The 144,179-nt window shown below is 35.2% G+C and overlaps 3 protein-coding genes across 4 annotated transcripts; 2 read left to right on the forward strand and 1 right to left on the reverse strand.

Moving 5' to 3' along the window:
* The first annotated feature begins 19,922 nt into the window (after window positions 1–19,922).
* LOC141291457 (protein LKAAEAR1-like) lies at window positions 19,923–24,881 on the forward strand. The gene is made up of 3 exons (XM_073823619.1): window positions 19,923–20,198; window positions 21,947–22,069; window positions 24,822–24,881. The coding sequence occupies exons 1-3, from the start codon at window positions 19,923–19,925 to the stop codon at window positions 24,879–24,881; spliced, it is 459 nt and encodes a 152-aa protein (XP_073679720.1).
* An 8,619-nt stretch (window positions 24,882–33,500) lies between these two features.
* Window positions 33,501–88,276, forward strand: rgs19 (regulator of G protein signaling 19). Of its 2 annotated transcripts, none has more exons than XM_073823715.1 (5): window positions 33,501–33,557; window positions 72,993–73,132; window positions 80,449–80,532; window positions 80,660–80,894; window positions 87,142–88,276. In XM_073823715.1, the coding sequence occupies exons 1-5, from the start codon at window positions 33,501–33,503 to the stop codon at window positions 87,328–87,330; spliced, it is 705 nt and encodes a 234-aa protein (XP_073679816.1). In that variant the 3' UTR covers window positions 87,331–88,276. The 2 variants fall into 2 exon arrangements, with proteins under 2 accessions (XP_073679816.1, XP_073679817.1); XM_073823716.1 differs by lacking the exon at window positions 33,501–33,557 and adding an exon at window positions 49,526–49,607 and having other exon boundaries at window positions 73,000–73,132.
* Window positions 88,277–102,599: 14,323 nt separating this feature from the next.
* tcea2 (transcription elongation factor A (SII), 2) lies at window positions 102,600–112,972 on the reverse strand. Its single transcript, XM_073823453.1, has 10 exons — window positions 112,716–112,972; window positions 112,190–112,252; window positions 109,588–109,693; window positions 109,347–109,440; window positions 108,821–108,957; window positions 106,522–106,578; window positions 105,509–105,663; window positions 105,277–105,423; window positions 104,904–104,975; window positions 102,600–103,262 (listed from the first exon to the last, which is right to left on the reverse strand). Exons 1-10 carry the CDS (start codon window positions 112,782–112,784, stop codon window positions 103,254–103,256), a joined length of 909 nt encoding a protein of 302 aa, XP_073679554.1. The 5' UTR covers window positions 112,785–112,972; the 3' UTR covers window positions 102,600–103,253.
* Window positions 112,973–144,179: the final 31,207 nt, after the last annotated feature.

Raw genomic sequence — 144,179 nt, forward strand, 5'->3', positions numbered from 1 at the left:
GACTTAATCCCTTAACTGTCACCGTCCCACCTGTGGGACGCTTGGCGCTCTTTTTTCCGTTGTCCTTTTTCTCTATCAAATGTTTTAGTAACATCATAAATTATATATCATTTGAAAGCTTAGCTTACCATGGAAATGGCACTTTAAAATCGTTTGACAGTCTCCTCCCTCTTAGCGGTGTCATATTACAAAATGCATTATGGTCTTTTAGAATCATAACTTTTTACAATCTTGACAAAAAACATATCATTGGAAAGGTCTTGTATGGCACCCGGTGGCTGTTTGTGGTATAACGCCCTAAACAAACTTTAACAGGAACCTTCATTTTTTTCATATCAACTTCAAATTTGGAACATAACTTATTTAGATGTGGGGCTTCAATTTTATATCAAATTTAGGATAAAACCTGTTATGTAAAATATGTATTTTATATAAAATAAATGATACACTGAAAAATAAATGATACAAAATAAATTGTACACTGCATTTTATTTACAGTAAATTTAAACTTCTATAATTTGTTGATACTTTATTTATTTGAAAAAAAATTGCACTTCTGCAATAATCTGCTGAGTGTCTTCTTTAAAAAGAGACCAATCTGTATTCCAAAGTGTTCATGACAACAATTTAAGTTTGGATAGTGCACTTTCATGCCTATTTTTAAAAATGGGGGTGACAGTTAGGGGGTTAAAAAAAATTACATAAGAAGGAGGAAATGGTGGTGTTTGAGACTCATGGTATGTCACATCCATGTACTGAACTGTTATTATTCAACTATGCCAAGGTAAATGCAGTTTTCCATTCTATGGCACCTTTAAACTGCTAGTTGTCAGCAATTCATATGCTTTTATTTTGACGAAAATGGCAGTAGAGCTTTTATTTTAATGGTAAACTCCAGCTTCGGTGAAAACAGGCTTACAAAAACACGTCACACAACAAATCTAGTGAAATGCTGTAATCATCTGCCGGAAAAATACAGCATAACTGGTGGCCGTTGCTTTCCCAAGCACAAAGCCAAAACATAATGGCCCAAAACACAACTTCAAAGACCTTTTATTTTAGAATAAGAAGCTTACATATATTTCAAAAACTACACTTTTTGCCCAGAAGACCTATCGTTTCATATCGCCATGTGACCACAATAATATCGAGTTTTGTTATCGCGATACCACGATACTGATAATAGTTACATCCCTAACTAACTGAGCTTATGTCGGGTCCAAAAAAATGTGATCCATAAATGTGAAAAAGTTTGAATACTACCATCCGACCTTGGTCCGCTTCCGCTTCTAGTGCACCTTAACTGATATATTAACATAACACAGGCTAAAGACATCTAAACAAACCAAGAACAAGATGGGATGTCACAAGACGAGACCCTAAAAAGGACAGAATGTCCAAGCATACTTGGTTGTTCTCATTGTAGAAGCAATTTTGCCAGTGAAAGTGCGAATGCTGAGCTTTTTTTGGTCCGACAAAAGAACCAAAACAACTTAACTACAAGTGTAAACATCCTTAAAATCCACAAAGAACATTTCATTATACTGACATTCTCAATCAACAATGTTCACTAAACATTTATATTTTTTGATTGCTTGTAGTATCCGAGCAACCTTGGAACAGGAAAAATAAAACTAAAATCTGAAATCCACTCCAAACACATACTGTGGATGTGATTATCTAACACACGGAGTAATATGTGAGTGCTTACACTCTTTCAGAAGCAACATACAAATGGTTTAAGGTGAGGTGAGGTGAGATTTTTTTTCATGACACGTCATGAATCGGCCATATTGGTGGCACTGAACGCAAACAATGCCACTGAACCGAACGAAACTCGCAAAGTTTGCTGATTATTGCTGCTGAAAATGATTAATTATTGTCATGCTTTGGCCTGTACTAATTGGTAAGACCGGGAAAGACATTTGGAGTACTATAGACTGCCAAAAGTTACAAATCAAGGAGACGAGTGCAAAAACTGTCTGAGGAACAAAAGGTGTTTGTGGTTGGTCAAACTGAACCAGATTTCCAGGGTAAGAATCTTGACAACATTCATGTTTGTTCTTATGATTTTTATCATATTAGGCTAATATCTTAATTTATACTGTTCATACGTATCTTTACCACCTATTAACTTTAGTTTGTCAAAATAATGCGCCCTTTCAGCCTAAATTAGCAGAACAACGTATGCAACATAAATGATGTGTTACTACAATAGGGGTGTTCAAATGGCTCTTAAAGATCTAACTGCCTGCTTGCTAGAGTTCAGACCTATATCTATTCGAACACACATGAACCAGCTAATCGAGGTCTTTGGGTTTGCTTTTAAAGGGTTGGTGTGTTTAATAGAGGGGGGTTAAATGTTAGCTCTGCAGGAAGAAGATCTCCAGGAGCTGGGCTGAGCACCCTTGATCTAGATCATAAATTGGGTTGGATCATTGAGCTAATGTGTTTATTGAGAACCGCAGACGACTGGGCCGTGCTCAACCCCTGGGAACTCTGAGTTTGTACAAACCAGACAAGCAAATCACCCCCAGATCAATAGCATGGCCCTGAAGCCTGACGAAAGGCCTGAAGGTAATATAAATCATTAAAAGCAAACAACTAGCCGCAAATGGTAAACACATGGACCCAGGGCCAGCTCAACAGTGATCCAGCGCTCAATGCTGGACCCTTGATCCTTAGAGTAAAATCATAAAACATAAACACAAGTGAAAAACCACAAAACAAAAAAGTCTCAAAGTCAGCATTGGCTTTTCTCAGGCTGTTTACCTAAGCCTGTATTCTATCTCTATCTATCCAAAGTGACAGACTGCAATGAAGGATTATAACCTTGAAATGTTCTCCAGTATTGAATCAAATAGGAATGGTGGTATGTGATACATTACACACATCCATCAACTATGTCCTTGGTTCATCAAAAATGACAGTTCTGTTATTATTTACTCACCATTCTGTCGATTCAAAGGCGTGCAGACGTCTTTTTTTTCTGCATATTTGAGGAATATCCCTGGTCACTTTTTGATAATTAAAGTAAATAAAAACAAAAAGGCTGTCAAGTTCTTGTCCTTCAAGGGCTTTTTTTTTTTTTTTATTTAAACAATGAATAACGTACAACTTTGTGTCTCTATAGACGTTTTTCCTGAACACGGAAGTAAGTCCGACTCTTAACTGAAAGAATGCTTTGCATTTCCGGTCTGCATTGTTTCTAGTCAAATTAGGGTATATTCCGAGCTAATAAACTAATGTTAAACCTATTAAAATGTTTTTAAAAAGCACATGGCTCATAGCGCCATCACTTGGCAATGTCGCAATGACCGTCATTTGTCAGTGCCTCACTTTAATGAGTGTGTAGATGACACGAAGCAGTGGACGTTAGCTACATTAAAAAAAGATGGACTATTTGAATGGGTTCCTATGGAAACCGGAACAGAAAAGCATTCAATGTGACGTTAGAATTCGTAATGGCGGCGCTCATCGTTTACTCAGGAAAAAGGTCTATAACGGTCATGACAGATCGCTGTAACCATAGATATATGTAGATACCCCATTGGACCGCTCCAAGCACGTAGATGCGTCCGCCATTTTGGAACGGTCCACTTGACGTCATTCACCATACTGTAGGTTCGCAGACCAACGGCTGTTCAGGACTGTGGCATTTCGAATATTCAGTGATTACTATGGTGATTTACATAGATCTATGGACCGCAGCAAAATGGCAGACGGCTTACGTATAAACAAAGACTATAGAATACCAAAGACATGTCACTCGTGTAGTTTTGAATGGGGAAAAATGCAACGGTCATCATGACCGCGAAGCTCCGCCTTCTTAGTGAAAGAGCCAATCGTTGATGAGTAAAGTCAGCGCGTCACTGCAGCTGCCGTTAGAAGTCCCGCCATCTTAAATGTAGTCACGATAAGTCGAGTGTCGAGCACGAAGGAAACTACAACCTTATACGTTGATAACCTGGTAAATTCCTTGGTGCTCGACACTCGACTTATCGTGACTACATTTAAGATGGCGGCCATCGCTCTGTTCCTGGTGGAAGATGTCTGTATAAATCTTCTTGTAAATAAACTACCGGTGCTTTTTCTGAGTTCTCAATGTCTCGTTTTAAATGTCAGGGCCCTTGGAAGTCTACCGATGAAGTGTGGAGCTACTTTGTGCCTCCTAAATGGCGTAAAACAGTGATTTATTTACATGGCTTTTCCGATGCCCTATTCACTCTCATAGACAGCCTGTTGTGAGCATCGGCTAACTGTCCCCAGATTTCGGACAGCTGGACACAAACCGAGATGAAATATGCAAGGTACGTTCACACTCGGTATCATGATTCAATACACTTTAGGTCAAAATCACACCGGAGTTCTCCTTTAAAAGGACTTTGCTATGGCTGTAACGCCTCAGTTCAAGCGGTACATGAACCGATCATCTCGTCCTCTTTACTAGTTAAGTTACAGCACGAATTTACATTAGTGAACATCAGAAAGTATCTTGTTTCAATCGCGGAAAGACAAAAATACATACCATTTTTCAAGTTCACGTCCACCAACGTTAATCTACTCTCCTGAGTCGTGTCTAGTTTGTTTATAGGACAAAAATGGCAGATTCAGCGTTGTGATTGGTCAGATTGTCTGTCAATCAAACTCCAGGCAAAGAGAGAATTCGTTGTTATTTTCTATACCCAGTGGTGGAAAGAGTACTGAAAATGTATACTCAATTACAAGTACTGTTACATTGCTGAAATTGTACTCAATTACAATTAAAAGTACTAGTGTTAAAAAAAGCAATTAAAAAAAATAAAGCATTAAAGCATAAAGCAAAAATAAGCATTTAGAAGACAAGTATATCTGTGATTCCCACATTCTGTTGAATTCAAGGAAAATCTGATTTTAATAATCAACCTGTACCTAATGAGTACCTCTATGTCTTTAAGTGCTCATTCTGAAATCTGAATAAATATTTATGACTTGTTTAAGTTATGTGCATACAATACGTTGACTTGTACTGTTATTCACTGTAATTATGAAATTATTAGTTTTTATTAGTGCAGGAACTAAATGTAAATGATTCATTCATTCAACAATATAAGCAAATGATACTTCATTTATGAAATGAATGAACTGAAAATGTTATTAAAAAGCCAGAGAATTTGCACTAAAGTGGAAGGTGGTCTGTAAGAAGACATAAAAACCCTCTTCACATATTCTGATGAACATCCCTGGCTGTGAATGAACTTAATGATGTGAAGTAGCCTATTATTTTCAAGCACCTGTCGCTTTGAGCAAGATGATGCATGGATATAACTTAGGCTACTACATAATGCAAAGGGCACCTATTATGCTCCTTTTTACAAGATGTAATGTCTCAGGTGTCCCCAAAATGTGTCTGTGAAGTTTAAGCTTAAAAGAGCCCACATACACTGCAAAAAAAAAAAAAGGCTTGTCTTACTTAGTATTTTTGTCTTGTTTATAGTCAAAATATCTAAAAATTCTTAAACTAAGAATTTTTAGATATTTTGACTAGAAACAAGACAAACATACTAAGTAAGACAAGCCTTTTTTTTTTTTTTTTTTTTGCACTGTATCATTTATTCTATAATTTTAAAATTGCCTATTTTGAGTGGAAGCGAAAACACATTGTTTTCATGCATGACTCTTTAAATGCAAATGAGCTGCTGATAATGTCTTATTGTGCTTAAACTGTAAAATGTACAACAGTTTATGGTAAAAACACACATAAGTTATAAAAAAACTGTCGTTATGTCTGTAAAGGTAAACAACTGAGCTGCTCGTTTTTTTACATGCTTGCAGAGAAAGGCTTTGGCTTGTTCTTTTTCACTGTTTCCTGGTTGGTATGCACCGGGAACACGATTGTAGAACTTAAACAGGGAAAAATTCAGTCAAAAGTCGAAAGTTTTCTATTTTTTTTTCCCCATAATATTTTTTTTAAGCTATGAACCAAACCAACTACAAGGACAATCACAAAAATATAAAGCAAAAAAAGTATTGAAAATCAAACAAAAAGACTTAAGAGCCTTAAGGACTACATTTATATTAAGCACTATACTATAAAAAATAGATTCAAATGATCTGTAACTGATTATAGTGCTTTTTTAGACAACTGCAATGCCTTGTGAAAATATTCATACCCCTTTATTTTTTCACGTTTTGTTATGTTGCTGCCTTATGGTAAACTGTTTTAAATTACTTTTTCCCACATCAATCTACTTTCAATGAACCATAATGACAAGGTAAAATCTAAATTGTCACAACGTCATACAATTATAACAAAACAAAAAAAACACATTGCATAAGTATTCATACCCTTAACTCCTACCAAGCTGAAGTATCTTTACAGTCTTTTTGGCACATTTGGCAATTATTTGCCATTTTTCACCTCACCTCTTCACCAGGTGCTCTGTCAACTTGGATGGGGTCTGGCTGACATTTGCAGGTTTCTCCAGAAATGTTTGATTGGGTTCAAGTCCAAACTCAAGCTGGACCACTCAAGGACATTCACAGAGTTGTCTATAAGCCACTCTTGCGGTCTGCCCAGTCTGAGGTACTGAATGCTCTGGACTGGGTTTTCATTAAGCCTATCTCAATATTTTGGTGCATTGAGCTTTTCTGAGTCCCTCAGTCCCTGCTGCTGAAAAACAGCCCCACAGTATGAGGCTACTACCACGCTTTACCTTTGGGATGGTACTCTGCAGGTGATGAGCAGTGCTTGGTTCAAACATGATGCTTGGAATTAAGGTTCATCAGACCAGAGAATCTTGTTTCTTACAGCCTGAGGGTCCTTTAGGTGTTTTTTTCTAAATTCCAAGTGTGTTTTAATGTGTCTTCACTGAGGAGAAGATTAAGTCTTGCCACACCATTCAGATCGTGGAGTGATGTTTGTCCTTCTGTAAGTTTCTCCCATCTGCATATATGATCATGGATCTCAACTAGAGTGACCATCAGGTTCTTGGTCACCAGTCTAACCAAAGCCCTTCTCCATCAGTTGCTCAGTTTGGCCAGAAGGCTATAGGAAGTAACAGAGGTAACAGAGATTGCATGCTTCTGTGAACCTTCAATGCAGCCAATTATTTTTTCTGAACTCTTCCCCAGATGTGTGACTTGATGCAATCCTGTCTTTTTTTTTTTTTGCTCTGATATGCATTTTCAGCTGTTACACCTTTTATTAAGATGTGTTTGCCTTTACAAATGATACCCATTCAATTGAATTTGCCACAGGTTAACTTCACTTGAAGTGTAGTAACATCTACAAGCAATATGAATGCTCCTGAGCTAAATTTCACCTGTCCCAGATACGTGTATGAATACTTATGCAATGGAATCATTTAGGTTTTTTTTAATCAATTTGCAAAGACGTTAAAAAAAGCATGTTTTTGCTTTGTCATAATGGTGTATGGAGGGTGGATTAATGTGGGGAAAAAGTCATTTAAAGCAGTTTCACATAAGGTAGTAATGTAACAAAATGTGAAAAAAAAATGAAGGGGTGTGAATACTTTGCAAAGCACTGTATTTACTGTTTTTATAAACCTGTGTGCTTTATACAGCAACCTCGTAGCTCACACCAGGTCTGTTTTTAAAGGTTTTAAGTTACGTTAAAAATCAATTCCCCATGGAGAAAATTAATGGGATTATCCGATAATTTCTGAACCCGACTGTTGCACTTTGCCCACTGGTGGTTAGGGAATCACAGCATGGTCGATAGATTTCTACAAGCAGTGATATAGATCAGTTCAATCACCACAATTCTAAGAGCAACTTGTGTTCCCTACATGAAGAATTGTTTATGAGATTCACTCTTGCATTTCAATGCGGTTGGCCCTCCTGAAGCTGTGCAGTGTGTATGTGATCTTAAAGAGAGTATAACTGTATTTTAAGCCATTATCCGGCTTACAACTTTCAGTCAATAAAACAGGGAGGCCAACAACATAGGGAGATGTTGATTAAATGCTTTGTACAATGACTCTCTAACAATAGTACCAACATCAGCACAATTTGCAAAAATTTGCACTTTGCACATCCATGCTGGATACAGCCAATTAATCACCGCACACCCAGCCATTATACAGCCTGTTTTAGACAAATAACTACTATAATTACACGGCCTCTGTTTTATATTTGTCCGTGAGGTTGTAAACTTATCATCTGGTCTTGGATCGCACCGATAACAGCACCAGAAACTCATTCTCAACGCTTCTAATCTTTGTGTAATAATCTCACTCTATTAATCACATCACTCTGACACACACACACAAGCAAACAAACAGACAAGCTAAAAGATACACAAGGAGCAGCTGGCAGATGGAGAGAGTTCTAAAGTCCAGACAGTCCAGGGTGAAAGAGGACACAGCGCATCATCTTTTCCATCTTAAAATACCTTTGCGTGCCACCGAGACATTGTGTTATTGCTGCCTTGATTCTGCTTTCAGATGCTTTCACTTTTCTTATCTATCCATCCAGACACAATGTAAAGAGATGCCCGGGGCTCGGATGAGTACCACTTGACCCTTTCTACATGTTTAATAGTAAGCAAGCTATCAAGATGTTTATAAACAGAGAGAGGAGAAAGAGAGACAGTGATAAATAACTCATCTTGCACCATTTGTGCTACAGACACCACAGATCCCAAATCTGATCTTGTGGGAAACACATTTCCTTTAATATGCTGCAGTATAGTGTATACCATTTGGGTTGGTAAGATTTTGTGATTTTTAAAGGGATAGTTCACCCAAAAATGAAAGTTGTGCCATTAATTACTCACCCTCATGTCGTTGCAGACCCGTAAGACCTTTGTTCATCTTCAAAACACAAATTAAGATATTTTTTGATAAAATCCAAGAGCCTTCTGACCCTGCATAGACAGCAACGCCACTGGCACATTCAAGGTCCAGAAAGGTACTATGGACATTGTTAAAACAGAAAAAAAAAATTGTGCACAAAGAAAACAAAAATAACTTTATTCACCTATTTCTTCTTTCAAGTACAGCATTTATTTGATCAGAAATACAGTAAAATCAGTAATATTGTGAAATGTTATAATTTAAAATATGTATTTTTAAAATGAAATTCATTTCTGTAATGCAAAGCTGAATTTTCAGCATCATTACTCCAGTCTTTAGTGTCACATGAGCCTTCAGAAATCATTCTAATATGCTGATTTGCGGCTAATGAAACAGTTTTTCTTAATAATATCATAAATGTTAAAAACAGTTTGCATTTTTACAGGATTCTTTGATGTATAGACAGTTAAAAAAATGTGTATTCTAACATTTAAATCTTTTGTAAATTTTCAAATGTCTTTCCAATAATTTTCTAATCATTTTAATGTATCCTTGCTAAACAAAAGTATTCTTTCAAAAAATAAAATAAAGTAATCTAAAATAATATAATATAATGTAATGTAATATAATATAATAAATATAATATAATATAATATAATATAATATAATATAATAAAATGTTACTGACCCCAAACATTTGAGCATCACAGAGACAAATGTATACAGTATGAAAAAATAGTATGTGATATTATAAAGTCAACATACTGTTTGAAAACTTGCTTTTTATATATTTTTTATATTTATATTTTTTTTTATATTTTTTATATTTAATTTATTTACATTTTTATGATTTCTAGTCTTTAAATGGATCATGACATGGATTTTTTTTTTATTGTATTACATTATTTATTTTAATTAGTGCTGGCAACAATTAAATCCAAAATAAATAAAAACTAAATAAATGTGTACTGTGTATATTTATTTTGTATATATAAATACACACACATGCATGTGTATATTCAAGAAAAATATGTTATGTTTATATATTAAATATATTTATATATATATAATATAAATTATATGAATATAAATTTATACATGTAAACATTTTGAAAATATATACTGTATGTGTCTGTATTATATATATATATATATATATATATATATATATATATATATATATATACACACACACACACACACAATAAACATAAACAGTACACACATTTGGATGCGATTAATCACAATGTTAATTAAGTTTTTTTTTTTTTTGCACTAATAAATAAATAAATATGTGGAAAAATGATTATTTTCAACCTTCATTCTGACCCTCAGTCTAAAATGACCTGTTTTAAGTGGTGTGTCGTATAAGGCTTGTCAGTAATCAGCCACTGTTATGATTGGCTAATGCCATTGCATAGGAAACAGTATCAATGCTCCCTCATTATTGCATGTGAGTGTTTTGACAACATGAAAAAAAGTAATTTCCAGACAAAGCATTATGAAACCATTTACTTACCATTTATGATGCAGCTGCAGTCAGATCCAGTACCACTTCATCTTTCAACAAATGTTTCTTTGTGAACTCTTCAAGAAACTGTGCCTTGTTTAACTATCCTAGCGACAAATGTCAGCCATTAAGCGACTAAACATCAGTGGGCGGGGCCTATGGTTTCTCATGTCATGACCCCTTTAAAACAAAGAACGAAACCGTAATTCATAACACCCTAGCATTACGCTAGCAAAACCAGCAGACATTTTGTTCACAAATCATATCCTATTTACTGAACACTAAGTAATACACAAGGAATTGACATTATTATGAGCGACTGATTAAGTCATTGTCTCCATTAGAGAAAGTGGAGAGGGTGAGAGAGTGAAAGAGAGAGGCCCAAGGCTGACAATTATTGTGTGTGGTGTGTCTGCACTTGTTTGAGTAACTGCAGACCTTGTCTGTCCTTATATTTATCATCAGTTGCATTCAGCAGCAAATGAAAAGAGAAAACTGGACACCTTCTAGCTTTTGACTGCCAAAGCAAAAAAGCAGTTGGCTATGGCTTTAATTGTATCTTGTCCTCTCCATTTTTACACCCTGCTTTTTTTTCCCCATCTTTGGCAGGCTTGTCGTTTGGAGTCTACAGCCTGCGGGAATAAGCCAGAGAACAGAGTTACAATGACAAAGCCACTCGTCGCTTCTATCAGCTGAGTTTCCTGTTACAAAATCAACACCATTTTCTCTCATCTACAAATGCCCAGAGGTAGGATCTCCTTTTCAGGGTCACATTTTACCCTGAGGGGGATCAATTTGCAAATTTTACATTTTACATCAGTTTACTGGCATGGTGCTGCTTGAAAGATGAGTAAGGAAACAGAATATTAAATGAGACCTGAAAATGCTTGTCTTCCTCCCCAGCCATTTCATATTTTCTGCATACTGTAGTCTGTAGATCATTACCTATCTCTGTTCTCTTTCTGAAGGTCAATGGTCTACTCTGGAAGCAGCCCATTAAAAGCCCTGTTTCTCTGCCGTCATCTGCCTCTCCTACAAACACATCAAATGATCTTTTCTATTTCAAGAGGTCATAAGGAAACAAAAGTGGCAGTGTGTAACTGTCAATTCACATTACCTGGACTCAGGGGCGTAGCAACTAAACACTTTTAGAAAAAGGTGATTCTGTCCCCTGCACTTTTTTGACCTAGCACCAATATTTCCGCCCATGTTCTCTGATTTGTTACTTAGATTTGAGTGAACTAACACTTAGCCAATCACAGCGCGAATCTCTTGGGCATCCTCAAATTGCCACTTGGGTGCTGTAAAATGCCCATTGTTCTTCTATTTAGAATTTATTATACTGTATGAACATCACCTTTGGGTCACATCACCATACTGCCCCGCAATACATAACCTGTATTAAAGTGGAAGAGATTTTAACTGAAGCTTCTACAAGAGATTCGGTGAGAAAAAAAAAAAAAGATCTTCTGCTGACTTTGTACGTTTGCCCACTGACAAAGAAATTATCAATCTATAATTTTAATGGTAGGTTTATTTTAACAGTAAGAGACAGAGTAACAAAAAAATCCAGAAAAACACATTTCAAAAAAGACTTATTAGATTAAGATTTACATTATAAATTGATTTGCATTTTAATTAATGAAATTAGTATTTGATCCCCTATCAGTCAGCAAGATTTCTGGCTCCCAGGTGTCTTTTACACAGCTAACAAGCTGAGATTAGGAGCACTCCCTTTAAGAGAGAGCTCCTAATCATAGCTTGTTACCTTCATAAAAGACACCTGTCCACAGAAGCAATCAATCAATCAGATTCTAAACTCTCCACCATGGCCAAGACCAAAGAGCTGTCCAAGGATGTCAGGGACAAGATTGTAGACCTACACAAGGCTGGAATGGGCTATAAGATCATCGCCAAGCAGCTTGGTGAGAAAGTGACAACAGTTGGTGCAATTATTCACAAATAGAACAAACACAAAATAACTGTCAATCTCCCTCAGTCTGAGGCTCCGTGCAAGATCTCATCCCATGGAGTTTCAATGATCATGAGAACGGTGAGGAATCAGCCCAGAACTACACAGGAGGATCTTGTCAATTATCTCAAGGCAGCTGGGACCATAGTCACCAAGAAAACAATTGGTAACACACTACACCGTGAAGGACTAAAATCCTGCAGTGCCTGCAAGGTCCCCCTGCTCAAGAAAGCACATGTACAGGCCCGTCTGAAGTTTGCCAGTGAACATCTGAATGATTCAGAGAAGAACTGGGTGAAAGTGTTGTGGTCAGATGAAACCAAAATCGAGCTCTTTGCCATTAACTCAACTCGCCGTGTTTGAAGGAGGAGGAATGCTGCCTATGACTCCAAGAACACCATCCCAACCGTCAAACATGGAGGTGGAAACTTGCTTTGGGGGTGTTTTTCTGCTAAGAGGACAGGACAACTGCACCACATCAAAGAGACGATGGTTGGGACCATGTACCCTCAAATCTTGGGTAAGAACCTCCTTCCCTCATTGAAAATGAGTCGTGAATGGGTATTCCAGCATGACGATGACCCAAAACACATGGCCAAGGCAACAAAGGAGTGGCTCAAGAAGAAGCACATTAATATCCTGGAGTGGCCTAGCCAGTTTTCAGACCTTAATCCCATAGAAAATCTGTGGAGAGAGCTGAAAGTTCGAGCTGCCAAACGTCAGCCTCGAAACCTTAATGACTTGGAGAGGATCTATACAATATCCCTTCTGAGATGTGTGCAAACCTGATGGGCAACTACACAAATATCTGATCTCTGTGATTGCCAACAAGGGTTTAGCTAAGTCATGTTTTGCGAAGGGGTCAAATACTTATTTGACTCATTAAAATGCAAATCAAATGTATAACTTTTTGAAACGTGTTTTCATGATTTTTTTTTTGTTGTCATTCTGTCTCTCACTGTTCAAATAAACCTACCATTAAAATTATAGACTCATCATTTCTTTGTCAGTGGGCAAACATACAAAATCAGTAGGGGATCAAATAATTATTTCCCCATACAGTATATTATATATACAAAATTTTGTCCAATAATCCAAATAATCCTACCATCTGGACACATGAACATCCTCCTATATTGCTGATGGCGAACCTCTTCATCCGAACGGTTACCCTCAGACTCAGGTTCAAATAATCCCAGGTTAATTTTCTTCTTCATCACTCTCTGACTTTGGCAGGCCTGCAAGATGAAGGCTGTGGTGAGAAATACTTCACAGTTGAATGTTAAATATCTCCATTGCTTTTCAGGGTGCAAACTTGCCCAGCTGTGATGTTTTATTATTATTTTTTTTAAAGACAAAAACTCCAATATTTCCTATCTTAAATGCCCACTTAGACACACTCAGCAGGGCATAAATACATGTCCTGCTGCTTAAGACAAATATACACTGTAAACAAAATCTGTAGAAATTACAGTATTACTGGCAGCTGGTTGCCAGTAACTTACTGTAGATTTTAATTTATGCTATTTACTGGCAACAGTTTGTTCAAAGTTAATTGAACATTAAACATTAACAAGTCTTTATCTTTACAGAATAAAACTAAAATAACAGCCTCATGCAAAGCATTCTGGGAACCAAAATCTGAAGGAAAAAAAACAGAAAAAGGTTGATGAAGGTTTCTGGTTCCCAGAATGCTTTGCAGTAGGTTGTTATTTTATAGTTTTATTCTGTAAAGACAAAGACTTGTTAATGTTTAATGTTCATTTAACTTTGAACAAACTGTTGCCAGTAAATAACATAAATTAAAAATCTACAGTAAGTTACTGGCAACCAGCTGCAGAACTACAGCAAATTTTTTACAGTGTATGGTATTTTTCTCTCTCGCTCTCTCTGTTTACACGTTCAATAGATACACTAAAGTGCTAATCAGTCTGAACTACAATCAAAGAGTGAGTGTGTCAGATATTATTCCTGGAAACCTACACACACCCACACATTTCTACAATTTATATTGAAAGTTAACTTTTTTCCTTTTCCAGTGTGGCATGGTGGGTTTTCAAAGATTAATAAAAGCACCCTCAGAGAGACTGTGAATCATTCCTTTCAAGAGCTTTCAGGGCCTTTATGGGCTCAGAGCCAAGCAGAAAGAGCTCTTAGAAATGCATTTTTCAAAAATGAAGTTCTGGAAGAGATGGACCGTGAGAGTTTCATTATGCTGGTAAATAAATACTCGGCATGGGTTCTAGTTAAGTTCAATTGACTCCTGTGGAAAAATTAATGTACATAAAAGTAAATAGTAAATAGATATTAGATAAATTGTCATTTTTTTGAATAGGCTATTTTAAAACTATACTATTACATTATCTAAGCTGTAAAGTTTTTATCATCATTTTACGGTCGTTTCAGGGTTTTGTTCATTGTATTGCCATGGAAACTAAGTTGTAAAATGGTATGTAATGTTCCGCCAAAAAGGTTAGTAAGTGTTTTTTTTTTTTTTCTTCTGTTTTTACCACATCATATAGTTCACAGGTCACAGCTGGAGTTCAATGTGCTACTGTGGGATCCATAGTGATGGAGAACATTGAACTTTGCACAGCACTCTGAGATCAATGTTAATTGCATGGTGACATGAGCAGCCAGTCCAATTTCCCTCCAGCAGCGCCTGTGGTGCACCAATTATAACCCAACAGAGGGAGGAGAGAAAAAAAGAGGTGCAGGTGTGTGTACAGAAGTTCGTTTTCAGGAAGTGTGTGTATGTTTGAATTCCTGTCCTCATTTGTTTACTCATTGCAGAACAGGATGCGAACAGACAGTGTGTATCTCATCTCTCATCTTCTCAGCACCTGTCATGAGGAGGAGCTGGGACTTGTGCCAGTCGCCTGCTCCTCCCTTTACAGGAACATATTAACCAGCCAACTATCTAACACACATGCAAAATCCTTTTTTGTAAACTATTGATACAGTTATTGCTCACTTCATCTGTTTCATAACTCTGTTTACCTCAGAACTTTGATAAATAAGGTTCTGAATGATCACCATATTCATACACTGTAAGGGGGCCTCAAAGAATACCATCATATTACCATACATGGTCAATAACTAATATAACACCAGCACTTGCAAGCTTTTGTTTGAATGAACTAAAACGTGTTTCAGACTGTAATTGGATAGGAATGCTGCAGTATCATTTTACTGAACTATACTTTCATGGTACAGAACTGGTTCATTGCTTTTGTCTACAAGATCATGTCACCATGACGACTTGTAAACAGTGCATGCTACTTCTTCAGTGACAGAAGAGGAACTTGTTTGGGTTTTGCCAGGTAAAAAGTTTTAAATTAGTCTTACATACGTTTCACGTATAGTTTTACGTTTAATACAGAGACCTGTGAGGTTTATAAAAATAGAGGAATGAGCATAGATGCATCTGAAAATGTTTGTTTTATTGTTACGATAAGGTTATTGAATAATCTGAACAAAAAGTTCACCAAAACAACTCAGATTCTTTCCTTGACCCGTTCTGCAAGTTATATTCGTTTCGCCACCAGGTGGCGACAAGATTATCTTTTGTGCGTTATGAATGATTGACTCATCGAATTGCTTGATGTTCATTCAACCACAGTATTTGTTTTTATAATTAAACGTTTAATTTTAATTAAACGTTTGTTATTATCTTTTTTTTTTTTGCGTTTAATATGTTTTGTCTATCTACAAACCTAGTCTTCAGGAACTGTGTTCAAAGTGTGTAAGTGAGAAGTAAATGGAAAAGTGGCCATCAAAGAAAGTCCTGTTTGGTGGATTTATTTTGAAACCGTTTTCACTCTAGTAAATTTTAATAAGAAATGTTAAATAACAAACCAAACTGCATGTGCTATTTTGAAGTAGAAAGAGTAAAATAGTAGTTTTTATTTATAACTTCATCGTATTGCTCAGAACTTTGACTGTTCTCTCAGTTATGAACAAACATTCTTCCAGTAACTTTAATACAATGTTCATTCAGAGTTGCCTGGTCTTTATCAATGTTCTCAAAACGTTAGCACAAAAATGAAATTTTACATTGTTTGTAGAAAGTTTTATTTCTTAAACGTTTTAGATGGACGCTCCTTTAACGTTTTTTGAATGTTACTACATGTTTCAGAATGTTCAGAGAACATTCAAAAGTTACATTCCCATATACAGTTGAGGTCAAAGGTTTACATCCCCCTTTTAGAATCTGCAAAATGTTAGGCCTAATCATTTTACCAAAGAGGGATCATACAAAATGCATGTTATTTTTTTTTTATTTAGTACTGACATAAAATATGTTCAAATATAGTCTAAAAGAGAAAATAATAGCTGAGTTTATAAAAAATACCCCATTCAAAAGTTTACATACATTTGATTCTTAATACTGTGTTGTTACCTAAATGATCCACAGCTGTGTGTTTTTTGTTTAGTGATCCCTGGTGAAAAAAACAGCTAAAACCAGCTGTTCATAGGAAAAAAAGGAAAAAAACATGCATTATTTTGTCTCCTGGGAAACATGTAACTATGTAACTTCTGAAGGGCAGTACTAAATGAAAAAAAAAATGATATTTTGGCAAAATAAGAAAAACGTACACATCTCCATTCTATTCAAAAGTTTTCACAACCAGGCTCTTAATGCATCAGGTTTTTTTTTTTTTTTTTTTTCCGCTTCAGTGACTATTTGAAATAATACAGTCATTGTTGTAAAGGGATCAATGCACAAACTGCTGGAAAACCAAAGAGTTCTGAAGAACAGCAGGCAGATTAACTGTTCAGCACAAACAAGAGACTCATGAAGAGCTATCACATAACCAAAATAAAAATAAAAAATAAAGCTGTGGATCATTCAGGTAACAACACAGTATTGAGTATAAGAGGATGCAAACTTTTGAACAGGGTCAATTTTATAAATTCAACTTTTATTTTCTCTTGTGGACTATATGTAAACATCTTTTATGTGAAATATTTACTCACTTATTTAGGTCAGTAATAAATAAATACACTCTTAAAAAGGATGTGTTAAAAACAACACAGCCTGTGTTGTTTCTTAACACACCTTTGTGTCTAGTTAAGGACAACACATTTTGTGTTAGTTTTAACTCAACCAGTGTGTTATTCCAGCTAACACAGAAAATGTGTTGTTTTTTTTCTACACACTATTGTGTTATAAATACACAATTTGTGTCAAGTATGTGTTATTTTTTAACAAATGTTGTATGCAATAAAGACACTGCAAACTAATGTATAGTTTAAACACAATTTATTAAACCTGCTATTAACAATTACATAAAAACTCAAAAAGGTAAAAAAAAAAAAAAAAGAGGTAAACAATCACAATACAGTCATTTTAACATTTTAACAGTTCCTTGAGTGAAAAGTTGTTAATGATTTATAAAGTTTGTACTTTAAATAATAAAAAAATGTGGTATTTGACAACCTCTTAAGTATTAATCGTTTTATTAACATATTTTCATCAGCATACAAGTGATGGTGAGGGTCTGTGAGATGAAGTCTCTCGTTTGTCTCATGTCAGTAACTGCCACAAGTGCTTCAGGAGTGTCTTCCATTCAAAACTGCAAGAGTAAAATAAAGATACTGTTGTTATAGGCTACACATAGCGAATATTGTAAAATAGCGATAGCTAAAAAGGCAAGAAAATCTTCAACATCAGAGATTATGTTAGCGTTAGGGCAATTTGCACAATACATGGCACCACGAATGTTCATTTTCAAAGAGAAAGACGCGACGAACGAATGCATTTCCTCATGTGAAGCACTACAACGTGACAATGATTAATTAAAAGCGATTCTGTTCACAATTAATCTAACAAAAGAAACTATACAGCTTGTTAAAATAAGCTCCCACCGTCGAGATGTGCAGCAGTCGCGGGCGCAACTCGCATGAGATAGGGCCGATTGCAGAACAGCAGAACCATACGTCACAGCAGTCACACGGTAGCAGGCTCAGACGGTAGTGGGCGGAGTCTCCATCTGAGATCGAAAGTGGGTGAAAATAATGATCAACTTATATTTTTCTATATATTTTTAAACAGTATAAACTGAGTACAAAGCTCAAACAAAAAACAAAACAAAACTTGAGCAATAGAATGTTTTTATTTAGTTAAACTATATTTTTTACCTAATCATTTCAGTATTAACCAATTTTTCATTGTACATAATACCATGTACTATACACTATACCCATCATAAACTGGATTTTCCAAAAAAAAAATTACAAAATCAAACAAAACATATAGCACAGAAGGCACACATTTAACAACAATAATAACCACACATTACTCGCCTAACTAAATTAGTTTAAACCTAAAATAAATCTAAACTCTTTAAACATGCAATTAATCCAGAGGCATGATTTGTTCACACACTCATTAAGGAAATGTCCATATCATCCTTAAATTCAAAGTGAAACATGAAGGGCTCTTTGGCCAGCAGACTCTCATCATTTGTTTCTGCCATTATAAAAGTTCATTATGTTGCTGCACATGAAATATAACGCGAATAACATTAAATAAATATTTTTTTATAAGGTTACACACTGATTATTTATAACTTAAACCCCATTTTTTCTACCCATCCGTTGGTCGCGCATATACGCCATGTTTGTAGTTTTTTACACTTTTTATGCGTATTTGTAGTTCTAATCAAATCCTCGTTCAACACGCAATGTGTTGTGGGCAATATAATAGCCGTTAGAGTGCGCATTAATCCGTACTTCGAATTCTAAAGTTAAATTGTAGTAGACCGTCCGGAAATACTTTTTAGGACATACCAATTCTATTTTCGAATGCTATTTATGACGGATATTTTGTGGGACCTGATTGGGCTGCAGCAGGAGACTCCGCCCACTACCGTCTGAGCCTGCTGCCGTGGCGCTGCTGCCGTGTGACTGCTGTGACGTATGGTTCTGCTGTTCTGCAATCAGTCATTATTGGCTCGCATGGCCATTCGTGAGGCAGTTTTCCGGCTAACACGTATATGTGCCAAATGCCCCTCGACCGTCTCCAAACGATCACAAAAGACATTTTAAAATCGTATAATGGCAAATACAAACATTTCTTACCTTCACACATCGAAGTTATGTCCTGACGATGAAAACTTGAAGCACAAAGAAATTAGCTTGTCTCAGTAGAACAACGGCTCATGAAGTGACGCAAGCAGCAATGTGATTGGCTGATATTTAACACATATTGTGTTGGACACACTGTGTTCGATATTTTTATTTTTATTTTTCGTTTTTAACACACATTTAACACAAAATGTGCTAAAATAGACATAACACAAACAATGTGTTAAAAATTAACACATCCTTTTTGAGAGTGTAATAACATGCATTTTGTATGATCCCTCTTATTTTGGTCAAATCAGATTCTGAAAGGGGGATGTAAACTTTTGACTTCAAATGTATGTTTCTGAAATGATCATCTGGAATGTTCCCCTAACGTAACCACAATAGAAAAAAATATACATTTTAAAACACTTAAAAAATGGACACCATCTGGGCATTTGAAAAGTTTGTTAGTTTGCAGGCTGTGCAGTTTGTTACTGTTGTATGCAACAAAAAAGAAAAAGCAATTTGTTGTGCAGGTCATGGTTGCACCCTGCTGTGGAAGTGAAAGATGCCAGGACGACCATCTCGGAGCAGTATTTGTGTGAAGATGTGCCCTCAGCAGAGAGCTCGTCATGAAGCCTACAGCGAGCTCTCAAAAGAAGCACAGAGCTGGATGGCAGCGGCGAGACTGCGCGTGCACGCGCATCAGAATAATCAAAAACCCCGCCAGGTCTGCAAACTCACCGCTGCTGCTGAGCGTCAAAATCAACTCACAGCGCAATTAAAAGCTGCTGAGGCGAGGAATCGTGTTAGACAACTGAGACAACACTATGAACACCTGAAGGCAGGCAATTTTCTTAAAATAAACAGTTATTGTATTATGTGCAAACACCTAAAGGTGCACTCAGTAATTCCGATTTTTCATTATCCGGGTCAATAGTTTGTTTTCACGACGCATCATTAATCGGCCATATTGGCCGCACTGAATGTAAAAAATGCCACTGAACCGAATGAAAAGAAGAGTGCAAAAAACTGTAGGTTGAACAAAAAGCGTTTGTGCTTGGCCAAACTGAACCAGGATTTCCAGGGCAAGAATCTTGACAACATTTGTGTTTGTTCTTATCATTTCCGTATAGGTAGGTGAAACATTAGGCTAATATCTTAATTAATACTGCTTGTACTTACCTTTACCACCTATTCATTTTAGTTTGTCAAAATATTGTGCCCTTTCCTGCTTACTAGTCCTTCTCTATATGATTTAGCAGCTTTCTCGTGTTTATTCCGTGGTTTAGACAGCATAAATTGGCATGTATTAACGTATTAAGTAGTACATTAACTGTGCAATCCCAACCCAGTCTCACGGCAGTTCGTGATTTAGTCACGTAATTTAATTTAATCTATTTATTCGTGGCAGGGACACGTTCCAATATATTCCTTGGGTCATGGCAAGAACATCTATACCAGTTATGCCAAAACTGGCTAAACCTCCTGTTGGCCAAGTTGATTAAATTGTCAAAACCTACTTTTTCAAACTCCTCTTAGAGTGTTGGTCCAATTTTCACCAAATTTGACTCAGATCATCTTCAGACCATGCTGGCAATGGATTATGGATTTCATGTCGATAATCAAAATGGTTTTTATTTAATGCATCAAATTTGCTGAAAAGTTGCCAAACTGCATCTGAGGCTGTATCTCTGCAAAGCTTTGATATTTTGACACCAAACTTTGTGTGTGCAACTGTAACCTAACACAAAAGATACCACATCAATTTGGTAACGGCGCCACCTATTGGTCAAAAACGATAAGCCATTAAATCATATTGCTGGCTGTTTTTATGATTTTTTTTAAGTAATTTTCACTAAAATCGTAAAAAATGGCTTCAGTTACTGCAGTTGGTCTGACGCTTGCTTCTGTAGTGCTATCTGATCTGTTCAACTTCAATTTCATACTGACTTTAAACACATTTTTCAAAGTTAATTCCTTTAGGATAAAACTTTAAAGGGATAGTTCATCCAAAAATGAAAATTCTGTCATTAATTACTCACCCTCATGTCACACCAATCCTGTAAGACCTTTGTTCATCCTCTAAACACAAATTAAGATATTTTTGATGAAATCCGAGAGCTCTCTGGCGCGAGGGTGACGCGGAGTGAAAAATCTTTAAATAGAGTTCACGAAAAGCTTCATAAAATCACAGTTGAACCACTGATGTCACATGGTCTATTTTGTTCATGTTCTTGGGACTTTTCTGGACCTTGAACATGGTAGCTGTGTCTATGCAGAGTCAGAACGCTCTCAGAATTCATCAAAAATATCTTAATTTGTGTTCCAAAGACAAATGAAGGTCTTACAGGTTTGGAATGACATGAGGGTAAGTAATTAATGACAGAATTTTCATTTTTTTTTTGGCTGAACTATCCTTGTAACCAAGTGCACCTTTAATCAAAGCACACATGACCCCCTATAGTTACCCAAGTGTGAACAAGTTAATGATATAAATCTCACCCAATTCTTTGCAAGGAAATTCAATACAGCATTTGCCTCTTTGACGCTTGCCTAAAAGTCTAATCTCTCTCTTTTGCAAATGTTCAGGAGCAGGAAATTAACTTAATGATTTCATGCCAGTCTAACGCACAGAGGGCTGTGCGCCTGGAGCAGCTACTCCCTGTGAGAGAGAGGAAGATAATCCACACAGAGTGCATGGACCAGTTACAGGTGGATATATTTTGCCTAAAATGTATAAAAATCTCTTAGATAGCCAGTACGTTTCTTTTCTTAGTAATATAAATGTACTGTAACTGAGGGGAATGTCCTAAAACGTTCTTCAAGGAGCAGAGGGAGCTTGATCTTTCGTAATAACGTTAAGCAGCTCCCTCTTGACAATTTCTCATCGACCGTCACAGTACTGATGGTATCTCCTAAATAAGCATGACTGGAGAGAGAGAGAGAGAGAGAGAGAGAGAGAGAGAGAGAGAGAGAGAGAGAGGGTCTCCTTCAGATCTCCACATATTCTAACAGGTGGAGGAGCGCGGTCCTATTATCTCCCCTCAGCAGGTGGCTGCTTTTGTTTTGTTTCTACCTTTATTTTTCCCTAAAGGGTTCTTCAGTATAAAAGCATTTATACGAATCATGACAACTGGGGCTCTAATCTGACTGTCCTTTCCAAGTCATGTTATCTTTAGATGGAAAATGTCAATGCAGTGCCAAACTATGTAACATCGCCATACTTGGTTCAACTGCTGCCTATAGTGACGGGGCTGACATTACTGATTCATGACATTCAGAGTGTTTAGGGATTCAGATTAAGCTGTTATTGTGTGAGGGGCTCAAAAAAGTGCACGCTCAAATGCGTGATTTATTGATTTGTAGAATAAGTCAATAATGTCCAGTAAAATAAGTCAATAATGTCACTTACACTCTTAAAAATAAATGTGCTTCACGATGCCATAGAAAAACCTTTTTTGTTTAAATGGTTCCATAAAGAACCTTTAACATCTGAAGAACCTTTCTTTTTCACAAACGTTTCTTTGTGGTCAACAAGGTTCTTTAGATTATAAAAAGGTAAGCAAGGAATGGTTCTTTAAAGAAACTTTGACTACATGTTTTTTTGTGGAACTAAAAATGGTTCTTCTATGGCATCGCTTAAAGAACCCTTTGAAGCACCTTTATTTTTGAGAGTGTAGATTTTAAGTATTTTTAATGTTAATTGCCTCTGGAAGCAAATACCTTTTTTCCACTTAAATGAAAATTGATTAATGCTCATTCTGTTCCAAACCTGTATGACTTACTTTTGCTGAACACAAAATAAGACATTTGTTGCCCATGCTATGAAAGCAGTGCTATTATTATTATTATTATTATTATTATTAATGTAGAGTAACAGTTTTTATTCATATTTTGTTTTATAATATTATATAAATATTATTTTTTTTAGTAATTTTGTTAAATACTTTAGTAATTTTTTATTTTGTTTTATTTTTCTTAATATTACTATTTATATTACTATTTTAGGTTTTTTTTCTGGCAGTTTTAGTTTTTATTTATTTGCAGTTAGTCATTTTAGTGCTTCAACTTTCAACATATTTATAAATGTTGCCAAGGCAAAATTTATGATATTTGTGTAGTTGACATTTTCAGTTGAAATTTATTTATTTATTTATTTATTTATTTTCATTTTATTGTATTGTGGATAGTTCACCCAAAAATAAAAATATATATTTTTTGTTTTGTTTTTGCTAATTGTTTTTTGTAGTTTACTTTTTTTATCTGTTTCTTTTCTTTTCTTTTCTTTTATGTTGTTTTGTTTTATTTTTTATTTTTATTTTTCGCAAGAGCAAAATGTTAAATTTTTTTTGCAGTTAAAATTAAATACATTTACATCTGTTTATTTTATTTTATTTTATTTTAGTGCACCCAAAAATGAAAATTCATAAAATTTTAGTTCTTTAATTTCAACACATTTATACATGTTGCAAAGGCAAAATAATGAATTTTGTGTAGCTTACATCTTTTATTTTATTTTATTTTAATTAAAATTTAATTTATGCTCATATATAGCAATTTTAGTTCTTCTAAATATTTAAAAATGCTGTCAAGGCAAAATTGATGAGTTTTGTGTAGTTAACATTTGTAATTTTACATATTTAATTTATTTATTTTGCCAAGCAAAATGTATGATTTTTGTGTAGTTTACAGTTTAGTCTGTACATATTTTTTTTTTTGATAATTCACCCACAAATGACATTCATTCATGCTCAGAAATTTGAGTTCTTTAACATATTTATAAATGTTGCCAAAGTAAAAAGTTATGAATTAGTTTTTATTTATTTTTTGCCAAAGCAAAATGTATGATTTTTGTGTAGTTTACTTTTTAATCTGTACATTTATTTATTTTTTTATTTTGGACAGTTCACCCAAAAATTAAAATTCATTCATGCTCATAGCAATTTTAGTTCTTCAACTTCAACATAAGTGCTGCCAAGGCAAAATTAGGATTTTTGTGTAGTTTACATTTTTCATCTTTTATTTATTTATTTTTGCCAGTTTACATTTATTTATATTTTATTTAATTTTATTTTATTCCAGCTTCATTGCATAAAATAAAAATATTTGTAATAGTGTTTTAATAATGCTAAATCATTGTTTTGGACCCTATTGACATTCTTCAAAATATCATCTATTCTGTTCAAAAGAAAGAAAGCTATACAGGTTTGAAATGACATGAAGGTAAGTAAATAATGACAGATTTTTTTTATTTCTGGGTGAACTATCTCTTTAATCCGGCTGCTTATGAAACGTACATGTTGTACATTTCATCACTTTTAAGTCGCTTTGGATAAAAGCGTCTACTACCTGAATAGACGTACATATAAATAAATTAAGAAGGGCATTTTTAAGAATGTGAACTTTTCAAATAAAAATTTCAGCACCATCTGTTGCATACATTTTCTTCTGTGCTCTATTTTAGAGACGAAGAGTTGAAGAGATCCTAGAGGATGAGAAGGGCCTGACAATCAATCATAGATGACAGAAGACAAAAAAGAATATATTTTCTGAATGTTGGAGACTGAAAAAGTATATTGTGGCCTTGCATGTCAAATCTTTATGTTTGTATTGGACTTTCTTAGTTTCAAGATTTTAAGATACATATTAACTTACTACCACAGACCAGTACAGCAGTTATGTTTAGAGATTCTGGCTGATTATGATTTAAAGCCAATTATTATTATATTTGTTATATGTGACCCTGAACCACAAAACCGAGATACAACTATTTAAAAATCTGACATCTGAGGGTGCAAACAAATCTAAATATTGAGAAAATCAGCTTTAAAGTTGTCCAAATGAAGTGCATGTTACTAATCAAAAATTAAGTTGAAATATATTTATGGTAGGAAAATTTACAAAACATCTTCATGAAACATGATCTTTACTTAATATCCTAATGATTTTTGGCATAAAAGAAAAATAATTTTGACCCATACAATGTATTTTCGGCTATTGCTACACTTAAGACTTAAGACTTGTAGTCCAGGGTCACATATATTTTTGTTAAAAAATTGTATTCGTTTTTTGTTTATTAATATTTCTGTTTAGCTTTTTTATTTTAGTTTTACTAATTTTTAAGTTCAAGTTTTTCAGTATACATCTAATGTAAAATATATTGAATGTATATTGACCGATAATACATTATACCGCTATACAGTATCATGTATCCTTAATTCTGTTTATTTTTTAGAAATATTCATTCATATTTAAGCAATATCAGATTAGAGGACTGTTGTATGTAATCCAATACACCCCAGGTTCAATAACCAGAGGTCTAAACCTCTGATCTTATTATATCATATTTCATAGTTTCTCCTATGTCTCCAAACTAGTTTTCCTTTCATGTGGAAACCAAAGGGGGATGCCAAAGTGGAGAGTGGATGTTCAGTAATCCCATCTCAGCAGATTATGACCGAGAGCAAAAACCCATCTAGACAAAATGAAAGTCTTCATCTGAGGCTCAGAGGTTTCCAGGGTGCAAAAAAGAGCCCAGACTGACATTACCAGCAAACAGAAGTGAGAGTAAAGAACAGGGCAGCTTGCCATGTCAGTAGCAGTGAAACACAGATTGCTGGCAGCAAGGCTTTTTTGTGTGTGAAGTGTCTGTGAAGCATCAGGGGGTGAATCTGGCAGCGGGAGGTCGGCCTGTGAGCAGATGATCAGTCTGTAAGTTGTGAGTGTCCGAGTCATAAAACTGCCCTATAATCACCTTGCAGACTGCTGACATTATGATAGAAAGTGAGCTCATAGTTAACCTTCTTAGTGTAAAGGGGCCTTTATCGTTATAGTTGTGTTGTGGACTCTGCTATTCTTTTAAATTTACATCTGCTTTTAAAACTATAGGCCTGTTTCTCCATATAGTGGACTTCAGTGGTGATCAATGGGTTGAAGGTCCAAATTGCAGTTTCAATGCAGCTTCAAAAGGTAAAGGCTACATGATCCTAGCTGAGGAATAATTTAATGAAGCTGCATTAAAACTACAAATGGACCTTCAACCCATTGATCCCCATTGAAGTCCATTATGTGGAGAAAAATCCTGTAATATTTTCCTCAAAACCCTTAATTCTTGAGACATAGGACAAAAGGTCCAAATTGCAGTTTCAATGCAGCTTCAAAGCTGATCCCAGCTGAGGAATAAGGGTGTTATCTAGCGAAACAATCTGTCATTTTCTAAAAAAAATAATTAAAATGTATATACTTTTTAACCACAAATGCTCATCTTGCACTAGCTTGACTTCACGCATTATGTAATCACATTGGAAAGGTCACAAATGGTTTGCTCTTTATCTGTGTACTTTGGTTCAGAAAGGTAAGGTAGGGCGAAACACTCCATCTCATTTTCTCCTCAAACTTCAAAATCGTCCGACATCGTTTTTTTTTTTCCTAGTTTTGTAAAGGGTGTCTGACTTTCTTTGCACGTTTGCTTTGTAAACACTGGGTCGGTACTTCCGCCTACGTCATGCGTGACCTTTTCAAAGTGACTATGTAATGTGTGAGGTTGAGCTAATGCAGTGGTTCTCAAACTTTTTTGGTCGCACCCCCCTTTCAACCTTTAAAAAATCTAAAAAAAAAAAAAAAAGCTACAGGAGAAAAACACAAGCAACACTTGAAACATTAAAAAATAGCACAGGGAGAATAACTGTTATTATTATAATTCTCTCTGTTATTTATTTATTTATTTGTTTATTTATTTATTTATTGTGGGTTTCATGCTGTCCTAAGGCATAGCAGGGCTTGAAATTAACTTTTTTTTACTTGGTAGCACTGGTGCTCCCAACTTCAAAAAGTTAGTATCACCAAAAAAATATAGGAGCACCCAATTTATTTTTAGTAATGTGCCGATCTTGATTCTTCATGGCTGATTCTGATTGCAGATGTTTTTCAAGCAAATGGGCTAATTCTGAAAGCCTTTTTAAATATATTTATTTTACGCCTTAAGCAAGGGACAGGAATGAATGAAAATATGAGTACACGAACAAGATGTTTATTTTCTCTATTGTAAGTGCCGTTTAAATTACAGGCAGCCACTGCATTTTTAAAGAATCTGCTATATAAATAACAAAAAATAAACGACACAGTTCTTTCTTAGTCGTGTAGGCAATAAATGCAGCCATAATCAAAGTAGGCTACTCTTTCAATATTCAAAGTGCAAATAGACCGAATTTTCCCATCATGATACAGAACTATAGAAAACTACACAACTGATTGTAGCCCAATACTAATAACAGCCTAGATATTTCATGTAGCCTAATTTGCCCGCATTGGGGAGTCGATCTCTAAACGTGGGGTATTAAAATTGCTTTTGAATGCGTGTACGCGTTTTACTTTTGGTTTCGTTTTAACGATCGCACGAATCAGCGGCGCTGTGCATGCGTTCTACAATACAAGACATTAATTTTACAAAACTATTTGAAAGTGGGAGGACACAAACAGGATTTTTAAAAAGCCCCAAGTGGAAATTACGCCCCTGCGTGAGTGGAACTCTGCCCCTGAGTTATCATTTGTGAATGTATGCTGCATTGTACAGTATACCGAGACTGAGGCGCCAGAATACCGCAGTTCAGCGGAGTGCAGTGTCAGTGACATCTCTGCTGGACGCCACAAAGCAACAGTTGCAAATCATTTTAACTTTGAAGCCGAGAGCAATTATACCTCGTCAAACTTTCTGCATTGAGCTTTTGAATGACCAGCACCTGCCTGGGTCTGTGCGAATTCATCTATGGTTTTATCTTCTCTTTCACACACCGATCCATCTCCCATTCTAAGTGACGTCCTTTGGCTGTTTACGTTTTTATACTTATTTTTCTGCTGATGGCCCGCGCCCCCCCTGCAATACTCGTGCGCCCCCCACTTTGAGAACCACTGAGCTAATGCAAGATGAGCATTTGTGGTTAAAAAGTATATAAATTGTCATATTTTCAGAAAATGACTGATCATTTCACTAGATAAGTCTCTTATTCCTCGGCTGGGGTCATGTAGAGCCCTTTAAAGCTACATTGAAACTATAAATGGACCTTCAACCCATTGATCCCCATTGAAGTCCATTATGTGGAGAAAAATCCTGGAATATTTTCCTCAAAACCCTTAACTCTTGAGACATGGGACAAAACATGTCCAGCAATTGTAACTGCTATTAGGTTTAGAAATGAAAATATTTTAAATTGTAAATGTTATGAGGCATGAATGTATTTAACTCAATTATCGCCTTCAATTTAATTTTATCATCATCAAAACTATGACAAAAACAGTGGCCCTGTCCCAAATGGAACACTTCATGTGCACTTGCGGTTTTACGGACTTACAATGGCGGCCGCATGCGCGTGTCCGTAAAAGAGCATTATATTGTGTATTTGTTGTAAGGCAATGTGTTTATGCAGTTTGAGGTTCAAAAAACATTATTTTCCACATACTGTACATTACACTCTGCCCCACCTTTCTGAAACGCTTCGATTTTTACAAAACTCATCATTGATGAAATGCGAGGTGTTCTCTGAATGGCCAGCTCTCCGGTGCATTGTGATTGGCCGAATACCTCAAGCTTGTGATGGAAATGTTACGCCCCTAACCATGTTGTGATGTGCCACGAGACATAAACAATAAAACCCAGTGGGGACATAACTACTGATTATAATTACGTGTAAACATAACACCATGTCTGCAGTTTCGATCACAGAACAAGAAACAACAAGCACTACTCTACACTGCTCAAAACTCACGTTTTAATAGTAGCAAATTCTTTAAATATGAAAACGTACTTACATGCCGTCAGTCAGAAGCGCAGACTGTCCTTGCAACGCTGGAATTGCCCCACTTTATAGCCTTAACCCTTTGTGTACAGCTGCCATTGTAAGCTGCTCTCCCAGAAAACAGTCCTCTGTGAAATGTGCATCACCCACTCAGATATCTTCATTGTACTGTTCTGGAACAGCATTGTAAATATAACTTAAACACTGATTTCTTGTTGTGTCCTCATTTAGAAAGCTAAACAAAGTACTTTCGCTTTCGCAATGAAACACACTGCAACTCCACAACACCTTCTTTCTTTCCACTTTAAGCTTTGCAACTTTACAGATCTTATCTATGCACAAATAGCTTGTAACACTCCAAAGACAAAGGAAAACAAGACACAGCATCATATGACCCCTTTAAGCCCACAAGACCGTAGGGTGTCCTATTCGTCATTTTAGCGTTCTGAAGGGTGCCGTTATGACCCGACAGTCAAAGTGGCATTACATCACGAAAGTGTGGACTCAGGGTAAGACTGCGAGGGTTTAGGGTGCGATTTGGGACAGGGCCAGTGTGTCCACAGAGAAGGGTTCAATCATTCATATGCTATAAAATGGATAAAAATGTTTTTTAATGATGAAAAAGAGCTTGTTTTATCAAGAGCAACACTTAATTATATCTCATATCAAAGCAAGGTTGTTTTTCAAAGACATGTGTTTCCTAAGGTTTCAAAGTTGTGTCCCCAATTTTGTCAACACCGTCAGACATTAAAATGAAGAAATTAAGAACCAAACAGGGAATATATTTCCTGTCACAACCATGATATGTCAACACCATCTTCCAATTTCTGAGGAAATAATTTGAAATGTTTCGATCATTTTATTCTCCTGAAGCAGGTTCTATTGGCATGTAGCATCAACAGAGAAAACAAAACAGCTACTACATGAACTCCACTTGTTTTGTGAAAGAAATTATGAATTTGTCAACACTGTCAAATGTCACCACCGTAAGATTGTCTGTTTGACGCTGGTGATGGGCCAATGACAGAGTGTACATTCAACATGAAGTCATCATATTTTTGTGGTTTTCAAGTCATTTTAATTAGGCTACATTAGATAAAAAAGTGTATTTGATATTTAAAATGACTCAATTTTAGTTTTTTTTCACCACCGTTAGATGTGTCAACTAGATTTATATTTGTTACAGTATATATTTGTGATATTTTATATTTGTCGAGGAATTGTTGGTCAAATGTCTGCTAACATGAGAATGTGTTTTGAAATGTTGCAAAATAAGTGATGGCAAGGTAAAAAGCACATTTTGATAAAAAAGAGAAAAGTTGGGAGGTTAAATCAAAGCATAGCTCAGTAGCTTAGTACCAAAGTAGCTAAGATACAAAAATGTAGTTTCATTTGTCTGAGGTTTTATTTTTTCAATATTTCACCGTTTTGTCCCGCTCCTCAAGATTCAGTGTGAGTTGTACACTCTCTCAGCAAACACTAAATGTTCCATTAATAATCCTATTTTGTTACCTTTTATGTTCTCTGTTGGTTTTGTTTTCGTATCCAAAAGCTAACAATGGGTTTTTCTATTAAGGAAATCTTAATAGAGAGTTCCCTAATTACCAAACCAAAACCAAAAGTGATTTACTAATGTTCTGGCTGTTTTAAGCTTTATAATGGCAATGAATGGGTGTTATGAAAGTGCATCCATCACACAAAAAAAAAAACATCCTACATCCTAGGTGTATATGACTTTCTTCTTTCAGATGAATACAATCAGAGGTATATTAATAAATACCCTGGCTCTTCATAATGCTCAAAGCTTCGTAATGGCAGTGAATAGCTGTTGAGATTCTGAAGTCCAGTAAAGTGCATCCATCCATCATTAAAAAAAGGGGTTGAGTCTCACCTAAATCCTACTTCATCCACTGAAATGCCACTCTCTCATGAATGCACACACATCAGATTTATAACATGTTAAATATGGATTTTTTTTCTTATACAAATGCATTAATTCAGAGAAGGCCTTTAATAACCCCCTGGAGCCATGTGGAGCACTTTTTATGGTGGATTTATGCATGTTATTAGGCTTCAACATCTCAACACCCATTCACTGCCATTATAAAGTTGGAAGAGAAACAACTCAGACTGCATTTGACTAAAAGAAGAAAGTCATGTACACCTAGAGTGGCTTGGAGGTGAGTAAATCATGGGATAATTTTCATTTTAGGTGAGCTATCCCTTTAAGAACCGCTTACACCAAGAACAATAAATAAAGTTAACTATATTAGCGTTTACAAAAACTCATGATAACATTCTGTTTGTTGCATGCACTGCATTAAATGCTCAAACACTTTAAATCAGGATGGATTCTGATTGGCTGTCAGTGAGAAAAAAAAACTTCTGAAAGTGATTCCAATTATATTGTTTCTCTGTGTTGTTATTGTTATTGCTTTGTTGCAAACACAGAACGTTCCCTTAATGTTCTCATTTGGTTACTGTTTGAACAGTCAGAACTTTGCAGGGAGTTCCTTGGTTGTTTTAGGTTTTATTTTTAGAATCAAAAATCAACCTTCCCAGAACTTTTTGGAAACCAACAGTTAGCTTGGCTGCTATTTTTTTACTTATAGAAATAACTTTTAAAACTCTCCACGTTATTCTTTAACATGGAAGTAAGCCTATTTGCAAGACTTCCGGTTCATTAGCTGCTATAGAGAAATAACGGTAAAACTGTTTTCACTACAAACCACTGTGTTAATAATTAAGATAATACATTAAAATAATATGGTAAGACACACCAATTTGCAACATCAAGCAGCAAAACAAGCTGTTTTGCTAAAAATAGGACGCGGATGAGACCGGAAGCCAGACCCATAAAATTTACAAATGGCCGCACCCGCTATTACATAAAAAAATTAAGGTGGATGTCTTTATCATTAATTTCTGTTCATACCAAGAACAATAACAATAAAGGTATAACTAAATATATACAACATCTTGGTATAAACATGCCTTTACATTCCTATTTTCTTCACTCTAAATGAACATTTTGGTTCTCCTCATCAGAGTCAGGTAAACAAAGTCTAAATTCAACCTAATTATGGCTTAAAGTCATTATGTCAGCATTGTAATTAGAGGGGAGGGAGGGTGAAAGATTGGTCAATTTCATGTCTCTTAGATTAAAGATGGGGGTGAAGCCGAAGATGACAGGAACCAGATAACACAATTAGCCGAGCTGCTACTTAAAGGTGGGGAGAGAAAATTGCCTGTGGCCTTAACAACATAGACTATCGTTAATTATACCTAAAAAGAAATATAGCTAGCAAATGCTTTTTAAAGACATTCTTATTGCTCCCACTAACTAAATGCTCAGCAAAGTAGGTGCTTTTAGGAGGGATAAGCATTTAATCATATGATAAATCAAACTGCGGGCTTCTTAATGGCATATAGAGGAGGGGTTTGAGCTTTACAATAAGGGAGAGAGCTTTACTGACACCAAGTGGCCATCACACAGACGTCCCCTTGTAACTCTCAACTGTTTCCTATAGTCACTCACCCTGTAATTGCTGAAATAACACTGGAGTTTCACGAGGAGAGATGGAGCACTTGCTGCTATTAGTAAAAGTGAGTGGTATCTTGCAATAAAACTAATCTAGATTATTTAAAAGTAATAAAATGTGTGCATTAACATATTCTGTGATACTGAACATTTCTATCTTCAGGAATCTTGCAGAAATGCTGCTGAGGGATTTTTGTGACCGTCCGTTCTTCTTAGTGTTTGGCGCCCCCTGCTGGATATTTACAAGATTTGTCATTTATAGACATGATTATAATCAATAATAAATAGATTAAAAGACATGATATGCTTTTTAAAACATGCTTATGTTATGTACCAGTTATGTACCTGTTATGTAAAAAATATAAACACTTTAGGTAGAAGTTAAGCCTAAATGAATGCTAGGGTTGAGAGAATAATTGAGAGAACACATAAAATGCACATTATTGTCAAAAGTCAAGCAATGCAAGACCTAGTCAGCGTTATTCTATGGCTGTCGACGTTCAAACGTTTGTAGTCTCTCAAAAGCTGCTGTTCATACAAACACTTTTGTTTTATTGTTTTGAAACAGCACATTGTGTATTAATCCAGCCGCCTGAATCTGATTATAAAAAGATCAACTTGAAAAGTTCCGCTGGAAATGACAATTACTGAGGAAGTCCTTCGTCAATCGACTGAGTAGAACTGTCTAAATCAGCGCATGCGCAATTCATCCTCAGCCTGCCTCCGTAAGGGTGTCGATTCTCAAGCTGGAACATTGGAGGAAAAAAAAAGATACTGTATTTTACCCACAAAACAGCCAAAAAACAAACGGATGTGCTTCAGAAAACGAAACGGCTACCGCCCTCCAGATCATTTTAATGCCAAAATTGTAAGTATTGTCATCCGTAGCGTTTTTCAACTGTATAAACGTTGAGTTTGCCAGTGGATGGTGGGTTCTTTCCCGTTTTTTTCCCCGAAGAATGGGTCGTCCTCCGTCCGCAAATCCCAATCTAATGTTTCTGCATTTGTTTTGTGCTTAATCTAATGGGCAGGAACTTACTTCTATGGCTTGGTGAGAATGAAGCTTTCCTAGAAATAGAGAGGTTGAATGTCTTTCTAGATTCGCAGTCGAGGAGGGAATACCGCTTATTTTCGCGTCTCTGTTACTGCTCGCTTCGCTTCGTCAGGATGGGATAGATATATGGTTGGAAAGCTAAACTGAGTTGTCATTTGCTGTTAGATGTGTTTTGTGAGCCCCGTGCAGCAGTCGTGCTCCGGGAGTGATGTGTTTTCAGTGTACAGTTATTACAGGAAGACCGAGTGCGCCCGGTGTGTGTGTGTCACGGGCATTACGGGCTTGATTTTTTCATTACAAAAAGCAATATTTGCATAGCACACGGTCGATGTTTTAAATCGCTATCCGTTCAGCAGCATGAGCTGATTTGGTAGGTTTGGGGCATTTCGGTGCAACAGAGAGTGAAAGCTAATGCACGGATTATAGCGTTGTATGAGGGGGATATTTTCAAATCAAACATCTAGGAAGTGGGGAGGATAAAGCTCAGGTTATCATCTGTCACTGCCTTTGACTTATGTATTTTCACATGTATTTTAGACAAGAAACCACAAACGTTTTTTTTTGTTCGTATTCGCGTGTCGTTTTCGTCTCGAACGGTGTTCTTTTTCCCCTTTAGCTGTCTGTGTAGTAAAGCGCGTTCGCGATGCACGCGCGGGACCTTCGGGTGAATGAATTCTGTGTGCGCGTACCCGTCGCCGCGTTTGAGGGGGGCGGGGCCCGCGGTGTCGCGTGGCGGCGTAGAGCTTTGAACGCGTTCGCGCGTGTCGCTGCGGAAATGGAGGGGAGACACAGCGCGCGTGCAGCTCTGACGTCAGCGAGAGAATTCCCGAGGTTAGGAGATATTTATGTCCAATCGATGACTATTCGTGACCTTTTGGTTTCCCTGAGGAAGTCATGCCTGTTTTTTATTTTTGTTGTTGGCCGCATCACAGGATTTTAAAATTAAATTATCACAGTGCAAGTATGTAGCCTTCTTAGTTTGTGGTGACAACGAGGCTTATATTTAGCCTGAAGAATGACATGTTTTGAAACACCAAGTAAGCTTCCACGTGGGCATGCCAGTCAAACTCAGCAGCTTTGATGTCTTCAGCATCTCTGCTGTACCAGGAATCAGATTTAGTGAGCTTACTTCATTCGTTCCACAAAGTCACACTCTTAAGTTCACAGAGAACACTGGGGTTGCATTGTCTTGCTTGTGCTGCATTGGTGTGATTTAAACCAGACCGTTGTCTCTGAAAATGTGAGCAGAGATAGAGTGTCCATGACCAGCACCTTCCTGAGGAAAACATGTCAGGGAATAAAGCCTTGAAAACTGGCTAAACCAAATTTACATACGCAGCTGAGATCTAGAAATGATTATTATTAGTCTTTAAGAATTTTATAAAGAGTTACATGATAGCCATGCACCTTTATTTGCTACTTAATAAGCATTGCAAGAGGTATTAGTTTTTATTCTGGAGAGCATTTGATTGGACGGAAATCTGCGTAAGACAGGATGAGTCATGGTCAATAGTTTTTTTGTCCAGAGATATACCACAAGTTTTAAAAGCAAAAGCATTCTTACATTTTTTTTATTCTGCCATTCAAAAGTCTTGCTGAAGTCTCTCATGCTCATCAAGGCTCATTTATTTGATCAAAAATACAGGAAAAAAACAGTAATATTGTAAAATGTAATTGCAATATAAAATAATGGTTTCTGTTTTAATATACTTTTAAATATAATTTATTCCTGTGATGCAAAGATGAATTTTCATCAGCTATTACTCCAGTCTTCAGTGTCACATGATCCTTTAGAAATCATTTCACTATGCTGATTTAATGCTTTTTAAATGTTGGAAACCTTTTTTTGGAGCCTGTGATTCTTTTTTTTAGGCTTTTTGATGAATATAAAGTAAAAAAAGAGCAGCATTTATTCAAAATAGAAATCTTTACTAACAGTATAAGTCTTTGCTATCACTTTCTATCAGTTTAACACATCCTTGCTGAATAAAAGTATTAATTTCATTCAAAAACAGAAATAATGAATGGTTTTGAATTGAATCTGTTTTAAATAAATGCTGTTCTTTTAACCTTTTTATTCATCAAAGAATGCTGAAAAAAGTGTCACAGGGTTTCAATAAAAATATTACGCTGCAAAACTGTTTTCAGTACTGATAATAGATCAGCATATTAGAATTTCTGAAGGATCGTGTGACACTGAAGACTGAGTAATGATGTTGAAAATTTAGCTGTGAACACAGGAATAAATTAGATTTTAACGTAAATGAAAATTATTATTTTACATTGTAATAATATCTCACAATTTTATCTTTTTCTGTATTTTTGATCAAATAAACGCAGCCTTGATATTGAAAAAACATTAAAAATCTTACTGATCCCAAACTTTTGAACGACAGTGTGTAGATAGATAGATAGAGATTAATATTTTATATAATGTGAAAATTATTTTTCAAAGTTGTAAATGGAACAATAATTTTTTTTGAATACGTTTTACCAAGAAAAAAATATATACTGTTTCAGTTTTTTATTTAATAAAGTTGAATTACATTTGGTGCTTGCCCTTTTTTACGTGAATTTACCAGCAAATCTGTGTGAAAAAAAAAAAGTTTCTTTCATTTCAACACTGTCTCTGCAAGCTCACTTTCATCTGCCTCCACTTTTGAGTGCAATGCCCACATCCAATCAACAACTGATGCACAGAGCCTCTCTACCAAAGAAAAAATAATCTGTTGCTAATTCCATTTCACTGTGACTTCCAAAGAATCTGCTAATAAGAGTCATTTGTTCATGAATCAGACTACTCTGGTCGTGTTGAATGTTTGGTTTTGTGTGCAGCCTGAAGAACAGTTAAAAAGAAAGATATGTTCCGACTCATTTTTTATACAAGGATGTGTAATATCGACAGAAAATCGTGCTATCATTTCTCTTTACTCACAAGTATGTTTTGAGTACTGTATTAGGATATTTATTTTATCTCTGGATTGATAATACTTGTCCAATTATAGTTAGACATCTGTCAGTTTAGTCAAATTTAAATGATTAAAAAATGTGAAGTGTTTTTGCATATTTGCATTTTTTTTTTTTTTTTTTTTTTTTTTGCAAAAACTTATGAGTTCCAGTAAGGTTTGCAGAGATAGATATCTTAAACCACATCCTATTGCAAGTAAACAAAAAAAAAACTCGTTTTGTCTGCTGTATAGGCATTATTCAACAGCAGTTCCTGAATGAACAAAACCAGAGAAAATAGAAAAGCAATGTGACCAGTCACTGGAGCAGAATCCTGAATAAATGATTCCCTTATTCAGGGCCTTCAGGGTTGTGCAGGGTTCATAAGGGGCGAGTCGTCCTCTCTGAAGCCCTAATTCAATCAGAACACCGCTTAGCAAACACAGCTCCTTTTAAAACAAAAGTGAGTCTCCATTGCAAGTTGTAAATGGGCCATTTTTTACATTAAATACACTACCAGTCAAAAGTTTTTGAACAGTAAGATTTTTAATGTTTTTTAAAGAATACTCTTCTGCTCACCAAGCCTGCGTTTATTTGGTCCAAAGTACTGCAAAACAGTAATATTTTTACAATTTAAAATAACTGTTTTCTATGTGATTATATTAAAATTGTAATTTATTCCTGTGATCAAACCTTACTTTTCAGCATCATAGCTCCGGTCTTCAGTGTCACATGATCCTTCAGAAATCATTCTAATATGCTGATTTGCTGTTCAAGAAACATTTATTATTATTATTATTTTTTTTTCAGTATTCTTTGATGAATAGAAATATCCATAAGCGTTTATCTGAAAAAAAAAAAAAGCTTTTGTGACATTAAACACTATACCATTAAAAAGCTTGGAGTCAGTATAATTTTTGGGCATGAAATTATAGAAATGAATACTTTTATTTAACAAGAATGCTTTAAATTGATCAAAAGTGATGACAAAGACATTACAAAAATTACATTAAATGCTGTTCTTCTGAACAATCTATTCATCAAAGAAACCTGAAAAAATTCTACTCAGCTGTTTTCAGAATAATAATAATAATAGTAAATGTTTATTGAACAGCAAATCAGAATATTAGAATGATTTCTGAAGGATGATGTGACCCTGAAGACTGGAGTAATGGTGCTAAAATTTCAGATTTGCAATCACAGGAATAAAATACGTTTTAAATAGTAAAATAGTAAAATAGTAAAAATATTTGCTGTACTTTGGATCAAATAAATGCAGGCTTGGTGAGCAGAAGAGATTTCTTTAAAAACATAAAAAATCTTACTGTGCCAAAACTTTTGACTGGTAGTGTACAAGAAGCTAAAGTTAAATAGCTGATGTTATATTGCACTAGCTTCTGTGAGTTTTTATTGCTATAGCTTATTGCTTAATCAGAGACTTGAAACTGTTAGTTATTGATGAATTTATTATTTTGCAGGTGGCATTAGGGGGGCAGATATTTTCATTCTAGAGAACATTTGATTGGATAAAAATCTGTGTAGTTAAGTCATGACCTGAACATGTTAGTTTTTCATTTCGTGTTGATTTTGAATTCAAATACAATATGATAAAATAACATAGTGAACACATCTTTCTTTTATCTTTGCTGGCTGAATGCGAGACAAACATACAGAGCGGTGCAGACCAGTGTAGTCGATTCCTTAATGAATGACTCTTCTGGCGTGTTGAACTTTACGAATGACGGGTGTGTCGATGCGTCTTAGTTTCAAATTGCACTCGAATCACCAGTTTTTTGCTTCTATATGGAGCCTGATGTATTTTTATTATTATTATTTATTTTAAATGTCAGTTAAATGATGAATTACTTAGGTATAGTAAACTTATTTTATTAGTATTTTTAACAAGTTTTACATGTAAAATCAATAAACATAAAAAAGTTTAAAAGGGAGGGACTGGGTTGTTAAATTGTCAGAACATTTTTAAAGGGATAGTTCACCCAAAAATAACAATTCTGTCATTAATTACTCTGATGTCGTTCCAAACCAGTAAGACCTTTGTTTATCTTCGGAACACAAATTCAAATATTTTTAACGAAATCTGAGTGCTTTCAGGGGGTCCTATTATGCTCTTTTACAAAGTCTTTATTTTGTTTTGGGGGTGCACTAGAACATGCTCTCATGCTTGGTGCTTCAAAAAAGGCATTATTTTTCACAGAATTTACATTATTACAAAAGCTTTCTCCCCAGCCTGGAACAAATGGCCCAATTAGTCCCAGGTTTGATGACGGTCCGCCTTCCGAAAAACGAAACGTGTTGTGATTGGTCAGCAGTCCCACTGCGTTGCGATTGGCGAACAGCTTAGGCGGCGTTGCAGTCCTGCCACACCCCTTCCCAAAGCAGCAATTCCGTGTACAACTGTAAGATTAACATGATTCTTATGTTTTAAATATGGATATTTTTCTTACAAAAACACATCGGTTCGCTACAGAAGGCTTTTATTGACCTCCCGAGCCATGTGAGACACTTTTATGGATCAATCCATCGATGCACATTTATTGGACTTGTTTTGGACTGATGGAGAGAAACACCAGTCTATGCCTTTCTAAAGCTTGGGAGTGCCAGGATAATTTTTAATATAACTCCGACTGCATTCATCTGAAAGAAGGAAGTCATATACACCTAGGATGCATAGAGGGTGAGTAAATAATCCGCTACAGTAGTGTTGGTCCTATCATCAGCCTGCGAGATCGCCGATACATGATATTATCATTATTGTGCTAATTAATGTAATTATTTACATGCCCGAAACCAGCTCCAGCATAAGGCTAGTGAAGCTATCTACACTGTATGATTCTAGGGCTGCTCGTTTTTGGCAAAAATCGTAATTACGATTATTTCGGTCAATATTGTAATCACGATTATTTAACACGATTATGGCAGGGTCCAAAACTTTATATTAGTGATAATTTAAAGGTTGTATCAGCGATTTCTAGCCTAAAACATAAAGTGTCAAATTCAGCTGACCTTTATTCACGATCCGCTCGCTGCCTGCCCCATAAATTGTCTGTGAAAAAACCGCGTCTCTCTGGTCAGCCTAGGGTCCGAGATATACCAAAAAAACAATCGGCGCTATCAACAATAACCACAGATAAACAAACCGTGTTCCAACCAATCAGCGTCAGGGGGTTCGTGTTGTGGACTTTCCTACTGGTGCAGGGATGTGAGGGAGGCGGAGCGAAAGTCCACAACACCAAACCCCTGATGGTGATTGGTTGGAACACTGTTTGTTTTTGCTGTGGAAAGGTTGGTAGTGCCGATTGTTTTTTTGGCATATCTCGGACCCTAGGCTGACCAGAGAGACGCGTTTTTTTCACAGACAATTTATGGGGCAGACAGCGAGCGGATCGTGATGAAAGATAAGCTGAATTTTACACTTTATGTTTCAGGCTAGAAATCGCTGATACAACCTTTAAAGATAGCAATACAGCAGAAAAAAGATACAAAAAAACTGTGCTTTAAAAATATAAAAATAAAATAAAAATACTGAATACTTCTATGCAAGTCTAAAGTACTACAGAAATTGAATGTAATTATTTGAATGTAAAATAAAACAGATTCTTCACTGTAATAATTAAACATGCTTTGTTTCTTATTAAAACTACAAAAGTCCTTCATTCAATAGCAGTGAGTGATTTTTTTTTGTTGTATTTTTACGTTTTATTAATAATAAGCACAGAGACGGCAGACGGAACGTTATTTGTTGCCGCTTTAAGAGCCACACAGATCCAATATACTGTTACACAAGTATTTTCATTCTCAACTGTTTATAATCATTTAAGACATAACTGACTAGGGTTACATGAATAATCACCAAGCGCCTCATTTTGACATACTTTTGCATGTATTTGACCGTTTAGGTGCGCACCTTGAGCTTTACATGTCTGTATTCTGCTCCGTCTCTGAGCGCATACACAGAACAGCACAAGCTTTCTTACGCACTATTAAAAACACAACATCAAAGAAACATTAATAAATCAAGAACGTCCCATTATATGAAAGTCACGTTACATGATTTTGCTGATTTGCATGTGAAATTAGGCTTTTATGGAGGAGCAAAAACGCACCACTGGAAAGGGTGCAATAATCATTTAATCTCGATTACTGCATTTTCATGATCGTTTGAAGCAGAAATCGAAATCGAAACTGAGTTTCGATTAATTGCACAGCCCTAATTTCTTCCCTTCTGTGTCAGGCTCTGCTGCATGTTCACAAGAGTACACAATAAAGAGAAGAAATTGTAGAATAAAGTCATTATTTTTGTTTTCTTTGCTCACAAAAAAGCTCATAGCTTCATAAAATATGGTTAAACCACTGATGTCACATGGACTATGTCCTTGCTACCTTTCTGGGCCTTGAGCGTGATAATTGTGTTGCTGCCTATGCAGGGTCAGAAAGCTCTCAGATTTCATCAAAACGTCTTAATTTCTGTTCCAAGGATGAACGAAGGTCTTACGGTCTTGGAACGACACAAGGGCGAGTAATTAATGACAGGATTTTCATTTTTGAGTGAACTATTCCTTTAAAGGTTTAAGGAAAAGATTGTTTTTCATGATGCTGCTTGTTTCATGATGAAACGCAATGCCGATGCCATTGCCCGGGAAAACCAAGCCTCGACATGAATGTCTTGCTTGTCAAAATAATTCCGAGAGGCATTGTATTCACATTATATGCAGGAGTAAAACTTGATGCCGGGAAAGTGACGTCAATTTGTAGCGAAGCCAAAAGAACGTCTGTGAAACAAACATTCGAATAGCTTAACAAAATTTCAGTCAGGAGTTGAATCAGGACCCATCCCTGATAGAGACACACATCATGCATAGTTTTGTTCATGGTTTTCATGGATGAGGTCATGTCAAGCACTCTAAAAAATGGGAAAACTGAAAATGGGCCAAAATGCTATCAAGTTGGATTGAATGCGGGGCTCTTGACAACAAACACATCCAATTATATTCCCGTAATCAAGCGTATGCTGTTACAAAACATTTATTTTATATTTAGCATTGTTTATACCCCTGTAACCCTGTCAGAACAGAGCTCATTTTTGGGTCGTGGCCCTTCAGTTTACAACCTACGAATTCAAGTGCGCACATAAACAACTTGTGTGAGCAAGAAATTATTGCGCCATTGTTGTTTTGTGTTTTGCTTTGATGGGAAAGGCTGGAGTGCAAGTCCACAACAGATTAGCCTGGTGTCGCTGTAAGAAAAACGGATTTTAAGGAGGAACCGTGAGTCGCTTGTGTCATTCTGGAGCCATTTCTCTCTCTCTTTCTTTCATCACACTACTCTTTCCTCCTCTTGTCTTCTCTCTCTTTCACAATTCTCATTTCTTTCACTCTTCTCTGTCTGTCACTTTCCTCTGTACTTCCTGTTTCTATTTCTCTCTTTACGCTAAATTTACATATGAATTTACTTTCACACTCTACGTTCCAATCCATCATGTCTCGCAACATTATTTACTCACCAGTAAATAAAAAGTGGCGCATACACATTGTTTGTAATATTCCAAGCCGCCTAAAGTCTTGATTTCTTTGCGTGAGAAATATATTGAAATGAGTCATTACTCACTGAAAATCGTACTCTGTTCTTCCTCACACGTTCATCGTTAATCAGTCAGATCATTTCAATGAATCTGAATCAGTTTTAGAATTCAAATCAACTCACTGACTTATTGATTCATTTGCAGTGATTCTCAAATTAACAGCTGACTGAGGGAAAAATTACACTTGACTGTAAAACATTTTAATCGATTCTCATTTTTACAAAACTGTATCATATCTTAAATCCCAAGAATCGATTAGTCTAGCCTGTTTTCAGTAAACGAAAGGAACATTTTAAGTGCACATCCCATCCTGTTAATCGTAATAAGCTTTGTGCTTTAGTACTTTTGATTTAACTGCGGAAAGACGTCAATGTAACAGCTAACAGCATTGTCACATAAAGTCACATTTACCTCAGAAAAATATTTGGTGACCATAAACTCATCAGCTAGAAAAATTAACCCTAGGGAGGAGTATTTAGCTAAATTTGTGCACCATATAACATATTCATTATAAAAATATGAATTAATTTATGTTTGAATAAATCCGTCAAGTTTTTATAATAGTCACCATTTAAATGTTTATATTTCAAAAAATGAATTGGAGTAGAAATATAATTATGCAGTTGCAACTTTATTATTATAAAAAACGTCATCAAGTGCAGTGTTTGCGGTGTTTATATACAAATCAGTTAATTTTCTGTAATATTGTAGTAATGTAGTACATTGCAAAAAATGCTTTTCTTACTTAGATTTTTCGTCTTGTTTCCAGCCAAAGTATCTAAAAATTCTTTAATCAAGAAGGATTTTCTTGACAAGTAAAAATTATTTTCTTGTTTTCAGTAAAAAACAAGTCAAAATTAAGTGCGTTTTTGCTTGAAACAAGCAAAATAATCTGCTAATGGGGTAAGATCATTTTGCTTTTTCTAGACCTTTCATGTATATTTTGCAGCATTATCGAGATATTTGGCATGTGGGTTGTTGACGTGACATGGCATTTTTACTGTCCCTCAAGAAAAAAAATTATATAATTAATATTGTCATTATTTAAAATGCAGTAAATAGTTTTCTTTGTCCTACGTGGACCTGTTGTTATAAAATCTTATTCAATTGTCAAAATTGTTTTATGGTGTGACTGTCTCAAGCATGATTCAATAAAATACAACTTTTATAAATAAAAAAAAGCATAGAAATGTTAATAAATACCTCTGGCATAATTACACAAGTGTCTGTTTTAGTAAACGGCATCAAAAAACCACAGATATGTTTTTATCTTAAAAAAAAAAAAAAAAAAAACAGTTGAGCATTGCAATAGGGGAGATATATAAAATGAAATATAAAATGGTATAATTTTCAGCAGTTTTGAATGGATGACAGCAAAGTTTGTCTTGAAATTGTCCAAAAAGTCATGGGGAAAAAATTGAAAAATTAAACATTTTTTATTAAATTTTAATTTATGGTACAGTATGTATAAAAAAAAATTAAAAATGTACAAAGCAAAAAAAGAAAAAGAAAAAAACAGTCTGTTCCTCTTATTCGATTATATGTCTTCGTACAATAAATTCATGAGTGGAGTTGTATGAACCACTTTTGATTTAAATGTTTATGGTGCATTTGTGCTGTTTTCGAAACTTGACGGCTCTGTTCTCCATTCTTTGTACAGTCGTGGCCAAAAGTTTTGAGAATTACATAAATATTGGAAATGGGAAAAGTTGCTGCTTAAGTTTTTATGATAGCAATTTGCATATACTCCAGAATGTTATGAAGAGTGATCAGATGAATTGCATAGTCCTTCTTTGCCATGAAAATTAACTTAATCCCGAAAAAAAACTTTCCACTGCATTGTTAAGAAGGCTTCAGGACGTCCAAGAAAGTCCAGCAAGCGCCAGGATGGTCTCCTAAAGAGGATTGAGCTGCGGGATCGGAGTGAAACCAGTGCAGAGCTTGCTCAGGAATGGCAGCAGGCAGGTGTGAGCGCATCTGACGCACAGTGAGGCCAAGACTTTTGGAAGATGGCCTGGTGTCAAGAAGGGCAGCAAAGAAGCCACTTCTCTCCAAAAAAAACATAAGGGACAGATTGATCTTCTGCAAAAAGTATGGCGAATGGACTGCTGAGGACTGGGGCAAAGTCATATTCTCTGACGAAGCCTCTTTCCGATTGTTTGGGGCATCTGGAAAAAAGCTTGTCCGGAGAAGAAAAGGTGAGCGCTACCATCAGTCCTGTGTCATGCCAACAGTAAAGCATCCTGAGACCATTCATGTGTGGGGTTGCTTCTCATCCAAGGAAGTGGGCTCACTCACAATTTTGCCCAAAAACACAGCCATGAATAAAGAATGGAACCAAAACACCCTCCAACAGCAACTTCTTCCAACAATCCAACAACAGTTTGGTGAAGAACAATGCATTTTCCAGCACGATGGAGCACCGTGCCATAAGGCAAAAGTGATAACTAAGTGGCTCGGGGACCAAAACGTTGACATTTTGGGTCGATGGCCTGGAAACTCCCCAGATCTTAATCCCATTGAGAACTTGTGGTCAATCCTCAAGAGGCGGGTGGACAAACAAAAACCCACTAATTCTGACAAACTCCAAGAAGTGATTATGAAAGAATGGGTTGCTATCAGTCAGGATTTGGCCCAGAAGTTGATTGAGAGCATGCCCAGTCCAATTGCAGAGGTCCTGAAAAAGAAGGGCCAACACTGCAAATACTGACTCTTTGCATAAATGTCATGTAATTGTAGATAAAAGCCTTTGAAACATATGAAGTGCTTGTAATTATATTTCAGTACATCACAGAACCAACTGAAACAAAGATCTAAAAGCAGTTGAGCAGCAAACTTTGTGAAAACGAATATTTGTGTCATTCTCAAAACTGTTGGCCACGACTGTAAATGCATGGAAAAGAGCAACCAGCGCAGTCTTCAAAATGTCTTTTTTATCCTCCAAAGAGGAAAGAAAGTCAGGTTTGGAAGGACATAAATGATGACAGAATATTCATTTTGGGCCAAACAGTTAACTCTTTGGTTACGCCATTTTCACATTTCCGAATGCCGTTTCATAATATACACATCACTGAAACATCACATTGTGTCCGTAGAGAGGCTGGCTAACAGAGACCTCTCCCTCCTACTTTGATCGCTCATGTTTTTGCCTTCCGTCTCTGCTTTTTCTTACGCATGTCCTCGCCAATGTCCGCTTTTCTTCCACAGTCTTCTGTTGACCGTTTCCTCTTTTCATGTGTAGCTCCCCTTCCTCCTCTCTCCTTCACGAGTCAAAAGGGAAGTAAGAGATTTTGGCCATAGCAGACTCAGCAGTGCCTTTAGTTCCCTACGTAGTCACAAACCCCTCTTCAGAAGACCTAGTAGAGGTTAGTTGACAGTCCAGAGATATTTATCTACCACACAAAACCTGCAGCCATGTAAGTATCAGTCTACCTGCTCTATAGTGGTGTTAAAAGCTCATTGTTTTAACGAGAGTATAGAGGGAAGTAACATTTATATTTGTCCTCCTTATAAAAGCAGTAGTGGTTGTAGAAGTGATACTACAGGCATTAACATGAATGTTAATTTAATATGATAAATATTAATATAACTACAGTGTTCGGACATATTTAGGATGCCAGTTGCTCATTGGGTCATGGACTGATTGACCTCTGTGAGCTAAAATCATCATGGCAGCTGGCTAAACATCTGGGGCTGATTTCTGGGCGATTCTTGGCAGATCTTTATTTTATGCTTTAGACAAGTTTAGACAAGTGATATATGGTGATTTATTAATGCATGATATTGGTTAAGTCCTCAAAATGTATTAGACAACAACCTAGACTTTGAGGTTTAGCGGAGTAGATTTCATGTCATTTAAATTATATTTTCTCTACAGTATGGAGCGGAAGATTAGGTGATATTTGATTCGATGTGAATGAAAACAAAGCTAATGTGTACATGGATGTAAATAGATCAGCCAAGAAAAGCTGAGAGCTTTTCAAATATAGAAACTCCAGAAAATGTTGGTAGTGAAAATCAGATGTGACCTATGACATTAAGACACAACCTACTGAATAGACTGTACTTCATTCCCACGGTCCTGGACAACCTGGAAATACCAATTTCAAAAAAGTGGCCTGGAAATGTCACGGAAATTAATAGAATCGTTAAAAAGTCATTGAAAAGTTCTTTAGTCATTATATATTTTTTACTCATGTTGTTCAGTTCTTTCATCTTTTTGAGGGCAGTCTCTATAATATGATTTTAACATTTCTGAAAGATCATGGAAGTTCACTGGCCAGAAATGTGGGAACATTCCAAGCCCTTATTTTGTGTATGGAAAGCTGTAAGAAATACTTTGTTTGTCCACAATGAACATGAGGACGTGACGTGACACAGTCAAAACAAATTTGAATATTTTTGATGTTTAATATACTTTTTTTTTTGAAGAAATTAATATTAATATTCATTAGAGTAGTAGTCACTTTCAGAACAAAAATGTACAGATAATGTACTCACCCCTTCTTTCTTTCTTCAGTCACAAAGAAATTATGTTTTTTTTTTTTTTTTTTTTTTTCAGGATTTCTCTCCATATAATGACATCTATGGTGCCCCTGAGTTTGAACTTCCTAAATTCAGTTTAAATGCAGCTTCAAAGGGCTCTAAATGATCCCAGCCCAGGAAGAAGGGTCTTATCTACGCTGTAAAAAGTTCTCACCAGTTCAAACCAAAAAAACTAAAGTTTAGCAGCTGCCTTAAAATTTTAAGTTAAATCAAATTAAGTCATTTCAACTCACAAGTAAAATTAACTCATTTTATTGTAATGAGTTAAAATAACTTGTAGTTTTAAGTTGATTTAACTTAAAATTTTAAGGCAGCTGCTAAACTTAAGTTTTTAAGTTGGATCTGGTGAAAACGTTTTACAGTGTAGCGGAACAATAGGTTATTTTCTTAAAACATTTACAATTTATATACTTTTTAATTTCTACTCAGAGTACACAGAGCTAGACAAGACGAGCATTTGAGGTTAAAATGTATAGAAATTGTAATTTTGTTTTTTAGAAAATAACATCGTTTTGCTAGATAAGACCATTCTTTTCTCGGCTGTGATCGTTTAGAGCCTTTTGAAGTTGCATTTTGGAAGTTCAAACTCAGGGGCACCATAGAAGTCCATTATATGGAGAGAAATCCTGAAATGTTTTACTCAAAAACATAATTTCCTTACGATTACTCCTTTAAGGACAAATTCATTGATCCAGAGTGACAAAAAGTCATTTAATGTTAAAAGATTGAATTAAAAATGTTAAAAATTTAAAAAAGAATCCTGAATATGACTGTTTTAAATATTGGTATTAATACAAAATGTTTCTTGAGCAGCAAATCAGTATATTAGAATGAATTCTGAAGGATCGTGACTGAAGACTGAACTAATGATGCTGACAAATCAGTTTCACGTCACAGGAATCAACTACATTTTAAAACACACTCAAATAGAAAACAGGTATTTCAAATTGTAATAGTATTTAGAAGTAGTACTGGTTTGATTTTATTTGATTAATGGAGAAGTTCACTTTCAGAACAAAAACCCTTGTTATCCAAGATGTTCATGTCTTTCTTTCTTCAGTCGTAAAGAAATTATGTTTTTTTTTTTAAGGGAAACATTTTAGGTTTTTTCTCCATATAGTGGACTTCTATGGTGCCCCGAGCTTGAACTTCCAAAATGCAGTTTAAATGCAGATTCAAACAATCCCAAATGTGGCTGTAAACAATCTGAGCTGAGGAAGAAGGGTCTTATCTAGCGAAACAATTGGTTATTAAAAAAAACAAAAAAAAAAAACTACTTTTTAACCTTAAACCTCGTCTTGTCTTGCTCTGCCTGAACTACATCGCTGTTTTACCTTTTTTGTAAAGGGTGTTTGATCTTTGCAAACACTGGGTTGGTACTTCTGCAGCCATGTAGGATGATTTTAAAGTGATTTTTTAAGTTGAGGGAGAAAATGAGACTCAATAACTGTTTTAAACCAGAGATGTACATACTACTTATGCACAATGCAGAGAGACAAGACGAGCATTTGAGGTTAAAAAGTATATAAATTGTAATCGTTTTGCTAGATAAGACCCTTCTTCCTTGGCTGGGATTGTTTACAACCACATTTTGGGATCGTTTGAAGCTGCATTTAAACGGCATTTTGGAAATTCAAACTCGGGGCACCATAGAAGTCCACTATATGGAGAAAAATCCTAAAATGTTTTCTGCATAAAACATAATTTCTTTACGACTGAAGAAAGAAAGACATGAACATCTTGGATGACAAGGGGGTGAGTACATTATCTGTACATTTTTGTTCCGGAAGTGAACTTCTTCTTTTAATAAATTCAGCCTTGGTGAGGATAAGAGCTTTCAAAAGCATGTAAAAACCTTACCAACTCCAAACTTTTGAACAGCACTGTAAATGTGGAGGAGGGTTTGGACCAATGAGAGACAAGTCTAACCTTGTTGCATCATTGCATCATGTTTGGTTAGGACACACTGTGAAATATGTTGTAAGTTTGAGTGTTTTGTAAGGTGAATTTACCATGATTTATGCATTTATAATTTAATATCCCTATGCTTGACTGGCCATCCTTCCAGGGTATTACTTGCCTTGAAAATACTTAGTTGAAAATGTTTTATTCGAATCCCTCCCTTAAAGGTTGTATCAGCGATTTCAAGCCTGAAACATAAAGTGTCAAATTCAGCTGAGCTTTCTTCACGATCCGCTCGCTGCCTGCCCCATAAATTGGCTGTAAAAAAAAACGCGTCTCTGTGGTCAGCCTAGGGTCCGAGATATGCCAAAAAACAATCGGTGCTACCAACCTTTCCACAGCAAAACAAACAGTGTTCCAACCAATCAAGAAAGGTCAGCTGAATGTGACACTTTATGTTTCAGCCTAGAATCGCTGATACAACCCTTAACAATCATTAACGTTTTACATTCTGCTACCATATGCTCTTTTTAGTAGATTATTAAACTTAACATGCCTGACTAAATTAGCCTAATTAATAAAACCCAAAGTCATACATTTAATTGTGAGCATTTGCTTGATGTGACTAATATAAAGTCTGTTTCTCTTTTTCTCCCTCACCGTTTTCTCTCTCTATTTGTGTGTCTGTGTGTGTCTTACTGTTGCCCTGTTTGTGTGTTCCTGTGCAATCCGGCCTGTGCTATATGTGTTTGTGTGTGAAGGAGAGGTCCGCGGCCTGCGGGGGGATGACATGCATGTGTCCAGGCATTTAACATCATTGAGGATTTTAAGACTAGTAGGCTGCCCTCCGCCAAGCCATGATGGACATTCTGGTAACTGGCCTTTTTCTTTCATTGCTGTTTGTGTTTGCGGTGTTTTTGTGGTGGTTCATGTGCGTGTTAGTGGATTGAAGAGCATTTTGATGTGCTTTGTTCATTTTGGTTACTGTGATGTAATGATAAAATATTGAACTGATGTATCCAGATCCACTCTTGAAAAAAGGTTGGAGTCAAAATGGAGTCGTGTTGATTTAATAGAAAAACCATATGTGACCCTGGACCACAAAACCAGTCATAAGGTAAAATTTTACAAAACTGAGATTTATACATCATATGAAAGCTCAATAAATAAGCTTTCTATTGATGCATAGTTTGGTAGGATAGAACAATATTTGGCTGAGATACATCTATTTGAAAATCAGGAATCTGAGGGTGCGAAAAAATCAAAATACTGAGAAAATCATCTAAACATCTAAAGTTGTCCAAATTAGGTTCTTAACAATGCATTTTACAAATCAAAAATTACATTTTGATATATTTACAGTAGGAATTTTACAAAAAAATCTTCATGGAACATGATCTTTACTTAATTTCCTAATGGTTTTTGGCATAAAAGAAAAATCAAAAATTTTGACCCATGCAATGTATTTTTGGCTATTGCTACAAATATACCCCAGCGACTGGTTTTGTGGTCCAAGGTCACATTTGGGTTCTCTTTAAGAACATTTAAAGGCATAGTTCACCCAAAAATGAAAATTACTCCATGATTTACTCACCCGCAAACCATTCTAGGTGTATGACTTTCTTGTTTCAAATGAATACAATCAGATTTATATATAAAAAAATGGCTCTTTCAAGCTTTATTATGGCAGAGAATAGCTGTTGAGATTTTGAAGTGTAATAAAGTGCATCCATCCATCATAAAAAGTGCTCCACACGGCTCTAGGGGGTTAATAAAGGCCTTCTGAAGTGAACCAATGCGTTTGTGTAAGAAAAATATCCGTATTTAAAACTTATTTAGAATGAACAAATGAACACGGAAGTGCAGAGTAGAGAGCAGAACAAAACACTGGTCACAAATTAGAAGTAAAAAGCAAAGATTTGTAAAGAAAAATGTTCTTCGAATGCTCTCTCGAACACGCGTACCACAGTATGAAGTTTTAAATGTGGATATTTTTCTTACACAAGCACATTGATTTGCATTCGAAGGCCTTTATTAGCCCTCAGAGTCGTGTGGAGTACTTTTTATAATGATGGATGCACTTCAATGGGCTTCAAAATCTCAACACCCATTCACCACCAGAGCTGTTTGGTTACTGGAATTCTTCAAAATGTGTTCTTTTGCGTTCTGCAGAACAAAGAAACCCATACACGATTGCAACAACATGAGGGAGAGTAAATGATTACAGAATTTTCACTTTTGGCTATTTTTTTATTTTTTTTTTAATGTTTTGGATAATTTCATAAAGCTACCAATAAGAGTGAAGCACTTCCAGCTCACTCTACTGCACTTTACTACATTTTAACTCCATTCCACAGATTTTCCCTTCAAAATCATGGCAGAAAATGTAAAACATGTCCATGGACGCCTTCTGGTCCTGGTTAAACCCATATATCAGCAAACCCTCTGATGTTTAGCATTATTTGTGTGTTATCTTCTTCACTGACAAAGCTTTTTGTGTTTAATACTTGGGAGAAGTATTCTGGTTATTGCTGGAGTTGTTTCGTCCTCACCTCTCGCCTCTTTTTTCTCCTCTCCTCGCATCCTGTCTGGTCTCCTTTGCTTTGTCATCCTGTCCTTATTGTCTTTCTTTTCCTCTTTCCTACTTTCCTTTCCTATTCCACACACACATACACAAACCTCCCTTAAACTTATTTTAAAGGAGTTCACTTCCAGAACAAAAATTTCCAGATAATTTACTCACCCCCTTGTCATCCAAGATGTTCATGTCTTTCTTTCTTTCTTTTCATTATGTTTTTTGAGGAAAACATTTTAGGATTTTTCTCCATATAATGGATATCTATGGTGCCCCCGAGTTTGAACTTCCAAAATGCAGTTTAAATGCAGCTTCAAAGAGCTCTAAACGACCCCAGCCGAGGAAGAAGGGTCTTATCTAGCGAAACGATTGGTCATTTTCTAAATAAATTGACAATTTATTTCCTTTTTAACCTCAAATATTCATCTTGTCTAGCTCTGCATGAACTCCAGTTCAGTACAGTTAGGGAAGGTCAAAAAATTCCAATCTCATTTTCTTCTTCAACTTCAAAATCATCCTCCATCGCTGCAGAAGTATACCGACCCAGTGTTTACAAAGTGAACATGCAAAGAAGATCAAACTCCCTTTACAAAAAAAGGCAAAACAGCGATATAGGACAATTTTGAAGTTGGAGAAGAACATTAGATGGGAGTTTTTCGACATACCCTAACTGTCTTGAACCAGAGAGCTAGACAAGACGAGCATTTGAGGTTAAAAAGTATATGAATTGTACATTTATGTTTAGAGCCCTGCATTGAAACTGCATTTTAAAAGTTCAAACTCATGTTTTCCTCAAGAAACATAATTTCTTCTCGACTGAAGAAAGAAAGACAAGGGGGGTGAGTAAATGATCTGTCAATTTTTGTTCTAGAAGTGAACTTCTTTAAGTGAGCCTAAATTAGGCTACAATTACTACATCCTTAAAGACATATTTTGACGTGTTTGTATTTTAATTCAAACTCTAGAAAGTTTCCATCACTTTTGAAGATGTACTATATTTTGTGTCACTTCTCAAATCACACAAACACACACTTCTTGGGCTAGCCTTGGTCTATCAATGCTCACCGAACAGCAGAGATGAAAGGAGAGCAAGAGATCTTGATCAAGCGACAAAGACTGCTTGAAAGCTAGAAAGACAGCAAGAGAGACAGAAACGAGAAGTCAGCAGAGGGAGGGAGTGATAAGTCACATGATTCATGGCCAGTCTGCCATGGCATCTGGATAAAGTTAGAGGAAAGCAAGATTTAGATCTAAAAACAGACAAGCAGACAGACATTCATTCTGTTTGTGTGTGTATGTGTGTGTGTGTGTGTGTGTGTGTGAGGGAGTTTTCCTCTTGTCTTTAATAACACAGAGCAGCTTACTCATATCTCCAGTAGTTTATTTAGTTGCACGTCTTCCTGCAGAGCTCCTCCCACCTCCATAGACTATAGTTTGACTCATATATTTATATATAAAGCCAAACATCAGTGCACATTCTCTCTCTCTCTCCCTCCCCCTCTGCCGGGTTAAGTTTCTTGCCCTCAGGAGATCCCTGAGTTTCTCACGCTTGATGCCAGGTTGGGGGTGCGCAGTGCTAGTGATCTCAAGCCTGTTGGTTTTGATACTTCTTTTAGAAAACAAGCGGCTATGTCTTTTTGAAAAGGGATGGAGGTGGTGTAGCCTAGTGGATCTGGGCCGCTTTCCAAAAAGCTCCAGGTTCCAGTCTTACAAGGATTGATTCTCGGTCACTGTGTTGGTGTGCTGTGATCATTGTAGGCTATGTTTGGAACAGAATGCTAGTATGTGCAGAATACACCGTATACTGAGACATTTTCTTAGTAGAATCCAAGGGTCAGGGTTTAGATAGTTAGCATGACCCTGTTAGCTGCTGACCACATGGGTTCTCCTAGTGATTCCAACCATACCTCCTCAAACATATTTGATTTATGACAAATGTCGGTGGTTACATATAATGTTAAATAAACAAAGCTATAGATTGGGAAGTGAATTATTTCCTGTTTTAAGGTGAGATCACATTTACCTTTGTACAGCCAAATTCTCCAGGAGAAATGCAGCCGTCTTAATATAAATCTGTGTGATCGGGAATTTCTCATGAGGGATGTGTGAGGTGTGGGAATTTCCCAGATGGATACCGCATTAGATTTAAGTTAGTTAAACTTTCAACATGACAATTCACCATGTTGACCAATATAAAGCTGTTAAGTTTGGAAATTACCTCTAAGTTAGTGGTGCTCAATGAATAGCCTTCTTTGTCCCAAAAAATTTGCTAATGTGATCACATCTTTATGTATCCTTTTAAACAGTAGTATTCTAATTAAATCACAGGTGAAAATGCCTTAATGTGCAGACAACCTTGCAAAATCTACATTATTGATATTGTGATATTGCGATATTGCGATATTATCGTGGTCACATGAAGATATCAAACTATAGGTCTCCTGGGCAAAAAGTGTAGTTTTTAAAAGATATTTAAATTTTTTATTCTAACATAAAAGGTCTTTAAAGTTGTCTTCGAAGCGTGTACTTCGTTCAGGCCATCAGCTCATGATCTGGTATTTTCTGTGCCTCAGAACAGCTCAGTTCACAGTGAATGCAGTGAACTCGTTTATTGCATCTGCTGTGAGTTTAGCACGTGTTTGGGAATGCAGCGGCCACCAGTTATGCTTTATTTTCGTTGCAGATGATTACAGCATTGCACTAGATTTGTAGTGAGGCGCGTTTTCAGTAAAGCTGGAGTTTTCTGTCAAAATAAAATCTCTACTGCCGTTTCTGTCAAAATAAAAGTATTGCAATTTCCCTACTGTAGTGTAAAGCAAAAATAATATACTTATGAAGTACTCATTTTCATTTACTTTGCAGTGCAATTCTTTTACAATATATGCCTATTACTGTCGTTGTTCGGCTTCCTAAAACACCAGTGTGAATGTAATTTAGACTGAGAAAGTATACCACAAATAAAAAGAGGGTTGAGTCCTCTTTAAAGTTGAAGTACAAGTCAATTCAATGACTTTTTTCTAACTTGTTTGCTTAGTTAAGAACATGGGTTGGTGCATTAGATAGAATAATTAAACTTTAAAATGTACAAAATTTTCATTGTTTGTCTTTCTTTTAAAATATTGCAATAAACACTGTATCGTGGACTTAATATCACAAGATTATCGTATCATGAGATTTTGATATCATTACATCCCTACCTACTGGATCTCGAGTGCCAAAATGTATATATTGCCCCTCAATATGGCGATGTTAGAATTTGAAACTAATGGTTCTTTCATTGCACTTGTTTTATTTCTGGTTCACTGGAAATGGAAAATCAAGTGCTAAAACTCGTTTGGCCCTTGTAAGATGTAGATATAGTGGAAGTATACTATTATGCATAAAGCCGTGTTTGGCTAATAAAAGTGTTCTTCTGAAGAGAAAATATTCATACTTAAAACTTTATAAAATCTAATTTCTATCTTAGAAACACAAAAGCACAGTGGAGAGATCAAAACAAAACACTGGTCATGATTTAGAAGTACATAATGAGATTTTGTACAGAAAAATGTCAGAGGATACAAGGCAAGAGGAGACTTTCCTTTGCTGTAAACAAAACTTGGTTCTCACAAGACTAGCATATTCTCACCCTCTAGGCCGGTTTATAAAGGGTTAAATATGTAAAGTGTCTTACAAAAACGCATAGATTTGCTTTAGAAGGCTTTTTTAACCCACGGAGCTGTGTGGAGTACTTTTTATGATGGATGGATGCACCTTTATTGGACTTCAAAATCTCAACAGCCATTCACTGCTATTATAAAGCTTGGAAGAGCCAGGACTTTTTTTTTATATATAACTCCAATTATATTCTTCTGAAAGAAGAAAGTCATGCACCAAGGATGGCTTAAGTGTGAGTAAATCAAGGGTAATCTAAAAATTACCCTTGAGTTTAATGTGGCTTGCACTGACTTGGATAACTCATGCCTGCTATAAAAAGCTGAATAAACTTTCAATTTTTATCAATAACAGCTTTGTCTATTGATTACTCCAGCTCAGAGTAGAACGTCTAGGTTGTCATCTAGTAATTACAGTAATTGCGACATGGCATGAACTCATGTTAAAGCCTCTGTTGTATTCTGTTCAAAGAAATCTTTGAATCCTAACTAATAAAGACACTCTTAAACTTTTTAAATTTGGTTTGAGACTGAAAAGCGAACTGATGTCACCCAGTTTGGGTGAGTTTGCAGCGTGAGCGTTTCTGCTCAGCCTCATGCTGTGACCTCTAAACAAATGTGATAGTTCAGTCATGTGACAGAGAGAAAGAGAAGCTACAAATACAGCTCTGTGTTGCTTTAAATGGCCGTAATGTGTGTTTGCAGTGATTTAAGACCAAAACGGAGCCAGTTCTTGGTGGGCCGCTGCTCTGCTGCGGTTGCTCTTCAATAAAACCACTTCCTCTTCTCATTGTTTCTCTGAGGCAGCTCCCTCTATTTTGAACTCTTACTTTCGTAGACCACTAATGCTTTTCTGATCCTTTCACTGGGTTTTCTACATCTTAAGTCCTTGTTTTTGCTTTTAACCAAGAAATGTGAAACGGTTTACTTCTAATGTCATCGGCTAAACTGAATTTCAACTCCCTTCACATGTTAATCACATATGTGACCCTGGAGCACAAAACCAGTCTTAAGTCGCTGGGGTATGTTTGTAGCAATAGCCAAAAATACATTGCATGGGTCAAAATTATTGATTTTTCTTTTATGTCAAAAATCATTAGGAAATTAAGTAAAGATCATGTTCCATGAAGATTTTTTGTAAAGTTCCTACTGTAAATGTATCAAAATGTAATTTTTGATTAGTAATATGCATAGTTAAGATCCTAATGTGGACAACTTTAAAGGTGATTTTCTCAGGATTTTGATTTTTTTGCACCCTCAGATTCCAGATTTTCTAATAGATGTATCTCAGCCAAATATTGTCCTATCCTAACAAACTATACATCAATAGAAAGCTTATTTACTGAGCTTTCATATTATATATACAGCTCAGTTTTGTAAAATTTAACCTTATGACTGGTTTTGTGGTCCAGGGTCACATATACCATAAAGCTTCAGAACTAGTACACTTAAAGGGATAGTTCTAATTGATACTTTCGTGAACATGTGTCGAAGACAGCAATACATTGTTGAATAATGTTTTCTTTGAGCACAAAAAGTATTCTCATAGCTTGATAAAATTGAGGTTGAACCACTGATGTCACATGGACTATTTTAATGATGTCCTTACTACCTTTCTGGGCCTTGAATATGGTAGTTACGTTGCTGTCTACGCAGGGTCAGAAAGCTCTCCGATTTCATCAAAAATGCCTTAATTTGTGTTCTGAAGATGAACGAAGGTCTTACGGGTTTGGAACAACATGGAGCTGAGTAATTAATGACAGAATTCTCATTTTTGGGTGAACTATCCCTTCAGTTATTGCTAGAATCACTACACTGTTTCTCAATTCCCATTGGAGTTTCCCAGCAGGAAGTTGAAAGACTGTTAGTGTTGTTCCAAATTGATGGATCTGGTAAAAGGCCACTTTAGTCTTGGAGAACACTTCCTAACTTAATAAAATCAGTCACCAGCTCAGACTTCTTCTAGCTGTAACAGTTACAGTTCACATTTGCCCTGTTTTCTCCAGGGGTCATGACCTTTAATCCCCCATGAGCTGCCAGGAGAGGGGCTGTTGTATTGAGTCACAGAGGAAGCTAGTACGTGTTACGGACTGCAACCACGGGCTCAGGTCGCTTCTGCTTTTTAATGCCAGCGAGCATTTGAGGTGGCACATGGTAGCTCAGAAGTCACTCAAGTGTCATGTGTCAATAATATTGGCAAACAATGGTATGACAGAAACCTCAGGTTGTCGTCATGTAAAGTTGTGTAAATTACGGAAAGTTGCTCATACTTTTTTGTTTTTCTGATGTTTTTCTGCTATTCTAATATATTTCCGAAGAATCATGTGACACTGGAGACTGTAATGATGCTGAGAGTAAGGGTGCTGAAAATTCAGCCTTTGCCATCACAGGAGTAAATTACATTTTGCAATATATTAACACAAAAATCAGTTATTTGAAATTGTAATAATGTTTCACAATATGATTGTTTTTTTTAGTTTTTTAATCAAATAAATGCAGCCTTGGTGAGATACTTCACACCAAATGCGAATTTAATATTTTGCGTGAGTAGATTGCATAGATGTTTAATGCAAAGATGTGATTGATGCAAATTGGAAAATGCGATTCCTGCAAATGTGTGATTCGCCTTAATCTTGTCTTCTGCGGAAAAAAAAAAAATCAGCTCTGGAATTTGCATGAAGCGCTGTTGCGCGAGCCAGTCAGCGAAGAGCTTCTGTTGTATCAGAAAAACGAGGAGTTTTGTTATTAGAGCTGTCATGATTTCACGGTTCAATTCGAGTACTTGATTTAAAAAAAATCCTCGATTGTATTTTGCACGTGGCGAGTAACTGGGAAAATACCGGAAGTGACACATACAATGGACGTGAATCCATGAAACACAATATTAGAGAATTTCCCAAGTCTGCATTAAATATTAAACCCATTTAAAATCATAATAAAGCATAATGCTATTGTAATTTCACAAACGCTATGATTCCGTTAAATTAATATATGCAATACTTGTTTAATATATACGCTTTAATTGTTTACATGCGTGTAGGTTACATATATGCATCTCCAGAGCGGCTCCGTTCACAGTAAATGCTGCTCCACACAAACTGTTATTACTTACATGTGTGGAGCGTCTCAGACTCCATCTCTGCATATTGTTGTAAGTTTAGGTTAATTATAATATTCATCTGGGAGCGCAATGTGTGCCATTTCATCAGATTTGTAAGGTAAATTATTTATAAACCTATGCAAACACAGGAGAATACATCAGTATCTTTCTCAGTATGCTAACTGTTAATCAAAATTTTAAAATAAAAGCTTAAACCCTCACTCCGAGTTTTAATGTCCACAGACAGTACAGTAAATCTATGGGCAGACAGAGGGGAGCAGGATTGGCAAAGGACCTCGAGGTGGGAATCGAACTCGGGTCGCCGTGAGCACAGTTGCGCTATATGTCGGCGCACTAACCACCAGGTTATCAGTGTTGACATGTCTGTATTTATTACCTAAAAAGTAGGGATGCACAATATGAAAAATTCTAACCGATACCGATAGCCGATAATTAAGTCCTTCTTTTGGCCGATGCCGATACCGATAACCAATACATTCATATTTTTATAATAAATTAGTTTATCTTAGATTTTGTATTCTCCATTCTTATGGAGAGCGCAGGTCATGGTTGCTTAGCAACGGCAGCCGTCACTGGAGCTCAAACTACAGAGCGGTTTGGCAAAGACTTTGAAAGAAAGAGAAGGCGGCGCTTCAGCGTTTTCCATGCATTTTTAGGCGCGACATGTGAACGGCCCCTAAAACAGATTCACCGCGATGACGACCTCTGAAGTGAGATATAAGATTGTTAAAACTTAACAGCTTTTCACCTCCTCTCGGAATCCTTACTAAACATGTGTTGCAAATAGCAGTAGCATTGTCCTCCTCTGTCACCGTGAAAAACTTCCAGACCTGCGAAGGCGATGATGACGACACAGATGATGACGTATTAAACGCGACAAAGGCTGAGAGTCACTGCAGTTTACAGCTGCAGTCACTTGCACTCGGAAAGCAGATGAATCTCAGATAAACCAGACTGATTGACTGATTTACCAGCAAGAGTACTTTATCGGATCGGGTTTCATTTATTTATCGGAGCAATAAAAATGACGTCATTTTTACCCATATCGGTCGATAATTTATCTGTCCGATAAATATCGTGCATCCCTACTAAAAAGGTAAAATAAGTTATTCGATTACTCGATTAATCATCAGTAACCGACCGAATACTCGATTAATCGCCAGAATAATCAACCGATTACTCGATTACCAAGTGACACGAAAAACACTCCGCGAGTAATCTAGAGCAAGTAACGTCATGCAATTATTCACGTCACTTTTGGTGTCTTTAAAAAATAAAAATAATAGAGTTTCTTACCAAATGTGTACGGTAGTGTATTATAATGTACAGTAAAAGTGAATTACACTGTCATTTAAAGTTGTAAACATTAAAAAGTTGTAAACATAAAGATTATTTCAGTGTGTTTTACAAGAAAATGCTATTTCAGTATTTTTATTTAAACATTTAATGTGTCACTTGCCATTTCTTCCAAATTATTTGTCAAACTAACTAGCAAATTCTGAGTGAAAATTGTTTTGAAGTAAATCCGACACCCATTTTAAACTGTCCAATTCTACATCTTGAGGCTACTGTACGTTAAGCAGGATGTGTTAGATAAACAAATAGCAAACTCATTGAGCTGTTGAACCGAGATGTTGTCGTGTGTGTTATCTGATGAAGAGGGCATGTGGGATTGTGCACGGATGTTAGCATGAGCATTAGTTGTGGTGCTGTGGACTCATTGTTTGTCAAGACATCTGGTTTGATCTGGCGAGAGGTGAGCGGCTAGAAAGAGGAAGAGGTGGCGGCTGACTCATTAGATTTCAAGCGCCGTGTGCCACTTACAACATCTGAAGAGTTACAACACTTCCTCTCCTCTTCTGTCCCTTTATCTCTCTGTCTTTTGGGCTGTTCAAACTTGAAACTTATCACTGTGAACTCTGAACGTAATGCTAGGATATCCAGTACACTGTTTTGTACTGTAAATGTGGAAACCCTGGATTAAAGTTGTATTTAACTTGAATATTTAAAATGAAAAACTAATTTAATCATTCAATTATTATTTATTGAATTTTTTATTAATATTTAAATATTTAATATTGTATTCTATGGCTGGTGTGCAAGTTCAGTGCAATGCATTATGGTGCTCTTGATGGTTTTTATAGTTGAGCTATTCGTTTCCCGTGTGACTGTACAAAATGAGCTGAAATTTACAGTGGGATCTCCTTACAAGGACATCAAACTACCGCATAACTCCGCCGAATACTTACTGCAGCTCCTGGTATTAAAAAAATCTGTTGACCAAATAAACTATTTGTGTGTGATAATACTATATGTGACCCTGGACCACAAAACCAGTCTTAAGTCGCTGGGGTATATTTGTAGCAATAGCCAAAAATACATTGTATGGGTCAAAATTATTGATTTTTATTTTATGCCAAAAATCATTAGGAAATTAAGTAAAGATCATGTTCCATGAAGATTTTTTGTAAAATTCATACTATAAATATATCAAAATGTAATTTTTGATTAGTAATATGCATTGTTAAGAACCTAATTTGGACAACTTTAAAGGTGATTTTCTCAGGATTTAGATTTTTTTGCACCCTCAGATTCCAGATTTTCAAATAGATGTATCTCGGCCAAATATTGTCCTATCCTAACAAACCATACATCAATAGAAAGCTCATTTATTGAGCTTTCATATGATGTATACATCTCAGTTTTGTCAAACTTAACCTTATGACTGGTTTTGTGGTCCAGGGTCACATATGGCTGCTATTTCACACAAGGTTTTTGGCTTTTCAGTGATAGTTGATGATTTAAGAGAGAATGTACATGTACTCTTAGCTCACAAATCTTTAAGATGATGTGTGTGTGTGTGTGTGTGTGTGTGTGTGTGTGTGTGTGTGTGTGTGTGTGTGTGTGTGTGTGTGTGTGTGTGTGTGTGTGTGTGTGTGTGTGTGTGTACCTGGTATTCATCACGTTGTGGGGACCAAATGTCCCCACAAGGATAGGAATACCAGTAGATTTTGACCTTGTGGGGACATTTCTCAGGTCCCCATGAGGAAACAGGCTTATAAATCATGCACAATGAGTTTTTTTGAGGAAGTAAAAGTGTGCACAATCTCCTGTGAGGGCTAGGTTTAGGTGTAGGGTAGGTGTAGGGCCATAGAAAGTACGGTTTGTACAGTATAAAAACCATTACGCCTATGGAATGTCCCCATAAAACATGTAAACCCAACATGTGTGTGTGTGTGTGTGTGTGTGTGTGTGTGTGTGTGTGTGTGTGTGTGTGTGTGTGTGTGTACATATAGTGAGTGAAGCAATGAAAACTCGTTCTCTTTGTTCAATTGGAAGCTTGAGTTTCAGAGCCTGTTCGAACAAGATCAGAGTTAGCAAACGCTCTTCTCTTTGGTGAAATTTTCTGCTGTTTTTCTGTGTAACAAGTAACTCTGTCCCACATTAAGACCCAGTCTGATTTTCAGGCCTCTTTTTGAGAGTCTGTGACCAATTCGACTTCGCCAAGGCTCCAAGTTTGGCCCCTAAGTCTCTGCAGGGTGGTGTAAGGACACTGAGGTGCTCTGTCCCGCTCTTGGTCCTATTTATCTGATGCTTTAAGTGCTCATTTTGTCTGATTTTATGTTAAACGTTGCACAAACGTTGGACAGAATCTACTATTAGGCTTATTCATACTAGTGATAGACTGATATTGCCTTGAACAGTTACTTAATTTGTTTTAGTTATCAATTTTTATCATTTATTTTAGTTCTTATAAAATAAATATATTTTATTTTTTTAAATAAATTTATTTTATTATTATAAAATACATTTATTTTATTTTATTTTATTATAGTGAATTTCCACTATTACATCTTTCTATTGACTGAGAACATCGGCTGAGTAATTCCCTCTCTGAAGCAGTGTTAGGTCTTTTTTGCACCAGCGAAATAGCTGTCCGACGTTTGCCCTCGTACCTTTAACCTTTGACCTTCCTTGCACCAGACACCAAATTCCCCCTTAAGGTGCGGCAGTTCTGACTCACACCGTTAAGAGTACTGCTTTCCTGGCAAAATGAGATTCCCGTCTCAAATATCAGAGAGTGTGTGTTTTCACTTGTTTTGTATGTAAACTACAAGCCTCTGCCTGTTTGAGGAATCATGCCAGCATTGCATTTTAAGTGCAAACTCCTGAATGTCATTCATTCGAAACCTCATCAAGCTTACTAAAATGGCTGCAAATTTGACAAGGAAAAAATGTGAAGTTACCATTTTTGTATACAGTTTTTTTTTTTTTTTAATTCATGTGCCCCTGTAGTCTTTAATCAAAAATATTCCCATGATAACAATGCAATGATCCAAACATCTCCTGATGGACCAAATACAGTTCAGCCATACATTTTTATTTTTCACAATAGTGGAAAAAGGATATTTTTTTGCAAGATTGCAGTTTTCCTTTCATGCTGCCTTTAAAATGTCGTAGCCATTACTGACACTTATGAAAATTTCTGGTCATCCATATGTAATTTAGCCAAATATCCTCTTGTTAGAGAGCATGGCACTGTTTTTGATGCACGCAACAACAAACAGCACCAGCAAAAATGTCTGATATGCATACAAATGTCTCTTATGAACTGGTTCTTCTTAATGAATCATTCCAAAAGATTTACAAAGCAGCTTCAAGCTCATTGATTCAGACTCAGTTGTTCATTCAGAGCTTACAACTAATTCCCTTCGAGTCATTTTGCAAGTCAAAAGTTGACATACACCTTGCAGAATCTGCAAAATGTTAAATATTTGACCACAATAAGAGGGATCGTACAAAATGCATGTTATTTTTGATTTAGATATTTCACATAAAAGATGTTTACATAGTCCACAAGAGAAAATAATAGTTGAATTTATAAAAATGACCCTGTTCAAAAGTTTACATACACTTGATTCTTAATACTGTGTTGTCACCTGAATGATCCACAGCTTTTTGTGTGTTTGAACCCTTTCCAACAATGTCTGTGTGATTTTGAGATCCATCTTTTCACACTGAGGACAACTGAGGGACTCATATGCAACTATTACAGAAGGTTCACGCGCTTACTGATGCTCCAGAAGGAAAAACGATGCATAAAGGGGTGAAAACTTTTGAATTTGAAGATCAGGGTAAATTTAACCCTTTTTTGTTTTCTAAGGGAACATGTATGTAGCTACTAAGGGACAGTACTAAATGAAAATATATATATATATATTTACAGTAAATGAGACAAAATTAGAAAAATGTACACATCCTCATTCTGTTCAAAAGTTTTCACCCCCTGGCTCTTAATGCATTGCTTTTCCTTTTGAAGCATCAGTGAGCGTTTGAACCTTCTGTAATAGTTGCATATGAGTCCTTAGTGTGAAAAGATGGATCTAAAAATCATACGGTCATTGTTGGAAAGAGTTCAAATACACAACAATGCTGAAAAATCAAAGAATTTGTGGGACCTGACGGATTTTCTGAAGAACAGCGAGCAGTTTAACTGTTCAGGACAAACAAGGGACTCATGAACAACTGTCACAAAAAAAAAAAAAAAAAAAAAAAACAGCTGTGGATCATTCAGGTAACAAACACAGTATTGGGAAGGAAGTGTATGTAAACTTTTGAACAGGGTAATTTTTATAAATTCAACTCTTATTTTCTCTTGTGGACTAGGTATATGTTAACGTCTTTCATGTGAAATATCTTATTCAGGTCAGTTATAAATGAAAAATACATGCATTTTGTACAATCCCTATTATTTTAATCAATTATTTTGCAGTTTCTGCAAAGTGTATGGTAAACTTTTAACTTCAACTATATGTTCAAATTAAACTTTAGGTTGTTGCATTTAAAGGAACACTCCACTTTTTTTGGAAATAGGCTCATTCTCCAACTCCCCCCGAGTTAATAAGTTGATTTTTACCGTTTTGAAATCCATTCAGCCGTTCTCCTGTTCTGGCGATATCACTTTTAGCATAGCTTAGCATAGATCATTGAATCCTATTAGACCAATAGCATCGCGTTCAAAAATGACCAACGAGTTTCCATATTTGTTGTATTTAAAACTTGACTCTTCTGTAGTTATGTCGTGTACTAAGACCGGTGGAAATGCAAAGCTGCGAGTTTCTAGGCTGATAAGATTAGGAACTACACTTCCATTCCGGCGTAATAGTCAAGGAAGTTTGCTGCCGTAATAAGGCTGAAGCAGGAGCAGTAATACCACGCAGCACATGTGCAAATGCTAAACTAGCTGGGAACTCATTTCTGATAATACTCCGCCTGATTCAGCCTTATTACGGCAGCAAACTTCCTTGACTATTACGCCGGAATGGGAGTGTAGTTCCTAATCTTATCAGCCTAGAAACTCGCAGCTTTGCATTTCCACCGGTCTTAGTACACAATATAACTACAGAAGAGTCAAGTTTTAAATACAACAAATATGGAAACTCGTTGGTCATTTTTGAACACGATGCTATTGGTCTAATAGGATTCAATGATCTATGCTAAGCTATGCTAAAAGTGATATCGCCAGAACAGGAGAACGGCTGAATGGATTTCAAAACGGTAAAACTCAACTTATTAACTCGGGGGGAGTTGGAGAATGAGCCTATTTCCAAAAAAAGTGGAGTGTTCCTTTAAGAAGTCAGTGGTTTCCTAGTCCTCATTTGTATATCTGAAGACCAGTTATGGGAGGGCAGTCACAGCTCTTTAACCGTATGTAATCATGTGTACATACTGTATGTGTGTGTTTTAGAGCCTGTTTTCATTTGTCTACATTTGGCTCGAATTGCCCACAGTGCCTGGCATTATTTAAACAAGCCTCTCTCTCTGACTCGGTCCTCTAGCGCCGATCTGTGTGTGATATTATGAAGGAATAATCACACAGATTAATTCTCAAATGAGCTCTTAATTGCTTTAAGCCCCCGGGCATGAACAGCAGAGCTTTATTCAGTCCTCCAGCACCAGAGCAACGCCACCCAGAGAGACACGTCCCAGCATGCCTCCATTCCGGTTCTCACTCTCAGAGTTTCTGCCTCTGCCATGTGCTTCGCAAGGGCCCCGGTGACACTGGAGCTCCCAGCGGCCTGTATCAATTTTACACCGTATCCTGTCTCTCGCTCACACTTTTAGCCTCTCCTCTATTTCTCATCTGCAGACATGTGACCCTGGACCACAAAACCAGTCTTAAGTCGCTGGGGTATGTTTGTAGCAATAGCCAAAAATACATTGCATGGGTCAAAATTATTGATTTTTCTTTTATGCCAAAAATCATTAGGAAATTAAGTAAAGATCATGTTCCATGAAGATTTTTTGTAAAATTCCTACTGTAAACCTATCAAAATGTAATTTTTGATTAGTAATATGCATTGCTAAGAACCTAATTTGGACAACTTTAAAGGTGATTTTCTCAGGATTTTGATTTTTTTGCACCCTTAGATTCCAGATTTTCAAATAGATGTATCTCGGCCAAATATTGTCCTATCCTAACAAACCATACATCAATAGAAAGCTTATTTACTGAGCTTTCATATTCTATATACATCTCAGTTTTGTAAAATTTAACCTTATGACTGGTTTTGTGGTCCAGGGTCACAAATAGATTTCCTTCGGGTTGTGTTTCTGTTTTGTGTTACTTCATTCAAGGCATTTATGACAATCAGTCATTATTCAACTTTTACATTTAACGAAGACCTTCGTTCAACTTCCGAACACATATTAAGATATTTCTGATGAAATCCGAGAGCTTTCTTTTGCGAACCAGCATCGAAGACACGGAAGATAAGGTTGAACCACTGATGCCACATGGACTATTTGCAATGCTCTACTACCTTTTTGGGCCTTGAATGTGGTGGTTGCATTGCTGTTAGGGTCAGGAAGCTCTCAGGTTTCATCAAAAATATCTTAATTTGTGTTCTAAAGATCAATGAAGGTCTTACGGGTTTGGAACAACAGACTTTTCAATGACTGACTTTTCATCTTTTGGTGCACTGTTCCTTTAATACTAGGTGTAAACAAGGCCACAGTCATAAAGGTCTGCATGGATACGTTTTTATACATGTTTTTCCATTTCAGTTTGAGCACATGGCAGAGAAAGCGGCATACGTTGTAGTCTCACATCGACTCACTTTCTCTCTTGCTTTGTGTATTGCACCCTCTCACTGTGGGTCAAATGGGATGGTATTTGTGGTTGCCAAGACTTGACCAAATCCCTCCTAACAGGATTGGAGGGAGGGTTAACAAGATTAGAATGTACTGAGCTGCCACTACGCCTTAACAAACACACGTATTTGGCCGAATCATATATTAGACCCATGAATACGTAAAGCCATGCCGTTCATTCCGCACTTGTGTAGTCTGTCGAGGAAACTTGTGAAACTTGCAGTAAGCAAAAAAAGAAGAAGGAGAAAAGAAATACGCAGACTAAACAAAAACACAAATGTTTCCTCGTTTGAGACTGTCATTGTGCAGCACGTAAAAAGCAAACAGGAGAGGCGTTTAATACAGACAGAATCTCCGGAGGGAAATCCAACACCGCGCACTGTGAGAACGAAGAGACGGGGGAGGATTTATCCCTTGTTTGCTTCGACAGTATTTGTGAAGTGTGGAGTGTGTTGTCAAAAATTCTGGCCACCGCTGACCCCGGCGCAGAAAATAGCTCTCCAGCAAAGAAAAAGAGAGCTGGAGAGGGGAGGATGAATGGGGGTCTGCCAAAAGCTAAAAATACCTCAGGCGGCTGCAGCCATCTTTACAGCACAGAGACTTTCACGCACGAGGGGGAACGAGGAGAGAAGTCGTGAAAACTTTCGGAAAATCAAATGAGAGTCAGGAAGGGAAAACAGCGAGGGAGTAGGTGTTGAGGGGACGTCTCCTCTTGCCTCCTTCATAGCCTGTCGAAGGCTGAGAGAACAGAAAGCAGAAGATATAGTTCGTTGTAGCTGCTTGGTAACTTGGTTTGTTTGGTGGATTGATGGAAACAATGCTGACACATTTGGCTAGTACCTTAACGGTGCATTACATAATTGTTTTGTTTGTTTCTCTTAGGGATACATGGTGTATCGATGCCAGATTTGTTGCTATTAGAATTTTGTATTAGATTTATATACTTTGTTTTTAAGATTAGATTATCTTTGTCGGTACTTAAAGGGTTAGTTCAACCAAAAATGAAGATTCTAGTCATTAGCTACTCACCTTTATGTTTTTTCAAACCTGTGAGACGTTCATTCATCTTCGAAACCAAATGAAGATATTTTTCAAGAAATCCGAGACCTTTCTGACCCTGCATAGACATCAATGCAACACATTCAAGGCTGAAAATGCAGAAAGGACATCAATAAAATAGTCCATGTGACTTCTGTGGTTCAACCGTAATTTCATAAAGCTACACAAATATTTTTTGCTTTATTTAACATTTTTTTCTCTTTCCTGTCAGGCTTTGATGCACATTCATGACAGTACCATGCATTGTAGAAATTGTCAAACTGAAGTCGTTATTTTTGTTGTCTTTGTGCACAAAAAGTATTCTCGTAGCCCCCTAATAGTTGACTAATTGTTAAGAGGCTTGATCGTCCAAAATGTTATTAGTCAGTTTTATTTTTTCTAGACTCATTTTTAATGGTTAAATACTATTTTATTAGTCAATTATAATCATGAAACTTATACAATTTAACATCCATTTATTAAAGGTTTAACAAAAATGACATGTTTAGGGCCCTATGAAATGTATTTTTTCTTACCTTATGTTTTATTGTTGCCAAATTCTGGGTTTAGCATGTCTAATTATTTAAATGCATAAAAACAACTTTTATTTATTCTTACAATGGCCTTGTGAATTTTTATCCCCCCAGAATTTCTGTGTTGTGTATTTACATTTTTCTGCTTATCAAATGAAAGCATAAAAAATCTATTAAATTGATCTTTTAATTAATCTAAATTAAACAAATTAAATTTTTTGGCAAGTACAGGGGATTTACTATTAAAATTAAAACATGAAAGAAATATTGAGTGATTGTTTTTTAAAAATACAGTTTTTTGTTTTTTTTTCAAGAGTAGTAGTAGTAGTAGTATTAAGTACATTCTAAATAATAGTAATATATTTCTAGCATATATGTCTTGTAGTTAAACCGAACTTTTATTTTGACGCGTTGCCGTGAATACCAGTGGCTAGAAGGGATACAGCTGCGGCCGGAAACTAACAACAACTTTTATTCAAACTCTCAGAGCCGTTCTGGAGATGATGTTCATGTATTTATGTCCTCATTTACTGAGACGGCAGATGCTGAAATCACCGCAAGCATCACGCGTGCTTCTGTAATGTTATGTGTAGTAAGCAAAACCACGCATCAGCACATTTCATTAACAAAGAGACACGTGGAACATGCAGGATTCATATTTAAAGTCTTTTTGCGGCTTAATATTTACAGATACTAGTCCATGTCGCGATTTGATTTAATTTAATTTGATGACTTTTGAGTAATTCTTCCAAACATTGACAAATGTCCATGACATTCCACCTCACCTATCATTTAGACCTCAAATATGGCTTTTATTATCTAAAAGATGTATGTTGTAGCAACGTATGTAGTACATGGCTGCTCAATCTAATGTCAAATTAGGAAAATGTGTGCTATGGAAGTGTTTGTGCATAGTGTGGAAGCTAAACAGTAGCGCACTCACTGCATGACAGATGGAGCAGACGGCGTTAGGGCTGGGCGATATGGCAAAAATGTAATCTCAATAAAATTTTTCCCATATTGAACGATAACGATATCTATTTCGATATAAGCTGTTGATGTTGCCAGCTTTAAAATAGTATCCCAACAATGACTAAAGCCACAAAAATGAAAGGGTTCATTAAATTACATTTTAAAGTATAGTTTATTAACAAAAACAGATTACAGATTTGGCCTTAAAAATTAAAACAACTTACTAAAATAAATTAAAAAATAAAAGTTGTGACAGAGTATGGTAAATGAGAGTAAATGTACAAAATGTAAACATAACATAATTTGTAACACAATTATTTGTTTATTTATTATTATTTACACAATTGTTTATTTTCTCTATTATAGGTTGAGCTATTTAAATTAGAGGTAACCACTGCATTTTGAAACAATCTACAGTATAAATAACAAAAAAAATACGACACAGTTCTTTCTTAATCGTATTAAGTGCAGACAATGCAGCCATAATCAAAGCAGGCTACTCTCTAAATATTCAAAGTGCAAATAGAGACCCGATATTTCAATCATGATACAGAGCTATAGACATACACAACCTATTATAGCCTACATACTAATAACAGCCTAGATGTGTCATGTAGCCTAATTTGCGTGCATTGGGGAGTCACTCTCTAAACAAGAGGGAATAAAATTGCTTTTGAATGCGCGTGCGTTTTTTGCTTTCGGTTTCAGTTTTAACAATCGCGCCAAACTCTCAGCTAAGCTGAGTCACTTTTCAGATAGTCAAACCACTTATATAAAGGAATTCGTGCTACCTTTTTTGTTGACAATTTCAACATCTTTGGATAATAACTCGAGGTTAGACTCACTTTCGTCGCTGCTTCGTCCTGGTGCTAAGTTTGCTTTGCAAAGTGCGGTAGGAAATGAACTTTGTACTTTGACGTGCACACGCATGCTGCACGCTGATTGGCTGTTGTCGCATAGTTTTTGCTGTGTGATTGGCTCTTAGATTAATTCATATCCAGCAAAAAATGTCTAGAGCTTATCATCGTTATTAACATAAATTTGATCGCGATTCGATATGATATCGTTTATCGGCCCAGCCCTAGACGGCGCGATCACTTGCTCTTAAAATACTCCATCATTTTTGGTCAAACAGATAAAAATAATACATCTTTCGAATCTGTAAAGACTTGAAATGCAACAAAATGTTGCGCTTTTGTAAAACTTAAGCATTTGTTTCTGTAAACTTAAGCACAAAACTTTTAAACTCTTCGTATACTTGCCTAATAAACATGACAAATGTAAGCTATCTATAGAGCGTGAGAGTGTCTACTTTTAAATGAACCAATTCAAATGGAAAACAAATATTGTCAAATTATGGAAACCGTTTGAAACGTGCATTCGGGCGCATCCACTTCTGCGGAAATGATGAGTCAGTGTCGCCGACTTTATCTCTTAAACTGAATTTTTTTAAATCAATAATTTAAACGTTAGTTGCATCCGCTTGAACGCTTATTAGGCTATGTAGGCAATTAAAGGCTCATTATTATGATTTATATGGCTTATTAATAAATGTGCGAATAATGGTCGACTAATGCTTAAAATGAATGACTACTAGTCGAGGACATTCCTAGTGCTTACTAATGTTTTGGGCCTTGAACGTGTCAGTTGCGTTGCTGTGTATGCTGGGTCAGAAAGCTCTCGGATTTCATCAAAAATAATTAATTTCTGTTGCATCAAACAGAATGGTTTAATTTACTGGATGCCGTTTTGGAAACACCTTATTTGCAGATGTATCGGTAATGATTTTACATAATGTCTCACATAATGGAACAGTAGCATCCTGACATGGTGACCATTATGTTGGGACGACCGGCCTCAGAACTCCTTAAAAGGCTCTGTGCTTCCAGTTACTTCCATAAAGGCAGACTTACAGGGACAGGGACACAGCCCGCCACATTGTACTGCCATTTTGGGTGTAAAGCACTACTTCCCCGTCACCCTCACGCATTTTAACTTGCGTTTCCTCATTACAGCAAGCAACTTTTCCTCACTGAGAGACAGGCGTACAAGGGTTTGTTGTTGTTGTTGTTGTTGTTGGTTTTGCCAAAGGCTGTGGAAGTTTCTGAGACTGTGGAGTGGTTGTCTGTTTGTGCGTATGGATGTTTGGATTTTAAAACGCTCTATATGCATCTGAAGTTGTCATTAAACAACACAAAAGGCTTCTGTTTTAATGCCGTGTGATTTTCTTTCCCTTTCTCAGCACGCACGTGCACGCATGTATGTTTGTGTGTCTATTGTGATGGCATTAGAGATGTTCGGTATGCAGTGGGACAGGACCTCTCTATTTAGGACAGCTGGCCCAAATGTAATTGGAAAAGAATTATGGCTTAGGCCTTTTAGCGAATTAAAAATAACCTCTAAATTGAGAAGGTCATATGGGGGAGGAGAACAGAGTTTAAACACAACACCCCTCTCTCTGTTCCACTTTAAAGGAATGTTCCAGGTTCAATACTGGATCATTGACTCGTCAGTCGTCACTCAGTTTGTAAAACACAAGAGTTCACATTTACGTTTCCAACAATGACTGTATGATTTTGAGATCTGTATTTTCACACTGAGGACAACTGAAGGACTCATATGCAACTATTACAGAAGGTTCAAACGCTCACTGATGCTCCAGAAGGAATCGCATTGTGAAACTGGGGGGGTGAAAACTTTTGGAATTTAAAGATCAGGGTAAATTGAACTTATTTTGTCTTCTGGGAAACATCTAAGTATCTTCTGTAGCTTCTGAAGGGCAGTACTAAATAAGAAAAATGTAATGTAAATATCTTCATTCCGTTCAAAAGTTTTCACCACCTGCTCTTAATGCATCGTGTTTCCTCCTGAAGCATCAGTGAGCGTTATTTTAGTACAATAAGTAGCATTTTGCAGATTCTGCTAGATGTATGTAAACTTTTGCCCTGGGTCAAAGACGATGTCCACGTCAAAAGAAATGACAAAAGTGATCAACAAAAACAAAAATGCAATTAAATTAAACAGAAACCTTTTTGATTTTTGGGGGGAAAATGACAACAATTTAAAGCAGTATTAGACTTATTGTTTTTATGCTTAAACGCTTTTTTCCGTCTCTGACCCATATAGAGTATTAATAAATAATAATTTAATTTATATGTATTTTTTAATGTCAATACCAAGTATGTTTAATGCTTAAATTGTTTTATTCTGTTTCACTTCATGAATATAATAATAAGCAATTCAATAATTAAATCCAATAAAAGGTCTACTTTTTCTCCATTCAACGAGAAACACCTAAATATCACATTAGCTTCTACAAAATTAAGGACATTCCTAGCTTCTTTTAGTAAATAATTGTAAATTCTCTTTCAAATAATTACCAAAGGAAATAAATGACTAATGGTCCAATAGACATTTTTACAAAAAACACAGACATCTTCCACTTTAAAGCTGGGTAAATTCTTACATGAAGCCTTTTTAACTTTATTTGTAATGCAATACTCGTGAGGAATCATTCAAATTGTACTCCAATCAAACTAAAATGACATTTGCACCACTGGATGGTGTTAAACCCAGTATATCAGTTGAGATATGGTGGGAATTTTCATGACTTTCAGAAAAAAGTTGATTCTTCTTTGATGTGCAGTACGTATAACCACCTTGTAGTGGACGTATTCATCTAATAGGGGTGAAAAGTGTTTCATAAAAGTTCACGAACCAAATACAGTGAATTAATACAGTGGAAGTTCATACATTTCTTTATTTGAGTTACTCTCAGGTTAATCCGGTTAGTTTCTGTTTGCACTTGTGGTGAGAAATCAAGCTACTCCCATATCCCATGATGTAGCACAATAGACTAACACTCTTCTGTTCCCTCTGTCTCTTTTCGCCACTCACCAGCCCTGTACCAATACATCTAAAATGTGATTGGTTCGATCAGGTCACATGCTGCTTACACTGATTGGCTGCTTTAGGTGACAGGTTGAGTCTTGGCCCCTTTTAAGGTTGAATTGATAGTGGAAAGGCTAATATTTGTCTGTTTGTCAGAGGATTATGACCGTGTGGGGTGGTTTAGATGGACTGATTATGACCTCATGACCATGTGCATGTTAATTTCCAAACTCAAGTCACCAGATGTAGAGGATTTCCTGTCTATGTGTGTGTGTGTTTGTGTCCGTGAGGGGTTGGGTATTTACTGTAATGTGTATCAGTACACAGGCCCTGTCCCGGCAGACCGCGAGTCTCCGATGACGCGGAGCGAGACGTCCCCCAGCCGCGCCCAGCATCCCTCCCCCACACAGAAACCCAACACCTGCTGCTTCTGCTGGTGCTGCTGCTGTAGCTGCTCATGGTACGGACCACTCACCTGTTTTTGTGTCCACATGGTACATTCCACTCATCACCATTGCTAGTGTTACATTCCACATCCATTCCTTCACCAAGATTACATTCACCTCCATATAGAGGTCTTTGAGGAAAACATTCCAGGATTTTTCAGTGGTGCCCAACGAGTTGAAGGTCCAAATTGCAGTTTCAATGCACAATCTACACAATCCCAGCTGAGGAATAAGGGTCTTATCTAACGAAACAATAAGTCATTTTCTAACTAAAAATAAAATGGTAAATACTTTTTAACCACAAATGCTCATCTTGCACTAGTTCAACTTCACGCATTACGTAATCATGTTGGAAAGGTCATCGTGTGGTTAGTTTTTCGGTGTACTTCCGTTCAAAATGGTAGGGGAGGATGAAAAACTCCATCTCATTTTCTCCTCCAACTTCAAAATCATCTAGCATCGTTGTTTTACCTTTTCTAGTTTCGGCACATGACTATGGAATGCGTGAGGTTGAGCTAGTTCAAGACAATATATATATATCAAGTCAAGTATATTATTCGAAATTATTCATACCCCTGGCAAATTCTGACTTAAATTTACTTTTATTCAACCAGCAAGTTTTTTTTTTTGTTGACCGGAAATGACACAGGCTTCTCCCAAAAGATAATAAGACGATGTACAAGAGGCATCATTGTGGAAAAAAAATAATTCTCACCTTTTATTTACATTTGAACAAAAAGTGACATGTACAAAATGATTCATACCCTTTGCAAACTGTCACAGTCTATGGGAAAATCCAAAGTTCTATACCATTCCAAATAGTCCAAGCTGTTCTAAAGCATCCTAATTACCCTGATTCATTGGGAACAGCTGTTTTAATCAACTCAACAGGTGAAAAACAGAAGCTCTCTGCTGTTGGTTTGTGGACAGTCATGGCTAAGACAAAGGAGCTCACTGAGGACCTGCGGCTGTGCATTGTGGCTGCTCACAAGTCAGGAAAGGGCTATAGGGGCTATAATGGCAAGACGTTCCACACTGAAGCCAAATGTGACACCTGTGCTGGCCAGGAGGATAGTGAGAGAGGTAAAACAGAATCCAAGGATCATCAAAAGGCCATCCTGATGAATCTGGGCTCTGCTGGTGGCAACATCTCAAGGCAGACAGTCCAACGGACACTGCACACCGCTGGGTTCCACGGACGCAGACCAAGAAGGACACCACTTCTCCAGATAAGCAGGCTTGTGCACAATTCAGAATTTAATTGAGAATGACTCCTAAATTCTAATTCAATTCTTGAATTTGAATTGATGTCAAAAACAGGATCTAGAATTACAATTCGAATTTGAATTAAAGTAAGCAGAATTGCAATTCAATACAAATTCAAAGAAATTCGTATACATAAGTGAAGTGTTTAACAATGAAGCTTTACAATATATGTCAGATATGATTTCATTACATAATCTATAAATGATATTAGTTTGAACTACCTGTACAGATTACATTGTGTTATTTGATTGCTTTGGAATGAAAATAACATTTTGAACAAAACTAATCAAACATTGAGGGCGTAATTTATTTCAAGAATTTGATCATTATCTATATGTTGGAACAGAATGTATGCAGGGTTGAGGAGTGACTAGTTATGTGTAATGAAATTATGCCTTTAAATTACAAAATTAATGTAACTGTATGTGAGATTCGACACATTCTTTCTGTTGTATGACTGTGTGGAATGTCTTTGAATTGCCATGAATTTAATTCCACTTCCTGTCATTCCAACTCCAATTCAAATTCAACTTCCTGTGGGGCGGAGTCAATTCAATTCAGATTCCAACTCATGAATTGAATGGCGGCCAATTCTGAAATTCTGAATTGTGCACAAGCCTCCAGATAAGGCACACAAAAGCCTGCTTGACCTTTGCAAATGCTCATCTGGTCTTCTGTTTTATGGTCAGATGAAACAAAAATTTAATTGTTTGGCCACAATGATGTAGCCTTCATTTGTTGTAAAAAAGGAGAAGCCTTCAACCCTAAGAACACCATCCTCACTGTCAAACATGGTGGTGGGAACCTAATGTTTTGGGGGTGTTTTTCAGCCGGTGGACCAGGGAAACTAATCACAGTAAATGGCACCATGAACAAGGAGCAATACATCAAAACTCTCAACAACAACATCAGGCAGTCTGCAGAGAAACTTGGCCTTGGGCAATGACCCAAAACACACAGCGAAAGTGGTGAAGAAACGGTTAGCAGACAAAAACATTGTTTTGCAGTGGCCCAGCCAAAGTCCTGACTTAAATCCAATTAAGAATCTGTTAAGAAACCTTCTCATTCAGGTGTGTCCAAACTTTTGGTCTGTACTGTAGATATGAATTCAACTGAAAAAACTTGTGAAAACATATCTTTCAGGTGGTCAAATAGCAAATAGTGGAGCTCTGCAGCCACCTACTGGTAAAAGTTATTTGTAGTTGTTTTTTTACTTTTAAAACTGTATTTTCCCAAAGATGGGCAAAAATCTTACACTAAACCATGTGAGATTATCCATGTTATCCCTATGAATAAAGGTTAGAAATGTGGGTCTTTTATAAAGTGAATTTTACATAAAAAAGCAGTTTTTGTATAAAAACCCATTTAAAAAATATTTATTTATTAATTTATATATATATTTAAAAAATATCACTAACCCACTGAAAACTGCACAAATGTAGAGTAAAAACTTTAATAAACAGAAAAATATACAGTACAAGTGTGTCCAAACTTTTGGTCTGTACTGTATATATATTAGTGGTGGGCATAGATTAATCTGGATTAAAATGTGACCCTGGACCACAAAACCAGTCTTAAGTCGCTGGGGTGTATTTGTAGCAATAGCCAAAAATACAATGCATGGGTCAACATTTTTGATTTTTCTTTTATGCCAAAAATCATTAAGAAATTAAGTAAAGTTCATGTTCCATGAAGATTTTTTGTAAAATTCCTACTGTAAACATATCAAAATGTATTTTTTGATTTGTAATATGCATTGTTAAGAACCTAATTTGGACAACTTTAAAGGTGATTTTCTCAGTCTTTTTTATTTTTTTGCATCCTCAGATTCCAGATTTTCAAATAGATGTATCTCAGCCAAATATTGTCCTATCCTAACAAACCATACATCAATGGAAAGCTCATTTATTGAACTTTCATATGATGTATAAATCTCAGTTTTGTCAAATTTAACCTTATGACTGGTTTTGTGGTCCAGGGTCACAAATGGCTAATTTTAATTCAGAATATGTGTGCTACCCAAATAATGACTAAAAGTAAGTCTTTGAGAACGGGTTTCTCAAAGACTTAAAATTATAAATTATAACTCACGCACGTGCCCCAGTAAAAAGGGTCTAGCAACGCCCCTGCCCTGAGGCAAACCCAGCGGCTTCATAGCTGCATCCATGTTAGCACGTCTCGTTTGATGTGGTAATTTCACAGTAGGCATACACACAGGTTCGAAGACTCGTTCTCGCCCCCTACAGTGCAATTCGGCTAGGTATACATCCTCGCTAAACTATCAAGGTGAAAGTCATCATAGCTTGCGTAGTATAGACCCAGCTCCCAACCCAACTTTGAGAATAGATTAACGGCGATATTTTTTTTTTTTTTTTTTTGCTAGATAAGACCCATATTCCCTTTGAAGCTGCATTGAAACTGCAATTTGGACCTTCAACCAGTTGATCCCCCATTGAAGTCCACTATGTGGAGAAAAATCCTGGAAAGTTTTCGTCAAAAGCTTTAATTTTGTTGTGTAGAGTTTATCAATGCATGTTATCCTGAAGAAATAAAATGTTTTTATAATTTTTCATCAAACTGTAATACCTTTTCTTTACTGCTCATTGGAGGAAAACAACATTAACCTATAATATCATTCCCTACTTTTTACGATACAATCAAATCCCTGTGAATAAAATCAATCCTGTGTTATTTCCGGCTTCACTCATAAACATGAATGTGTTATGAAGTTCTCCCTCCTACTGTCATATCAAGATCCCTCAACACAACGCTCAGTTATTTTTATATGTGTGTGAATGAGATGTGATATGTTTTGGGTGTGATATATGATATGTGTTTTGAGTACAGGTGAATACATGCTTCGGTGAACATACACACACATTAATTGATGTGTGTGTGCTTCTCTGGATGACTGAAATTCAAGTGAACTGTGAGTCAGGAGAGTAAATGTGGTTAAGATCGCTCTCGTTTCACCAGAAGCCCCGGAGGAAATGGGAGCCATATTCACACCCACACATCTTTCACACACTTATCCATTCACACTCATTCTTCAAGCACACCTGCTGCACGTAGCGGTTTACGGTGATCATTGAGGTGCAAAATCTGATGACCTCTTAATGACGGAGCTTCATTAATGTAGCTCATTGTTTTTTAGTGATTCAGAGTCTTTGAATCAATGTGGTCCAAATGATTCCAGAATAAATGACTTGTATGAAACAGTTCTTTACAGTGATTCAAAATCATACAGCATGACCAGTTTTTTCTTAGTCATTCAAAAGAATACAGTACGTATAGTGTAGTCCAACAGATTTCTAAATTAATGACTCTTATGAACTGAATCTTCTTAGTGATTCAAAGCCATATAGCAGGACCAATGTAGTCCAACTAATTGATGAACAAATGAGTCATATGAACAGGTTGTATTTAGTGATTCAAAGCCATACGGAGCTACCAGTGTAGTCCAGGCAGTTCTGGAATAAATAAAAAACTCTTATGAACCATTTATTTCAATGATTCAACCCCATGCACCATGACAAACTGATTACCAGATGAATGACTCATAGGATCTTCTTAGTGATTCAACGCCATACAGCATGATGTAACAAAGTAACAAATGAGTCTTTAACAATTAATGTACAAATGAGTCTTATGAACAGGTTCTGTTGATTGATTCAAAGCCATACAGAGCTACCCGTATAGTCCAAACGATTCTGGAAAAAATGGACTCTTATGAACCAGTTATTTTTAGTCATTCAAAATCATTCAGTGCAACTAGTATACAGTAGTCAACATTTGAAGTGGATCAAAAAAAGTTCATCAAAGTTGTTCTTAGACAAGAACAGGTAGTGTTTTGGTTTTAGGATAGTCTCAGCCTCAGACGTCACGCCCACGGAACGTTGGCTAAACGTCTGATGCATATGGTACGCTTAACTGGAAACACTTCAGGAATGTCGAAGTCGTGATCTGATTAGTTGAATTTGACCGGATTTCCGGTAGACGCGAGTGTCGCGTTTATTTTCGGTCCGCCGGGAAACAAAGCGCAGACTGATTTACTCTTGTGTTTTGCTAAGAGGTGCTTATGCAGACGCCACTGTTGTTATACACTTTTGCAACGTTCGCGAACAAATTACTGACTTATTGCTTGTTCTCCCTCTTCTTATTTAACTTTCAGTGCTGGTTATTTCAGTGACTGACTTGTTGCACGCCAGTCTGTTGTTGTGGGGGCATTTCCACACCCCGAAACGTGACACTGAACGAAACAAACTGTGATTAGTTGTTTGACATGTCAGTCAAACGGCCTTATGGGCGGGCATTGGCCAATGAAAGCTGCCATGAATTCCAGACCTTCAGCCGTCAGTCTGAAGGTCTGGCTACACGAGACTAGTTTTAGGATAGCTTTGATGAAAGATTTTGATCCACTTCAAATGTTTACTACTGTAGTGAAACTGAACTGGTTCATTTAGTGATTCAAAGCTATACAGCATGACCTGTGCAGTCCAGCTGAATGACTCTTATGATCCAATTGTTTTTATTGATTCAAAATGATGTATTCTTCAACGGATTCATGAACAAATGACTCTTATGAACTGGTTCTTTTTTAGCATTTCAGAGCCATGCAGTGCAATTAGTGTGGTCCCAACAACCAAATGAATGACTTTTCTGAACTGGTTATTTCTAGTAAATGAAATCCAAGCAGCATGACCAGCATTGTCCATATGATTGACTCTTTTGAACCAGTTGTTTTTAGTGATTCAAAACCATACATAGTGCGATTAATGTAGTCCAACAGATTCCTAAAGTGACTCTTGTGAACCGGTTATTTTTAGTGATTCAAACCCATACAGCATAACCAGTGTAGTCCAACTGAATGACTCTTTTGATCTAATTGTTTTAGTGATTCAAAACGATGTGTTCTCCAATGGATTCATGAACAAATGACTCTTATGAACTGGTTCTATTTTAGCATTTCAGAGCCATGCAGTGCAATTAGTGTGGTCCAAACAATTACCAAATGATTGACTTTTATGAACAGGATATTTCTAGTGAATGAAACCCATACAGCATGACCAGCATTGTCCAAATGACTGACTCTTATGAACCAGTTATTTTTAGTGATTCAGAGCCATACATAGTGCGATTAATGTAGTTCAACAGATTCCTAAAATGACTCTTGTGAACCGGTTCTTTTTAGTGATTCAAAACCATACAGCATAACCACCGTTGTCCAAATGATTGACTCTTTTGAACCAGTTGCTTTTAGTGATTCAAAGCCATACACAGTGTGATCAGTGTAGTCCAACCAATTCCTGATATGACTGTTATGAACCGATTCTTTTAGCGATTTAAAGTTAAAAAAAAAAAAAAAAATCATGAACAAATGACTCTTATGAACTGGTTCTTTTCACCGATTCAAGGCTATACAACATGACCAGTGTAGTCCTGCAGAATGACTCTTATGATCCAGTTGTTTTAGTGATTCAAAACCATGTGTGGTCCAACAGATTAATAAACAAATGACTTATGAACTGGTTATTTCTAGTGAATGAAAACCATGCAGCATGACCAGCATTGTCCAAATGATTCCCAAAAGATTGACTATAAACCAGTTGTTTTTAGTGATTCAAAGTCATACACAGTGCGATCACTGTAGTCGATTTCCGCAATGGAAACAATACAGTCCATCCAAGTCATGAACAAATTACTTTTATGAACCTGTTCTTATTAGTGATTCAAACCATTTGGTATGACTAGTGTACTCCAACCAACTCCCCAAAAAATTATGAACTAATGAATTTATGAACTGGGTCAAAGCCATATGGTGTGACTAGAGAAACATATGAGTTCATAATTCATAATTCAATTATTTCTTCAAAAAGTTTCTTGAGTCATGAAAGAGCAAAACAATAATGAAATGAATACAAATCCTTTGAGCTCACATGAATTCACCTGAACGCGAATTTGAAGGGTCTTGCGTGTTATGTGTGTGTGTGTTGTGTGTGTCTAGATTGTGTTGTTTGGTTCAGACACTGCTGTTATTTCTCAATGCCGTTTTACCACCTTCTAGTCTCACTGTTAGGAGTGAAGATGACAAACGCGGGCGGAGGAAAGCCCAGGACACAAAGCTGGAGCCCTTTCCATGTGAACCTTGGTGAGAACACACACATCATGAGGGTTGAGCTGTTTCTCTCAACCAAGTCACTGTGGATTACTATGTTTTTTAGGAAAGTGAATGTGCCTAATGTCTCTCTCTCTATCTCTCTTTCTCTCTCTCTCAGCCCCAAACCAACGATAGAGGAGATTAAACAGTGGGCGCAGTCTTTCGATAAGCTGATGAAGAACCCGGCGGGGCGGAACAAGTTCCGTGAGTTCCTGCGGACGGAGTACAGCGAGGAGAACATGCTCTTCTGGCTGGCCTGCGAGGACCTGAAGAAGGAGATCAACAAGAGTGCCATCGAGGAGAAGACGCGTTTGATCTACGAAGACTACATCTCCATCCTCTCGCCCAAAGAGGTACATACACACATAAACACACAACCTAATCAACAGAAACACTATGGCAGTGTGAAGTTGCACAATAGTTCATTGTAAACTTCTTTGCTGTAGTTATAGTCAAGGTTTTATCCTATAAGCATGTCTGTGAGAGAGTGCGGCATCTAAAAACGCTGTTCCGTTAAGCCTCTTATTTATGTGTTTTTTAAAAAGCAGATTCACATGTAATCTGAATCATAGATGTTGCAAAACAGCCACTGAATGTCAACTTGCATTGATGTTTAATGCCTTTTTGCAGATGAGCGAATGATAAAACTTACATCAAACAGATATGCTGGTGATGTACTTGTTATCAGGTCAGATTGTAAAGGAAAAAAGAAATGGGAAAAGTAAATGTCTTTGTGTGGACTAAAGAGGCATCCAGGAATGTAGTTATTTAGAGATGTGTTCATAAAGACAGCAAATTCCAAAAGAAGTTTCATTTTAAGTTAGATTTTCCTTGTTATATGTTTTCTGTTGGTTTGGTTTAGGGTTGGTCTAAAGTAACTGAGTTGAGAACTGAAGTTTGAGAGTCTGAAGTGCTGTTGTCTGTTGTCTCTGAGCAATATGTGTGAAGCAATCCTCAAGAGAGACCACAAAACGAAAAAAATGCAATCAAATAATGCAATTCATTTCATGTTTTCTTTATTAAAATAGTCGGAGTAGTTCACTTCCAGAACAAAAATTTACAGATCATTTACTCACCCCCTTGTCATCCAAGATGTTCATGTCTTTTTTCATCAGTCATAAAGAAATTATGTTTTTTGAGGAAAACATTTCAGGATTTCTCTCCATATAATGGACTTTTATGGAGCCCGCAAGTTTGAACTTCCAAAATGCAGCTTAAATGCAGCTTCAAAGAGTTCTAAACTCTTATCAAGAGAAACGATCGGTTATATTGCTCTTTTTTTTTTTTTTTTTTTTACAATTTATATACTTTTTACCTCAAAGGCTTGTCTTGTATAGCTCTGTGTGAACTCTGTGTATTCTGGTTCATGACAGTTAGGGTATGTCGAAAAACATCGTTGCAGAAGTACCGACCCAGTGTTTACAAACTAAACATGCAAAGAAGGTCAAACACCCTTTACAAAAAAAGGTAAAAAAATAAATAAATAAAAAAAAAGGTTTCAACATACCAGAATACATGCAGAGTACACGCAGAGCTAGACAAGACGAGCATTTGAGGTTAAAATATATACAAATTGCAATATTTTTTAGAATATAACCAATTGTTTCGCTACATAGGACCCTTCTTTCTTGGCTGGCATCTTTTAGAGCCCTTTGAAGCTGCATTTAACTGCAGTGGACCGTAGAAGTCCATTGTCCATGGTGAGAAATCCTGAAATGTTTTCCTCAAAAAACATAATTTATCTACGACTGATGAAAGAAAGACATGAACATCTTGGATGACAAGGGGGTGAATACATTATCTGTACATTTTTGTTCTGGAAGTGAATTACTCCTTTAAAAAGTATGTATAAATGAAACATAAGTAATGAAACATGTAAACTGCAGTGAATCAAATAAAAATTTAATTGTGGTTATTAAATTTATGTCCCAGTTTGTGTTAAAAAAATAAAAGAAAACAACCGGCTTTTTCCTAATTACAGTATACTGGAAGAAATAGTTTAGCCTACAGTATCTCACAAAAAAAGTGCAAAAATTATACTTCAAGTGACCTTACTGTACCTTTTTTACCCCTTAAATGTTCAAAATAGTAGTACCTTTAAGGTACATATTACTACTCCAAGGTACTAAACTGCATTTTAGGGGCAAAATAACATGCTAATATGTCTTTGTAAAGGGATAGTTTACCCAAAATTGAAAATTACCCCATGATTTACCCTAAAACCATCCTAGGTGTACGTGATTTACTTCTTTTAAACAAATACAGTCAGAGATATAATGGCTGTAAATGGTTACTGAGATTTTGAAGTCCAAAAAAGTGCATCCATCCATCATAAAAAATGCTCCACACAGCTCCAGGGGGTTCATAAAGGCCTTCTAAAGCAAATCAAAGCATTTGTGTTAGAGAAATATCCATATTTAAAACTTTATAAGCCATAATGTCTAGCTAATGTCTGAAGCTACAGATTACAATTTAAATATTTTTAAAAATTGATATTTTTCTTACTCTAACACATCGATTTGCTTCAGAAGGCCTTTATGAACTCCCCGGAGCTGTGTGGAGTACTTTTTATGATGGATGGATGCACTTTTTTGGACTTCAAAATATCTGCCATTATAAAGCTTGGAAGAGCCAGGACATTTTTTTTATATAACTCTGATTGTATTCATCTGAAAGAAGAAAGTCATATACACATAGGATGGCTTGAGGGTGAGTAAATCATGAGGTAATTTTCATCTTTGGGTGAACTATTCCTTCAACGGTTTCTATTGTACCCCTACAGACATAGTATTTTCACATTTTTCTAATGCAGTGCATTGAGGGCCTTCAATTACGGTGTTCCTTGCTGGAACCCACTTGCAACGTCACGTTAGTACTATGTTCTCGTACTATATTAACATGTTAGCTTGCTATAATAAAGTCATTTACGAAACATTAACATATTTTCATGTATGCACCTATGTAATCTATTCTAAGAAAGTCAGCGACTATAACAACCATAAAAAGTCCAGTTGTAACTGCAGTGGAAAGCTTGGTAGCTGTTCTTTATCACCTCTGTCTTGTTTCTCCTTTGTGGAATGCAGATTTCAGGCTATGTGCAGGTCTGGGATTGGCTGCGTTCTGACCAATGAAAAGCGACTAGGGCCTTATCTTAAAAAACGAAGCTTATTTGGATGCTTGGCTTGAACTTCACACCAGTAAATGTTAAGAGAGCAAACGTTTGAGAGTTTGTATGTGACAAAGAAACGAGGCGTCAAAGAATTCTGCCAGATGTATGATCGAAGCGAAATGTTTTATAAGGCTCATTTCCTGAGATACAGGCATTTAGCACCATATGTGGCGGTTGATTCTGCTTTCTATTATGATCTGTTTATGTCTCCTTTCGATGTGAGACAGCAGGGTGTGCGTGTATTGTACACGCTATCAATGCGTTCTCGCTGCGCACGTGTGCGGCTGGTATGCGGTTTAATTCATTGTGTTGACATGTTGAATGTGCCTCTTGGCTTTTTTCATCACCCGAGCCAGAACTCACACCTTCAAACTCAGCCACTTTCTAGAGGCAGCTGAGGAAAACATACTTTCTAGAAGTAAATTGAGGCGCAAAGGTTGAGCAAAGGAAGCTATAAACTGATCCCTGCTGGACTCTCTACTGTAAAGCGGTTATATAAATAGGCAGTAGAGTGAGAGTCAGTGAGTTCAGATGGGAAAGCCTGGTGTTGACCTGAGCTCCTAGTTCCAATACTCATTCACTTTTGAGTGTCTAGTTTGAGAATGAAAGAAATCTACTTATAAAGAGTCATGACAGAAAGTAACCTAGAGAAGTCAGTTTAGTAATAGTCTTGGCAAGGCGCGAAATACTTAACTCCATGTATGTTTCGTGACATATTAGATGCAAAATGTCCACTGAGTTGCGCTAAAAGAGAGTTTGTTTTATTCCGCAGAACAGATGAACGTACATATGGTACATTTTATTCGATGTTGGTTTTGTATGTCACCGCAGTTCTGACTTGAAATGTCCGTTGAGTGGCGCTATAACTAATTTTCCAAGACGTTTTAAAATAAGGTATCATCTGCACTACACCTTAACCTACCCAACAGTATGAACAAAAGCAAATGTTATGTAAAAATGCAATTGCATGCTTGGCGTTTTAGCTTGTTTTTGGATCTCTCATCTTTCAGTTCTTTCATTGTGAGTCATGCTTTTCACGAGATTCGTGCTTAAGAATTCGAGGATTCCGCCTCTTAAGTCCAATTCTGTGCCGGCTGAGCTACCGAGCAAGCATGTTACGTCTGGAAAGCGAAACATCTGGAGCTGTAATCATAACTGTATACGAAAACAATTACAAGTGCTTGCTGTTTTACCACCTCATGTTCATTTCTGTTGGAAACTGCAGTGATATTATTTATTGGTACGAGATCATGTAGCAAGTCATAGAAGTTTATTGGTGAAAAAGGGTGATAGAATGGCTAGATGTTACTGTTCAACATTTTTTCATGTTTTCTGGTAAAATGTTTTCCCAAGCTGCTAAAACTAAACAATTGTATAAGGCCCATTAATATTTAATGATGCTAGCATTGTTTAGTTTCTGATTGGTTAACCATATTCTAGCATATGGAATTCAAAGCAGACCTTCTTAAACACTACACGTTTTTGGAAATAGGCTCATTCTCCAACTTCCACCCGAGTTAAAAGTTGAGTTTTACCGTTTTGAAATCCATTCAGCCGTTCTCCTGTTCTGGCGATATCACTTTTAGCATAGCTTAGCATAGATCATTGAATCCTATTAGACCAATAGCATCGCGTTCAAAAATGACCAACGAGTTTAGATATTTGTCCTATTTAAAACTTGACTCTTCTGTAGTTATATCGGGTACTAAGACCGGCGGAAAATGTAAAGCTGTGGTTTCCTAGGCTGATAAGATTAGGAACTACACTCCCATTCCGGCGTAATAGTCAAGGAAGTTTGCTGCCATAAAATGGCCGAAGCAGGCGCAGTAATAACACGCAGCACATGTGCAAATGTTAACCTAGCGGGGAACTCATTTCAGGCATTGCATGATATTACTCCGGCTGCTGCATCCATATTACGGCAGCAAACTTCCTTGACTATTACGCCAGAATGGGAGTGCAGTTCCTAATCTTATCGGCCTAGAAAATCGCAGCTTTACATTTTCCGCCGGTATTAGCACACAATATTACTGCAGAAAAGTCAAGATTTAAATAGGACAAATATCTAAACTCGTTGGTCATTTTTGAACGTGATGCTATTGGTCTAATAGGATTTAATAATCTATGCTAAGCTATGCTAAAAGTGATATCGCCAGAACAGGAGAACGGCTGAATGGATTTCAAAACGGTAAAACTCAACTTATTAACTCGGGGGGAGTTGGAGAATGAGCCTATTTCCAAAAAAAGTGGAGTGTTCCTTTAACACAGGGTTAAAAAGTCTGTTTAACCCAGGTTTTAAAAGAACATTAACCCAGATTCTATAGTTTAACTTTTCTAACCTTGAGTATTAGCATGAAATGACTATAAAACTAATCTTTATAAGCATTTTATTTTAAAGGATCATTCCAGTACTTTCCGGATTTAAATTATTTCCTGGAAATGTACTCTCCCCCATGTCATCCAAGATGTTCATGTCTTTCTTTCTTTAGTCGAAAAGAAATAAACGTTTTTGAGGAAAACATTCCAGGATTTTTCTCCACATAGTGGACTATATGCAGCTTCAAAGAGCTACATGATCCCAGTTGAGGAATAAGGGTGTTATCTAGCAAAATTATCTAAAAAATACAAACTGATATTTTTAACCACAACTGTTAAACGTTTAGAAGTATTTGGTCCGTGTTGTGTTCATATTTCATTCAAGTTCATTTGAAAACGTACCGAGACGCATCTTTTTTAGCGGTCTCAGTCTGCTTGTTTGGTGCGCACCAGGGTTCAGATGGCAGTGTTCACATTTACTCAAAAGAGGCGCACAATCAGAGCAATCGCAACAGAGTTTGCTTTTATCAAACCAAACATGACAAGTGTGAACACACCCAAAATCATGCTGGAAAGGTCATGCATGACAAACAACCCAGTGTTTACAAAGCGAATGTGCAAAGAAAATCAAACGCCCTTTACAAAAAAAAAAAAAAAAAAACAGTAAAACAATGATCTCAGATGATTTTGAAGTTGGAGGAGAAAATGAGATTAAGTTTTTCGCCCTACCCTACCTTTTCAAACCGGAGTACACAGATGAAGAACTAATCGTGCATGACATTTCCAACATGATTACTTAATGTGCTAAGTTGTGGATGAGCATTTGTAGCTAAAAAGTATATAAATGTGTATTTCTTTATAGAAAATGACGCTAGATAAGACCCTCATTTCTCGGCTGGGATCGTGTAGAGCTCTTTGAAATTGCATTGAAACTCCAATTTGGATCTTCAGCCTGCTGACCCCCACTGAAGTCCACTATGTGGAGAAAAATCCTGGAATTTTTTCCTCAAAAATATTAATTTGTTTTTGACAGAAAAAAGAAAGACATGAACATCTTGGATGACAAAGTAAATTAAGATGAAATTGCATTCACATGCTGTCTTTCTGTCTTGAAGGTGAGTCTGGACTCTCGGGTGAGGGAAGTGATCAACAGGAGGTTGCAGGATCCCACCCCTCACATATTTGAGGACGCACAGCTGCAGATCTACACGCTCATGCACAGAGACTCCTACCCACGATTCCTCAACTCCTCCGTCTACAGATCACTGGTGCAGGGGGGGTCACGCTCTTCGTCCGAGTCATAGACCGCCCGACTCCCTCCTCTTTCTTTCTCTTTCTCACTCTCACCATTTCTTCCCATTTCTCTCCATCTCTCTCCATTGCACAAAAAGTACTGCTTTTTTGTGTCGTCACAGCCGGATTACCATTTTGTTTTTGCTTACTCCATGTCATTTTTTGAGGGAATCCCTCATTTGGTGTTTCTCCTGAACCTGCACAGACTGAAACTGGAAGACACAGGGTTGATTTTTTTCGAATCCTCGTTTTCCGAGCGTATGTGGCAGCAGCAGCATCAACTACTGATTTTCGCAGCCATCATTTTTCATGCTTCACTACTTTAGTTTCTTGATGTCTCTAGTTGAAGAGAGCTAAGAGGGCCTCTGCAATAACATACACTGGAGTGGCCTGACCAATCTGCTCCTCTCTTCTGACCCCTGACCTGTCCACTGTCTCTGCGCTCTGATTGGCTCTTTGAGGCGAGGGGTCGAGAGGTGATTGGCTGCATCGTAAAAAGAGGAATGGCGCTAAAAAAATAGGTACAAAACTCTTCACACACTATTAAGAATCAATTTCCAGGCCCAGATGGAATTTCCCAGATTTTCTGCACTGATTTTTGAGGGAAAATCTGCATAATGGATGAGAGTACTCCAAATATTTACTAAACATAAAGGAAGTTTGAGATTTACAGATTTCGTGTGAGTCTGTTGATTTCAAACAACGGTTATCGATTACATAGGAGAGCAAAAAAAAAAGAAAAAAAAAAAGAGGAGGACCGCCAATTTTAGAAATATTAAATAAAACAAACGCAAGACAGAAGAAATGAGAGAATGTCATGGTCTTAATTAGACTGGTCACTCACATTTTAAAATGAGTATTTTTAATGTTATTTATTTTGTTAAACTGTGACCTGATTTGTTTTTCTTGTACATATGTTAAAGAAAATCTGGAACATATGCGATACGCCGAGCAAGCGGTTAGTCTTGAGTGCTCAATTGCGCTGTATCTCTCTGGCCTCACTGTGTGTGAGTGTGTGAGTGTGTGTTTGTGTGTGTGTGAAAGTTTCTGAGGTTGTATGGTCTGAAAATCACAAGACTTGCTGGCGCCTCCTGTAGGCAGTTTCAGGTACTGCAGTTTTGTGAGCTGATTTGTCAGTGTTCCCGCCTTTTCTTTAGGCAAAAGCAGACGATCTTAGTCAACAAGAAATCAAAATGAACTTTATCGGAAGATAGTTTGCCTTCGTTAGCGTAAAAAATTGCTCCGGCTCTAAAACTATCTTTTTCAATTCACTGCAAAAGTAATTGAACCCTGATTTATGTTGTTGTAATAAGTGTTACAGCAATAATAGCAGATAACAATACATTCACAGTGTCTGTTTTTCACACAGTGTACATGTTTAACAGAATATCTCTTCAAATATTTGTCAGCATTAGCGAATAAGAAAAGCATTGCACAGATGGTGTACAGGAAAATGTAAAAAAGAAGCCATGAGCTGCTGTAAAACCATTTCAAAGGTTTATTTACGTCAGTGTTACTCATTTTCTTTACAGATGCCTTCAACCCACTCGATATTTCGAACGTAATATGAATTTTGGAGAACCAGTTGGACTGATGTTAACACTGTGAGCTGCGCTACCGCTCAAAACTTAGCTATCATAATGTGAATCTGAAACCAACCAGTACTGTGCGAGCGGGTTCACAATAACAGAGAAATTTTGTTAAGGAGTTAGTGTTTTTTTAATCTTTCCCTAAACGTTCTTCTTCCTCAAGCAGTCCTTTTAGTTTTAGTTGAGCATTTCAGATCTCTCATTTCACATTGAAATGAGGTAAATCATCCACATCCGCTTGGTACTTCCTGGTACTTTCAGGATTTGATTCTTTGTAAATATATATACGTACAGCAAATAAATGTATAATGAAATAAGGACTCTAAAGAGAGTCATGTGGCAATTTAGAGGAACTTCATGTACTGTAGTACTAAAAAGAAAACTAAACAAAAAAAAAACAACAACAACTGATGCCTTTATTTTGCTTATTTTTCTTCATCAGTTGTGCATGAAGATGTACATTTTGGAATATGTGTGTAAAATAGTTGTGTATATGGTTATGTACATGAACATATATTTAGTATTGCTCTTATTGTCCGACATGATGTGACCAGTCTAACTTAAGCCAGATGAGAGTGTGTGTGTGTGTGTGTGTGTGTGTGTATGTGTGATAAAAGTTAAGTGAACTTTCTTAAGACAATGGGAGAGAGATGTCAACGTCAATGTCATTGTTGCCTTTGACAGCGAGCACTCGATTACACAGGGATACGCACAGTTACACACCGTCCCGCTTACTTAAAGAGGGAAGCTTGCTGGTGGACCTCTGGCATTTCACGTGCACTTTGCGTTCACACTGAAAGCGATTAAGAGGACACTGTACTGTACTGTACTGTACTGTATCAGCTGATCACATGAGCACCACTGTCGTCACTCCTAACAGTACAGCTTCGCTGTCGCTCACGTTGCCTCAAATTGTCAACTTGCATTGAAAGTAACTTCAGTTTGCTTTGAAAATCGCTGTCAGTGTGAATACTTCGCAACTAATGCGATGCAACAGATTTAAACTTTCCTATTATCATCAACGTCACTGCTGCAAAATGGAAATTTGAATTCAATAATATAACCTGGATTTGCCATTTATTAAACTAGTGACAAAACCAGTCATTAGGGATGATTTTTAAATCATAAGCTTGAATAAATGTGACCCTGGACCACAAAACCAGTCTTAAGTCGCTGGGGTATATTTGTAGCAATAGCCAAAAATACATAGTATGGGTCAAAATTATAGATTTTTCTTTTATGCCAAAAATCATTAGGAAATTAAGTAAAGATCATGTTCCATGAAGATTTTTTGTAAAATTCCTACTGTAAACCTATCCAAATGTAATTTTTGATTAGTAATATGCATTGTTAAGAACTTAATTTGGACAACTTTAAAGGTGATTTTCTCAGTATTTAGATTTTTTTCACCCTCAGATTTCAGATTTTCAAATAGTTGTATCTCGGCCAAATATTGTCCTATCCTAACAAACCATATATCAATGGAAAGCTTATTTATTGAGCTTTCATATGATGTATATATCTCAGTTTTGTAAAATTTTACCTTATGACTGGTTTTGTGGTCCAGGGTCACAAATAAGCTTTCCATTGATGTATGGTTTGTTAGGATAGGACAATATTTGGCCGAGATACAACTATTTGAAAATCTGGAATCTGAGGGTGCCAAAAAATCTACATATTGAGAAAAACACCTTTAAAGTTGTCCAAATGATGTTCTTAGCAATGCATATTACTAATCAAGAATTAGGTTTTGATATATTTAAAGTAGGAAATGTATAAATTGATAATTTTGACACATGCAATGTATTTTTGGCTATTGCTACAAATATACCTGTGCTACTTAAGACTGGTTTTGATGCCCAGGGTCACATATTGACATTTAATTTAAATTTGAATGTTATAATTTAGTCTTAAAAATGTATTTAAACATTTTCAACATTCAAATGTGCAATTAATTGCTTAAAATTGTAGGCCAAAACCGATAAGCTGATAAATATTGTTTGACCAGTATTAAAATTGTACACTATTTTGTCCAAATATGTTGAAATTAAAACTATCAAATCAAATTTTAAATGCTCAAAATTATTTTAGGCATTACAGTGTTATAATGTACAATTATAGTATAATAACAATAAATGCATAAATACAGTGAATGAATGGATTAATTAATAATGCTGTTTATGGATTTTCATTAATTTAATTAATACAGATTAGTAGTATTTTTAAAGATTACATTTAAGTGAGTGTTAGGTGATGGTAAAGGTAGTCTACACAAAAATATGTAGTCTTAAATTAAAAAAATATATATAAATTTGAATTGTATATTCAATATCCATACATTTGGATTACAAAGTTAAAATATAATCTATTAATCTTAACGTGATGTATAGTTGTCATTCATACATAAATAAAACAGGTAAGATTTCTGCACTTAAAAAGAAAAAATAATAAATCAATCAATTAACACGTTAAATAAATGAATGAATAAATCATGCCATAGTTTATTAATTATTTCTATTTGTTTTTAATAATCATACAAAATCTTTTTTTTTAAACTGTTTAGAGTTAGCATTAATCTGTTAATTGTGAAAATTTATTCAGTTAAAAAATAGGAACATGGTTAAAATATGACTACTTTTGCAACAAGCAATATTCAGTTAAAATGTTAAAACAAATTGGATTTATTGATGATAAATATATAACCTTTTATAGAAATCTTACCAATTTCTTTCCTGTTTTATTTATGTATGACTGACAAATATGCATCACATCAAGTTTGTTAGTTTATGTTAAAACTGTCTAATCCAAATTGAAAGAGATATCCAATTCAAATACATACATCTTAAATTCAAGCCTTATATTTTTGGAGTGTATTTGTAAAAATAAGTGAAATAAGCAGCAAATTTAAATCTAAAAATGAATGCTCAACCGATTAATGGCATCCAAAATAAACGTTTTTGTTTACATAATATATGTGTGTACTGTGTATATTTATTATGTATATATAAATACACACACACATGCATGTGTATATTTAAGAAAAATAAGTTAAGATTACATATTTAATATATATTTATATATAATATAAATTATATGAATATAAATATATACATGTAAATATTTTCAAAATATATACTGTATATGCATGTATTTATATATACATAAATATACACAGTACACACATATATTAAATCAAACTTTTATTTTGCATGTGATTAATCGTTTGACAGCACTAATAAAATCTCTAATATGGTACTGATATCGTGCATCTCAATGCATGCTTGCAGTGCAACCAGCTTTGTTAATGATAATAGGAGTGTTTGACTTTATTGTATCTCTCGCTAACCGTCCTCACCCTCTTTCAATGGCTGCACGGGATAGACAGACTTTCACAAACTTGTATTTGATTGGAGACGGGGACTGTGACCTAGAGCTGCTTATGTTTACATAGATTTCTTTAAGGTGCCAAAATGAATCTAGCCTTCTAACAGTCTCAAACTAAGGAGCTTTGTGTGTAGGAGGAGTGAGTCTGTCAATAACTACACTGTAAACAGCTATTTGTTGAGTCAACTTAACATAATTTGTTACCTGGCTGCCTTAAAATTCTTAAAACTCAAAAAAGTTTAGTCAACTTAAAATTTTTAGTTGTACTAAGTGACAACTTAGATATTTGAGTTGATTCAACTTAAAACTATTAAGGCAGCCAGGTAACTTACCCAGCTTTTAAGTTTAGTCAACTCAAAAAAGTTCAGTCAGCCTAAAATGTTACGTTGTACTAAGCAACAACTTAGATATTTGAGTTGATTCAACTTAAAACTATTAAGGCAGCCAGTTAAATTACCCAGCTTTTAAGTTTAGTCAACACAAAAAAGTTCAGTCAACCTAAAATGTTAAGTTGTACTAAGCAACAACTTAGATATTTGAGTTGATTCAACTTAAAATTATTAAGGCAGCCAGTTAAATTACCCAGCTTTTAAGTTTAGTCAACTCAAAAAAGTTCAGTCAACCTAAAATGTTAAGTTGTACCAAGTGACAACTTAGATATTTGAGTTGATTCAACTTAAAATTATTAAGGCAGCCAGGTAACTTACCCAGCTTTTAAGTTTAGTCAACACAAAAAAAAGTTCAGTCAACCTAAAATGTTAAGTTGTACTAAGCAACAACTTAGATATTTGAGTTGATTCAACTTAAAATTATTAAGGCAGCCAGTTAAATTACCCAGCTTTTAAGTTTAGTCAACACAAAAAAGTTCAGTCAACCTAAAATGTTAAGTTGTACTAAGCAACAACTTAGATATTTGAGTTGATTCAACTTTAAATTATTAAGGCAGCCAGGTAACTTACCCAGCTTTTAGGTTTAGTCAACACAAAAAAGTTCAGTCAACCAAATGTTAAGTTGTACCAAGTGACAACTTAGATATTTGAGTTGATTCAACTTAAAATTATTAAGGCAGCCAGTTAAATTACCCAGCTTTTAAGTTTAGTCAACACAAAAAAAAGTTCAGTCAACCTAAAATGTTAAGTTGTACCAAGTGACAACTTAGATATTTGAGTTGATTCAACTTAAAATTATTAAGGCAGCCAGTTAAATTACCCAGCTTTTAAGTTTAGTCAACTCAAAAAAGTTCAGTCAACCTAAAATGTTAAGTTGTACCAAGTGACAACTTAGATATTTGAGTTGATTCAACTTAAAATTATTAAGGCAGCCAGGTAACTTACCCAGCTTTTAAGTTTAGTCAACACAAAAAAAAGTTCAGTCAACCTAAAATGTTAAGTTGTACTAAGCAACAACTTAGATATTTGAGTTGATTCAACTTAAAATTATTAAGGCAGCCAGTTAAATTACCCAGCTTTTAAGTTTAGTCAACACAAAAAAGTTCAGTCAACCTAAAATGTTAAGTTGTACTAAGCAACAACTTAGATATTTGAGTTGATTCAACTTAAAATTATTAAGGCAGCCAGGTAACTTACCCAGCTTTTAGGTTTAGTCAACACAAAAAAGTTCAGTCAACCAAATGTTAAGTTGTACCAAGTGACAACTTAGATATTTGAGTTGATTCAACTTAAATAAATTAAGGCAGCCACGTAACTTACCCAGCTTTTAAGTTTAGTCAACCAAATGTTAAGTTGTACTATGTGACAACTTAGATATTTAAGCTGATTCAACGTAAAATTATTAAGGCAGCCAGGTAACTTACCCAGCTTTTAAGTTTAACAAACCATTTTTTGTTAAGTCAATTCAAATATCTAAGTTGTCTCTTAGTACAACTTAACATTTTAAGTTGACTAAACATATTTGAGCTGACTGAACTTAAGATTTTAAGTTAGCAGGGTAACAAATTATTTTAAGTTCACTCAACAAATTGTGTTTTTTTTAACAGTGTAATGTGTTTCTATCATCACCAACTGCTCACACTCTGGTCTTTGTTACAATATGTTTTGGTTTCAGTGTGTCAGTCACTCACTTCACATGCTACAGCCTCAAGTTTTTGCCATCTCATCCACCTTCCCTCGCTCTTTCTTACGTTGTCTCCGATCGTTCTGTGAGATTTTCTCTTTTTGTCGTGTATTCTCACGAGATTTGCAGTGCCATGACATACAGCAGTGAGATGGGTCCCTGACTCATGGACTTCTATGGACACTTATTTATTGACATTAGCATTATATTTTGTATTAAAATAAATCAAGTTATGTTTTAAAGAGTATGTTTATGGATTTCTGGACCAATTTTTATTTTAATTTGTTTCCCAAAGTCTGTGACCATTACTGTGTAACCTCCCCCTCGCCCTTGGGTGCCATAGCAGGACGCCCTCTTCAGGTTGCGGTTAGGACTCAAGGTCCCTTTTAACCCAGGCCAGCTCATTGCCGGAGATGATTTCATCAAGAACTCGTCTGTAATATTCCATAACCTTTGACTTGGTTGCAGATTTTTTTGAATGTTTTTTAAAGAGAAGATATGACTATAATGATAATAATAAAGATGTTTGTGTTATTATTCATTTACAGCTTGCAAGACATTTACTGTGACTGCGGCCTCCAAAAGGGCTTTTCACACTCTACTCAACCCTTAACACCTTAAAGCTCAAAGTACACTTCGGTTTTGCGAATACTTACGCTATGTCTGAAATCTACATGTGGTTTAAACTTTACTTTCAACTATTAAAAAAGTATGTTTTATATGAGTAGTAATGAAATTCTGACGTACTACATCCATTATACTACTAGCATCAGTTGCGTTGCTTTACTGCCATTCACAGAACCTCTCCCATGGCCTTATGGGATAGTAAAATGTCCACTAAATGCACACTCCAGAATCTTGGCAGAAGTAATAGATGATCTATTATCGGGTAATGTTCCCCACTGTTGTTGGAATACTATCATTTTAGACATAAGCTTACTACTTTTTTTGTGTTTTTCACATTCTGTGTAATATAGAAGCTGAAATATACAGACACAGTGTTCATGTTGAACACATAGCCTTTGAAAGTCTACTCCATTTCATACTGTGTGGAAAGATTTATTTTTATCCAGAAGAAACTTATGACCGATCAAAATGTCTTTGTGCTTGTGTAGAGTTGATTGTGTCTCTTAACCCCCTCAAACTAATATTATGTCATTGTGTTGATATATATATATATATATATATATATATATATATATATATTCACACACACAGAAATATTCTTTAATATCCATTGTTATTATTATTACTACTATTATTTAATCATTTAAAAAAAATAATGATTACTTGATTTTAAATATTTATTTATATATATATATATATATATTTTTTTATATATATATATTTTTTTCCTCTGTATTTTTAAAATAAACATTTTAAATGACAGTATTATTGAACAAAAATAAATAATTGTATTTATCAAAAACAAAATAAAAATGTATAAGCATCAGTGCTAGGTGCTTTTTACCCCAAGTAAAAAAAGCCCCTCTATGGCACCTCATACTACATACTACAAAATTTCTAAAATAAAGTGAAAAGCATATGTGCCATTTAGTCCTGTTGTACCCTACGCTAAGATTTAATCACTAACCCAGAATGAAGCATTGCATGATATATAGAATAAAATAACTTAAAACAACATTAACCCAGGGGGCACAATCTCAAATGTGAAAAGCCCATAGGATTGTAATATGATCTATTGTATCCCTCTAAATAGCATTTACACTTAACTTGACCCCCCTTTGCACATCTGGTTTTACTTTGGGATGCAAACAGCATTTGAGGACTTTTTGTTTAGTATTAAGAGCTCTAGATGATGGAAATAAGAACTGTTTTTCTTCTTAATATCAGTAGTTATACATGTCCTTTTCAGATAGGGCTACTGAGGTTTCCTATGATAATTCTCATTATGATTGTGTTGACTCCATCTCTTCAACAGCAGGACTAACCGTAACCGCATGCAGTATCTAAACCAGTGTGACAATCCTGAAATTCTCAGGGATTTTCTCAGGCTTTATCGTTCTTCTTGTCATCTCCGAGAACATGTATGGAAATATTGTCATGATATTGCCAAAACAAACACGCGCAGCAGTCATGCGGCTCTCTGCTCTGTTTCTCCCATGTAGGTGACCGCTGACTCAAACAAGCAACGGTGTACAGTACAATACAAAACTTTACGCACGTATCAGCGCTGTTCAAACATCTGTGTTGCATAAAGTTTGAATGTATGAAGGAAAAAACAAATGGCTAAAAATGCGAGACGGAAATACCAATACAGAGAGACATTTTTCCCTCCCCCTTCAAGTTCCACAAACATTCCTGGAGTCGAACATGAGGCTCAGTTCACACTGCCATTCCAACAAGAATCTGGTGTATAAAGAGCTGAGAGTGACTCGTCATCTGGACTGAGATGATTAGCTCTTCTCAATAAAACTAATGAGTTACATGATGAGGGACACTAACAGACCAATAAATGAGGAACTCATTTCTGTCATTAATTACTCACTCTTATGTCATTCCAAACCCGTAAGACCTTCGTTCATCTTTGGAACACAAATTAGGATATTTTTGATTCAATTCGAGAGCTTTCTCGCCCTTGCATATACAGCAACTACCACGTTCAAGGCCCAGAAAGGTAGTAAGGACATTTGTGACCCTGGACCACAAAACCAGTCTTAAGTCGCTGGGGTATGTTTGTAGCAATAGCCAAAAATACATTGCATGGGTCAAAATTATAGATTTTTCTTTTATGCCAAAAATCATTAGGAAATTAAGTAAAGATCATGTTCCATGAAGATTTTTTGTAAAATTCCTACTATAAATATATCAAAATGTAATTTTTGATTAGTAATGTGCATTGTTAAGAATCTAATTTGGACAACTTTAAAGGTGATTTTCTCAGTATTTTGATTTTTTTCCACCCTCAGATTCCAGATTTTCAAATAGATGTATCTCGGCCAAATATTGTCCTATCCTAACAAACCATACATCAATAGAAAGCTTATTTATTAAGCTTTCATGTGATGTATAAATCTCAGTTTTGTAAAATTTAACCATATGACTGGTTTTGTGGTCCAGGGTCACATTTATACCACGGGTCCTTTGAATGCTTAAATCTGACTGGCTGACGAACGTTCTAAGGTGTGCAATTATTTTCAGGGAAACACACAGCGAACCTATGGTGCGTTCAAGTAATGTCGGATAGATTGAGTTGAACACACATGAACGCAACCACAAAGTCTTTATTACGAGTGGGAAACACGAAATTTTCTGAATTTTCATGAGGAACTAATAGCTGAAAGAAAAGTTTGTACCTTCATAAATCTGAAGCCAGGTTATGTCGGCAACATCAAATGTACACACTTCAAACTAATCCTGAGGGAGGTCCTCATGCGTGTTTTCCTCATTTCAATCATTAATCTATGTATAATCTATCTGACGGACGTCTTTTAGGGATTATAAGCAGCGGTGCTCATACATTTTTTAGCCTGGTTCTCATACCCAAGTACCTGGAGATTTGGTTTGGACCTCACGCTGCACATAGCATGACCCATTAAATATAACTCTAAAAAATAATATCACTGGACTTTATTTATTTACACTACCGGTCAAAAGTTTGGGGTCAGTAAGAGTTGTAATGTTTTTAAAGAAAGTCTCTTATGCTCATCAGTGGTGCATTTATTTAATAAAAAATATAGAAAAAAAAATTGTAATATTGCGAAAGGTTATTACAATATAAAATAATGGTTTCTATTGTAATATACTTTAAAATTTAATTTATTCCTGTGATGCAAAGCTGAATTTTCATCAGGCGTTACTTCAGTCTTAAGTGTCACATGATCTTTCAGAAATCATTCTAATATACTGATTTATTATTAGAATGATCTATATTGGATCTATATTGGATTATATATTGCAACAGTTGCTCTGCAAAGTATTTATTTAGAAATTGTGATATTTTTTCAGGATTCTTTGATGAATAAAAAGCTCAAAAGAACAGCATTCATTCAAAATATAAATATGTTCTAACAATGTAAGTATTTGCTATCACTTTTTATCAATTTAACACACTTGGTGAATAAAAGTATTAATTTCTTTCAAAAAAAAAAAAAAAAGAAGAAGAAAAATTTACTGACCCCAAACTTTTGACCGGTAGTGTATTTTTAAATAAAATAAACAAAATAATAATTAAGTACTAGTTTTAAAACAATAAACGTGTATTAAATAAAAATACAATTATTTTATAGTGAACCTAAAAATAATATGATATTTACGTTTTTAAATGAATTTTCATAATTTTCAAAACTAAATTAGCAAGCTTTTATTTTGGCGGGTACAGTCAGTGAAGCAGGTATGTACAGTACAGACCAAAAGTTTGGACACACCTTTGAACCAAAGTTTCTTTATTTTCATGACTATGAAAATTGTAGATTCACATTGAAGGCATCAAAACTATGAATTAACACATGTGGAATTATATACATAACAAAAAAGTGTGAAACAACTGAAAATATGTCATATTCTAGGTTCTTCTTTTGCTTTGATTACTGCTTTGCACACTCTTGGCATTCTCTAGATGAGCTTCAAGAGGTAGTCACCTGAAATGGTTTTCACTTCACAGGTGTGCCCTGTCAGGTTTAATAAGTGGGATTTCTTGCCTTATAAATGGGGCTGGGACCAGGGGCGGAGCGGGGGGCTGGCTAATTGGGCTTAAGCCCCGAATGTTTTGTCAAAAGCCCCGAATCTTTTAGGTTTTTAGCGCAATTTTCCACCGGACAAAATTGCGATTGTTAACTCATGATTTCTGTTCTGTCTGTGCGCACCAATCTTGCACTTCTATCTACTCCTCAACCAGACCACCTAGACACTTCGGGTTTTCGGCATTATGTTAAGGAAGGTCTAATCTCGGTAACGCACAAAAAAAATCCAGGAAAACATTTACTATCTCTTAGTGTTGTGATCCCATGACGTGAGAAAATTGCGCTAAAACACTCACTGAGTTTTTATTACTTGTTTAAAATAACTTCAACTTTGGGTGAATTTTTTTTTTTTGTTTTTTACTGAGTACCCTAACTATCATCATTTTCCCAGATAGTGTATAGATTTTTAGGCATTCTATTATCTCAAACAGCCTGAAAAATAGTGCATTTAGCTGACGTAATTGGGAAAAAATCTACACGGGGGAGCATGCCCCCGGACCCCCCTAGGTTTGGGCTAAGCCCCAAATGTTTACATCGTCTGGCTCCGCCCCTGGCTGGGACCATCAGTTGTGTTGTGCAGAAGTATATATATATAATTGCATAGGTATTCATACCCGTAACTAAGTACATAATTGAAGCACCTTTACAGCCTCAAGTCTTTTTGGGTCTGATGTCACAAGCTTTGCACATCTGCATTTGGCAATTATCTGCCATTCTTTGCCTCACCTGTTCACCTCTCCATCTCTGTCAGCTTGGATGGGGGCATTTTCTAGAGTCCTAGTTGTTCCAATCGTCTTCCATTATGGATAATGCTTCTGTGAACCTTCAATGCAGCAGATTTTTTTCTGAACTCTTCCCTAGATCATTGCCTTAACACAAGTCTGTCACTGAGCTCTACAGGCAGTTATCTTGGTTTTTGCTCTGATATGCATTTTCAGCTGTTAGACCTTTTCCGAGAGGTGTGTGCCTTTCTAAATCAGACTCATTCAAATGAATTTGCCACAGTTTAACTCCACTCCAAGTGTAGGAACATCTAGAATGCTCCTGAGCTAAATTTCGAGCGTCCCAGAAAAGGGTATGAATACTAATGCAACGGGATCTTGTTTCGTTTTTTATTTTCAATAAATTTGCACAAATGTTAAAAACCTATTTTTTGCTTTGCCATTATGAAAGTAATTTAAAGTAGTTTAACGTAAGGCAGCAACATAACAAAATGTGAAAAAAAAAAAAAAATGAAGGGGTATGAATAATTTTGCAAGGCACTGTATATATATTTTTTTTATGTTTCCCAGAAGACAAAATAAGTTAAATATCCCCTGAACTTCAAATTCAACAAGTTTCATGTTACCATTGGTTTCAGTTAGGAGCTGTGAGACAGGCATGCATGTTACTCTTTGTACATCTTGAACAATTATGCATTTGGGTGTGGATATTGAGATCGGTGATATCATTTGACCTGTGGGTATTTTTCTTGTAGCCTACACTGAAAACAATAATCACTAAAAACGGTGTCTTATAAGGTATAAATAGCTCTTTAAGGTAACTAATTGCAGGTTACCACTTTTTAGTGTACATGTTACAATCCTCCTTTCCTTTCTCCTTCGGTCTTCAAATTATGGTTTATTCCCTTGAAGTGCCTGGAAACTTCCTCCAAACACTGAGCATTTTCATTAACCCAGCCATTCATTTGAAATCAGCAGATCAAAAAGCTTGCCTACTGACCCTTTAATTCCCCCTATGACTCGGAGCTATTTAGCCTCTGTGGTGACAGTTGTTTGGGAGATTCCCACCATGTTCCCTCCAACCCATCACAGGTTCAAAGCCCTCCGTTTCTTAATGATCTGGTTGGTCTAAACCCAAATGTGGTGTTATTTAGTAGCATCCATGAGCGCCTCCACTGATCTCCTCAATCCAAAACCAGATCTGACAGCGCTTATTTCCAGTCAGCGTAATTAAGAAATGTTGTGACAGCTTGGAGAAAATTACTGCTCAGGCAAAGGCCAGACATATTTCACCAGCTGTGCCTTACGCAAGCCACAAAGGGTCAGTTCTATTCTCAGATTTGATTAAGATTAGTTTCGCAATACGTGGAGGACGCTACTGGGAAGTTTCCAAAATATAGGAGCCGTTTCATGCCCAAGTCCTCAGGATCAAGGAGATCAAACACTGGATTAAAACCATCAGCATCATCAGATCATGAAACAAAGTTCAGTTAATACAGCAGACAAATGATGGCGTTGGAACACAGCTGTTCCATCACAGTTGTGAGTATGGGCTGACTGCTCCCTCTAGTGGAAAACATCTGAAGCACAGTCAAAACATGCAACAAATGCTAGTTTGGAGAGTTTATACAGTTGAAGTCAGAAGTTTAGCACTGACCTGAATAATATATTTCACATACAAGACATTTACATATAGTCCACAAGATAAAATAATAGTTCAATTTCTAAAAAATTACCCTGTTCAAAAGTTTACATACACTTGATTCTTATTACAGTGTTGTTACCGGAATGATCCACAGCTGTTTTTTTGTCCCTTGTTTGTCCTGAACAGTCAAACTGCCCGCTCTTCTTCAGAAAAATCCTTCAGGTCCCACAAATTCTCTGGTTTTTCAGCATTTTTGTGTATGACTGTATGATTTTGACATCCATCTTTTCACACTGAGGACAACTGAGGGACTCATATGCAGCTATTAGAGAAGGTTCAAACACTCACCGATACTTCGGAAGGAAACAATGCATTAAGAGCTTATTTTGTCTTCTGGGAAACATGCAAGTATCTTCTGTAGCTTCTGAATGGCAGTACTAATTAGAAAAATGTGATATTTAGGCAAAATAAGAAAAATGTACACATCTTCATTCTGTTCAAAAGTTTTCACCCCAGGCTCTTAATGAATCGTGTTTCCTTCTCACGCTTCAGTGTGCGTTTGAATCTTCTGTAATCGTTGCATATGAGTCCCTCAGTTGTCCTCACTCTGAAAAGATGGATTTAAATACACAAAAATGCTGAAAAACCACAATTCAGCAGGCAGTTTAACTGTTCAGGACTCATGAACAACTATCACTATTAAAAAAACAAACAAAAAAAAACAGCTATGGATCATTCAGGTAACAGCACAATTACTACTCTATTATTTTTTCTTGTGGACTGTATGTAAAGTCTTTAATGTAAAATATCGTATTCAGGTTGGTACTAAATAAAAAAATAACATGCATTTTGTGTGATCCCTTTTATTTTGCTAAAACAACTTTGCAGATTCTGAAAGGTGTACTGTATGTAAACTTTTGACTTTAACTGTATATGGGATAGTTTATCTCAATTAATTTACTCACCTTCATTTGATTTAATTTGACTGGGAAACAGAAATATCCATACAATGATATTGAGAAAGCAGATAAGGGCCATCCAAAATGAAAAAAAAAAAAAAGTTCAAACTCGGGGGCACCATAGAGGTCCACTATATGGAGAAAATTGCTGAAATGTTTCGTACTCAAACACATGCGCACAAAAACACACATTTAAACCACAAAATATTCTTAGCCAAATTTACTGAGACAGAACAGTCCAGTTATTCATACAATACATATGAACCTTCAATTATGTACTACATTCTGTTTTTCTCCCTGTCTTTTTCTCTACAAGAAGCAAACTACGGCCTACACTAAGGCTCAAATATTAACCGTATTCCTTTAAGTCTTTCTAAACTCTGGAAAAGCAACCAACCATTCAAGATTTGGTTAAATAAATCATCTGCGAAGTGCATAAACTGCATATACATATGAAAAGCACAAGTCCCCCACCCCAAACAAACAAATAAACAGAAAAAAAAAAAAAAAGTATGAATGTGTACAAATTCTTGGCACTCATAGAGCAGAAAGGCACAAGCACTATATCAAAAGGCAAAGCAAGACTGAACAAGCCAGCTGACTTACTAGGTCTAAGTTATCGGCAATGCATGAAAGGCAATGATATTACACCAGTAAAAAAAAAAAAAAAGGAGAAAAATAATACAGAAATAGCTTTTTGAAAAAGCGACACTCGTTATATATTACAAGGCTATGAAAATGCATGTATTAAAAAAAAAGACATCAGGTTTGTTTTTTTTCCTCAAAAGAAAAAACACATTTCCTTACACTATGAATTCAGGTCACCTCTTCATATGAAGAATCCTGCTTACTTTAGTCTTTAACAAAACTGTGAAGAGAGAAAACAGAAGACAAATGAAAGTACAGTATTGAAAGGATGGTTTTCTTTTCTACAACTAGTGGGAAATATTGAATAGCTCATTTCTAAAGAAAAATATCAAAACATGCTTAAAACAATGACCTGAGAAACAAAAATCACAAGATATCCGATACATTTTTTACCAGATATACTGACTGAGCATGTATTGTGTATACAGTACGGCTAGTTGTCAAACTTTGTATTTTTGTATGTGAATATTTCTCAGTGTAGGTTCACTTTTACTTTTTTTGTCATAGCATGCCAACATGGGAGTCTGCCATTTTCTCTAAAAATCACTGAATATTGTGTTATTTTAAATAACCCTTTTAAAAACATAGTTCAATGTTTCCTTTAATGTAAGCCAGTGTATTTTATATACATAAATTATGTATAAATACACTACCAGTCAAAAGTTTTTGAACCTGCATTTATTTGATGCAAAGTACAGCAAAACTTTTAAATATTTTTGCTATTTAAAATAACTGTTCTCTTTTTGAATATATTTTAAATTGTAATTTATTACAGTGATTTCAAAGCTGAATTTTTAGCGCCATTACTCGAGTCACATGATCCTTCACAAATCAATATAATATTTAATTACTATTCATTCATTATGTTGAAAACAGCTAAGTATATTTTTTCACGTTTCTTTGATGAATAGAAAGTTGAGAAGAAGAGCATTTATCTGAAATAGAAAGCACTTGTAACATTATACATTTTTTTTATCATCGCTTTTGATCAATTTAAAGCATCCTTTTTAAATAAAAGTATTAATTTCTTTCCTCTCAAAGCTTATGAATGGTATAGTGTATAAATATTAAAAAAGCTTTTTATTTCAGATAAATGCTGATCTTTGGATATTTCTAATCACCAAAAAAATCCTAAAAATAAAAAAATCTACTTAACTGTTTTAAATATTGATGATGATAATAATAATAATAAATGTTTCTTGAACATCAAATCATTATATTAGAATGATTTCTGAAGGATCATGTGACACTGAAGACTGATGTAACGGTTTTAATCACAGAAATAAATAGCATTTTAAAATATATTCAAAAAGAAAGCAGTTACTTTAAACAGTAAAAATATTTCACAATATTACTGCTTTTTTTGTATTTTGGATCAAATAAATGCAGGCTTGGAAGAGTATTTTTCATAAACATTAAAAATCTTACTGTTCAAAAACTATTTTAATAATTTAAATAAAGTATTTGTATAAAATATATATTTAAAATTAAATATTGGAAACATTTTAAATAATATGTAAGTATTTAAATAGGTGTTTGAAACATCTTATGACAACTAACCCCGGCCTCCCCTATATTTTATCTTGTTCTATTGGCTTTTTTCAACTTTATTTACAGTATAAACTTCATTTAACTGATTCTTTCCTTACAGCCAATTTATGCAGTTAAGCTGGTAAACTTTAATTGTAAAGTACAGCTGTGAAGTTTGCCTACAATGAGTAAATACTGCCACCATGTGGCTACATGGTACAAAGGGTATGACAGTCACATAATGGATGTGACAGTTTTTGGGTCTTCAGCAGGCCAGATAACATGTCAACCGATGGCTTTTAGACTGCCAGATGTGTAGAGAGATTCTTACCTTCCACCGGTTTCCACACTCGTTGCACAGCACGAAGGTGGTCATGGGTTCATCTGCGCTGCGTGTCTGGACCTGCGGAGAGAGATTGTGCATTCCTGCTCATTTCATGCTTCAGTGCAGTTTAAGCCCACTTGCAGACTTCCTTTCAGACATGCAAGCGAATCAAAACCTAGTGCGAATTTGCTCAGAGCACAGAAACGCAGGGCTTTTTGTGTTTTAGAAACCATGCTTTAAGTGTACAAATACTTTTGGAAAGACTGCATTTGTAATCTACTGCTGCGTCACGCTTCAAATTGACAGTTGTTTTTATAATGACGGCAAATAGAAACAATTCTGGTTATAAACGGTTTAAGGGAGTGTTGTAACAGCATACCTGAGTGTAAGTGCAGTTCTTGCCCTTGCATTTTCCACAGACGAACATGTCAGTCTCGGTGCCGCCCACTTTGGAGAGCTGATGCTCTCGAATGGATTCCTTGGTCAGTGCTTTCCTCATCTCTTTCAGCTCTGCGCTTGCCATCTCCTGCCAAACACACAATTAACACAAACACAATTTACATCCTGCAGAGAAACTGGATGTCACAGGCCACAGTCTGACCTAAATGTACCTCTGCGGTCATGCTGGCGATGCGGTCTGGAGAGATGTTGCCGCACAGGACGTTCCGGCGTAAGTCTGGGTTTTTCTGGTCCTTGAGGTTGGAGATGCGACTCCTCAGTCTCGTCTTGTACTTCATGTCAGTGGACTTGAACTCTTGGTAGATCCGTGTCATGAAGTACAGTCAAGGAAGTACAAACTTGATTGCATTATTTTATATTATACTTTAAAGATGAATCATGCTTTTTTTTTATGTTAAAATATTTTCTCCTTTCGCAGCAAGACTACTTTAGGTAAACCATTCTAGGTGAATGGAAAAGTGTAAACACTGCGGTACAATCAAAACACTGTACTGTTTATTTGAGGTAAAAGGTCAAGGTTTGGCTGATTATTATAGCCTCTACTGGTAGATGTTGAAACTACACAATTTACAAGCAAAATAAAAGTTGTGTATTCTGACCATTTTTGATCAATTTAAAGCATCCTTGCTACATAAAAGTATTAATGTCTATAATTTATACTGACTCCAAGCTTTTGAATGGTATACTGTATAAATGCTGACCTTTGGATCTTTCTATTCATCAAAGAATCCTGAAAAAAAAATGTACTCAACCATTTTAAATATTGGTTTTACTACTACTACTTTCTTGAACAGCAAATCAGCATATTAGAATGATTTCTGAAGGATCATTCAGAGTTTAGGATACTCACTAGTGAAAAGTTTAGACTGGTGTGTTATTACGGTGCCATCAGCTAATCAGCCATGTGATGTATTTTTCCTGCAGTTTTATAGTGATTTGGCTCATTTAAGGCTTAAGTGATTAGCTCAGAAACAACTGGCAATGAGCAAAGACGGCAGATTTAAAATCACATACTTTCACAGATCCAGCACCTTCAAGTATATACTTTTAAATTAGTAAAAAAAAAATGCTAATAGATAGCTTTTTCCTGATTTTCTATCTAGACCACCAATGAGCATCCTGGAATAACACTAGCTAACGTAGCTTTGGGTAATGAGAAGGATATAATCTTCAATCTGTGCTGCCAGATGTTCACAGTCTACACCGATTGTCTGGTAATCACCTGAGAAATTAACACAAAGAATAAATCAACTCAAATTAACTCCAATATTCCAGAGTTAGCTTACCCAAAAATGAAAAGTCTGTCAATAATTACTCACTCTCTTGTCGTTCTAAACCCCCTAAAGTCCTTTGCTCAAATTCTGAACAAATGAAGATATTTTTTATGAAATCTGAGAGCTTTCTGACTCTGCATAGACAGCAGTGCAACTACCATTTCCAAGGCCCAGAAAGGTAGTAAGTACATTATTACAATAGTCCATTTGACATCAGTGGTTCAACCATAATTTTATGAAGATACAAGAATACTTTTTGCACACAAAGGAAACAAAAATAACTTTATTTCTGATGCAGGAGCCGGTGTTTAGAAGTAGATAATCCATCTTTTTTAGTTCATCATCTGAATATTCTAGTTCACGTAAGTAAGGCTGAGCAAAAAAATGCAAGTCATCCTGTCTGTCGAAATCTTCAGACATGTTTACGAAGACTGTTTTATGCACAGTGTGCAACGTCGTCTGCTTGTAAACAAGGCACAGCACATTTGGGCTCTACGTCAGAATGCCAGCTCCTAGGTCAGCAGCACCACTTATGGACGCTTGGCAAAGACTGACAGAAGAGAAGAGACTATTTAAAGGGGTCATCGGATGCCCATTTTCCACAAGTTGATATGATTCTCTTCGCACAAACATAGATGCATATGTAGATCGGGATCAGTGTTTTCCTTCCAAAAAAACAAAAGTAACATTAATCCTCTGCATCTTCAGTGGCTCAGATGTCGGGAGTAAATGACGACTGCTTTGTTCATTATTACATCCAACAACAGAACACCTCAATCGCTCAATCAGAGACATTCTTGTCTTCCCCTGCACCTGAGTCACACAATGGCGATCGGAGTCGGACTGTTTCAGCTCTGTGAGGGCGGGTCTAAGGTAAGGCACTCATGTCAATCAACTATCATGAGAGCGGCCTCTGTCGGTGGGTCATCACACCGACAAAAAGGTGAAAATGACCTGAATTTAAAAAGGGGATATTACTTTTAAAAATTAAAAAAAATTTTTTATCATTGTAGGGTGTTTGTGTACACAAACAACATGTAAAAGTGAGTTTTGCTTCCGATGACCCCTTCAATAAAGTTTTTATTTTTGCACAAAAGGTATTCTCATAGCTTTATAAAATTAAGGTTGAACCAATGATGTCACATAGACTATTTTAACTATGTCCTTACTAACTTTCTGGGTCTTGAACGTGTCAGTTGCGTTACTGTCTATGCAGTGTCAGAAAGCTTCCGGATTTCAACAAAAATATCTTAATCTGTGTTCTAAAGAGGTTTGGAACGACATGAGGATAAGCAATTAATGACAGAATTTTAAATCCTAACACTAACAAATCTCCCCCATAGTCATCTTTTGCAAAAATACATTTAATAATTTAATTTAACATTTTAGCTCCCTTAATTTCACTTAACTTATATTAAATCAAGTACGAGGAACTTTCCTTCATATCTGAGTGAAATTAACTAGTTTTATTCTGTAAATTTCACTACTAGCTTTTAAGGCCATTGCACACTGAGTCCGAAATCTGTATATGCGTTTTTTTCATATATGTGACCCTGGACCACAAAACCAGTCTTAAGTCGCTGGGGTATATTTGTAGCAATAGCCAAAAATACATTGCATGGGTCAAAATTATTGATTTTTCTTTTATGCCAAAAATCATTAGGAAATTAAGTAAAGATCATGTTCCATGAAGATTTTTTGTAAAATTCCTACTGTAAACATATCAAAATGTAATTTTTGATTTGTAATATGCATTGTTAAGAACTTAATTTGGACAACTTTAAAGGTGTTTTTCTTAGTATTTTGATTTTTTGCACCCTTAGATTCCAGATTTTCAAATAGATGTCTCTCGGCCAAATATTGTCCTATCCTAACAAACCATACATCAATAGAAAGCTTATTTATTGAGCTTTCATATGATGTATACATCTCAGTTTTGTAAAATGTAACCTTATGACTGGTTTTGTGGTCCAGGGTCACATATGTCATCCTTTCCTATCAAAATGCTTGTTACGGATGCGAAAACACAAAAAATCTGATCTGAATTTTTTTATGACGGACGTGTGTAAACACGATTGACATAACATGAGTCATATTTTTTTTTTTAACATGCAAAAATTTCGGACTTAGTGTGCAATGGCCTTTATAGTGCATTAATAACTATTGTAGCTGAACTGGTTCAGCACTTACCATCAGTCTGTAGAGCCGCCACAAGCAGTTCTCTGCATTTAGTGCGCACGCTGTCCGTTGTGATGGGTGCAGGTGGGAAGGTGGTGAATTTGGGAGTGACAGGGGTGGTGGGAGTTTTTGGTGTCTCGGATTTGTAACTAGAAAGCAAACAACATTTCACCGTTTTGTAAAACTCCTTAAAATAATATGTACTGTAAAAATGTAAATACATTGAACTGAGTGTGTGATTACTTTCTATTCATATTTTAAAAAGAAATGTATACTGTTAATATTGTTAAATAAATAAATAAATAAATAAATAAATATATATATATATATATAAATAAATAAATAAATAAACATATATATTATATATGTATATATATAAACACACACGTTATGTTGGCTATATGCTTTTTTAAAGCGAAAAATAAATGAATTTTTGAATAAATTTTTTTTTTTTAAATAAGATCTCTGATACGCATTTAGAAATTATCTAGGATTAATTTTTATTTCATGCTGACGTTATTGGTTAGATTCCACTCACTTTGTGTCACTGGATCCAGGACTGTCTTTAGAAGATGAGGACTGGAGAGGAGATCCTCCTTTTTTCTTCTCCTCTGATTTGCCCTCAGCACCATCTACATAAAAGAAGATTCACAGTCCAGCATTAATATCAGAACACATGCTCATTGCATTTGCTATCACCAAGTTAACTGCTAACATCCGTAATAATAAGTCAAACACTGTCTTTTTAAGCGGTGTATGTGTGAATAGAGATGCAGTACCCAGCAGTTTCTTCCAGGTCTTGATGAGTGATTTGGCCAGAGTCTGCACCTCCTCATCCGAGCTCTGTTTCCGCACCGCATTTACTGACATCCCGATCCGCGTGGACTGCACCGTGGACCGCATTTGAAGAGAAGGAAGATCACATTTGTTAAATAAAACATAAGAGTGGACTATCATAACATCCACAAGTGTTATAAACAACCATATACTGTAGTTTTGAATAACCAAATATTTTGACATTGAATTTTGACATTCATAAGGAAATAAAAGCAAATGACCACTTAAGATTTTCAGCTATTTAAATGTAGTACTACTAGGCATGATTACCTTTACTATTTTAATCACAATAAAATCAGGCACTAATCTGAAAAGACTAAAACACAGCTCTGGGATGCGTTTTCCCCAAGTATTCATTTTTCCTCTGCGTATCACTGCTCTGTTGTGTTTTAATTTCTCCTCAGGGACTAATAAGACAATTTGTCTGTACATTAACTCCAACCTTACTGAATATATCCATTCCAGGGTTATTACAGTTAACTAAATGTCAAATGAAAACCATAAAAATACATTTCATTACCAGGAATAGAATATAAATTAACTGAAGTAAAAATATTTTTAAAACGCTCTCATTTTCATTTGTTTAACTTGATAACTAATCTAAGTAAATAAACTGAAATAAAACTGAATGGAAACTAGACATGCTAAAATAATACTGATCCATCTAATGACAATAATCCTGCATTAAATGCACTCATATGACATGCATGTAAAGTAGAAAGTTACAAATACACTGTATGCACATACAGAATGGCTCTGTTCAGAATGGAATACTAGCATACTGCAGTACGTAGCGTACACTAGTGTAAAAAAAAAAAACATGACAAGTACGCAACACTTAGGCCCGGTTTCACAGTCAGGGCTTAGATTAAACCAGGATTAGGCCATAGATCAATGAGGACACTTAAGTAATTTTTATAAACATTCTTAGAAAAAAAAAACATTACTGGTGTGGATCTTAAAACAAAAAAGGCACTGATATATTTTTAAGATCAGTCAGTGCAAGTTTATTTCAGTTGAAACAGCTCAGACTTACATTTTAGTCTAGGACTAGGCTTAAGCCCTGTCTGTGAAACTGGGGGTATATCTATGTAATATGCATCTGAGGTACACTACCAGTCAAAAGATTTTGAAAAGTAAGATTTTAATGTTGACTTGTTTAATAGTAAGTCTCTTCCGCTCGCCAAGCCTGCATTTATTTGATCCAAAGTACAGCAAAAACTTAAAAATTATATTTAAAAACGTAATTTATTCCTGTGATTTCAAAACATAATTTTTAGCATAATTACTCCAGTCACACAATCCTTCAGAAATCATTCTAATATTCTGATTTGCTGCTCGAAAACATGTTTTATTATTACTGTTTCTTTAATAAATAGGAAGTTCAGAAGAACAGCATTTATCTGAAATATAAATCTTTTGCAACATTACAACTGTATTTATCATTACTTTTGATCAATAGCACCCTTGCTAAATAAAAGTATTAATTTCTATCATTTCTAGTCTTTATAATTAAAAAAAAAAAATCATAAAAACTATACAGACTCCAAGCTTTTGAAAGAGATTACAATGTTACAAAAGCTTTTTATTTCAGATAAATGCTGACCTTTGGATCTTTCTATTCATCAAAGAATCCTGAAATAAATGTACTCAGCTGTTTCAAATATTGATAACAATAAATGTTTCTTAATTATTAGAATAATTTCTGAAGGATCACGTGACACTGAAGACTGGAGTAACGATGCTAAAAATTTAGCTTTGATCACAGGAATAAATTCCATTTTAAAATATGTTCAAATAGAAAGAAGTTATTTTAAATAGTATTTCACAATATTACTGCTTTTGCTGTATTTTGGATTAAATAAATGCAGGCTTGGTGAGCAGAAGAGAATTCTTAAAAAAAAAATACAAATCATACTGTTTGGCAGGGTTGCCAGGTTTTCAACAAGAAACCCCTCCCAATTGTAACTCAAAATCGTGTTTCGAGGGGGGTTAAAAATCACCTTCCGGGGAATAAAATACAAGTTTTTTTTTGTCGGGATTCCACTGGTAAAATCTCATTTCACAGGCTAAATATGACTTTATTGCCGTAGCTTCAACCAGCGGACATCAAAAACTACCCGCAGACTTGGCAACAATGCTGTTCAGAAACTTTTGACTGGTAGTGTATAGAAAAAAAAATTTTGCATTTTTAAAAAAATAGTATAACTTTTGGCAATACGATCAGATAATGGAAAAAATATTTTGTTACAATGCCCTAATTATTCATTGCATTGTGCACAGTATGCAATATGCACTGTTATATACAGCACTGTCTGGAAAATGTAGGTCATCCAGATAATCTTTGCATGCATGATTTTGGCATACTAAGCACTAATTACATTTTACACACTGCAGAAATAGTACGAGCAGTATGCCATTCCAAACACAGCCAATGAGAGCAGCAGCATGGGATTCCCTGACTGGAAGAGAAAGCCATGATTATGTAATCCAGCCTAGCACATGCTTTCCCCGCAGACACCATCTCCAGTCCTGTTGAGATACCTGTAGGGTCTCCAAAGACATCTTCATATTCTTCAGCTCCCGAAGAAGGTCAATAGCACCATCCTGAAGATAAAACCACAATGAGGAGAAAAGACAGTTACACAACAACTTCTCAAACCCGTTAGTAAACACTAGCTTCCTCAGCTATAGATTGCTTCATAGAAAAACACAGCCAGTCTGCACATAAAGGCTGTGTTTGGGGACAAAACTGGGACTGACTGGTGTGAAGTGTTGGCTTAAATGAGTCTTTTGTTTGCGCTGGAGAAATTTGGAGAACAACCAGCTGCCAGCTCATCACAGTACACAAACGTTTCAAACATGAGAGTAAAAGCCGATTGTGCATGAAGATTGACCAATAAGAGCACGGCGGTTGTCTGGATGAGGATGAAACAGGTGATAATCACACATAGTAACTAGATCTCCTGCTGGTTTAACGAAGACAAACAGGAACGGACGCGTGGATGAAGCCAACAGTTCTCTCTCCTACCTGTTTTCCAGATGCTATAGCAAATAATGTCACACTTACAGTGTTTTTCTTATGCACCATTTTGTCCAGCTTCTTTGCGATGCGCTCCACTTCTTGGTCCTTCACCATGTTTACAGGTTTAGGGCTGTTTGATGGCGCTCGATGGCCGTGCCTCCATTTATGTGGGGAAAATGCGCCCGTCTCTCTGTGTCTCTTTTAGTGGCAGTATGAGAGGAATCCACTGCCTTTCTCTCCGCTCTAGAATGTTGTATAGCGATGTTCGAATCACCAGCGAGTCGTTCTTTACGGTCGAATCTTTACAGAGAATCAAAACTAACCTGTTCCGAACGATTCATTCACGAATCAGACTGAATCGGTAAGAGCGGTTCTCGAGTCAACAACTCAACGACTCACAGGAAACGAAGAACCGCGCTTTTTTCTGACATGTTTAATTCGCAATGAACCAAGTCGCGAAAAGAGTAATAACTAATGGGACGAAAGGTAAGTTATTTTAATAGCTGTGATGTTACAAATAAATTATGTGTTCATCATTTTATGAGCTAATTGTATGGCATTAGAATCAGCAATGTTTTGGACGCGTCAAGGGCGCAACAAACTAAACTAGGGACACGTTAAATCACAATAAATACATTTAAACGAATAATACAGAAATATGTGACTTCAATAAAACGTTTAGAGCATGTTAATAGGACACGCCGAGATGCCATTGATCACCTGATGACAAAAGCAGAAAAAGTCACCAAATCGCTTCTTAGAAGCGGTTCTTTGAACGCTCTGTTCAAAAGAACCGATTCTCTGAAATGATTCGGACTGCCCATCGAGTCTGTTTTGAAGCAGGGTGTTATGGGAATTGGAGTTAATTTAAAGAAGCATAGCAGCAAAGCAGTCAAACACAAATTTTGGTCAATTCTAACTAGCAGTTCTGATAATTTTGTCCAGACCATTATCGTAAACACATTTTGTAAACAACTCTGACATTTTATTTTGCTAACAGACTCAGTGCCCTTAGGGTGAATTATATTTGTAGTTGTATCCAAAAATGTATTGGTCAAGTAAAGAAAACGTTACATTCACATATGTGACCCTGGACCACAAAACTCATGAAGGTTCGTTTTTTTTATTGAAATTTATACATCATACACATTTTTTTTTGGATAGGACAATATTTGGCCGAGATACAACTAATTGAAAATCTGGAATCTGAGGGTGCCAAAAAAATAAAAAAAGTCTTCAAAGTTGTCTAGATAAAGTTCTTAGTAATGCATATTACTAATCAAAAAGTTTTTATATATTTACAGTACTTAATATCCCAATGATTTTTGGCATAAAAGAAAAATCTATCATTTTTGGCTATTGCTACAAATATACAGTACCTGTTCTGCTTAAGACTGTTGTTCTGACTGGTGTACAGTATTTGTTAATTTTTAAACCAGATCGATACATATTTTTATGGAAGCCCGTTTCCGCCACTAAATGAAAAATCAAAAAGATAATTGCTGTTCAAATCTCTGACTTTTTTCTCGCAGTTTGCAGGGGTATATACTCTCAATTGCGAGAAATAAAGTCAGAATTACGAGAGATTTTAATACATTTATAGTTTTAATTTTAGTTTTACCTCACAATTGCGACTTCTAGCAATTCTTACCTTTTTTCAGAAAATATTTAAAATGTTGACTTTTTTCTTAACACTTTTTCATAACATTTTACAACAAACATTTTTATTAACAATTTTGCTTAAAAAAACATACAAAAATAAAATCCGAACAATATAAATACAATATATTTGTAAGAATTTCTGCCTTGACAAAATAAAGTCAAATAAATTAAATATTTTTTTACAAGTTTAATTTAAGAGTCTGCCCTTTAAAATGAACAGCTAATAGATAAAAACAGGAGTGATTTAACCTTATCATGAATGGTTGGTTTAACCTAAAGTTTATAGTTCACGTAATATGCACAGCATACCATAGTTTCATTGTTGTATCTACTGCACTGTTCATTAGTCTTTCATTTAACGAAAGTTTATATTATTTTAATTATATCGATTAGAATACTTAAATTACATGACTTCTATAAATGTCATTATTATAATGCAATTTTAATAACTATTTTTAAAGAGCTTACTTGATCAAGCATGAAGAAAATTTATTTACAAAACCATGCAGTTACAAAAAAAAAAACAGCAGTTAAATAATAAGAGTAGATAAAATATTTATCACATTTGCAAAATGCAAAATTACCCTTGGATTTGCTTGCTTAAATTGTACAATTTAATATACATAAAAAAAAACTTGGTAAATGGCAATTAAACACATTTTGTACTAAGCAAAAATTTTACTATGGATAATTTTTGAGTGAAACAGTGACTATTGTTCCTTGGTTGTTGCTCATTTTCCAGATCTCTTGTCAGAATTTGTGGTCATTCATCAATTTCTACATCTAAATCCGGTGAGTTTTCATTTCTACACCTGACAAACATTTTGGTTTTGATTGCCAGCATTCTTCAAAGTACCTACTTTTGAGTTCTCCAGAAGTTAGAAGGCACATGTTGTCATTTACAGAGTTTTTAACACATTTATCACATTAAGCATGCCTGGACATCATGATGAGGGATAAATTATTATAAAAAATGTATTTGTTCAGTCTGAATCTTTACCAAATGAGGACAGTGTTATTTTGACCTCCTGTGTGTTGTGTTAACAGGTTTAAGTTGAACAAAAATGGACTTTTATCAGTAGAGGGCGTCATTGTAACAGAAGTGCTGAAGTATTTTACCACCTAAAACACACATAAAAAACATTCATGGCACTGCCTTAGAAAAGAAAACATCAAACTAAGTGACATTTATTTTAACCCTTACATTGTCTTAAGGTCATTGTTTTGACCTGTGTTTGGTAAAGTGCCATTCACTTTGGTCTTTCGAGCATGTTATGCAGCCAAACTATTTTTGTAAAACTGTGAATAAAACTTGGCAAAAATATTAGCCACTTTCTAAGATTCGGCTACTCACGTTTACACTATTTTTGAGGGTACAATGGATCATTTATATTAATTAATTTTTAGTTTGCAGTTGCAATGTTTGTTTTTTTGTTGTTTAATGCAAGAACGTTATTGACTGGTTGACTTATTTGAATAAGGAAAATAATCAGAGATATATGCTGCCTTTTTTTATTTAAAAGAATGTTTGATTCAAAATAAGTGGTTTAAGTGGCATTCAAGAAGTGAGTTTATGATAAAAGATGCACAAAATGTAGCTGTTTCCAAAAATGTATTGGTCAAATAAAGAAAATATTACATTCACATGTGACCCTGGACCTCAAAACCAGCCATAAGGGGACAATATTTGGCTGAGATACAACTATTTGAAAATCTGGAATCTAAGGGTGCCAAAAAATTGAAATACTGAGAAAATAGCCTTTGAAGTTGTCTACATAAAGTTCTTAGCAATGTATATTAATAACCAAAAATTAAATTTTTATATATTTACGGTAGGAAATATACAAAATATCTTAATGGAACATGATCTTTACTTAATATCCCAATGATTTTTGGCATAAAAGAAAAATCGATAATTTTTGGCTATTGCTATATATACCTGTGCTGCTTAAGACTGGTTTTGGGATCCAGGTTCACATATGTGACCCTGGACCACAAAACCAGTTATAAGGTTAAATTTTACAAAACTGAGATATATACATCATAAGAAAGCTGCTCAATAAATAAGCTTTCTATTGATGTATGGTTTGTTAGGATAGGACAATATTTGGCCGAGATACATCTATTTGAAAATCAGAAATCTGAGGGTGCAAAAAAATCAAAATACTGAGAAAATCATCTATAAAGTTGTCCAAATTAAGTTCTTAACAATGCATATTACTAATCAAAAATTACATTTTGATATATTTAAAGTAGGAATGTTACAAAAAATCTTCATGGAACATGATCTTTACTTAATTTCCTAATGATTTTTGGCATAAAAGAAAAATCAATAATTTTGACCCATACAATGTATTTTTGGCTATTGCTACAAACATACCCCAGCGACTTACGACTGGTTTTGTGGTCCAGGTTCACATTTTGTTCTGACTGTTGAACAGCATTTGTTAATTTTTAAACCAGATTGATACAAATTTTTTATGGAAGCCCGTTTCCGCCACTAAATGAAAAATCAAAAAGATAATTGCGGTTCACATCTCTGACTTTTTTTCTTGCAATTCTGAATTTTTTTCTGAGAACTGTGAGATATAAATATACAGTTGCGAATTATAAAGTCAGAATTGCGGGATATAAACTCACAATTGCGAGAAATAAAATCAGAATTGCGAGATATTTTAATAAATTTAGTTTTAATTTTAGTTTTACCTCGCAATTGCGACTTTGTATCTCATAATTTTTATCGCAATTGCGAGTTTGTACCTCGTAATTCTGACTTTTTTTTTCAGAATTGTGAGATAAACTGAGTTCTGAGGAGAGAAAAAAGACTGATGTTCACAGAATTTATATCATATATGTGACCCTGGACCACAAAACCAGTCATAAGGTTAAATTTGACAAAAATGAGATGTATACATCAATAGAAAGCTTATTTATTGAGCTTTCATATGATGTATGGTTTGTTATGATAGGACAATATTTGACCGAGATACATCTATTTGAAAATCTGGAATATGAGGGTGCAAAAAAATCAAAATATTGAGAAAATCACCTTTAAAGTTGTCCATATTCAGTTCATAACAATGCATATTACTAATCAAAAATTACATTTTGATATGTTTACAGTAGGAATTTTACAAAAAATCTTCATGGAACATGACCTTTACTAATTTCCTAATGATTTTTGGCATAAAAGAAAAAACAACAATTTTGACCCATACAATGTATTTTTGGCTATTGCTACAAACATACCCCAGCGACTTAAGACTGGTTTTGTGGTCCAGGGTCACATATATGCAAGTTTATATTTCACAATTCTGACTTAATAACTCGCAATTGCAATTATATCACACAATTGCAATTTTATTTCTCGGAGTTGTGAGTTTATATCACGCAATTCTGACTTTATTTCTCGCTATTCTGACTTTACATCTTGCAATTGTGAGTTTATATCCCACTATTCTGAGAAAAAAAGTCAGAATTGTGAGATAACAAGTCGCAATAACCTTTTTTTTAATTTAGTGGCGGAAACAGGCTTCCATAGATTTTAGCATTTCAAGTGACATTGAAAACAATAGATGACACGCCGATTCAGAGCTATGAACGTTAATGTCCCATAATGCCCTGTTGAACCCACGGTATGTGCACGTAAGGAGTTGAAGCCTTCATATATGAGTGAAGGTGACAGAGTGGCATGTTCTCCAGCTGAGGAAACCCCGCCTCAGCATTGAGGGAATGTGTTCAGAGGGGGGGGAAGTCCCCGAAACGGCCAGCTCAGGCCTCAGTCACTTGGGCAGGAAACCCGGTCTTCATCACCCTGCTGAGGTCATCTCTGATTATAACTGGACCGGGTTAAGGCAGCCTGACCGACTCGCTGGAACATGCCCTGTTCCTGCCATACAGTCCCTATTTAGAGGGATACAGGCGGCCCATTCTTACTTTGGACTTTTTGTGTGGTTTAGAAATGTGCTGATTGATTGAGGTGCGTGTTTATTTCACTTGGCTTATCAGCGTTAGGCTGTTGCCGACCATTAATCTGTCATTACGAGCCATGGGGTCAAACTTATCTTAAATGAGAAATTATAGATTACATTGTCATCATTTTTGTATAATTATAATGTTGACATTTATAGCACGTTTTCGTCACATTTTTACAACAAATATTGTCTTAAAACTCTTTTTAGGACTTTTACAAATTATTTTTCTTAAGAATATTTAACAGTTTTGCCATTTTAATTAAAACAAACAACAACAACAACAAAAAAAAAACGTGTAAAAAAAATGTGAGCAATATTTTATACCAATCAGAAGAAAGAAATAAGAATTTCTGCCTTGACATTATAGATTATATTGTTATAATTTAAAAAAAAATTATAATGTTGACATTTTTCTTAATTTTTTATAACCTTTTACAACAAACATTTTTCTTAATATTTATTAACAACATTGCTAAAAAAAAACCTTACAAAAAGAAAATCCGCATAATATTTTAGTTAGAAGAAATAAACAAGAATTTCTGCCTTGACAGTTTTTCATCAAAATAAAGTCAAATTAAAACTGATAAAAAGATGAGTACAGTAGTGTATTATGATTAGCAGTAGTTACTGTTTATTTGATGTACATATGCTTCATTAATGTTGCAATACTGTCTTTATATTTGCGAGATAATATTATTTATTTTAAAAGCATGAAATAGGCATAATGTAATCAAAATATATCAAAAGATCTAATAATATAAACATATCTTACTGATAAAGTCATAACATTTATATGGTTTGGTTATTGTAAGAATATACAAATATCAAAATATCTCATCATAAATTTGATATGTATATTAGTATCAAATTATCTCATAACTTCGATATAATTTTGCTGTTATACCACAAATGCCCACTTTATACCTAATAAATAATACATGTTATCTGCCAATGAAGTTAAAGACAGACAGACTGATATAAGTAACATATTAATTTGGCATTTATGCAATTATTACTTCCATGTGTACTTCCACAAATAAAAATGCATGAATGCCACTGCATTAGACAACAAAATATCAAACTAAGTGACATTTATTTTATCGCTTACATTGTTTTAAGGCCATTTTTTGACCTGTTTGCCTATCAAATTGTTTAAATGTGTTGAAACCACATACGCTTGTTTTTTTTCACCCTGTCAAAATTTCCTGCAGAGCATGCAAATTCGATCTGTTTTAGCCAGACAAAAACTGCACACAGTCTGAATGTAAATGTAAGTCTCTGTAAATTCGCTCTCTGACACTAGGTGGCACTTAGGGAACAGCAAAGTTACAGCTGTTTCTCGTAACCTCTGTGGAACAAAGCAGTGTTGCGATTAAGAACGAGATTTTATTAGTAGGGCTGGGCGGTATACCTTTTCATACCGAATACCGGTGTTTTTTTGTTTTTATGCAATACCGGTGAGTGTGTGCGTACAAAGCATCGAGAACAGGTATGTTGACGCAAACAGAAACTGCAGCTTGCATGTGCTTGTCTGAAGCAACACATCTGCGGTGTGGACATATTTCAGTATATCTGAGAAAGACCCAGGGTTAAGGCGGCCGTACACGGTGCGAATTCGGACAGTCGGAAGACCTTATGGTCACGCACACGTCACGAGTGACTTTTTTTACGGACGCAGTGGTACACGGCACGATTTTAAAACCTGCCGATTTCCGAGGCAATCACATTCTGAGAGGAAGGCTGTGTATAATATACTGTGTATGTACTGTTCAATACAACTCTGTCTATCTCATAACTGCATATAAAAAATATGAGCTGTGACACTTTGCTACACATGCAGGAACCGTGTGATCACCATTGCGTGTGTACACTCGTTGCAAACTTGACAAAACTTCACCTCTACAGCAGTGCTAACAAGCATATGCATTAAAGACACTGGAACTGCAATGCTACAGCATTGTAATGTATGTTTTAATGTAGTGTTATGCACGATGAGGGGGCTAGTTGGCCACCACTATAGCTAGCAATAGCTGTAGCAAACAATAGGTGATCGATCACTGATCGATACCTCATACAGCGCTCGCTGTTCTTGCCAAAGTTCAGCGAGTTTATCCTCTTTCTCAATAGTCCAAGTCACCGTGTGGCGCTGTCATGTTCATCTTCTTCTGTGGTTTTCTTTAGCTTCTGATTGGTCATTTGCAGTTTGCTCAACAAATCAGCTCGTTCAACAGCACACATGTCACGTCTTCAATCCGACAGCTCCCGAAGTTTTTTGACATGTTTAAAAATGATCGTGAGGTCGTGAAGTGCTCGTAAGGCACTCTGCTCGTCTCGTAAGTTGTCATACACCATACGAGCCCCGACCATACGAGAAGAGACGATTCCCTCCGATAACCACAAAAATCGCATGCAAGCTCGTACGACCTCAAAAATCGCACCGTGTACGCCCGCCTTTAGCGATTTGCAAAACTTATAATGCCGAAATTTCAAGAGGGGGTGTGTCTGCAGTCGTGCGTGCAGTGATGAGAGCAGAGACCAGCGCATTGCGCACAGACAGATGTAGCTTTCAGTTACGTCACAATATTTTAAAGATATGTCTTTTCTATATACTGTATTTTTATAAATATTTATGTTTTAAACCAATGCAATGGATATCACACATGCAACGTGAAAACTGCGCAATATGTTAAAGTGAAAGTAAAAACTGACTTTCAGCATCTGATGTGCATTCTTTTTGATTATACTTCATATGCTGATATTAATTTAGTCCCTTAATATTTTTCTTGTGCCCTGAACATGGTGGAAAAAAAAATAAAAAAAGAATTTTGTGTAAGGTTTGTTCTTAATTTTCATTAATGACTGCAGTGTTATTATGAGGTTATGAAAGTCATAATTATGATTTCAGGTGGTCTTAAATGTGGGGACTGAAAGACAAGAATTGCAATGAAACTTCAAAAGGCTATCCATTGAATAAATATGAGCGCTGCATGTTTCAAAATCAATTGTTGCGCTGCTTTGTGTACCAGTCTGATAGCGCCTCCTGCTGGAAGAGAAACGCGTAGAGTTGTAAATGTGAACTGATGGATCCACAAGATAATGTGTTATAAAAATTTAAACAATTTAAACAAAGGCAGTAAAATATATGTATATGTTATTTAAGTAATATAATACTTGATTGATAATAATTGTTTAAATTGATATAATTGATTTATTCTTTGAAACTGTAATATTAATTTAATATTAAAAGGGAAAATACAGGCTACTTTAGATAAAAACCTAAAATGCCACCAGTAGGTGGCGGCAAATCACTGCATGAGTTAAGTCATTGAATCATTTATTCAATCGATTCATTCATATGGCTGATTGATTCAGTAACAAAACACCATTGTGCATTACCGAGAGACACAAAACATTCCTTCTGTGGCTTTGTTTGAAACTATTTTTGTTGTCAAAGTAGAGCAAAAATAAGAACTGCTGTGTCTAAAATCTAAGTCACATAATATTAACTTTTAATATGTTAAAATGTTTTCCAATTTAGTTTGGTGTTTTGTTGTTTAATGCAAGGAAATGAATGCTTATTACTACAATTTGTACTTTTGTTGAACTGTGATATGCCTGCAATACACTGCATTTAAAAGCTTCATCCAGTAATCCCTATTGATTTTAATAGTTTTAAGCGTGTGCATTTGTTTAGTTCTGTTTAAAGTGCACAGGGGAACAGGGCTGTGTGTTTGAGTGGGAGAAAGAGAGCGAGCGAAAGAGCTGTGACATCTCATGCAGGCAATATCATGTGTGCTGAGTTTAAACAGATCACTCTGTCAATAAGCACTTTCAAATTGAAATCAGATGCTGACCACTTCTAGTCCCAAACCTACATCCTCTTTACAGAGGAAATTTAACATCGAGTGAGTGCGACCTGTCCTGTGCAGTCAAAAAGCCTATGTATAATTGCAAACAGTTTGAGGAAAGAAACCCAGGGCTTGGAAAATCGTCATATGTGCTGTAGCGTTACTGTAAGCACGTTGGTATGTGTTTATTAAGGGCGAATGATGCAAGATGGCCCTGGCACGGGCGGACACGGACAAATATCTTAAGCACCGACAAAAGCAGAATGCGAATGTTAGATGCAGCGAATCTGCTTGACCTAAATGAGAGCTAATTGTGTTTATTTAGCTCACTGCTGTGTTTCTTCTTCTCAGCGAAGGCTTTTTTTTTTTTTTTTGTGAAGTTGTTGCGTGTTCTCGTGTTACCTTTGTAACAAATGTATCTTTCCCTGGCCGTCCTCAATATGATAACAAACTCCAGTCGATGCCATATTTAATGTCTATAGTAATTTTTCATGGTGTTTTTCACTCTCAGGCAGTGAGATACCGTAAAACATGTGAGCCTGGTCGAAGCGAATGATGAGTTACATAAAAAGTCAGGGAGAAGGGGACTGAACATCATCCAAGATCTTATTAGAGACAAAGAAGCATTCTCCTCTTCTCTGTCAAGGGTCCTCTCCGTCTGAAAGGAAAGTGCATGTTCTTGATTTTTAACACATGTATCAGAACACATAAAACAGTGTCTGTAGGACTGCAGGAACAGCCCCAGGCCTGCGCTTGATGTGCTGGGAAAGCGATTTTAGGCCAGCGGTGATCTGCAGAGCCCACAGTTCTGCTCTGATCGTTTTCATCCTGAAATAGACCACAACAAAAAGTCAAGTTGATTCGGCAGGACACAGAGCCTCTAAACAAACATATTAGTTGTGTTTGCTTACTGGAGAGCCCTGGTTAACCCATGACTTCATTATTTATGCTGCTCTTTTTTTATATACTTTAAGGATGTATTTAAAACTGACAGTAGACTTTTATTTTTGCAGCTCAAAACATGTCTCATGGTTTCCACAAAAATATTAAGCAGTACATGTGTATCGGCATATTAGAATGATTTCTGAAGAATCATGTGACACTCAAGACTGGAGTAATGATGCTGAAAATTCACAGGAATAAACTGCATTTTAAAATGTATCAAAATAGAAAACAGATATTTGAAAATATAATAATATTTCACAAAATAACCGTCTTTTGCTGTATTTTTATTAAATAAATGCAACCTTGAAGAGACTTCTTTCCAAAAGATTGATCCCAAACTTTGGAAAGGTAGTGTTTATGTCAGACAATATAAAACTATACAAAATTACAGTACTTGGCAATATTACAACCCTAAACAATAATTCTTCTTATTACCTCAAACTATTGTCAAACCTCATTGGTTCTTGCACGCCATGTGACATGACCAATCATCTTGACATTTGAGGTGCGTGTAGGCATGTTTTATAAAGTCTATTTGATTTCAGAATGAAAAAAATCATAAAGTTCACTTTTTCTCATATAAAGTCTTATTGATTAATTTAATTCTGGGTTTATTCATGTGTTTTATATGATAGTTTTGCTTTTGTTTTTATTTTTTTTACTTTTTATTTAAATTTTTTTATGTTTTTTTTTTTTTTTTCAGGAATTTTAATTTTTGGGTGAACCACTGTATCTCTTTAACACTTGCTGGTGCATTTATCCTACAATTGTGAAAAGGTCAGAACTGTAGTTCTTAAGCAAAATTTGACTGCAAACCCCAACTAATCATGGGTCCTGAAATGCATTGCATGCAGTAGAGCTGGAAAAATAAATCGATGCATCGCTAATCGAGAAATGATTCTGTATCAATTCTGAGATTTTCCAAATGCGACACAATTTTGAACAGCAGATGGCACTGCATGCTTTAGAAACAGCCGCACTCAGCTTTCCTCCAATTGCTTACACACACTTGAAACTAAAACAATAATTAATAAAGTTAGAAAAGGTTGAAGCAAATTACAAGGGTTGTGTTTACATTACTCTCACGTCATTTATTTATTATTATTTATTACATGACTCAGCTGACACACAAGCGCTCTTCAGCACTCTTCTTCGTGAGGTTAAAAACTAGATTAGACTGCCATCTGCTGTTAAAAACCAAGCTCAGAATCGATTAAAGAGAGAATCGGGATGCATTCGAAAAATCTCAGAATCTCTCTATGAATCGCGATGCATTGATTTATCAACCAGAAAATCTGCATGCTTGCCATACTCTGCTTGCTTCCAATTCCTTACGCACACTTGAACCTAAAATAATCATACATAAAGTTGGAAAAGGTTAAAGTGGATTACAAGGGTCTTCACAGTGGGCTGTGTTTACAAAAACCTCATAAAAGCATTCTGAGACGATCGATTAAAAACTAGAATAGAGCGCCATCTGCTGCTGAAAAACCAAGCTCAAAATCGATTCCAGAGAGAATCACTGTATTCGGGAAATTTCAGAATCAATCTATAAATCACAATGCATTGATTTATTATTGCAGCCATAGCATGCAATGGTTGTATTATTTCTGACGTGCTTAAACTTTTCTACAGTAGTATGGACTTAATCCAGACTGAACCAAACTTTAACATTTTCTGAAAAAAAAAAATGTGGTTATTGTCCTAGTTCTAATGAGTGATTCTTTCTTATTAGCCCACCCAGAGTGAATTTTATTATGAGGAGTCAGACCTTTGTTTAGATCGCTAACCTATGCGCACTAGTAAGAGTTCCCTTAGTAAGCACCACACTGGGATGCTTTAATGACATCACCATTTTCCTATTTGGACTCACGACAAGCATTTCGCCTTCAACAGGAAGTACAATAATGCAGCAACACAATAAGCCATTAAACACATCACACACACATCAACGGTCACAATTTGTCCGGCACACTAACCTTCTGTTTTCCTGCCGCCATCCAGCAGATATATGTGACCCTGGACCACAAAACCAGTCTTAAGTCGCTGGGGTATATTTGTAGCTATAGCCAAAAATACATTGTATGGGTCAAAATTATAGATTTTTCTTTTATGCCAAAAATCATTAGGAAATTAAGTAAAGTTCATGTTCCATGAAGATTTTTTGTAAAATTCCTACTGTAAACATATCCAAATGTAATTTTTGATTTGTAATATGCATTGTTAAGAACCTAATTTGGACAGCTTTAAAGGTGATTTTCTCAGTCTTTTTGATTTTTTTTGCATCCTCAGATTTCTGATTTTCAAATAGATGTATCTCAGCCAAATATTGTCCTATCCTAACAAACCATGCATCAATAGAAGGCTTATTTATTGAGCTTTCATATGATGTATAAATCTGAGTTTTGTCAAATTTAACCTTATGACTGGTTTTGTGGTCCAGGGTCACATATATAAAAAATCTCCACGCTTAACAAACACACTTTTCATCATCCTTTACACTCTCCCAAGACCTCAAATCCCACCTTCTGCTCCCCCACATTGCCCCAATCCAGTAACAAAACAACCCTCATCCTCTTAGTTTAATCTTTCGCCTCCTTTCTGCAGCCCACATTTCCACTCCAATCTTTATTCCTTCCTCAAGACCCACTGAGGCACTTTCTCTCCCAAGCAGATCTGCTTCACTTCTTGTGCTACCTGTCTGAAAACACCATCTTCAGCTCGCCGGAGCATTTCAGCAGCACCTCATTTGATCACCCCTCCTCTTTGCCCAGCCTTGACCCTCTCCGTCAGGGGAATTGAGTGCTTCCCCTTGGCCTGTCTCAGCAGGGTTGCTGTGCTGCTGTGCTGCAGGGCGCTGTGTGGGAAGCCGTCAGCCCTCTCACTCTCACACGCACCTCACGGCTCTTCCTATTCAACGTTTCCTCCTGCTGCCGGCCTGCCATCGCGCTCACACATGGCTTTTTTGTTTTTTTTTGTTTAGCTGGTTTTGTTCTGTTTTCTTTTTTCATCTCTTTCTCTCTCCTTCTCTCTCCTCTGGGATCGGCAGAAGAATAGGGGGACAGTAAACCTGAGGTGTGCGCATTTCCTCTGCTGAGGCGCTGGCGAAGTTAGGACTCCGGTTGTGTCAGCATCCCTGCCTGCTGCCTGTCACTCTCGCTGTTCCTCTGCCTCTTTTAAAGGAATAGTTAACTTAAAAGTGAAAATTCTGGCATTTGCGTGCTCTAATACGTCTTTTCAAACAAAATGCCATGTTCTGTCATGAATCTGGCTGATTGGTCCGTAATGCAAACTGATGATATTCACAGCGTTAAACTACTTGGCTCAAGCTGATTGGTTCATGTTGCATACACAGCTAGTAAGCTTGCTGCTTTATATTTAAATGGCTAGTTAGCATTCACTAACATTTCAGAATTAAGAGTCGTGTGCATTTTTTCATATTCGTCAAAATTCGTAATGCACAGAAAGTCCCAGTGGCTCAGAATTGTTGAAACACCTCTCAAAATGCTTGCTATCGATGAGAAAAATGCAGAAAATGGAACCCGATCCAATTTTTTTTATGATGGGCGAAAGTTTCAGAGGCAGTGTGTAAATGTCAAGGTTTTTTTTTTTTGTGCGAAAATTTCTGATGAGTGTGCAAGGATCTTTACTCTCAAACCCTCCACCTCCCCAGCTCCACCTGTATAGTTCTGCTACAGGTTATTATGTATATTATATTATATATCAAAATTAGAAAGTGGTTCTAATGTGGTATTTCATTTGCAAAGAACCAAAGTTAAAAACAGTACCTAAAAATTAACACATTAGTTCTAGTTCTAGTTATAATAGTTTTCTAAAATTGATCACAATATATTAGAAGATACAGATGTACAGTATGATTACAACTTTAAATGAAAAGTGCACTATGGCACATATGGCAAGAAATGTGTTAGTGATCGTGTTTGTAGCGATTTATTTTTATTATTATTTATTTAAATAATCTTACTTCTTGAAACAGCAGAAAAGTATTTATTTATTATTATTATTAAAACAAATATATAAATATAAACAGTGATTGTTTATATTTTGAATGTAGTGCAAAATGTTGAATTGCTGACATTTAATAACTATTTTTATATAATTTTTCATATTATTATTGTTGTTGTTATTTATTTGTGTATTTTTATATTTATATTTTTATAAAATGTTTATGTTTTTATGATTTTTTTTATTTTTATATATTTTGAATGAATGCAAAATTTTGAATTGCTGACATTTAATAACTATTTTTATATTATTTATTAATATTGTTGTTAATTTCATTGTTGTTGTTGTTATTATTTATTATTTATTTTTATGAAATGTTTATTTTTTATTTTTATATATTTTGAATAAATGCAAAAGTGTTAATTGCTAACATTTAATAATTATTTTGATATTATTTAAATTATTTTATATCATGTATTATTATTATTATTAATTTTATCACAGTTTTTGTTGTTTGAAACAATCCTACATTTTGAAATAGAAAATTATTTATTTCGTATTAAAAAAAATATATAAATATTAACAGTGATTGTTTATATTTTGAATGTAGTGCAAAATGTTGAATTGCTGACATTTAATAACTATTTTTATATAATTTTTCATATTATTATTGTTGTTGTTATTTATTTGTGTATTTTTATATTTATATTTTTTATAAAATGTTTATGTTTTTATGATTTTTTTTTATTTTTATATATTTTGAATGAATGCAAAATTTTGAATTGCTGACATTTAATAACTATTTTTATATTATTTATTAATATTGTTGTTAATTTCATTGTTGTTGTTGTTATTATTTATTATTTATTTTTATGAAATGTTTATTTTTTATTTTTATATATTTTGAATAAATGCAAAAGTGTTAATTGCTAACATTTAATAATTATTTTGATATTATTTAAATTATTTTATATCATTTATTATTATTATTATTAATTTTATCACAGTTTTTGTTGTTTGAAACAATCCTACATTTTGAAATAGAAAATTATTTATTTCGTATTAAAAAATATATATAAATATTAACAGTGATTGTTTATATTTTGAATGTAGTGCAAAATGTTGAATTGCTGACATTTTATAACTATTTTTATATAATTTTTCATATTATTATTGTTGTTGTTATTTATTTGTGTATTTTTATATTTATATTTTTTATAAAATGTTTGTTTTTATGATTTTTTTTATTTTTATATATTTTGAATGAATGCAAAATTTTGAATTGCTGACATTTAATAACTATTTTTATATTATTTATTAATATTGTTGTTAATTTCATTGTTGTTGTTGTTATTATTTATTATTTATTTTTATGAAATGTTTATTTTTTATTTTTATATATTTTGAATAAATGCAAAAGTGTTAATTGCTAACATTTAATAATTATTTTGATATTATTTAAATTATTTTATATCATTTATTATTATTATTATTAATTTTATCACAGTTTTTCTTGTTTGAAACAATCCTACATTTTGAAATAGAAAATTATTTATTTCGTATTAAAAAAAATATAAATATAAACAGTGATTGTTTATATTTTGAATGTAGTGCAAAATGTTGAATTGCTGACATTTAAAAACTATTTTTATAATATTTTTTATATTTATTAATATTATTATTGTTAATTGTATTATTATTATTGTTGTTGTTGTTGTTGTTGTTGTTATTTATTTGTGTATTTATATATTTATATATTTGTATAAAACTTTAATATTTTTCATGATTTTTTATATATATTTTGAATAAATGCAAAATTTTAACTGCTGACATTTGACAACTTTTTATATTATTTATTAATATTATTATTGTTACTTTTATTATTGCTGTTATTATGTATTTATTTATCCATATATTTATTATATATTTTATAAAAGCAAATGTAAAATAGAGTAATTGTAATTTTTATTATTTTTATATAATTTTTTATTATTATTAATTTTATTATTGTTGTTATTGTTGTTAAAATAATAATAGTAATAATAACAATAATGTACTTTATATAAACATCTAAATATAAAAAAACACTTTCTGTTCGAAAAATTTTAGTAAAATAAAAAAAAATCATCATCATCATAATAATAATAATAATAATAATAATAATAATAATATTTTATAAAAAAATCAAAAAGTTTTCCCTTTCAACACATTGTATTGTATTGTAAATGTTGTTTAAGACAGCATCTTAAACGATTGTTTAAGAGTATACAACTGATTTTAAGATAGATTGTCAGGCATATAATGCATTATGCATAGAGAGTGTTACCAAATTCACTAATGTTCTTCTAAAACCCCGGTTTATATTCTATATCAATTGCATTTTCGGTGCCATGGCACGTTCAGCTCTTTAAAAGGTCACAGAGAAGATAAACTGGTAATCCGTCTCTTTCTAAATTGTTTTCATATTGTTTATGATCCACTTCCAGCCCCATGCTGTTTTATTTTTACTTAACTGACGGCACTAATTCTTTGCGTTCATCTCCACCCACTGCTGATCATCACCATAGAGATTCATCCATCAGCCTTTCTGGATTCACCAGCGAACAGATCTGCTTGCAGGAATCTCGGCGTATGGGAACTCTCAGCACTGTGTGAAATATTTAGGGTGATGTATCTCGTGATCTCACTGCACTTTGATTCAGTCAGTCAGACTCTGGGAGAGTTGTGTGAGTAACGGACAGATGCGTCAGTGAGCGGGGGACATGTGGCCGTTATATATTTCGGCATGCCTGCACACATTGTTTTAGGTCTTGTGGCATGTCACTATGGTATTGTTTTTAAATGGCCTCCTGGGAGTGTGTGCGTATGTGTTCAGGCTGGATAGAAGCCATGCTCTTAATTGGTTCTGAGTATATGCTTAAGTGTGTGCTGTATGTATATGTATGTATACGAGTTCATATGGTGTATTTATGTGTTTTATTTATTTTTTTTAAATGCACTAGTATGATTTCAACAAGGCAAGTTCCAGCTTGTACTAGGGAGTGAAAATTATTTGCTTGAGCATTTTTTGTTTATTCATTTTTATTATTATTATTTTATTTAGCTTTTTTTTTTTTTTTACCTTATTAGATCTTCTTTTAAGAGTATTTTTTTACCCTTTTTAAAACTTTTTTTATTATTGCTTATTTTATTTTATTTGTTAAATGCACTATAGTGTGATTTCAACAAGGCAAGTTCCAACTTGCACTAGGGAATGAAAATGATTTGCTTGAGCATTTTGCACTTTTTTTTTTTTTACAATGAGATTACTTTTTTGCCTTAATGGGTCTTCTTTTAGGAGTATTTTTATTCCCTTTTTAAAAATATTTTATTAATTTTTTTTATTGTAGATTTTTATTTTATTTATTTTATTTTTTGAATGCACTATTCTATAATATCAATAAGGCAAGTTTCAACTTGCGCTGAAGAATGATGTTAAATGTGTGCGCATTTTGCAATTTCTATTTATTTGTTTGTTTGTTTGTTTGTTTGTTTATTTATTTTTTTATTTTTTTATTTTTTTTAACCTGAGATGACTTTTTTTTTACCTTGTTTCTTTTAAAAGTTTTCATACTTTTTTTTAAACGTTTTGTTTATTATTTAATTTCATTATTTTTATTTATTTGTTTATTTTTAATTAAGTATACTGTGATTTTAAGTTTCAACTTGCACTTTGGAAATGAAAATGATTTGCTTGAGCATTTAGCATTTTTTAAAATTGTATTTATTTTTTTTAATTTAATTTATTTTAATTATTTTTTTAACCCTGAGGTGGCTTTTTTACCTTAATAGGTTTTCTTTATATATATATAATTTTTTTTTCTTCTTTTTTTCTGCATTTTATTTATTTTATTGTGTTTTTTTATTTCATTTTATTTTATTATTATATTTAAATACACTACACTGTGAACAACATCAACAAGGCATGTTCCAACTTGCACTAGGAAGTACAGTTTGCTTGAGCATTTTGCATTTTATTTTATTATATTATTTTATTTTATTTTTACCCTGATATGACAATTTTTTAACTTAATAGCTCTTCTTTTAAGAGTTTGTGTTTGTTTAATGTTTTTATTTTGTTTTATATTTTTATAATATATTTTATTATATATTTTTATATTTATATTTTATTTTATTTTTTAAAACTTAATAGTTCTTTATTTATATTCTTTATTTAATATGTGTGTAGTTTGTTCGTCTAGTGTTATAATTTTTATTTACATGGAAGAGGACAAACCTTACAAATATCCAGAAGTTAATTAATGCTTACTAACAAATTGCTTATTAATTAGTGTTCTTTCTATTCAGTAAAAAAAAAAAAACAACAACATATTTTTTTCCATAAAAATATGAAGCAGCACAACTTTTCATAATAATAATAATAATCATAAATGTTTCTTAAGCAGCAAATGAATGATTTCTGAAGGATCTTTTGACACTAAAGACTGCAGTAATAACACTGCAAATTGCCATCACATAATTACAATAATTAAAATATATTAAAATAGCAAACAGTTGCTTTGGTAATATTTCTCAACGTGACTTTTACTGTATTTTTTTAATAAATGCAGCCATGTTGAGCAGTAAAATCTTATTTTTTTTATTGATGCTACTTTTACATCTCTCTTATCACTCCGTGGTTTAAAATAAACTTTCTCTTAAAATAAAATCCACTTTACAAATCTGTTTTATTGGTCATGACACTTCTGCAATGCAGTTGCTATTAAATGCAAAGCAAAAATATGCACACTGTAAAAAGTTTTCCCCAGTTTCAACTTAAAAACTTAAGTTTAGCAGATGCCTTAAAATTTGAAGTTAAATCAACTTAAAACTTAAAGTCATTTCAACTCACGACAATAAAATGAGTTAAAATGACTTGTACTTTTAAGTTGATTTAACTTCAAATTTGAAGGCAGCTGATGAACTTAAGTTTTTAAGTTGAAACTGGTGAAAACTTTTTACAGTGCACTTATTGTCCAGGAAAACAAATGTTATCCCCTTCCACCCCTCTCTTTCCATTTCTCTCTCTTTCACACACACACACACACACACACACACACACACACACACACACACACACACACACACACACATTCACAGCCATACCAGTGTCAGCACAATTCCCAGAAACACCCCCATTCCTCCACCACCCTCTCAGGGCCGAGAGTGGCCTCGCTCTCCAGAGAACAGGCATGCCAGGCGCCAGGTCCGTGCTCACACATAAACACACACAGACAGAGGCCATGCCCACGGTCTAATGGCCTCTGTGAACATGCCACATGCTCATCTACAGCGGTGGCCATGTGCGTTTTGTTTGTGAGTGTAACAGTAGTTGTACTACGCGAGTGTGTTTTCCCCTACTGCGCTGGACTGCTGACTCAGCAGCGTGTGGTGTCTCTGTGCTTTCATGAACTTGTGTGTGTGTGTGTGTGTGTGTGTGTGTGTGTGTGGCCTCATTGCACTTTATTTGCCCTGAGGTCTCATGTTCAAACAAACCAGCCATTGCCCGGCACAGCAAAGTCCCCAAACAGTGCGTGACCAGTAGTTTTATGTGTGTGATGGTAGTCTCTCTATATTTAAAGCCTAATTTCATAAGCGTGTGTCAGTGTGTTAACACTGCTTCATGACCGTATGAGTGTTAGTTGTGCCAGTTGAAGTCTATATTTAAAACTAATTGTTGGGGAGACGCTTTGTTTACCCCCTCTGGAGCCATGTGGCTTGTCCGTTACCAAACCAAATGTATTCGCACTAAGTACACACACACATGCTTAAAATAAGTGTGTATGTCGACACATTTCAAAAATAGTTACTTAAAGTTGCAGCATTTTATATAGTGGTGTAAAATAAACATTCTTGCATCATTTCTTAGCATTCAAGTCATTTCAAACCTATATGAATTTATTTTCAAGTGCGGTTGCATTATTCTCCATCAGCCCTTTAGAATCAGAATGAGATTTGACTCTTTTGAATCGGTTTTGTTCACAGAGTCTGATTCAAAACTTTTCTGAATCATCAAAGCTGTCAGATTTTTAGTGAATAACAATTTTAGACTTTTTTTTTTTATCACACAAAGCGAGTAATGTCTGATTTTGAATTGAATGACTTTTTTGAATCAGTTCTGTTCAAATAATCTGAACCGTTCTGAATTATCAAAATTGTAGGTTTGAGTTTTAAATGTATTTTTTAGCGAATAGCAACGTAATGCTATTCTGTCTGTCATACAATGTGATCAAGTGATTTTTGATTAACAAAATATGATTTTTTAAAAATTATTTCTGTCCAAAGGATCTGCACTGTTCGGAATCGAATTGTCAGTTTGAATAAAATTTTTAGCTAATAGCAACTTAATTTTAGTCTGTTTGTCATAAAAAGCGATCACGTTATTTCCAATTCAGAAAGTATGACTCTAATGAATCAGTTCTGTTCAGAGTCATTAAAGTTTTCAGTCTGAGTTTTGAGTTACATTTTTTGTAACGACTTTATTTTAGTGTGTTCATCAAACAAAGCGATCAAGTGATGTTAATTCGAAGTGAACGACTCTTTTGAATAAGCTCTGCTCAAAGAATCTAAACTGTTTGAGATCTGAATCAAATTTTTAGTAAATAGCAACTTAATTGTAGTGTGTTTGTCATACAATGTGATCAAGTTATTTCTGATTCAGAAAGTATCGCTTTCAATCAGTTCTGTTCAAAGAATCTAAAGTCCCTGTTATTATGTTGAGTGAGCTGTTCCGATTCATTAAAGTTAAATCGGAAAAAAAAAATACTCTTTTGAATCAGTTTTGTTGATGGTTGAACATTTCTCAGTCATTGTTTTTTAAAAACTAGTTTTCAGTCTATTTTTTTTTTTTTTAGTGGGTAACAAATTTTGTGTGTGTTTGTGTTCAGCACACAAAGAGATCAAGCGATTACTTATTTGGAACAATTGACTCTTGAATCAGTTATATTTAAAGAATATGAGCTGAAGCAACTTTTTAATTTTTTTTTTTGTCTGTTTGTAATACAAAGGGATCAAGTGATTTACAATTCAGAGAGTATTACTTTTTTGAATCAGTTCTGTTTAAAGAAACCAGACTGTTTTTAATCATCAGTTATAGGTTTTGTATCAAATTTTTAGCAAATAGCAACTTATCTGTTTGTCATACAAATATATCAAGTTATTTCCGATTGACTCTTTTGAATCAGTTCTGTTCAAAGATTCAGATGACCTTTTCTGAATCATCAAAGCTGTCAGTTTTAAGTTTTTAGTGAGTAACAATTTTAGTCTGTTCGTCACACAAAGTGATTAAGTGAAGTCTGATTTCCAAATGAATGACTTTTTTTTAGTAAGTTGTGTTTAAAGATTCTGAACTGTTCTAAATCATCAAAGTTGCAGGTTTGACTTTTAATTCAATTTTTTAAGTGACGTTTGATTCAGAGAGACTCTTGAATCAGTTCTGTTCAAGGAATTGTCTGAACTTTTCTGAATCATTGAAGTTTTCAGTTTAAGTTTGAACTCAAATTTATAGAGTGTTACAAATTTATTTGAGTGTGTTTAACATACAAAGTGATGAAGTGATGTTTAATTCAGAGTGAATGACACTTTTGAATCAATTTTTTTTCAAACATCTGAACTTTTCTGAATCATTTAAGTTTTCAGTTGAAATTTTGACTCAAATATCATATGAGTAACAATTTTAGTGGGTTCATCACACAAAGCGATCAAAAGAAGTCAGCTCAGAGTACTGAACTGTTGTTGGTTTGAGTTCAAATCAAATTTTTAGTGAATATCAATTTAATTTTAGTCTGTTTGTCATACAATGTGATCAAGTTATTTCCAATTCAGAAAGTATGACTCTTTTGAATCAGTTCTGTTCAACGCATCTAAACCATTCTAAATCAAAAAAGTTCTAGGTTTGAGTTTTAAATAAAAACTTTAAGTGACATCTGATTCAGAATGACTCTTTTGAATCAGTTTTGTTTATAGAATTGGCTGAACTTTTTTGAATCATTGAAGTTTTCAGTCTAAGTTTTGACTTTTTCAGTGAATAATAATGTCTAATGTCTTCAGTAGACTTATATACTGTATGAATTGAGTGGACCATTTTATATTGTTTATATTGATTCTGTCGTCAGTTTGGAGCTTGCCATCCCCAGGCCTTATTTACTTTCATAGTAAAATGAGGTGCCAGAACACTGGTCCAAAATTTGCTTGTGTGCTCCATATAAGAAAGACATACAGGTTTGAATCAACACAAGGGTGAGTAAGTGATGACTGAATATTCAGTGCTGTGTGAGTTATTCCTTTAATGCACAGACAACAAACATTATCTCATAAGATGAAGGAGTTTGCAGGGAACCAATCCTCTGCAACATTCATCACTCATATCCACACACTCCCAAGTCAAGTTGAGAAATCCCCTCCCTCACGTATTTTACATTTTCCAAATAGCTGTGCAAACCACAGAATAGTTCCCCTCGTTTTGTGGCAAACATAAACATTGGAGACTCTCTCCCCTCGAAGATGGCCGCCGCATCCCATGAAGAGTTTCCAGCGGCCAACTCCAGCTCTACTTTCTCATTTTGGGAGACTGACAATTATATAGCATGGACACCACATCATCTAACAAAGTATTATCTAGAAGTCACAGAGTCTAGTATGTCTCACTTCAGAATGTAATATCATTAAGTCTAGAACTTAAATCAAAGCTCACTCTTCCCAAAGATAAACAGCACTCAAAATAACACCAACCGAAAAACCCACAGTCGTCTGAGTGAAAACTGACCCACGATGCGTAATCCTGTGTCTCTGTCCACAAGGAAGCTCTATTGCAATATTGCATGTAAAGAATCTTAAAAGACAAAGGAAGCTAAATCTTAGGTTTTACTTTAAAACTTGCTGTGAAAGTGCAGTAATAAGAAACATCACCACAAGCACATATTTTAAATATTTGTGTTTAGGTAACTCTGTATAAATAAAGTATGGACAAAAACATTTAAATATGACTTGTGTTTGTCTGTTTGTTTGTTTGTTGAAAAGAAGGTATTTAGTTTAGTTGAGAGTGTTTCTCAGTGAGTAAAAAAAGTTTATGTAAGTTAGTACACACAAAATATGACCTTGAATATGAGTTTGTCTAAATATTTTGTGACCATATTAAGAGAAAAGTAGGTGTATAGTTTAGTTTAGATATTTAGTGTGTGTTAGTTAATGAAGTAAAAAAGTTTGAATTTAGGTAACTAAAGAAAGTTACACAAAATAAGAATGAATATAATTTTTTTTGTATTTTCTGTTACTTTTTTTTACAAAAATAGGTATTTGTTGTTTTTCAGTAAATAAAATAAACAGACAAATATTCAGGTAACTCAGTTTAAAGTAAAAACTTTATTCTGATAATGTAACATGCTTTACTTGTAACATTTCTTTTGTTTGTACACTTGTGACATGTTTGTCTTATTGCTGTTGTAATTGATTTAATGTAGTATGTATAACATATATATACAGTAAAGTGTTACCAAAATTAATTTGGAAGTCAAAATGTTAGTAAAGGACAGCAAATTTATTTTCTTTTTCCTCTTATATGTGTTTCATGTACTGTCACACATTACGTGTAACACTGTTTTTTAGCTTGTTACCAACTTATTTTACATGTAATGTGTAACATGTCCACTTTAAAGTGTTAGCCAAATGAATCTCAAAGTCAAGACAGTGGCAAAGTGCCACAAATCTATTATAGTTTTCCTCTTAGATGTGTTACATGTACTATCCTACATTACCTGTAACAGTTTTTTAGCTTTATTGCTGTTGTTACCAATTTAATTGACATATAATGTGTAACATGTTCACTTTAAAATGTTACTAAAAATTAACCTAGAAGTCCAAATGGTGAAAAAGTGCCACAAATCTGTTTTCTTTTTTCTCCTAATTGGGTTACGTGTACTATAATACGTAACCTGTAACACAGTTTTTTTAGCTTTATTGCTGTTTTTACCAATTTAATTTACATGTAACATGTACACTGTAATAATGAATCTAGAAGTCAAAATATGGCAAATTGTCACAAATCTGTTTTCTTTATTCTCCTTAGATGTGTTACATGTAACACATTACCTGTAACACTGTTTTTTTATGTTTTATTGCTGTTGTTACCTATTTAATTTACATCTAATGTGTGACATGTTCATTTTAAAATGTTACTAAAAATTAATCTAGAAGTCCAAACGGTGAAAAAGTGCCACAAATCTGTTTTCTTTTTCCTCCTAATTGTGTTACATGTACTATAATATGTAACCTGTAACACAGTTTTTTTAGCTTTATTGCTGTTGTTACCAATTTAATTTACATGTAATGTGTAACATGTACACTAAAATGGCTTTCAAAAATGAATCTAGCAAATTGTTGCAAATCTCTTTTCTTTTTTCTCCTTAGATGTGTTACATGTAACACATTACCTGTAACACTGTTTTTTGGTTTCATTGCTGTTACCTATTTAATTTACATATAATGTGTAACATGTTCACTTTAAAATGTTACTCAAATGAATTTAGAAGTCAAAGAGATGGCAAAGTGCCGCAAATATGTTTTCTTTTACCTCCTAATTGTGTTACGTGTACTATAATACGTAACCCGTAACACTGCTTTTTTTCTATTTATTGATGTTGTTACCCATTTAATTTACATGTACTGTGTAACATGTACACTGTAGTGGGTTACCAAAATTAATCTAGAAGTCAAAACTCTAGCAAATTGACACAAATCTATGCTCTTTTCCATCCTAGATGTGTTACATATACTGTAACACATTACCTGTAAAAGTTTTTTTTAGCTTTATTGCTGTTGTTACCAATTTGATTTACATATAATATGTAACATGTTCACTGTAAAATGTTACTAAAATGAATTTAGAAGTCAAAGCGGTGGCAAAGTGCCGTAATTCTCTTGTCTTTTTCCTCCTACTGTATATGTGTTACATGTAACATGTACACTGTAATGGCTTTCCAAAATGAATCTAGAAGTCAAAATATGGCAAATTGTCGCAAATCTGTTTTCTTTTTCCTCCTTAGATGTGTTGCATGTAACACATTACCTGTAACACAGTTTTTTGGTTTCATTGCTGTTGTTACCTATTTAATTTACACATAATGTGTAACATGTTCACTTTAAAATGTTACTAAAATGAATTTAGAAGTCAAAGAGATGGCAAAGTGCTGCAAATCTGTTTTCTTTTTCTTTCTAATTGTGTTACGTGTACTATAATACCTAACCTGTAACACTGCTTTTTTTGTTTTATTGCTGCTGTTACCCATTTAATTCATATGCAATGTGTAACATGTGCTGTTAAATGTTACCAAACTGAATCTAGAAGTCAAAACAGTGGCAAAGTGCTGCAAGGTCTATTTTCTTTTTCCTCCTATATGTGTTACATGTACTATAACACATTACCTGTAACACATTTTTTATAGTTTTTTTGCTATTGTTATCAATTTAATTTACATATAATGTGTAACATGTTCACTGTAAAATGTTACTAAAATTCAAAATAGTCTCACAGTCCTTCAAATCTATTTTCTTTTCCCTCGTATGTGTTACAAATTATGTAACATTACCTATAACACTGTTTTATTGCTTTTGCTAACAATTTAATTTACATACAATGTGTAACATGTACACTTACCAGTTTTACCAAACATAATCTAGAAGTCAAAACATTGCAAAGTGCCACAAATCCTTTTTTTTTCATTGTATTGCTGTTGTTACCTATTTAATTTACATGTAACATGTAACATGTCCACTGTAAAGTGTTACCAAAAAGCTGGACTCATTACAGAAGTCAAAAACAGTGGCAAAGTGCAACAAATCTCTGTTCCCTCCCCTCCTGTGTGGTTGGGTGAGCCCTCCTATGACCTACAGGTCATGCCTGACCACGCAAACTCTTTTGCTGATAGAAGGTCAGCTGACGTCCTGTGCTGCTCCGTTTTGTTGCAATCTGTGATCGCTGCGCTCATGAGTTTGGGCCAAGTCCCTGTGTGTCCAGCGCTGATAGCATTGACCTAAGAAATCACCACATCTGATTTACGCTCCCACAGTGGAATTACAAAAGCAGGCTGGTTATCTGCACACCAGCTCGTCTTATTGAATTAAACAAGCCTCCCTCGTTTTTTTGCCCTCCCGAGCGCATAGATGGAAAAGAGAGATTGGTTCCGGAAATATACAAGAGTGCGAGTTTAAGAGTTTACAGCATGAAATGAGAAATGAAAGACAGAAAAACACAGCAGTCAAAACAGTCCCAGATCTATTTGTTGTGTAGCGCAGGAATACGTGAAACTTTGCAAGATTCCTCCCAAAGCCGTGTCTTATCGTCAGACTGCATCGTAAATTGTGCCACCCTCTTCTTTTATCCAAAAAGCTGTGTATTGTTCATATTTTAGTCATTACTTAACTAGCATACTGAGATAAAACACTAGAAAATATCAGGAGAATTAACCTTCCAGGGTTGACCGCCAGTTCATTAGACCCGCTTGAACTTTCCTGTGGCCTGTCAGACTTGTTTTAATAGTAACAGTAATAATTGCTTTGAAATAGTGATTGATAGGTTTAGACAGTGTCATATGTGGCGAAGAGCTGTCAAGTATTTAAAGGTGGGGTTCACATTCTTAGTGTATATATATCAGTATTATGATCCTAATTGCAAGTTTGTGGTTAACAAGATGTGGTTAAGATAAAAAACCCCAAACCTTCTTCTGATTTCAAGACGAGGCAGAGTGGGTGATATAGCAACATCTGTATCGCTATACACTCTAAAACAATCCTTGGGTTATTTGGCAAACCAGCGCTGGGTAAATATTGGACAAAACACATGCTGGGTTATTTTGACTAAGCTGGTTGGGTTAACTGTTTTTTACCCAGCATGCTAAGTTGTTTTAAGTCAACTATTGTTTAAAAATCTTTATATTGCTGACTTAAAATGGGCTGGAAATTAAAAATCACACACAGAATTATAGTGACAACAGCAATAATCAAAAGATGAAGATTTATTATTAAGCAAGAACACCTATGGACAAAAATATAAGGCAAATACTCGTTTAACAAGCATTTTGGAAAACACATGGAACATTTTAAAAGCAGCATTTTAATTTAAGTATATTCAACTATTCTCTGCAATCACTTTTCACAAAAAAAGCATTAATTATTGTGCTGGTGTGTCTGCGAAATCTAAGCCAGGCTGCTGTTCACCAGGGAATGTGAACCTCACACCGCTTTGTTTCACTCGTAGCCGAAAGATGTCATGACTGACTCCATAATCTGCCCATTAAAAAACAGTACTAAGATTACAGAACATATTTTAACTTCAAATTAAATTAAATTCAGTATTATAAAGAATAAAATCAATTTGTTATGCAAGGCAAAAGGCATTTCTATCATACGAAACGACTGCTGCTAACACAGCCGACTGACATCTCGCCGTTGCATGTTGCATTGTGTAAATTAATAATGTATTGTTTTAGTTGTTACCCAGTGGATGATTAAAAAAAAAAAATAATAATAATAATATCTAATAAGCCAGTAAAAACGACCCAGCAACTTAGTTACAGAAAAACTAACTGGGTAAAAATATTAAAAATAACGCAATAAAATTACTCAACAAGCTGAACCCAGCATTTTTGGGTTAAAAAATAAACCAGCATTTTTTATTTATTTTTTTGAAGTATACAGTTAATACAGTAATGAATTTAAATATCTCAAACAAATAGTGTAAAATGTTTTTTTTTTTCATTTATGTAAATGAGGATAGCAAAATAAAGTAAACTGTGACATGTTATACCCAAAACAATTACAACAACCAGTAAAAATGAAAAAAGTGGGACCAAAAATTTGATTTGACACTTTGACCTGACCATATTTTGTTACATACCTTTCTATCAAAGTTTTCTGACATTGTTAATATGAATTTGTTCTGACACAGTTTAACTCTTTAGTTCTTGTCATATTTTATTACCATTTTATTACCATTTTCTAAACTATAGCAAATAAACTGATAATGTGAGAAATGTTGAAGGTGTCTAAATAAATTTTGGTTTGACAATATATTTTCTGCATTTTGCAGTTTATATTGTTACATGTCTGGCATTGCTTAATATATTGTAAGTGCTTATAAATATTATTAGCAGCTATAGCACCATTATAATGTTATACAATATTCATTATTAATTTATGTATTATTCTTAAAAATCTTAATAATTAATAGCCTCATCAGTCATGTAATTTCATAAAATGTCAAGTCTTCAACTGTTGAATTCTTTCTTCCACCAAAAATGGTAATAAAATATGACAAGAACTCAAGTTAAACTGTGTCAGAACAAATTCATCTTGATAATCACAAATTAATTACAGTCAAACCAAAATGTATTCAGACACTTTTAAAATTTCTCACATTATCACGGTTTATTCGCTGTAGTTTAGAAAAGGTAATAAAATATGACTAGAAAGTAAGAGAAAGTCATGTAACAAAATATGGACAAATCAAATTTTTGGTCCCAAATTGGGATCAGTTTTACTGGTAGTCCACTGTATGAAGAATTTTTGGGTATAATGTGTCACTGTTTACTTTATTTTGCTATCCTTACTTCCATAAATGAACTATAGTGTCCTGCACCCACTAGTAAAAATTATCCAAAATTATATCTGGTGTCTTAATCATTTTTGGTTTGACTGTGTGTTAGTGTGTATATACAGTCAAGCTCGAAATTATTCATACCCTGGCAAAATCTGACTCAAAGTTACTTTTTTTTTTTTTGGACCAGAAATGACACAGGCTTCTCCCAAAAGATAATAAGAAGATGTACAAGAGGCATCATTGTGGAAAAAAAAATATTTCTCAGCTTTTATTTACATTTGAACAAAAAGTGTCATGTCCAAAATTATTCATACCCTTTGCAAACTGTCACAGTCTATGGGAAAATCCAAAGTTCTATACCATTCCAAATAGTCCAAGCTGTTCTAAAACATCCTAATTACCCTGATTCATTGGGAACAGCTGTTTTAATCAACTCAACAGGTGAAAAACAGAAGCTCTCTGCTGTTGGTTTGTGGACAGTCATTGCTAAGACAAAGGAGCTCACTGAGGACCTGCGGCTGTGCATTGTGGCTGCTCACAAGTCAGGAAAGGGCTATAAGACCGTATCTAAATGTTTTGAAGTTCCAGTGGCTACAGTGCAAAGTATTATTAAAGAATACAAGACGTTCCGCACTGTGAAAAATCTCAGAGGACGTGGTTATCCAAGGATCACCACCAAGGCCATCCTGATGAATCTGGGCTCTGCTGGTGGCAACATCTCAAGGCGGACAGTCCAATGGACACTACACACCGCTGGGTTCCACGGACGCAGACCAAGGAGGACACCACTTCTCCAGATAAGGCACACAAAAGCCCGCTTGTCCTTTGCAAATGCTCATCTGGACAGAGAAGAAGACTTCTGGTCTTCTGTTTTATGGTCCAATGAAACAAAAATTTAACTGTTTGGCCACAATGATGTAGCCTTCATTTGGCGTAAAAAAGGAGAAGCCTTCAACCCTACAACAACATCAGGCAGTCTGCAGAGAAACTTCGCCTTGGTTAGCAGACAAAAACATTAGCGTTTTGCAGTGGCCTGACTTAAATCCGACTGAGAATCTGTGGAGGGAGCTAAAGATCAGGGTGATGACAAGGAGACCCTCCAACCTGAAAGAGTTAGAGCTCATTGCTAAAGATGAATGGGCAAAAATACCAGTGGAGACATGCAAAACGCCCTTCAGAAATCATAGGAAGCATTTGATTGCTGTAATAGCCAATAAAGGCTTTTCTATTGATTATTGAGAAGGGTATGAATAATTTTGGACGTGCCACTTTTTGTTCAAATGTAAATGAAAGATGAGTAATAATTTTTTCCACAATGATGCCTCTTGTACTTTGTCTTATTATCATCTGGGAGATGTCTATGTTATTTCTAATAAATAAATAAAAAACTTGCTGATTGAATAAAAGTAACTTTAAGTCAGAATTTGCCAGGGGGATGAATAATTTGAATATATATATGGGTGACTTATCTAGCACAATACATTTGTAGTACAACTTACAGTACAGTAGCTGTAGAATAAATTCCTCACCCAATTCAATTCATAACGGCTCTTATAGTTTGTCATTTAGCGTGGTTTGAGCCCACAGTTCAGGGTTCTAATCACACACACACATAACGTCTATGGTTTTGCCTCCCAAAGCCGTTTCCATCCCCTCTGTCTCTGTGACACAGCCACAGCGCTGAATACACTGCACTTCCGTCTGCCTTTTCCCGCACCACAACTGCACTGTCAGCGTGTGGATATTCTTAGACCCAGACCCAGGCACTAATCAGCCTCGCTAGCCTAGCATTGTTTATCTGTGTGAGATGACTTTGATTCCTCATTCTGTTCCTTCAGAAAAAAAAAAGATTTATTTAAATAAATAGCTCTCACTTCCTTAGTCTCAAGCCAAGTCACTATCATAACATGACCGGTCAGAGGGCCAGAGGAAGGTAACGGGGAGATGGAGCGCGGCTGCAGGCTACAGATAGAAGAGGTGTACCCTGGGAAAGTGACCTACGCTCCGCCACACCTCAAAACTCAGTAAGACACTCGGATGGGATTATTAAACATAAGGGAAAGAGCAAGACACTGACAGACAGGGCTTAATTTAGTCACTTCCTAACCGAGGCGCTCCAGCAGTTTTGTCCTCAGATTACTCAGATGGGATCATCAGACAGGAATGTGATATGGAAGACAGACTGAGAGAGAAATGTGATGTGATGATGTCTGCAGCCGCTTTTAAAAATAGTTCAAAATACTATGTAGCTTTTAGTCCATTTTTATTGATGCAATCTGTATATACTGGTATCCTCCTAAAAGTTGACAAAGTCACTTTAGTGGGGAACAGTTTTTCTTCTCGGAAAAATATTGATGACTCATCATGTACGACACAGTTTTTGTCCAATCAGATGCACTCCAAAATGAGAACGCCCCGCCTCCTTAAACCAGCGGCACCAGACTAGGAAAAATCCAGTCATGTTCCTCTTACTATTCAAATGTCT

The sequence above is a fragment of the Garra rufa genome, chromosome 18 (assembly GCF_049309525.1).
Source record: "Garra rufa chromosome 18, GarRuf1.0, whole genome shotgun sequence".
Taxonomy (NCBI): domain Eukaryota; kingdom Metazoa; phylum Chordata; class Actinopteri; order Cypriniformes; family Cyprinidae; genus Garra; species Garra rufa.

Excerpts from the sequence above, each read along its gene's own strand:
- LOC141291457 (XM_073823619.1), top strand. The coding sequence starts at position 19,923 with ATGCCAGGACGACCATCTCGGAGCAGTATTTGTGTGAAGATGTGCCCT. Across the intron at positions 20,199-21,946 it reads AACACTATGAACACCTGAAG|GAGCAGGAAATTAACTTAAT; the intron begins GCAGGCAATTTT and ends GCAAATGTTCAG. Across the intron at positions 22,070-24,821 it reads AGTGCATGGACCAGTTACAG|AGACGAAGAGTTGAAGAGAT; the intron begins GTGGATATATTT and ends GCTCTATTTTAG.
- tcea2 (XM_073823453.1), bottom strand. The coding sequence starts at position 112,784 with ATGGTGAAGGACCAAGAAGTGGAGCGCATCGCAAAGAAGCTGGACAAA. Across the intron at positions 108,958-109,346 it reads CCTGGATCCAGTGACACAAA|TTACAAATCCGAGACACCAA; the intron begins GTGAGTGGAATC and ends TTTGCTTTCTAG. Across the intron at positions 105,424-105,508 it reads TCGCCAGCATGACCGCAGAG|GAGATGGCAAGCGCAGAGCT; the intron begins GTACATTTAGGT and ends TGTGTTTGGCAG.
- rgs19 (XM_073823716.1), top strand. The coding sequence starts at position 49,526 with ATGCATGTGTCCAGGCATTTAACATCATTGAGGATTTTAAGACTAGTA. Across the intron at positions 49,608-72,999 it reads AAGCCATGATGGACATTCTG|GCCCTGTCCCGGCAGACCGC; the intron begins GTAACTGGCCTT and ends ATCAGTACACAG. Across the intron at positions 73,133-80,448 it reads TGCTGCTGTAGCTGCTCATG|TCTCACTGTTAGGAGTGAAG; the intron begins GTACGGACCACT and ends ACCACCTTCTAG.